Raw genomic sequence first — 137026 nt, forward strand, 5'->3', positions numbered from 1 at the left:
GAAGCTGCACACAGAGCTCCTCCTCCCCCAGCAGTCTCAGCTCGAGCGGTAAGAAGCTCATGCACGACGTCGATGGATTCACAGTCGATGTAAAAAGCAGGAAACAAAGTATGTACAGGACGCCGGGGTCCATCATACGTATCCGCGCGCGTCCCGCCGGCACAGGATCTTCTTGAACGACCTCCTGAAGTCGTTGTTGAAGATGGTGTAGATGATGGGGTTCAGCGCGCTGTTGCAGTAGCCGAACCAGAAGAAGAACTTGAAGAGCGTGTCGGGCACCGGGCACGTCTCGCACAGCGTCATCAGCATGTAGGTGAAGAAGAAGGGGAACCAGCAAACCACGAAGACGCCGATCACCACCGCCAGGACGAAGGTGAAGCGCTTCTCGCGGTTCTGCCGCCCCTTCCAGCGGCTGCCCTTCGTGCTCGGCTCGCGTTTCTGCGCGTCGGTGTTCCCCGGTTTGACCTGGCTCAGCTTGGCTTTCTCTCGCGCCGACTTCTTCTTGATGGAGCACGGCGTGTTCACTTTGTGATCCGAGGACGACGAGTCGTCCAGGTCCACCCCGTTCGCCTCGCCCTTCTCCTCCTCGGGGCCTCCATCGCCACCTTCCTCTCTCAGCTCGATATCCCGCTCGCCGTTCAGCTTCTCTGCCTCGCCGTTCTCCTTCCGGGCACAAACGGCAATAGCGACCGTTTTTGGTGTCTCCTTCCGCTTCCTGTCTCCCGGCGGCGCTCGTGTCCTCTTTTTGGCGATCTGGTAGATCCGTACGTAAACCAGCACCATGATGACGCACGGGAGGAAGAAGGAGCCGATGCAGGAGGAGATGACGTACCACTTGTCGGTGTTGATCTTACACACGGGTTCCTCCTCGCTGTTCTCCTTCTCCATGGTGATCAGAGGCGGGAACGAGATCACCGCCGCGATGATCCACACGATGAAGATGATGCACTTGATCCGCCTCGGCGTCCTCTTCAGGTTGTACTGGATGGCCTGTGTGATGGACCAGTAGCGGTCCAGGCTGATGGCGCACAGGTGAGCGATGGAGGCGGTGCAGAAGAGAACATCCAGCGCCAGGTAGATCTCGCACCACACCTCGCCAAAGTACCAGTATCCCATCAGCTCATTGGCTAAAGAGAAAGGCATGACAAGTGTCGCCACCAAGATGTCCGCTGATGCCAGAGACACCAGGAATAAGTTCTGCGGCGCCCTGAGGGCCCGGCTCGTAAACACGGCGATGACCACCAGCACGTTTCCAAACACGGTGAGCAGGATCATGATCCCCACCAGCACGGTGAGCGGCAGCGAGACCTGCAGGCTGTAGGAGGCCGCGCCTGGGAGAGTCCGGTTGGTGTTGTTGTCAAACCCCATCAGAGCTGATTGGCCCACTTTCTGCATGAGTTCACCCGAGGTTATCAGATACCATCACCAGGAGGCGGCGGGCTGGGCTCACAGCGGGGACTGGAGGGGCAGCCGCTCAGGCTTTCCTGGGTTTTTCTCTTTCATCATGAGCTGCTCCTCCAGGATCTGATCCGTCCTGAGGCTGTCAGTTCATCTGAAACACGAGCAGCGACAGAACAATCAGAGCTTCCTCCTCCTCTGCTCAAACACCAGCTCAGTTTTTATCACTTTCTCCTCTTTTCCTCTTTTCTCTCCTGGAATAATCTTACCTGAACGCAGAGACGCAGCCTCTCTGGTGCCAGAGACGCACGGGCGTTGAACAAGCAGCCGGAGTGTAACTTCTGAGCGCAGATCAATGAGCAGCAGAGCAGATCCATGTGGCGGATGAAGCGTGAAGTCTCCCCTGCGTGTCTCCCCTCGCTCTGATCCCTGTGCTGCATGTATCCAGCACAGTGTCGGACCTAATAGAGCGCTAATCGTGTTATATCCCGCGCTGCCGAGCTGCTGTCTGTCTGCGCGTGGAGCCTCTCTCCCCTCAGTGTGAACCAGAGCGACACTCCCTCCCTTTATACCGCGCACGCTGCAAAAAATGTCCCGCCTTCACCTGCGCCGCTGAGCTCGCCGCGCGTAAATCCAGCGTGTCCACACACCCCGCTGCACGTGCACGATGAAGCCAGCGCCACACGTTCCAAACCAGCGCGTGCCAAACACATCAAAGCTACAATCCACGTCACATTAAAGTCGAATAACCGCCCTGCGCGCGCGGCTGCCGCCTCGGACCGGCAGGAGAGTGCTCGCGTAATTGCATCAGAGTGCTGCTGATGTTCGTCCCTGTGCATGTTTCACTCCTAATGACCGTAAGAGGAGGCAATTAGCGCGGAGGAAGGTTTATTTGTGCAGCACCTTCGGAAAGCAAAGTGCTCTATGTAAGGCTGAGGAATTAGCATAATTAAAGGAGGAATTAAATAAATAAGAAACACAAGAGGAAGGCTTTTACAGAGGGTTCATGTTTGGATGCTTTCACAGGAAAGAGGGAAAGGTTAAAGAAAACCTGGTTTTAACTCTCCTATCTTTCTTTCTCTGAGCTCACTTTTTGCAGTGCAGCAGCTACACACGTTGCCTAGCAGCAGCCAGAGCCACACCACGTGGAAACCGACAGATGCGTTTTATTACTCCCCTCAAACTCAATTTATTTATCCTCCTCTGAACGTCCACCCAGGAGGGAGTCCCAGAGCTCTGTCAGGGGGGTAGGTGGAGCAGGGGGTGGGGGGGGCAGACCTCAGACTGACTCCAGAGGACGGGGACACAGGAAGGTACCTGCTCTTTCTTCATGTGTGGTCTCAGCACGGCCTGTAGGGTCTGTGACGTCACTCGTTGCTTCTGGAGTTGATGGACTCCTTTAAAGGGGACATATCACACTGATCCCTGATTTAATACTTACATATAATATAATAAATTTGAAAACAAGACCTTTCACCCCCTGAATGTTCAAAAAATGAGATGTTGTATTTTTTCTGATATCCTAGAACGAGATTTGATGCCTCTGAAAATAGGTCATTGCCATTTGGCCGCGAGATTTCGCCCTTGGTGACGACACGAGGATCCTTTCTTTTTATTGGAGTAATCTGATAAAGCAGCTCCTCCTCTGTGATGTCAGTTAGTCACACAACCGCCACCGAAGGATACACCCACCAAGAGCCGACTGACTGAGTGCTGGATGCAGGGACTCTGCTCTGCTGAGCAGCTCGGCTTTACATGGTGAATTAGCAGTTAAAACGCTGTAGTTTTAGCAGACGTGGTAATACTATTTTATGGTCACATCTTCACCACAGTATGAGCGTGACTCCAATCCAGAAGGTGGCGCTGCAGTCCACTTCTGACACTACCACAAGTGATACACCTCCCAGTAACCGTTTCCTTTGATTACCTACAAATTTCTTCATAGTCGGTCTAAAACAACTAATGTTTTAAAAACCATGGATTATCCTCTTGCTTTACTTTTGCTTTCTGAAACTGAAGGCCAGCGAAGAATACAACCAAAAGACCCAACAGGACAGTCAGACTACACGTAAAAGCCCAAGTTAAAAAAAAAATGCTGATAAACTGTTAAAGAAAGAATTTAGTTTCAACACTTAAACAAGCTTGAGGGGTGCCATCCATCCATCCATCCATCCATCCAACCATCCATCCATCCATCTTCCACCGCTTATCTGGGTTCAGGTCAACAATGCCATCAGTGAAGATCAGTGGCCCCTGTCCCAGACCATCTCTGCTAGCTCCTCCAGGGGGGATACCGAGGTGTTCCCGGGTCAGCTGAGAGATATAATCTCTCCATCGTGTCCTGGGTCTACCCCAGGGTCTCCTCCTAGCTGGACATGCCCAAACACCTCCCCAAGGAGGCGTCAGGGATGCCTGAACCACCTCCAGGAGCAGGGGCTCACTCTGAGGTGATACAGAAAATAAAAAACACTGATCTTTCAGATTATTTGGGTGATGGTTGGATTATGTTTTTGGTGCTAGCGGTGCTAGGTAATTAGCCTTTGCTAGACCACAGGATTGGCAGAGGATCCATCACGGCTCAAACCATCTCAGGCAAACTAGAAGCCCTCCATTGATAAGTCTCTATCCATTCATGTTGGGCTTTAAAACCTCAAACCTGTTGACTCCTGGTCTGGCTCCTAAAGTCTGTTTGATGTGGGAAGACCAAGAACTCCTTGGTCTGTGACTGAAAACGATCTGTGTACACATCTCTGAGGCGGCCTAACCCATACATCGGGACAAGCCAAAACAGATAATTCATATCTAAAAGGTCTCATCATCAATTTTTTTTAATCGAGGGATTATTATTAATGATTATGACAGAATTTTTATGACCCAGTCCGTCACAATGATGGACAATAAAAATATCGAGCCCAATGTCTGCTCCTGAGCCTTCTATGTTTCATATTGTTGATGGACAAACACACCGGCATGAGGCCCTGACACAGCTCGGCTCAATCTGCATCTTAAAGGTCCCATATTCTGCAAAAATCACTTCATTAAGTCTTTTAGTGAAATTTGTGGGTCTTTGTCTTTCCACCCAGCCCACAAAATGTGATATTTAATGACCAAACCTGTTCTTAGTAGAGCTTGTGAATGTAAAATCCTGACCTAAAACCAGCTGTTTGGAATTTGGGGATTTGCAGATATCAGCGATTCCCTTTTTTGACCAATCAGGAGCAAGTCTGACCTGATTGGTCCACCGGAGCAGATACCCCCTCCCGCCCACTCCTCTTCCCACTGCAGCGGGGAGGAGAATGCCAAAGTTGAAGAGCCATCACTGCTCTGTTTTTGGCTGTAAACAGCCACATAGCTCCATGCTCAAGCTTCCCATCTCAGAAGAAGACAGACTAAGTGTCTAGAGTTCATTTATCAGGAAATGTTCCAGCTACACTCAGTAAAACTGAGCATGTGTGTGCTCATCACTTCACGGCCGACTGCTTTTCCAACTTTGGACAGTCCAACAGAGGGCTAGCCAATAGACTGGTCCTGAATCCAGGCGCATTACCAACCATCCTCCAACAAACCTGGGACCCTGGAAATGTGAGTATTTTAAATGCTGTGTGCTGTGGAGCAGATGGAAGAGCTTTTCCTCAGTGTCCCCCCTGTCTCTGTGTTAGCTTCAGGATGCTAACTTTAGCTGCAGTTCGCCTGTTGTTTTAGCCTGTAATGTTACGGTAAAGGAGCTTCTCTGTTTTCTAAACATTGTGCACTCGGAGCTCGTGGCACCGCTCTCAGTGACGTGGAAGAGCGGGGCGGTATCAGCGGTGGCTCATTTACATATGAAGGCCACGCCCACTAAATCAGAGCGTTCTGAACAGAGGGGCTATGAGAGCCTGGAAACAATGCTGCTGTGCTTGATTTATTGGCTTGAAATTGATCGAATTAAGTGCATCTGATTTGATCTGTATTTATGAAGTAAAGAGATCCACGTTCAACCGTGTGTACATGGCCCTAGCTGAATCCGATTGTATTGTTTTTTGTTTTTTTTTGACCTGCGCATTACATCATTCTGCCACTACCTGTAAATGTCTAAGAGAAGAAGAGGTGCACGTCCTGCTTCCTGTTTACTCTGGGAAGATGGATCCACGTTGTGTTTTGGTGGTGATGCTTATTGTGTCAAGTTTTTCTGTTTGTTTTTGTTTGGCCATGTGTTGCTCTGCCAACGTCACTTACATGCCTATGTTAGCTCCACTCAGCCGTTTACATGGAGCACGGAGCGAATTATCAATCGGCGTAGACTACCTTTTACAATCCAACCCAAAATACAATCAGATCAGGGTGAATCAGACTGGCTAAGGTGTTAACGTGAGACAATTTAAGTCTGATTGTAAATAGGATACGGAAACCTATTTGATCCGGAGCGGAGACGGACCGCAGACAGATCTGGTGTATTTCAGCCGCAAAAGTGCTGTCAGCAACAAAAGGACAACATAAGACCTCATTAATTATGCATGCTCGCCACCAACTGGACAGGAGGTGAACTGCAGGGGCTGTATGTGATTAATGAACAGTTGTGTGAGGATGAAAGTGATGGACTGGTTTTTCTAATCCGTTAAAATAACGACAACCTTCAGATTTTTCTGGTGAATAACGGGTTGACGCGGCCTCTGCTCGGTGGTTACTGATCGTTAATGAAACGACGTCAGACGCTGATCACAGCAGATGTTACAGCCAGCATCAGTGACGCTCAGAAAGACAGAAACTGCTCCTGCTCCACGCTCAGCGAGACTGCATCATTTCAGCAAATCAAACAATAAACAGCAACAACATTTCTGCAGATTTCATCCATCAGGGGATTCATCACGTCTCCCGCAGTCTTCCTGGAACCAGACTCCATCCCTCGCCACAGACACTCCGGCTCTGGGCCGTTTACTTTTATACCACGTTTCTGCTCCTCTCTTCTGGTAAATTTAAAACCACCCTGGGAGGAGGAGGAGGAGGAGGAGGAGGTCCACAGGAAGTGTGCGGAGTCCCTCTTTAGACTCAGTGACTCTGTCCTCAGCTTTAACGTCTCCTCCCTGAGGACGCTCTGAGTCCTGGAAACACATTTTGCTCACATTGCCGAGAATAATTCAGTGTTGTTCTGCGTCTTTCTTCAAACGCCGCTGACGTTGGTTCGCTGGATGCACTCCTGTCTCTTTCTGACCTTGGTTGTTGCTTTCTGATGTTGTTTCTTTTCTGCTTTTCTCTGGTTTCTATTCAGCGTTCATTATTCTCCAGTGACGTACTCCACCGAGCTTTTGAATTAATCATGAAGGGAAGCAAAACAGTCGTTGAATCTAAATCCTGCTCCTATTTGTTGGCTTAAATTGCACATGCAGACCACTGAATTAATTCTAATAGGAAAAAGAAATCTTTATTATTGATCTTTATTAATACAGGAAAACTAAACATGTATTTTTCTAACCCCACTGGCAGATCTTTGTCTTTCAAGATCTTTAGATACGACTTTCTTTCTGGATTTATCAGGTGAATGTGGCTCGTTTTAACTCTGGATTTTGTTTTGTTGTTGACATAGTTAAATAAATTTATTACTGCTGTCAGGGGATTAAAAAAATTAATCTAATTAATTACAGGATTTGTGATTAATTAATCTAATTAATCGCATTTTAATCTCATATCTGCTTAAGGTCCTAAAATAAAGAATCTGAATTCCAGGACATTAAAATTACATTAAAAACATTTAAAAATAAGGTGGGAATATACAACACATTTAAGGTACCCTGAGGCATAAGGAACACATGAAAAGAGTTTTATGGTTCTATCTTTACAAAATCTACACAGTCCTGCACCTAAGATAAACTGATTTGATTTTTAGGACGGTTTTTTTTGCTTCTGTTCACATTTTTACTCGGTGTGGACTCAATTTTCACTGCAATATGAACTTCTATACTTCTATGAGGTCAGGAGAACCAGGGCTAAAGGCTAAAAACTGTGAGGAACTATGTACAAAACACTTTTTTCAAGTCTTGGATCAAAGAAAAGTGAAGTATTCTCAGTTTAACATGCTCTGAACACACAAACTGTTGCTGATTGGTGCAGAGCAGCCCCAAGCTGAAACATGACACCAGGAAGATGGAAGGAAATTTTCAAAGAATTCTTTAGATTTAAATACTGGATATATATCGATCATTCAGGGCTTGTTTGATGCAGTAAAGAGTTTAAAATTATCTGTTTTTTACAGAATTGAGCAAACGGTTGATTTTCTGTAGATTTTCAAAAAGGACGTGTGAATAAACGAGATGTGGACGGCAGTCCCCTTAACAGCGCTCTGTCTTCCCCCCCCCTGGTTCAAAGCGTGTTGCTAGATGTGATACATTCAGGGACCGTCGGAAATTTGAAAATCTGACGGGAACACCACTTTTTCCAAGCAGGACAAACGGTTTGTAAATGCCAGACATTTGAAAATAAGTGTGTCTTTGAACGCCTCGCGGGTTTGGGATCCAGATTAATCTGCGTTAATTTTTATAACGCATTAATTTGCGGTGTAATTAATTAATCTAATTAACGCGTTAAAAAAACAGCCCTAAAATGTATTGTATCTAGGTATTTAAAGATCATTAATGTGTGCTGAGTCAAATTAAACAGGAGAAAAGATTAAAATACACCACAAAAGTGGCCTGAATGTGGCTCAGTGCCAGCGGCAGCCCACACCCACAGCCTCTGACCATGACTACATGAACACTCCCACTAACCCAGCAACCACCTGTAGCATTCTGCTTCCATGTGGGAGAGACGAGAGCCGTGCACCTGACTTAGCACGTTAGCACAAGCTAATCACAGGTATCTGACACATACCTGGTTAGCAGAAAGCTAAAGCACTTTGCTCACCAGATGCGCAAATATTTTGCACGTTTTTTTTTTTTTTTCCAACCTTCTGTTTTTCAAAGCAAACTTTCACACCAGCAAAAGTTCTTTCACTGAACAAAGTTTTTTCAGACTAAGGTCGATTTTTCCAAAGTTTTGCTTGCGACGAGGACACATCCCACCAATCAAAACGCCCGCTGTTGACCGGTCACAAACCAAAACACTCAACACTGATTGTGTTTGTCTAAAAACCACAAAGACATAAAAACCACAAAGACATCGTTTGGAGGAGAATAGCTGCAGAAGTTGAATGTGACGCCTCCAAATTTTTCAAGAGCACCCATCTGCAGGGACTGAGCGTCGCCATATCGTCAACACATAGCGGAAAAGGCAAACAGGAAGTTGGTCTTCTTCGTCTATTTTTTCACTTTTTCAGCTGTACGACACCATGAAGGAACTCGGCGCCCCTTAGAGCCAATGATACCAGATCTCAATGAAACACAAATGAAATTTCGACGTAGCCAGATTTTGTAGACGTTTGTAGATGGGCTCTCAAGTGTCACGCATTGAGCGTGACAGTCACTCTTTTGGATCTTTTGTCCCGCCACACATTGTATTTCTCACACTGAAAAAAATGTCCACAGGGAGACTTCAGACTTCCATTTAAAGTGAGGCTGTTACTGTTGTTGTCTGGCAGTAATGTCACTTAACAGTGCAGCCGATGTACGTGTGAATATCTGACCTCAATACCTCCAGAAACGCTCGGCGTCTTTGGGGGCAGCGCCCTCTGCTGGTGAGAGTAAAGACGCAGACAGAAAACTCCACCTCCAAGCTGCTGTTTTTAGTCACTCACTGAAAAGATAAGTTCAACCTGAGGGATCCTGCATCACGTATTGTTTATACCGCAGTGAAGAAAGCTTCATTTTTAACGTTCGCCTTTTTTCTGTAAAAGTGGTGAGAGGATGTCCAGGACACATTAGAGGTGATTTCTTGATCATAAATTAAAAAAAGACAAAGCCACTGAAATTCCAAGTTGCAAAAACATAACACGACATGTATTATGCACGTTTCAAATGAACAGTGTTGGGAAGTAACGATTATTTTTCATTACGTTACCTAACAAAACTACTTTTCTCTGTAACTTCTAACGTAACACGTTACTTTTGTCATTCTGTAGTGTCGTTATAGTTCTTTTGAATTAAATAGGTGCGTTAGTTGCGTTAGTCGCGTTATAATGAAGCACTCCGCGTTCCTCCTCCTCCTCTCACAAACGCGTGGACGAGGAGCTATGAGCTCTCATACTAACATGAATCTTGCTGCTGAGAAAGCGAGTGATAGTGATGATTGGTCAACACAGAGGAACTGCTGACGGTAAGCCAATCAGAAACAGAGTTGGGCGGGCCCATGCTGCTGCACACACACAGACATGAGTACGATCAAGTGCACACACACAGTAAACAAACACGACAAGATGAGCAGCAGCGAGCAGACGAGTACCTCACAACCATCTACCATGGAAGGCAGCGGCGCCAGCTTTGCAGGATGGAAGAACAAACATTATTTTGAATTCATGGAGGTAAAGGCAGACGACAGAAACATTGTTGTGAAATGCAAACTCTGCCCAGGGCAGAAACGTTTATCCACGTCGAAATCCAGCAATGCCAATCTTTAAAGCACCTGACCACGAAACACACGACAAAGAAACGAGTCACTGTTACTCTGCCAGATGAGAGCAACTCTGGTGTACAAAAATAAATATTCCTGTCAATGTTTCTAATCTATTTGTTGTGTTTTATTGTTCCACTACATGTCATAAAAATAGTAGCTATAATGATAAAGTTGACCTTTCTGTTACTGAGCCACCAATATTTTTTTTTTTTTTTTAAGTAAAGTAAAGTAACTAGTTACTTTTATAATTCAGGAACTAGTAAAGTAACTAATTACATTTTCTCAGCACTAACTATAACTATAACTTGTTACTTTTTAAAAGTAACTTTCCCAACACTGCAAATGAAACGGTAATTCATGTTAGAAACAAAAGAGAAAACAAAAATTTAAACCAGAAATACCACAAAAAATGGTTCAGAAACACAACCAGGGGTAAAGCGCAGGTCTGACTTCCGTTAACCATAAACAGGAGAATAAAAACATATTTCGTTGTGGAGCCCCGGATAAAATCTGGAATATGTCCAACTTTCAGTTTAATGACAGCACCATAGTGCCAAAAAACTCTGTGTATGTTGTTAATTGTACTTTGGTAATACTAAAAAAAGATTTAAAAAAAAAAAAAAAGGATTTAAAAAAACAAAAGAATCTTCAGTGCTGTAATAACTTAATTGCACATTACAAAAAAAAAAAAAAAAAAAAAAAAAAAAAAAAAAAACACTAAGAAGACCAACTTCCTGTCGAGCCAAGCTTCGCCTTTGTTTAGGAAAAAGTTTTATCTGTTTGGAGTTTTGTTTCACTCTGGTTGTTTTTCTTCCTCCGAGCTACGTCTGCTTGCGTAGCTGCTTCCTCCACGAGCTAATCAACACTCAAAGCCAGTTGCACACGAGATGCTGTGATTGGCTGATGTAACCACACCCACTCTCTGCCCAGAAATTGTACCGATACAACCCAAACATCAACATCCAGGCAGAAGAGGGCACATACACTGATTCTGATGTACAAACATACTTTTTCAAATGGACATTTTTATTTTAACCATAAGCATTTCTGACTGATGGGTAACATTTTCAGCCTCCACGTATCCACTAATTTGTGTTCAAAGACATTAATATGGAAACTAATGGAATATTTGAGAACAAATGTTTGAATATTAGAAAATTTCTCTAATTTACCAAAAATGTCACAGACCAAGCTGACAGTTTTGATAGGTGGAGCACCTGCAGTGTTTTTATTCCCTTCTCTGTCCACAGTAAGATCACACAGAGCTGACTGACTGGTTTGGTTTGAAGTCACTTTTGAGACTTTTGGAAATGATTTTGCAGCGATCGCAATAAAACACGATCTAAACATCCCTCCACACGTGTTGCACATAGAGACACCAGCAGGTTCGTCTCCTTCTATGGTGTCATTTTTGCCAAATGGCCTCTGTTTTGTTCTCTCAGCCCTCTACTGGTCTTCCAATGCATTGCAATTACTTTTTCTTTTCTTTTTTTTTTTTTAATCTTTTCCCACTTTGGTCTGATTGAGTAATCCAAGTGGAAATGTGAGAAGTGTACAGCTGCAGAAATCGCCTCTCGAGCTCCTTTAAAACTAGATTGAAGACACCTTGTTACAGCTGCCTGTATTAGTGCAATTAAACAATTCATTTCAATTACTTACCTTAAAGAAAAATAAAAATAAATAAAAAAAATTGGCAACTCTTCACTGCAAGTCTTATCTTAAAATCTGTTTTTTTTTTTTCTTTTTTTTTTCTTTTAATTTGATTTGTTGTTTTATTGTACTTTGTCATTTTTAATCTGCTTCTTTGTTGAATTTTACTTGTTTCCTTTTAATATATTTTCTCTGTAAAGAACTTTTCTAAAATGTGCTATTTAATAAACTTGCCTTGCCTCTATCCTCCAGACCTCAACCTCCGCCATTGGCCTTAGTAATGTTGTAATTTGTTACACATTTGGACCAGAAATGTTAAAAAAAAAATAATAAAAAAAAAAAAAGCTAAAAATCAATTTTAATGTGCTGTTTTTTATCTCAATATGCTTAAAATAAATAAAAAATGACAGAATAAAAACGTGCCTTTTATTGGGTTTTATCTAGCCAAGCTTCATCAGAAGCTTTTTTTTTTTAAATGTGTTTCACATAAAGAGTGCATCTCACTTTTTTTTTTTCTTTTTTTTTTCAACCAAATCAGGAACTGGAGTGTGTTAATACGATAAGTATTGACTGGAATTGGAAAAAACATTTTATTTTGAAATTATTCAGTTTATTTCCTGTCTGACAGCGGAGCTTTACGTCTGCAGGTTAGAGGCTCCAGAGGTGAGGTCTGCAGCTGGACTCTGCAGACTCAGCTCCAGAAACTAAAAGTTCCTTCAGTTGGAGAGCGCTTTGTAATGTGTGTTACACAGCGAGTGTGTGTGTGTGTGTGTGTGTGTGTGTGTGTGTGTGTGTGTGTGTGTGTGTGTGTGTGTGTGTGTGTGTGTGTGTGTGTGTGTGTGTGAGTGTGTGTTTCATGCTGTGATTGTTGTGGGAAATGTGTGTTTGTGTGAGATTCATTGACTCTGGGGCTCAAACAGGTGATGACTGATGAAGATGATGAGGATGATGATGATGATGATGATGATAGCGTGCCCCAGAGGATGCTGGGAGCTCTGGGGGCAGATTACGGATTTTGATGATGTGATGAAAAGATGTGTGATAATTTATCCAATGATAAACACACACACACACACACACACACACACACACACACACACACACACTCTCTGAACTTGTCTGTAGGAAAAAGTTCCCTCCACATGAACACCTCTCCTTCAGTAGGCTACTTCGTGTGTGTGTGTGTGTGTGTGTGTGTGTGTGTGTGTGTGTGTGTGTGTGTGTGTGTGTGTGTTCCTCTTAAACAAACAGAACGCTGGTCTCAGTGACACACTTACCTTCACACACTGTCAGCAGGACAAGCACCTGAGCGTGAAAGCGCTCCCTGACGTCACACGCACCTCTCTTCCGGTGCAGATGGGCACGCGCCAGCTCCCCTCCTGAACAGGAAAGAGGAAAACAAGGACTCAGCACACCTGTCACCTGAGCGTAACGCGCGTTTTGACGTGAGAGGAGACGCTGTAGCGGAGAGGACCGTGGGTTATAAAAGCGCCCACAGGTGACACAGGTGACACAGCTGGTGTGAGCGCGAGCCAGCCTGACTTACCTGTCCGTCTGCTCTGACGGAGGAGAGTCTGACTCACTGTTTGGGGTAAACATGAGGAGTTTGCAGCGTTTGTTGATGCATGGGGGCGCAGCTGAAGCGCAAGGATACAGTGACACCTGTCGTCTCCTGGAAGAGGAGAGGAGGAGGAGGACTGAGGCAGGGAGGAGGAGCAGCTGGAGGTGAGAGGAGGTGAGAGGAGGAGGGTGGTGTAGACACCCTGAAGATGAATCTGATAAAATGTTTCTAACTCCTCTCTTTTCTCCTCACAGTTGGGTGTCAGTGAACTCAGGTGCTCCAGCAGTGAGACGCAGTTTGTCCAGCAGGGGGCGGTGTTGCACTGGAGCAGGGACTCTGCTTCTGTGATTCATCTGTTTGTCTGTTTCCCAAGTGAACATCCTCAAACCTCTGGCTGTTAATCAGTTTACAGTCTGGCTCTTTCCTCACAGATACTGTTTCACCAACAAAGCCAGAGAGGAACTTCAAAATGCTACATGAAGTTAATCCTGGGAATATCGCTCTGGAAGTAGATTAAATTCATGAACTGCTATGATACAATCTTATCTGTGTTTGTTTGTTTTATGTATTTATTTATTTGAAGGTTGGGGTATGTTTTGTTTGTTGTTTTGATTCTTGTATGTTTAAAGTTGAGAGTGTATTTATATTAAAGAAACATTATTTGTTGTTGTCTTGTCTCTTGTATGTGCTTTATGTCTTATTCTGCTATTTAATGTGTCTTTAATGGATTCATAGATTCAACTGTTTTTCTTCTTATGCAAATGAAAACTGTATCTGTTGAATTTTTAACAATAAAAAAAAAAGTTTGAAACCCTGAAATGTGATTGGTTGATGAATCCAACCAGCACTGGGACTTGTATATATATATATATATATATATATTTTTTTTTTTGCACATTATAGTAAGACGTATAAATAAAAAGTAACTCATTTATTTACAGAACAGTTCCCTTAAAGCAGGCAAATCACTTTTCACCGTTTTAAAGGGCTTAGCAGGATTTTTTTTTCCCAGAATGCAAAATTCCTTTTTTTCTGTTTAATTTTTGGCTTTAGAGAAATACATGTTTTTGTTCTCATTTAAATCTCTTAAAGACACATTTTTATGGATGAGTTTTTACTGGAGATTTTAACTGAGCATGTTTTAATTGTTAAAATGCTACATTTCTTTGATTTTATTTTTCCTTTAACTTTTTTCTGTCTCAGTACATAGGCAGGTATTAATTTCTAATATTTTGTAGTTTAAATCAATTTTAATGGTTTTACTGTTTTTTAATTTATTTATTTTTCTGAGGTTTTTCTTTCTTATATGGTGGTTTTTACCTTTTGTTTATTATAATTATTATTATTATTATTAATAATAATAATAATAATAATAATTTATTTATTTTCTTTTGTTTCTCACATTTCTCTTTTACTCCTCTTTCTTTCATTCTCTTTAATTTCTTTGACTGTTTGTTTCATTTTGTGCAGCACTTTGTTACTCTGCTTTTGAAAAGTGTTGCATAAATAAAGTTTTTTTTAAATTATTATTTATTTAATTTATTCATAGATGAAATAAAAATGAAGCTAAAAAATGAATATAAAAAGATAAATTTAGTAATAAGGTAACGAAATAAAATGGAGAAAAATAATTTATTATCAATAATAATAATAATAATAATAATAATAATAATAATAATAATAATAATAATAATAAAAAATGGATGAAGAAATAAGAAATAAATAAATGTAAATTATGTAAAGAATGCAACACTTAGAAAAATTAGTTTATGTCTCTATATCATCAATAAAATTCCCTTTAAATCTGTTTTTTTAAAATTATTATTTTACACTTGTACTTTGAATTAAAGAAAAAATAACAGGTAAAGGGTATTTTCCTGACGTGAGAGGAAAAACAGTTTCTTTAAAAAAACTAGTTGAATGTTTTCTTTGAAAACGTGTTTTATCTGTGACGTCTTTCAGCTCATGATGGGATATCAGATTGTGAATCCTTGTGTGGTGTTAATGTTGTAACACAGGTGAAATAAAAACATTAATTTGTTTCTGTTGTGACTCCAAAGACAGCTACAGGATGAAAGAGGAGTGACAGTAAAATTAATACATTACCAAATCGCTTTGCATCCTGGGAAAAGGCGGTCTTTAAAAAAGAGAAGAAGATCCTCGCTCAGAAACAACTGCATGCTTTGAAGTCCTGATGGTGCTCATGGGAAACAGAGTCTTTATCCAGGAAAAAACAAACACAAACGCTGAACAGTGATCACAGGGCTTTAAATAAAAAACAAAACGAGCTAAACACTGAGAGAAACAGAGAGAAACACCACACGCTCTGAGGTTTTCTCCTCTCTGCGTTCTCCTCCTGATTACTGATCAGGCTCAGGTGAGTCCAATCACCTGCTGCTGCAGTGGAGGCTGGAGGAGGAAGAGACAAACATACAACAGCTTTGTTCAAGTTTTGCACTAAATCAGATTTTTTATTGTTTTAACTAGACGTTGGAAGACATCAGGGCACTTCTGTCACCTTTGAGCAGACCATGACGTCCATCTACCCACCCGTCTGTATGAGTGAGATTTTAACAAGTGAAATCTTTTTAATCATCACGTGTGTGATCTTTTATGTTATTGTGTGAGATCTTCACAAGCAACTCCTGTCTCCCTGAGCAAGATCCAACTTCACCAGTCAGAACTTTCACAAGCGAGTGAGATCTACACGATCAACGAGGGAGATTTATACAAGCAAGATCTATGCATGCAAATAAGCAAGGTCTAGACAAGAGAGATCTATCTTCATGAATGTGGGAGATTTTTTTCCACAGGTCAGATCGTTTCTTACCAGCATGATCTTCATGTATGAGCAAGATCTAACCTCAAGTGAGATCTTGATAATCAAGTAAGATCTAGATCAAACCTGTGGCTCAGGAGCCTCATGCAGCTTTTTGACTCCTCTGCAGTGGCTCCTTATAGCTTAAAAAAATATTATTAAAATATATTTTTTTAATTTTTCTTACAGAGGGTATTGATGATTAAAGACACAGACACCCAATGAAATCTTGCGTTAACATTTTGTCAAACTAAATACTCTACTACTTCAGAGTCGTCCAATATTACCAATATATGTTTTCATTATCATACATTCTTGCAAATTTTTTTAAGTTTTTGCAAATTTCTGAAATTTCAAACTTATTGAAGTTTTTTGAAAAAATTACAATTTCTAATTTAAAAAAATTGCAAAATTTTTAATACTTTTATTATTTTTTTACTTTTTTTTTTTAAACTATCAAAAAAAATCAAAATTTTAAAATATCAAATTTTTTGAAATTTTTTGCCTTTTTTGAGATGCTATACATTTATGGCATTCTTGCAAGTTTCTGAAATTTTTGCAGATTTTTGCTGTTCCCAATTTGACATTTTTTGGATTAATTTTTTTGCAAATTTTTGCATTTTTTAATTAATTTTTTTTGCAAACTTTTTAAATTTAAATTTTTTTGACATAATTTTGTAAATGAAAATTTTTGCAAATTTTCAACTTAACAATTTTGAAAATGATTTAAATGTCAAAAAAGTTTTTTTTAGGCATTTTTTCGTTTTTTTTTTTAATTTGGCAAATTGTGAAAAATAAAAAAAAATCACAAAATTTAAAATCTTATAATTGTTGATTTTTTTGTATTATTTTTTTCTTTTTTTTTAGGAAACATTTAGTTCCAAAATTTTTGGTTTAGATCTTTTTTTTTCTTCCGTTTTTTTTTTTTTTTTCTTTTAGATTTCAACTATGTATAGAATTTCATACACTTTGTAGTCTGTATTGTGAAGCTAAAGTAGACTTTATGGCTCTTCGTGACTATAATTCAGGTGAGCCTATGAAAGTAAAGGTTGCAGACCCCTGATCTAGATCTATACAAGCAAGATCTACACAGGCTAGATGGATCAATAAGAGCAGGATCTATCTTCATGATCCAGAACTATTTTTAGGAGTGTGATCTTTACATGACTTGCCTAATGGTTTTTGCCGCATTTAAAGGGGTGGGCCTTAAACACCAAGGCACCCATAGCTCTGTACTGACATACCTTCAGAAGGCTGGCCAATCAGAGTGAAGGGGGTTTGTGGAGCAGGGAGCCTTAAAGAGACAGCAGCTACAGCAAAGCGTTTCACACAGAAGCTAAAATTGGGGTCTTCCAAAACACCAGAGAGGGAAAAATAGATTCAAGCTGTAAATAATAAGATACTATAATGAAAAGCACAAAGAGCACACGAGCTAAATTTGTAAATATTTATCGTTTATTACAGTTAAAAAGATGTATGTACATACAGAACATCGCCAAACATGGTCATTTTCACTTGTTTGCAGAGAACCACTCTGCAGCCAGTTGGTTTCAGGAGAGCGTCTTACAATGGGGCGGCATTGATTAAGTTTTCCTTTCTAACGAGCGCACGCGTCAGAGTATTCTTCCTGTTTCTTCGTCAAAGTAACACTTCAAAAAGAGAAACCAACGAACAGAAGGATGCTAAGTGAAACTGCTGGTCCAGATCCGAGTTCCCGCGCCATCCCGCGCCATCCTGCGCCTTTGTATGTACACAGGTAGAAACACCTCAGACTGGATGTTGGTCACTGTGGTTTGCAATGAAGACTCACATAGAGGTAGTCATGTCTGCACCTGCTCAATCCGTGGACCCAGATCCCTTTATCGGCGTCAAATAAAAGGAGAGAAGAAGAAGAGCGATTATCTGCGTGTGGAGCTGGAACCTTCTGCTCGGTGCACGTCGGGGGGGAAAGTTCGGACGAGAGAAAGAGAAGGGGGGGGGGGTGATGGGTGGCGCATTAAAGGGCTATTCCGCTGCTTTGGACTTGATTTGATTGAGAAGTGGAAATTTCTGTGCTTAAACAGTCTCAGGACGTCTCTCTAATTTGTGTTGCAGACAGTCAAATTTTAGCGGAACTGCCCTTTAATGCTGAAAACAAGTGAGATGCAAGCTAATGCACATCCACTTTGTAGCATAATGGCATTATCTTCCATTGCACTCCACGTTTTTATGCCAAACTCTCATCACATTACAGGTTTTTGTAATACTGAGTCTAACATAACGCCAGGTCACTGTACAGAAAGGAAAAAAGACAGATTTACATCAGAACGACCAGTTGCTTGTCATCAAGTACAGTCAGTGGCCATAGACACAAGGAATAGCCAAACAAACACAGAAAAAGACCATTAAGGCTGCTTGTCAATGTAGATTAAGTAGGAGAAGCATCGCCACACAACGCTTCGAGACCCTTTGCAATATACAAAAAGGGAGCGTTTGCAGATACACCAAAGAGCCACTAATTCAAAGTCCGTTATGTAGAAACGCCTGATCCGGACCCCACGAGCAACCAGGCGAGGAAAAAACAACAGATGAGGAGGGAGAGGGGAGCAAAAATGACTCCTCCACGCTCACACGGGGTCAGGGAATATAAAAATAAACACCGATACGCTCCAGGTGATCCCACACATCGCTCTGATCGACACAGACGCTCCGGCCCCACCTCACGCCACATTCAGACTACAATCCTTCCTCCTCCTCCTCCTCCTCCTCCTCCCTCACAGAATGGCACATGACAAAGTAAAAAGAGACTGAATGTAAAAATGGGTCACAGCACTCCGCTGCACACCTAATGCACATCTCACTTTGAGTACTCGTTGAAGGCATTTGTCACACAATTGTTTACAGCTAAAAGTAAAATACACAAACAAAGAAACTTCCAAAGCTTTTATAGAAAACCCAGGAATGCAATGCCTCCGTGAACACAGAAAGCCCTTTTTACATTTTTTTTTTTGTCTTTTTTTTCTGACAGTCTTATACTGAAATTGCGTTTTAAGCTCAAATATGCACCTTGTTGTGTCGTCTCATCGTTGCGTCCGAACGATTTGATCTGTGAGAGGAAAAAACAAAACAAAGCGGGAAAGCTCAGTGGATTCATCCCCCGCCTCCTTCCCCCTGCGTCTCGTACAGCATGTGTTCAATCCACCAAGAAAACAAAAACAAAAAAGCAGCGACATGTTCTGCTGGTAAAGAAGCAGCAGCGTTACATCGTTTTTTCTGGATCACGCAAAAAAGCTGCTGCAAGAAAGTCGACCCATACGAAAACAGAATCATGATTGAGCAAAGAGGAGGGATGCAACACGTTTGTAAAGAATAAAAAAAGTTTGGTTGGTTACCTTTAGTTGGGATTTTTAATGTACAGTCACGTGAAATAATACTAACTAAATACACATTTCATCATTTAAAAAAAAAGAAACTGATTCATAAACAATCCTGATCTGCAATAAACTGGATATGAGACTCTTAACCTCAGATAAAAATGTACATGATAAACCGTTAAAGAGATAAAATACTCCTCAAAGAGACCGAATGCCCCCGTTCAGGCTGAGCAGAGAGGCTACGCTTTGTTTCGTTCTGCAGAGGATGCCAATGTGTGGTAAAAAGTGCATTAGAGCAGCAGCATTGCTGGGACAGTGTGGGACAAAACCGAAGAAAGAAAGAAAGAAAAAGCTAAACCGTGGGACGTTTCTTTTCAGTCGGGTTTCAAAAAAGAAAGTCGGTGTTTAATGGAGACACTCTCCTCGCCTGGCGTCAGAGATGTGTGTTTAAATGTCTGATATGTTGGTCAATAATCGACGTAATGACAGCTACACAGCCCAACACTGAAGATAATATCAAAGTAAACTAAAAATTGCACTCAAGGCAACAACCAGGATTTGTTTACATATATAAAAACATCTTTTAGCATCATCCCATCACCGTGTTTGACTTTTTTTTTAATACCTTTTATCACACAAAGAAAGAAGGATGGCCTCACAGCGCCACCACGCCCGCGATTCACCGCGTTTTCGTCTGACCACCGCTGCTGCTGTTTGTTTAAAAAGACCTCCCGTAGATCACCGTATTTTACAAGTGATATCGCTTACAGATTAATGCAACATCCAAAAAGATACACTAAAAAAAAAAAAAGAACCCAAAGTGAAAACAGCAGTAATACAAAAAAAGAATCATTGAAATAATTTATATCTTTGTATTCTCATGGACAACAGGTGTTTGGACGTGAACCGGCGGCTCACTCCAAACAGAGGCACAGTTTTTTTTTAAAAAAAGGAAATTATAAACACGTCATCGTTAGACCTTTTTGTTCTCTGTGGTCAAGAAGCAGTTAACACAAGTTATCTCAAAGTGATGGTGATGTAAAAAAAAAAAAAACAACGGGCATATCAAAACAAATCATAAGAACAGGATGACAAAGTTAAAATGACGGCAGCAGCAGTAAATGTGAAGTTCCAAAGACTCTTTTTGTTTTTGCATACAATTGTATCTTTGCTCACATAATAGTTGCTTTAATTACTGTAAATACATTGGCAATGGGAGCACGGCTTATATGCTTTAAAGACTCGCCACTTAGCTCACTGTTACTCAATATATAGAACTTTATATATCTTCAGTTTGGCAAGAGATGGAAATATTTTCCTCTTGTGTGATTCGGAATGAAAGATGAGCTTCCACCGAGGTCTCCCAACGACCGCGATCATCTCTGGAGAGAAACAGAAGTCTGCGACGATCCCCCGAGTGTCTGCTCAGAGATGGAGAAAGAAACGTGTCCTCCTCCCGTCCGCTCCTCCTCTTTGTGTTTGCCCCCCGACACTGATTGTGGCCGTCTGTTTTCTTTACAGTGTATGATACACATACAGGGGTGCGGGCAGGCGACAGAGTGCAGAGCGAGTGGAGGGGTCTGGGAGTTAAGAAGGACTGGGATTGAGCTGCTCTGGGCTCAAACCATGGCACGGTACGGTCCCTGCATCTTGAGAAACTGGATGATGAAGGAGGGGCCTCCTGCCACGATCTGCGGCGGCAGGTGGCTGAGGGGACAGTTCTCAATGCTCATGATGGACAGCTTGCTGCAGAGGGCCAGCTCGAACGGGAGACTGTGCAGGTTTGGGTTGTCGTTGAGGTACAGCTCCTCCAGGTTCTCCAGTGTACCTGAGGGGAGACCACACACACTGTCAGCTACAGGAGGAACACGCAACATTTACCATCAAACTTCACATAAAGAAAGGCTTCTTTCTTTTTAATTTTGAAAATTTTTAAATTTCAAAATTGTTTGAAAGTATTGCAAAATTTTTGAATTAGAAGTGTATGACATTTTTGCAAGTTTTTTAAAATTTTTACAGATTTTTGCTGTTCCCAACTTTAAAATTTTTGTGAAAATGCAACTTTTTGAATTTTTTTTATTTTGAAAACTGCCAGTGTTGAGATTTTTTCAAATTATTGAAATGTCAAAACTATTTTTTTTTTTTTGTTTTTTTGGACTTCATCATTTTAAACTTTTGCAAATTGTCAATAATTAATATTTTCTGTAATTTGAAATCATAATTATTACTTTTTTTTTTATTTAACATCCAAAGTTTTTGGTTTAGATCATTTTTTTGCTTTGTAAAGAATTTAATACACTTTTTTTTCTTAATTGTGAAGCCAAAGTTAATTTTACTGCTAAAAGATTTTTTTATTATGCGAATTTTTTAATTTCCAAAATTGTTTGAAAGTTTAGCAATTTTTTTAAATACAACAAGTGTATGACATTTTTGCAAGTTTTTAAAATTTTTACAGATTTTTGCTGTCTCAACTTTATAATTTTTGTGATTGTTCAAATTTTTGAGAAAAATGCAACTTTTTGAATGTTTTTTTATTTTGAAAACTGCTAATTTTTCGCAAATTTTTAAATGTTAAAATTTTTTCAAATTATTGAAATGTCAAAACTATTTTTTTACTGTTGTTTTTTTGGACTTTATCATTTTTAAACTTTTGCAAATTCTCAATAATTAATATTTTCTGTCATTTGAAATCTTAAAATAGTCTTTTTAATAATTTAATATCCAAAGTTTCTGTTCAGATCATTTTTTCGCTTCGTATAGAATTTAAAACACTTTTTCTCTTAATTGTGAAGTCAAAGTAAATTTAACTGTTAAAGGATTATTTCAATTATGCAATTTTTTTTGATTTCAAAAATTGTTTGAAAGTTTAGCTAATTTTTTAAATATAACAAGTGTATGACATTTTTGCAAGTTTTTAAAATTTTTACAGATTTTTGCTGTTCCCAACTTCCTAAAATTTTTGTGATTGTTCAAATTTTTGAGAAAAATGCAACTTTTTTTTTTTTTAATTTTGTAAACTGCCATTTTTTGCTAAATTTTAAGTGTTAAGATTTTTTCAAATTATTGAAATGTCAAAACTATATTTTTGTTTAAGTTTTTTCAGACTTTATCATTTTTAAACTTTTGCAAATTGTCAATAATTAATATTTTCTGTAATTTGAAATCTTAAATTTTTTTTTTAAATAATTTAATATCCAAAGTTTTTGGTTTAGATTATTTTTTTTGCTTTGTATAGAATTTAATACACTTTTTTTTTCTTAATTGTGAAGTCAAAGTTAATTTTACTGCTAAAGGATTTTTTTAATTATGCAAATTTTTTTGATTTCAAAAATTGTTTGACCTTTTTGCAAACTTGAAATTCAAATAAGGTATGAAGTTTTTGCAAGTTTTTGATCATTTCAAAGATTTTTGCTGTTGACATTTAACATTTTTAGTATTTAATTTCTTTTTGCAAATTTTTGACTTTCAAGATTTTTTAAATCTTTTTTAAATTCAAATTTTTTTGCAAATAATTGAAATGTCAAAACTGTTTTTTTAGCTGTTTTTTTTTAAATTATATTTTGTTTAACTTTTAGAAATTGGCTAATTAAAATTTTCTGAAATTTGACATCTTGGAAATAGTTATTATTTTTTTTAAGTTCCAAAGCTTCTGGTTTATATATTTTTTTTTCTTTTTTTGCTAGATTTCAGCTATGTACAGAATTTAATACACTTTCATTGTGAAGTCAAAGTTGATTTTATGGGTAAAGAAAGACTTTGCTCCAGGTGAGCTAAGGCAAAATGGCTCCTATGAAAGTAAAGGTTGCAGACCCCTGATGATGAACTGGAGCGAGATCTTTTGTCAGGAACCAGAGTTATCTTCAGGAGCGTGATCTTCTAAATGGTTTGAGACACATTTGAGGGGTGGGCCTAAAACACTAAGGCACCCATAGCTCTGTGCTGACAGACCTCCAGAGGGCCAAAGGCCAAATCAAATTTGCAGATGAACTCATTTCCATTTATCAACAATTACCGTAATTACCGGACTATAAGCTGCTACTTTTTCCACACGCTTTGACCCTGCATCTAAAATTACGGTCATGAAAATCTATGTCTAACAATACATGTGAACAAATTTGTTTTTGTTTCTGGAGACTAACAGGTCAAGCAGAGGACAATTCTGGACCGTTTTAGACACTTAATCTCTGGCTTAACTCTCTACCTGGCTGTAACCAGCCTATCAAAGCTGCCATCTCAGCAGGAAGAGTCAGAGGAGGGTCACACTGAGCTCTTCCTCTCCTAAATCCTCACCCTAATGTTTGTCTTTTCCAGAGAATACAGAAGTTTACTCACTGCTGACGCTTCACACTAAAAGAGTTACAACAAAGCAGAAAACATACACCGTACAGGTCTTTCGCTTTGTGAGGAACAGTTTGTTTTTCTGTTTTCAGAGACAGGCTGCTGGGCACTGAACAAAGCGCTGTTGGTGGTTTCATAGACACGCTGATGATGACTTCCTGTTTCAGATCCAGTTCTCTAACGTTACTGAGGGTCAATGTCACAGTGAATTAACAGTTTCAGCTCTTAAGCCTGGTGTAAACTTCTGTGTCCAATCAACACCAAAGCTCCGTGTCATCGTTTTCTGACACCTGCCACATGCTTTACCATATTTCACATTCTACGAGATCTTAACGAGACTTGCTGAAAGATGAGGTCATCACATAGAGATCTCCTCACTGGTTCGTAACACATTGGAGGGAAGGGCCTCAAACACCAAGGTCTACCCATAGCTCCACCCTGACAGGCCCCCAGAGGGACGGCCAATCAGAGGGAAGGGGAAGCCTTAAAGAGACAGCAGCTAAAGCAACCTGTTTCAGACAGAAGCTGAAATAAGTGTTTTCTGAAACATCAGTGTGAGCTCTTAATGTTGTAAATCTACTAACGAGGTATCAGAGGGACAGGACAAAAACTTGCTAAGCACTGCTCGAGTGGCAGCTAGTTGCAGCAGCTCTCTCTTCGTCTTTTCTTCTTCTTTTTTTAGTTATCTACGTAGTCGGAGCCTGTTGTTACTTTTAATGTCATATTTATTGGCCATACACACCAAACTGGTTGCATTTCCAGTGGTGTTTTCACATTTTTGGCCCCTATATTTGACCAGAGATTCTAGGTGTAACTATGGACACAGTTTATGCATGAAATTTTAGCTGTTAGCATGTTGATGCTACCTAGTGCTAGGCCCAATGTTTCCTGTGAGCTGAGTAGGACAAGGCTAGGATGATGTGCTGGTGCTGCGGTGTGAGCTGAGAAGAGATCACTTTGACCTGATCTTTCTCCAATAAGATGGACAAGCTAGCCATGCTAACCCAGCAACAGAAGGAATAATAGAGGGCAGAGTAGAGTCATGCTATTCAGAGGCATGGCTAACAAGGCTAACACTGGACATGAATGCAGCGGATAGAAGAATTTCACCTGCTTTGAGTTTGTGGAGGCTGGCTGGAGTTTGATGGCCAAGCTGTCGTCTCTGATGGACATTTTTTTCTAGTTGACACTAATTATTTTATTCTATTTATATTTCATTGGATTTTTTTGTAACTGTTTACTTTTACTCTTTCTGTTACAGTGGTTTTATGAAGATCCTTACCAATCTCCTCAGGAAGGTGTTGTAGCAGGTTCTCCCCCAAACCAAGGTGAGTGAGGTTGGTGAGGTGGCCGATGCCTCTGGGTAACGTAGTCAGCTGGTTATTCGTCAAGACCAATTTCTGAAGATGGAATCACCACAGAAAGGTTAGGAGTTAGGTTTGCAGTAACACTTTTTCCCTTATAATTCAGAAAATCTTAAAGATTTAAGGCTCCATGTGATGGAAATAAATCCCAGCATTTCAGAGGTGCAATCATCTCATGTGATGTTGGGTATAAAACACAAGACGATGTTAAAAACAGGAGCTCTCAGAGCAGTCTTGTTCAGCTGACACATCGCTGATCTTTTGTTGCTGATACAAAAAGCAGTTCTGAGCCAGTTATCTCCAACACCATTGTTCATTTCTCACAGAGGCCATCTGTGGATGGTTATCTAATGGAGGGACGGCGTGCCAATAGCCTGTTCTTTCACACTGTAAATAAAAAGAAGACCATTTGAAGAGGATCTCTACACAAACTTACTTGTAAATCTTTAAGATAGGCTATTTCATTGGGTAGAGACTCCAACTTGTTCTCCTCCAAGTCGAGCTCCCGTAGTTTCCTCAGATTCCCAATACCGTGTGGTAACTTCTTCAGGAGATTATTGGACAGTATTAAAACCTGGTGAAAGATTACGAATAGTCAGGATCAGAACAACAGAAGTCCTGGCAACTATAGTCACCTCGGAGTTACGTCAAACTGCAACCTGACGAAGACGCTACGTGAAATGATTACCCCAACCTCTGTGTCAGTAGTTTTAAGTAAGTGGATTCCAAAACCACAACTTCATATCATAGATTTAAAAATGTCCTCAAGCTGGGTCAAGAAGCATTTCACAAATGCCAAAATAAATGAAAATGTTTATTTCTTCAACTACACTAACCAGAGTATCATAAAAAACGGAAAACTAATTAAAAGTATAAATAGTAAAAGTTCAGATTAAATGTATTTTACTTTTTTCTGCCTCATAAATATCAAGGTTTCAAAAAAAATATCTTATGGTAGAAATGCAGTTCTGGCTAAAAATGTCTAGAGCACTTAAGATAAATATTTGAAAATCATCTGTGCACATTTTTGTGCATTATGAACTGATGAAGGGTAAAATAACAGAGGTTTAACCATACCATACCAGCTTTATTTATAGAGCACTTTTAAAAACAACCACAGCTGTAGACAAAGTGCTGTACAGGTAGATCAAATGAAATGATAAAAACAGATAAGTAAAAACAGACAAATAAAAGAAAAACATTGTAAAAACAATAAAAAGCAAATAAAAAGCAAGTAAAAGGGAATAAAAGAAAATAAAAGAGAATAAGACCAGGCAAAGAAACTAAGTCTCGCTGGAGTTAAAAGCCAAAGAATAAAAACAGGTTTTAAGACGTGTTTTAAAAGTGGACAGCGAAGGGGCCTCTCTAATGTGCAGGGGAAGACTGCAACACATGTTTGTAACAACAAACATGTACAGGTGGGATAACCAGTTGTGTCATTTTGCGCCAGGTGCAAGTTTCTCAAGGACCAACCTTATTTGTATTTAATGAAAAGGAGGTAATTATGTCTAAAAATAACCTTTTTGACAAATAATGGTTATGTACTGTACGATCTTAAAGGTAGAATCTGCAGGATTTCCCTAAAAAGTAAGTTACAGGGATAATCCTGCTCGATCGTCTCCTCTTTAATCATCTCTTTACATGAGTGTCGGTGTCTGTGTCTGCTTTGAACCCTCTCCTCTGCCTGAATTGTGATGTTTTGGCTATATCAGGACATTTTTGGGCAGAGAGTGAGCATGGTTACATCAGCCAATCACAGTGCGTCCAGTGCACAAGTGACTTTGTGTGTTGGTTGGGGAGTGGAGGAGGCTAACCCGAGCGGCTACGATAGCAGACATAGCACAATACAAGAAAAACAACCAAAGTGAAACGAACCGCCAAACAGATAAAGCTCTCGACTTAACAAAGCTGAAGAAGCTTGGTTTAACTTTCACCTGCTTTTGAAGTGAGACGTGAGTTAGCTTTCTGCTAACCAGGTATGTGTCAAATACCCGTGATTAGCTTGTGCTAACATGCCAAGTCAGGTACACGGCTCTCTAGTCTCTCCCATGCAGAAATGTGATGCTACAGGTGGTTGCTGGGCTACTGAGTGTGTTCATGTAGTCATGGTCAAGGGCTGTGGGTGTGTGCTGCCGCTGGCACTGAGCCAAGGAGGAGGAGCCCAGTTTGAATGTTTTGGGGTTTTTTTTTTACTCACAAGTTACATAAACTCCTGCAGACCCTACCTTTAAAGTCAAAGGAAGTTTCTTCTGAGCACTGTAGCCCGCTAATTCGGTCTCACATGGTGGGTTAAAATAAGACCAGACTGCTTCTCTTGTCTTTAATTTGAGTCTTTTTTCATAATATAAAATTAGCAGCTCTAGATCTGTTCATGTTTTTGAAAAGCATCAAGAAATCATTTTTTTTGGCGCTGCATAAAATAAAGATTCAGTAATTGAAACTTAGGTTTCTTGTTTAATTCAAGCTTCTGTCTTTGTCAGAACAAACCTAAAACTTAACTTTTCATATCCTGACACTTTATACTCTCCAGTTAAACTGCTGGTTAGCAAACTCTCAAAGTTAAATTCCTGCAACATGTGTGTGCAGAACTCACCTCCAGAGAGACCAAACCGCAGACGTCTTCTTGGATCTTTGTCAGCTGATTGGTGGCCAGGTTCAACTCAACCATGCTAGTCCATGTGCCAAAGTCCAACGGCAGAGACGTTAACTGGTTGTCCTGAAAACAGAAGACAAAGTTAAATACTCTCATTACAAATATACACAAGGATTAAGATGATCAACACAAGAACAGGTCTGTTGAGATGAAAAATGGAAATAAAACACACATGATTGAGCTGTTTCAGATATTTGTAAGATCTCATCTGTCAGGTGTCAGTCTGAAAACAAACTCGGACACAGTCGTGATGCACAGTTTCTTTCCTCATCAGATGATCATTTCTGCTTCTGCCTCTCAGCTTTAAAAACAGAAGGTCTAATTCACCCTCACGTGCTCCAGCAGGCCTTTTCACTTAAAATATTTTGACGTGTCACAGCAAGAAAAGTTCAGGTTATAAATCATCCATTTTGCTGCTTCAGACTCGCTATCAGAGCCACCGGTACGCTTTCTCTGCTGGGAGAAAGAAAGCAGGTAATGCCTCCGTGTTTTTCACACAAGTATTAATTCACCTTCATGTTGAGCTTGCTCAACACTTTGGCCCTGGAGAAGATACCGAAGGGGATCTTGTTGATACGGTTGTGCTCCATGTTGAGGGAGTAGATGGTGGAGAACTGGGATGGTCCGCCCACTGGGTACGACTGGAAACAGTTCCTGGCCAGTGTTAGACTGGTCAGGTTGGCCAGACTTGACAGCAGGCCCTGGTCAGACACAGAGACGGAGAAATGATGGAAACAATACGATCAGGGAAGGACTCCAGAGCTTTGGGCGCTGATATTTACTCTGATGTGCTCGCAGAGCTCGAGAATACGAATGAGAGACGTGTGCTCAAAAACTTCAAACTAAGCCAGTGTTTATGTCTTATTAGACTTAATACGATATTAAAAAACAAAGATGGCACCAAGTACAGCTTTCTCACCCAATCTGCAGATTTTTTTCTCCTTCCAAGCTAATTAAGCGTCATTTGTCTTTTTTTATCTAGAAATAAGACATTTTTCTTGACTTGTCAGGTGAATGTGGCTCAGATTAAGTCTAATAAGATACAATACTGACTGGAAATAAGATAAACATGCAAAGATTGCAGTTTTTCCAAGTTCTCCAGGAAGAAAGAAACATGAAGAGGAGTCAAAGGAATGCGAAGTCAGTTTCTTGAGACTCTTTCACCACAAAAACTTAAATCTATGTGAGTTTTAAGGTCTTATATCAAGCGCACTTTGTCTTATTTATCTTAATCTGAGCCACATTTACCTGAAAAGTCCAGAAAAATGTCTAATTTCAGGATAAGAAAGGACGAAAATGCTGCCTGACCTGCCTAGAAAAAATCAGCCGACAGGATAAGAAAAATCTATTTGTTTACTTTTCTTGAATCAAGAATTACGACTTGATGTCATTTTGCCTTTAAATATCTTGAAATAAAACATTTCCCAGGACTTTTCAGACAAAAGTGGCTCAGATTATGTCTAATGAGACAACTTTGACTGAAAATAAGATTAACACGTGCTTGGATTTCATTCCACAGCAAAAACTGAAGTTTTTCAGGAAGAAAAGAATTCAAAGGAAAAGATAGAGGAATATAAAATGAGGCCCTTTCACTCCAAAAACTGAACTCTGACAAGTATTTTGGTCTTGATTCTACTAAAATGTGTCGTATTACACTTGTTCTGAGCTACATTGACACGGAAAGTCCAGAAAAAAATGTTTTTTCAAGATACTGAAAGACAAATGCTGCCTGAATTGCCCTGAAAACTGCCAACAGGATAAGAAAAATCTGTTTGTTTAGTTTTCTTGTAACATGAATTATTTCTCAATGTCATTTTGAATTTCAATGTCTTAGAATATATATAATTTTTTTTTAATAATAATTTTATTTTTTATTCCTTTTTTATTTATATATGTATTTATTTTATTTCTTTTTAATTTTTTTATTTTTTCAAATTTAACTTTTTAAAATATGACCTTTTTCTGGATCTTTTCAGATGAATGGGCTCAGATCAAGTCTAATACAATGACTGACTGAAAATAAGATAAACATGTGCTTAGATTTCAGTTTTTGCAGCAAAAACTGAGGTTTTAAGAAAGGACAGAAAAATGAGAAAGGGAGGCTAGAAATGAGAAGTCAGTTTTATTCATAGAAGAATAAAACATGACGCACTTTCACTCCAAAAACCTGTAATCTAAGCAGGTGTTTATGTCTCATTTCAAGCAAACGCTGTTTTAGTCGTCTTTATATGAGCCTCATTAAAATTTCAAGCCCAGAAAAATGTCTTACTTAAAAATATGAAAAGACAAATGCTGCCTAAATTGTCCTGAAAACAGGACACGAAAAATCTGTTTGTTTTGTTTTCTTGAAACAAGAATTATTTCTCAATGTCATTTTGCCTTTTAATATCTTGAAATTTGACATTTTTCTGGACTTTTCAGGTAAATGTGGCTCAGATTAAGTCTCATAAGAAACATTTTACCACAAATAATACAAAAAACTTGAAAAAATGATGAAGAAATTACACTTTGGTGCTTCTTACCTCTGGCAACACTGAAATGTTGTTGTTTTCTAGATTTAGCTCTTCGAGTTCTCGACATTTGGCTAACGATCTGGGGATGGCCGACAATCTGTTGTACCGCAGACCTAAGCGGTTTATGCTCGCCAGATTGCCTAAAAGAAAGAAAGAGAAACATGTCAACAGTCAGATCTATCTACTTGCTTCCAGAAAAAACTGGAGTTACACTCATAAACTGAAGATACCGATAGTTTCTGGGAGGTCCAAGAGCTCGTTGTGCTGCAAGTCAAGGTTGGTGATCTGTGTGCAATTCCCAATCTCCTTCGGTAGGTGTTCCAACTGGTTATGGGCAACGTCAAGAGTGATGAGGTTGCACAGCTCCCCTGCACAAAGACACACACTCACTCATTTATCCCTGACACTGAACGGCATCAGGAAGGTGTAACAGATACGTGTCGGTTGGTTGGACCGTCACGCCTACTCACCGATCTCTGCCGGCAGCTGTTTGATCTTGTTCTCCCGGATGCTGAGCATGGTGAGCTTGGACAGGTTCTGGATGTCCTTCTCTACGGTTGTGATGCGGTTGAAGCGCAGGTACAGTGTGGTCAGAGACGTCAGCCGGTACACCACGGGCGGTATCTCCCTCAGCTTGTTGTGCCGCAGGTCGAGCATTTTAAGCATCTTAAGGGAGTCCAGGGAGTCCGGTAAACTGATCAGGGAGTTCTCGCTCAGGGCCAGGGTGACCAGGCCTGATAGGCAGCCCACCTCAGCGGGCAGGCTGTGCAGCTTGTTGCTGTACAGGTAGAGTTCAACCAGCTGCGTCAGCTCCTTTATGGAGGGGGGCAGTACTTGAATGGACCGTTTCGATAGGTCCAGTCTCATCGAGTTCTCCTCCCGGCACTTGTTGACCTCTTTGATCACCTCGGCATTGCTGGACTTCTTGCGTCCGCTTAGTGCCGGGTTTGGCCGCTTTATCGTGTTGTCGACAGAGAAGGCAACACCTGGTGTGGAGCTGCTGGTGTCCTTCTTTCCTTCTTTGGCATCTTTCCCTTTGGTCTTCGTTTCTTTGCCCCCATCCTTCACTAAGCCGGCTAAAGCCTTGGCCTCTTTTTCCCTTTCTTTCCCCACAGGACCACCTTTAGGGTCCTTTTCTTTCGACTCTTTGTCTTTTCCTAAAGTACTACTCATGTCGACGCTATCGGGCCTCCTGCAGAGTTGCTCATGGGAGTCTCTCTTGTCAGGTTGCGTATTCTAGGAAACAGCCAGGCAGGCTTTTACAGAAAACATCCCTGTGCAGGCCCACACATTTATGATTATCCTGGAAATAAAGACCTTCTGATCCAAAGGTGTTTTGGATACTTCTGATACTGTGTTCCTTTGTTAAAATGCCATTGGGAAAAAAATCCTTTGAAGTAGCTGGATTGTGACACCCATGGGCCACATGCTCCAGTGTTTGAACTGCATACAATCCCGGGACCTTTGGATGGAAGTCCTTTCAGGCTGCAAAGGTCAGGCTGCTTGTTCTACAGATCTTCTGTAAGGGAGGAGAAAAACAAGTCAGCCATTTTTACAAAAGTCTTTCTCATCCAAAATAAAACCAGTGGTCTACCTGAGAGGTGTCACTTCGTCTCTGTCATTTCAGAGACTAATCAATTAAAGGGTTTGATGATGGCTTGAGGAATACATCCATCCATATGCTGTCTTTACTGCGCTTTCTCTTGTGGAGTTGTGCTGTCTTATCAAAACAGAGGGGGTACACCTGGGGGTACACCTGGACAGGTCGCCAGCTTAGCACAAGGCGGCGTACAGGGACAGACAACCCTTCGGACACACACCTACAGGGCGATTTAGAGTGACCAAACGACCTGATTAGCATGCTTTTTGGACTGTGGGGAGAAGCCACAGAAATCATGCAAACTCCAGCGGGGGTTCAAACCAGCAACCTTCTTACTTGTGAGGCAACAGCGCTTTCCATGTTTCAAATTCCAAAACTAGTCTGGCACAAATATTTACCCATGATGTGGTATTAACTCTTTTACCAGTACTGGAAATGTAATAAATCAACACTGTAGACCAAAGAATCAAACTGAGCCACTAGCGACACAGACAAAGAGGTTAAAAACTTTTCACAAAACTTTACCTCATCGTTGAAAACAAATCTAGATCGGTAAAAAGTCAATGCAGAGACTTCCCAGACTGACAAAGCTGTCACAAAGGTCTTTCTGTGAACAGTGTATTTTTCACAGATGTTTTCTGACATCAAACTGATCGAGACCTGTTTGTGCTTCCAGCTTACACATGATACATGAATGTGCATGTGACGGTAATTAATATTTTTTCACGATTTGATTATTTTACAATTTTTGGGGTGCTGATTCAATTTATAATGCAATTCTTTGATATTTCTGATTTTTATTTTGCTTTTTTAACAGCAGACCAAGTGAAGAAGCTGAATGATGATGATGACGTCTACAGACTAAATCTGGAGCCATATTTTTCTAAAACTTGACCAAACTTGACACTGAGGCTAAATTATTATTTATTCTACAGTAGGCCGATCATCGATCTTTAAAAAGTCTGACCTGCCAATACCGATTTTTATTTTTTTAACAGACAGCATATAACTTCAATGTTTCAATCTTATTTATTGAAAACCATTGAACAATACCTGTGAAACAATAAAATCTTTATGTTTTATCTTTAACAACCAATAAAGTGTCTCAGAGCAGAAAGCAACAATGGCTGGCTGTCAGACCTTCCTGGAGGTTTATAAGATCATTTTTATATGTGAGGATGGGCCAATTGCTGATCCCCAAAATTAAGGAAATGGGCTGATTGCTGACCCCCCAAAAATTAAGGAAATGGGCTGATTGCTGACCCCCAAAATTAAGGAAATGGGCTGAATGCTGATCTCCAAAATTAAGGAAATGGGCTGAATGCTGATCCCCAAAATTAAGGAAATGGGCTGATTGCTGATCCCCAAAATTAAGGAAATGGGCTGATTGCTGATCCCCAAAATTAAGGAAATGGGCTGATTGCTGACCCCCCAAAATTAAGGAAATGGGCTGATTGCTAACCCCCAAAATTAAGGAAATGGGCTGATTGCTGACCCCCAAAATTAAGGAAATGGGCATTGATTGATTGCTTTTTTAACAGGAGTCCAAGTGAAAAAGTTGAATGATGGGTATAAAAGTTTCAAATTGAACAGTTATTTTTGTAAATTCTGGAGCATTGTTTCGTCACGCTGCTTGTAAACTTTTAAACACTTCATAGTTTAAATAAATATCCCCTACAGTGGGCATGTAAGTTATTATTATAACAACAGTATCAGATTAGTATCCGTATTAAGACCAGAAAAGTTGGATTGGTGTATCCCTAATTGAATAGTAACATATGGTATAGAGGTGAAGAAAATGTTTGGGCAGTTAAAAAAAAATCTAAGCAGAAAAGAAGTCGCATAGAAAAAGAGGCTCAAACTATTAGAGACCAAAACAGGTAAGAATCACTTTAATTTACAAAAATAAGCATCTAAGAGTAGTCCGGGTTTGGACGGGAGTGAAACAGATTCACAATCTGCAAAACTCTTCCTTAAATGACTCTGATGACGCTTGTCTGTTGATATCCTCTCCCCGAAAAGAGGCGCTAACGGCATCTACCTGATAGCTGAGTTTACTATAAAACCACATGTTGATTGTTCCTCATGACGATCCTGCTCTTCCCGTTGATATTCAGCGTTTTAACAACCTGTATTATGATCTGCTGCTAGGAGCTTTGTAATACTGTAAATCAGATGCATTATGTCGCTAACTCATGCTAGGTCAAATTTATCTGTTGTGGGAAAAATCTGTAGAGTAACTGCTGGATACACCAAGTCCAATCCATCCTGCACTGCTAACAACTTCTTTTTTCCACCTTTTTAAGGAGAAAGTGCTCGTTAACAGTCGAGCCTTCTAACATTACAAACCCACGTCGACACTAATCTCTAACACTCAAAGTTACAAATATCCAAACTTATTTTGAACATTCACTGCATGCTCAGTACATCAAATAAGACAGAACAAAGCGAAGTGAAATAATATTCTTCCTTAAACTTGACACAGAAATGACACATCAACAGGTTTGACGGGTTGTCACTGCCATGAAATACGAGGTTCAGTGTGTGTGTGTGTGTGTGTGTTGTTCCTGTCCGAGTAAATCTGTTGAACATACGCATAACCTCATACCAACTTACTCCTCCTAAACAAACACGGCTCAGTGAGTGTTGACATTTCTTTAAGCCTACAGCCCCACCTAACCTGCATTCAGCTATATGTGCCTCCACTAAAACGTCTGTAAGAAACTCTGAGTATGTATAACTCAGACCAAACGTGCAGCTCTTTGGATCCTGACAGAACGGCTCTGGCGGTGTGTGTCTGTTTAGTCTCTGGTGCTGTTCTACCTCTGTGACTGTGTAAAGCTCTCTGCGCTGGAACAAGCTAAGCTTTGGTGAAAAGAGAGGCGGGTTTGGCTCAGGATCAGAGCCGAGGGAAAAGGTTAGGACCGCTGAGAGTAATCTTTAGAAGTGGCCTTCAAAGTATGAAGCCCCCACAACAACGGGTCATGTGACCTTTTGACCAAAAGAAACGCTGGGTCGATGGCAGCACCCCCTTACATGACGGAGTGCTGGAGGGTGTGTTCTGTAAATAAAAGAGGGTATCTGTTGCTCCCCTGGTGTATTATAAATTAAAGGGGTGTCTGCCTGAGGTAAACCTGTACGACGTGATTATCAGACTAACATGACAACATCCAGGCAAGTCCAAAAGCTGGGGCCTTCAAAACCAAACTGTGAAAGCAACTTCCTTTTAAGGTTGTGCGCTCTAAGTGCCTGCACTGGTTCATCCTTCTGTTTATAACAAACTGCACACAAACCTAATGTGTGGAGATTTATGTCTGGACTTAACATTTTCTGCCTAAACTAAGTCTGAAAGGAGCCTGAAGAAGTGGTCAACCTCTGTCTGAGTAAGTCCATTTCTCTGACAAGTTAGTCTATGTTGTTTTTTGTGTATGTATCTCAAGGTTTCTGCATAAAGACATGGTTTAAAACAAATAAATAAAGAGGATTCTGAGAGTTCTTTGCTCCAATCAATACAACAGGACAGTATTCAAGCTATGATAGAGTTTTTGTGTCATTAAGTCGATAAAACGTCTTTAGTCGATGTATAAATGAGGTTAAACTTAGAGCTTTGGTGAAAAGCTAATGCGTCCATCAACGCAACATAAAATGGACTTCATGCCACTTGCATCCCACATAGAGACTAATGAAGTTTCCATTAAGGATATCTTAGCCACATCTGATAAAACTGGAGCTTTTAGACCAGGGCCAGGCTGCATACCATTCTCATGATCTCCATGACATCGCCTTTTTATATCACAGAAGAGAAATACAACGCGACTTGTGCAGAAGTGGTCGCCGCAGGGTTCCTCTCAACACAATGCAGTACCCGCATTTAGATAATATCACAATACAGCAATGATCAGTTTAACATCACAAAACTGTTTGAACTGAGGAATAGAAGAGTTCCTCCTTTAATATTTGAATAATCGTTTAACAATAAAAAATGGAACATTACAGTTTGGTTTTCACCTTCTCTTGAGAAGGTAAAAATCCATGTTAATATCTTTAGTATCGTATTAAAGGAGCATAAAGCAATGGCAGGATAAATGGTAGAAAATAAATGAATGAATGATTGAAAAGGTGGATGTATATTTGACCCATTCCTTCTGTAACAAGAATAAACTGTATACAATATGGATGCATATTATGGCGGACACAGCCATATTGGATATTACGCTAGCTTAGCGCTTCCTTCCAGTCATGTAAGCTGAGCTGTGTCTCTGATTGGACAATCAAACAATTTTAACATCTTCTAAGCGATACTGAAATTAGAAATTGAGACCCAAGCTGTTTTTAGTACCAGGCTGCAAAAGTCATAAAAGTCTGTTTTTTTGGCTCGATGTGTACGTGGTTTCTGGTGGATTCTCGATGAACAGCAACTTTTAGGCTTCGTTTTTCTAAACCAGATGTTGCCCCTTGGTAATAAGACACGCAGCACATCAGGTTTTGACAAGTACTACTAATATCTGACTCCTGCATTATAGTTACGGTAATTGTATGCAGATACTTACCAAAAATGAAGAAATAAAAAAATAATTACCTATCTCAGTAGTTGTGACAATAATTTTTGGATAGGAAGAGCAACTCAAAGCTCCTGTGAGTTTTCAACTGAGCATTAAACAGCCTGAAATCAATCCTGTTGCATCTTTAAGACCTAAAACAAATCAAACAAAGCCATCAGCAAGCACTTTTATACACTTCCCTGTTCAGAATCTATGATTTTAAAGCCAGTCAATTGAAGTCACAAGGTCCTTTCGATGACATGATGCTGGCTAGCAATGTTTAGCAGTGAGAGGCAAAATCGCAATGCAATTGAATGCAATTTTCAAATCGCAAAGGCTACAAATTTAAGTGCATTTTTGTTACTGATGGGAGATCAGTAAGATTTTTATACAATTAATTTTTAAATTTATGTTCACACAGTGTTTCTTTTTCATTTCATAAAAAAGTGCATTCCACATGTTGACATATTTCAATGGTTGAGCCAGAGATTTGGTCTTGTTTACATTTCTGCACTGTATTTTATGTGAGAGCCATAGACGAGGGGATTCATATTTATCTTTTATTTTATTGTTCATAATATGCCTGTTGTTCTGCAGTGCTTTGTTCCTTTCTCTGATTTTATTTAAGGTAATTAATGATCATTTTATTACAGGTCTATAAGGCCTAAAGTTAAATCAGTCAGTATTCTACTGTGATTGTAATACTTCAATAAAAGTATGTGTTATTTGTAAACATGACATGTAGGCCTGGCAAACAAGAAGAAATTGTTTGTATGTTACACTATCCTTTGTTGTGTTGGTCACACTATAGAACGGTTTATTGCTTGTGTTAAGTGAATGATGTAGAAGATAACTACCCCACCCACCCACCCAAAAAAAAAAAAAAAATGCATACTAAATCACAATCGCAATGTTGGTCCAAAAAAATCGCAATTAGATTATTTTCCAAAATCGTTCAGCCCTAGTCAGAGCAGAAGATAGACAAACAGGAGAGTGATAGAGCACGAGCTAAAACACGGGTAAAACTGTTTGTGCTAATGTTGATTCCAACCCACAGCCAGCAGTTATTCTGCAGTGGTCTGTTCTGTCAGCTTAGCGCTGCTTGGTGAGGCTGGAGTTGGTAGATGAGCACTCAGGAAACAACCAGGACACAGGAACATAGGAACACTTAACTACAAACTGGTTTTTTCAAAGTTTGCTTGTCATCACGTTACAAACATGGGCACTACCTCACTATAAATACATAACCTTGTTAATTTAAAAAGAAAATCTGCTCTACATTCACTTGTTTTCTTAACAAATGCACGCTTCTGCAAGACTCACATCTTTATGACAATGAGTAATGGTGCTCATGGAATATGGAGTCAGTTTCCTGGGAAAACACACCATTAAGAAGCAATTCAGCGTTTTAGTAAACCTTTAATAAAAATGGGAAAAAATTAGCAAAGAAAAAAATGAGTGACCATTTTTCCACAAGGGGTACCAAAACCAACACTGACTAAAAGTTCCTCACAGTGACTTTAAGACCAAGATGATGAATTTTAACAACTAGTGAAATGTTTTTGGATTGTTTTTAATTTTGTTTATGATTAAATATGACATAAATGTCGTGACACGGTAAGCATTAAAGCTAGACGTTAAATTACGTCTGTTAACTAACTAGCTAACAGTCGTCAGCCAATTCACATCGGCTTAGCTATCTAAAGCTTGTTTGGTTAACCGATGAATAAAACGCCAATTCAAATATGCTAGTACCAATCTTCAATTTGAGAAAAATACACAGATTAAGCCTACAGTAAGATTGACAACAGGGCAGGAAATGAAGCAGCTAAGCTAAACGTCAACAGTAAAGCAAACGTCAGTTATGCTACATGCTAACGTCAGCTAACGAACCAGTTAGCCACAAGCTAACGCTATTTAGATGCCATTAAATCAACCCAGGGGGGATAACGACACGACTGTACATGGATAAAACCCCAAGCGTTTGTAGATGTTCATATATTGTGCAAAAGCTTCCCCTGACGTGTACTACTCACATCCAGAGGGTTAGCTTCAACTCAAACAGAGCTAGCTGTGTGTAGGCCCGAGCGGAGCGGCTGTCGGACCGATCCTTTCGAGAGAGGAGAGCTGAGCTACAGCCAGCGGAGCGCAGTCAGGTAGCAGACACCCTACGAGAAGAGCCGGTGGTAGCGGATGATAACCAAGATTAACAGCCGCTGAAGGTGCACATTTTGCCAAATAACATCAACACGCTCTCTAAGCTGCGTCCCTGTGTTCAATATTAGCCGAGGAAAAAAGGAAAACAGTGTGAAAAACAGCGGCCATTCTGAAGCTGAACAAAAGAGTGCGTTCGTTGTTGCCTCCACAAAATGACAGTTCAGCATCAAACACAATGCAACTACACACTAACGGGGGGATAAAATCTAAAGTGTCACGTATCTGTATTTCAGGCTCAAACGCCCCGTGTTAATGTGAGAATATAACTGTTTTACCTTCAGAGGTGTGACTCCGCCATCCTTGCTGCTTCCTCCTCTTTTCCTACACTGCTGCTCTGCTCCCCTCCCTCCCCTGACACCAAACTGCGTCATTCATACGCCTAACCAATGTTATCACGAGACTTTGACATACAATCAAATATTCCTCCATAAACATTCACTTAATTTGCATATCTTATACAAGTGGAAGACTTGGCTTGTTTCTGTGTCACAACACTACAGAAACTAAACACAAGAAAATATTCTCAAGAGCATTTTCTCACCTCCACCAGGACACTGCTTGGAATAACGTGTACTTGTTATTCCAACAAACGCACATTTGCTATCAAATGTAACCCTACTGCAATACAGATAAAATAAAAGTAAATGCAAATATATTTAGGGGCAAAAATGCACATCTTCCAAGTCCAGGAAATCAATGTCACACAAATTAAAAATAAATAAATAAATAAATCATAAATTGTTAAAGCAGGAAAAACTGCTGAAATGCCTTAGTTATGTCAAACCATGAACTGTCTTCATATTCAAAAACATAATTAAAACTTACCTAACTAACAGTAAAAGTACAATTAAATAGGATGGTCTGTTTTGGGGGTTGATGGTAATAACATACCGCTCATAATTTATGAAATGTGTTGGCACAGTTTTAGTGTTGCACCTGGTGATTTATTTTCTCACAAAAACAATATTTTGTTTGGAGAAAAATGAAAAACTTGAATCAGATCTGGCTTTGGTTAAAATGAAATAAAGTAAAGGAAAATAAATCAATGGCTATACTACTAAATACATTGCAATTGGAAAAAAAAAATCCACAATAGTTAAAAGTGTGGAAAGAAATATGAATAGAAATTATTATTATAATTTATTTATTATTATTATTATTATTATCATTATTATTATTATTATTATTATATAGTTATTTTTATTTTATTTATTTATTTATTTATTTATTTATTTATTTATTTTTTAAATCAACAAATAACTGCAAATTGATGTTAAATAATGTACTGTCACTTTTGGCCCAGTTCCACGGGTTGAAGCTAGGGCCATGCTGATAAGGTTGGACATTTTCTAAAACCTTTTATCATATTTTGTTGGTAAAAAAAAATAATAATCTAGAAACGGTTCATAGTTTAAATATGGTTTTTCTGTAACTACAAAAAAATTAAAATTAATTTAAATGAGTTAAAGTCTAGAATAAGTAGTCGCAACATGTACATGGTTTTTAGATTATTTTATTTTTACAAGCAGGGGTTGGTTTATTTTGGGGCAGGTAGATGATATACACCTCGACATCTAGTAACAAAACAACATGAAACCAGAAAAACTAATAACACCAAAATGTAACACAAAAGTTCCACCAATCATAATTTCAATGCTAGAAAATAGAAGTTCATAAAAATAGAAACATAAATAAAAAAAGCTTTAATGAAAAAGGACCACAAAAATTAAACCAAATAAAAAGGTACTAAATCTCTGAATGTTTTTGAAAAGCTAACCAAAAACTTTTCTAATCTAGTTTTAAATTTACGACAATTTACAATGATTTCTTATAGGCCCTGGACTCAGTATACAACTGTTATTTTTATCATGACTTTTAACATCATTTCAGTTTATTTATTTTATTTATGTGAACTAATTTTATTAGATTTTATTCACTTTATTTTATTTTTACTCCTTTTATTTAATTATTTTCATTTTAGAAATTTGATGGTATTCAATAGATCTTATCCTATGGATTCTATTACAGTGATTTTATTCATTTTAGTATTACATATATGTAAGGTGGTACATACAACCCCCAAAAATAGTTCTTGTTTCCAAAGAAGAGCAAATATCATGACATGAGTGGCTAAGAGATAAAGAAACTAAAACTGAAAAGTTTTTAAAAGACCGTTTGATCAAATTTCATGGAGTGATATTATTATCGATATTTTACTTTTTTTGTTCCAAAAGTCGCCGTTAGATGGCGGTAAAATACCTAGCCTGAAAAAGAAAGCGAAGAAGAGTGTCACGTGATCCCTGCGGGAGTGTTGCCTTGACAACAGCTATAATCTTTCCATTGCGATAAAGGTAAGATAATCCTCAATTACACTTTCCAGGCGATGTTTTTGCCATTCAATGTGCTGAAATAACACAGCAGCAGGTTTGTTAGCGCGATTAAACTCTTTAGGAAGAGAAATAAATAAAGAGAAACATCACTGAGCCGCTTTACTTCATGCTAACTCTGGCTCATTAGCTGTTAGCCTGGTATCGTAAAGCCTGATTTCACCATATTCTTTACTTTTCACTCTTCACCAGTCAGATACTTTTAGATAGGATTATTTATAATACATCCCGACACTTACCAATTGATGTGTGTACATATCTAACAAAGGTATTACTGGCTTTATCCCCCGAAGATGTCTGCTATTTAACCCATATTAGACATGTTATCTCAGCACACACTGTAATCCCATACATTTACCTTTTTTCAGCAGGGAGCTGAGAAGACACAATGCCAGAAGTCAAGTCAATTATCAGAGAAGTTCTGCCCAAACAAGGTTTGTACCACAGCACTTCATTATTTGGACTGCACTAGTTTGGACAAAAGGCTGTTTGTGGAGCTCAACACAACATGTGAACTGTTTGGAAATCTGCAAAAGCTTGCAAAATGAGTCAGTGGGTGCTGGGTGCTGTGTGCTCTCTTGTTTTAGTCCATTTACAGATAAACAGTATTGATATTGTTGCTGTATAGTGAGGATATTTGGGTCAGTGACTGGGTGTTTGATATCCTAAATGTGTACAAGCTGTCCAAGGCCAGAGCATGTGTTGTGTTTACTGTAATGAGTGACTGGGAAAAGTTATTGGTGAAGACATTGCAGTTAATCTGACAATGTCAAGCATGTCCTTAAAAATTTAAAGTTCACAGGCTCCAAAAAGATCTGCTTTCACTGGGGTGACCTCCTCAGAGACCTTTGTACAAGTTTCAATAACATTCTACAGAAGCCCTAAAGGGTGATTGTTAAATACATTGATTTTCCCAAGATAAATAAATTTCAGTTTCTTGTGATCTCACCATCTTTGCTCTAAATATTGTTTTCTAGATAAAATGGAAGAAAATGACAGAAAACGGTTTTGTTATCTTGGGAAATCAAGCTGTGTTTACTCTTTGTTCTTCAGTACAGTGCTGCTGAAAGGTTTTGATGCTTTAATTGCAAAATTAAAAGGAAAAAAAAACATAGTTTGAATATTCATGGAAGCCTTAGAGGGGGGCTTTGTTTTCTCATATTTCTTTAAATAATTTGATCTGCTTTCTCAAGATCTCAACCCATTTTTCTTAATATAAAAAAAGTTAATTTCTGTTTCTTTGTGCTTTTCATAAAGCTGCAAAAGCACAATCATACGAGCACCAGCAAAAAGGCAGTTGGCATGTCTTCTTCTGGCCAATATCAGCAATCCAACGACTGATTTTATTTTTAGATCACCAGAAAATTATCTTACTGTGGCGAAACAAGCTTTGCTGAATGTCAATTCTTCTTTACATTACTGCTTAGAGGTTTAAATGATGCTTAAATGTTTGAATAAAATAAATAAAAAGCCATAGTTAGAATTTTTATGGAGGCCCTTAAGGGTCATGATTGATCTTGAGAAAGACTAGATTTGATTTCTAGAAAACAATGACATGAGATCTTGAGAATACAAGTGGAATAAGCTCATGTTGAAAAAAACAAGAAAAACCCTGAGAATTTAAATGTATTCATCATGACCTTCTAGGGCTTCCGTAGTGTTCTATTTGTAGTAAAAGTTGTGAATAAATCACAGTAACAGTGAGGCTGTCAGAGCAAAAGCAGAGATTTTTGGACTCCAAATTGTAAGGAAAGTAATGTTTTGGTATATTTACGTGACATGTTCAATTTTAAGTTTTCTTTCAAATCAATGTTTGTTTTTCTTACCAATCACTTGTGATAAAAAACAAAACATTACTCGCCTTGGGCTACCGTACATTGCTGCTGAGAGATTTATATGCTTGCTGCTGCCAAAGTTTGACTTCCAAGAGTTTAATTTGGAAGAAATGAGGTGTTTCATTTTTATTTTTTGGTATCTGTTCTGCTCGATCCACAGGGCAACTTTCCATGGAAGACGTCCCCACCATGGTGATGTGCAAACCAAAGCTGCTCCCACTCAAATCCGTCACTCTGGAGAAACTGGAGAAGATGCAGATGGAGGCGCAAGAGGCCGTCAAACTGCAGGAGCAGGCGATGAAGGAGCAGTCGCAGTAGATGCAACATAGAAGACTTTAGCGTGATGTGACAAAAGCAGGACTGTATGTGTAAATGTTTACATTATTAAAATGTTTTATTTATTGATTTCTCAAATGAAAGAGTGAGTGGTGACGTGTGGTGTTTTTATTTTTCATTGTGCACACTTTGATGCAGTTTTAAAAATAAGTGAAGTCTGGAACAGAAACAGCAGCTAGTTTTGGAGCCTTTAACCAAAGACTTCCCTTTATTTATTCATTTTTTTAAACATTTTTATAAAGCTATTATTGACACAAACCAGTTATCTCTGTACAAACACTGCTTCTAGAAAACACAAAAGGAGTGGCAGTGAAATCAAGAAAAATACTGTACAAAACAACATGGAATGACTGACACGGAGAGGTGTGGCACTTTAAGGGTTAGCTTATGTAAATGTTTGTATTGAAACACCTTGGAGAATGTTTTCTACTTCAGTTTCAATCGAAAGTGCAGCTTAGTTTCTCTTTTTTTTTATGTCCAACCTCGATATCAGAAATGTACATTCTTTTGAAGGGAAATTATATTTGTACCCAACAGTTTTGAAAAATATGCGAGTAAAAAATTAGCTTTATCCTCGTCTTCGAAGGACATCTGGCACGTAAAAAGGTTCCTTCAGTAGCTTTCAAGTTTGACGACGCCACCGTCTCCCTCGCTGACGAATCTCTTCCGTCCCCTGAGAAACGCAGAAGGATGTTAAAAACAGACGCTCAAAAAGACGTTCAGGAACATGTGTGAGGTGAAAGAAAAGGTGTACACCCACCGACAGGGACAAAGGTCTCTTATCTTCACATCAATGATCCCGATGTTGAAGCTCTTATCGACAAACTGCTCCAGGATGAAGTACGCACGCGGGACATCGATGTTGATCTCAGCAATGTCCATGTAAACTCTTCCATAGCCCTGTGAACGACAGACAGACGTCAGACATCTGACATGCAGGTGATGTAGTTCCCTGCAGTTCACGTTTCGGACACCAGGAGGCGCCTTACCCTTCTCATCTGGTCCACGGTGATGATAGAGGAGGTGGAGAGCGACTTGAGAAGCTGCAGAACCATTTTGAATGTTTTCTCTCCCTTTGACTCCAACACCATGACGATGGCCTGAGGGACACCGCAGTGACAAACAGAGCACACAATGACGCTTTTTCATCTACACTGTATAATACTGAACACATTTCTCTCTAAAGGATTAAAAAAAATCACTAGGAGCAGAGTTTAACTTGTGTTTACCTCGTAGACAAACTCATGGTGGAAATGTGGAACCTCCAGGTCTCTCAGGCATCTCTCCGCCTCCTTACTGTCTCCAGAGAGGATGTACTCCTTCAGCAGCAGGTTCATCTAATCAGGGAGAGAAACAAGAATACATGCTGTTTATTTTCTTTAAGTCAGAAAAGACTCTCAGTGTTTATTAGTTTGAAGATCATGTTAAGGATTTGGGCCACGCCACGGAAACAAAAACTGAATTGAACCCTTGAGTGGTCGCACTGTCACAAAGTCTTATATCTAAAAATGTGGCTCCCTGTGGACAAGCTTGAGTGGTAAACAGTGACACATCCACACCAGAAATGGGGCAAAAACTAGTGCAGTCAGGCGATTAAAAAAATTAATCTAATTAATTACAGGATTTGTAATTAATTAATCTAATTAATCTAATTTCAATCTCATATCTACTTAAGGTCCCAAAATAAAGAATTTGAATTCCAGGACATTAAAATTACATTAAAAGACTTTAAAAAATAAGGTGGGAATATATACAACACATTTTTAGGTACCCTGAGGCATAAGGAACACATGAACCTACCTTAACAAAATCTACACAGTCCTGCACCTAAGATAAGCTGATTTGATTTTTAGGACGGTTTTTGCTTCTGTCACATTTTACTCGATGTGGACTCAATTTTCACTGCAATATGAACTTCTATACTTCTATGAGGTCAGGAGAACCAGGGCTAAAGGCTAAAAACTGTGAGGAACTATGTACAAAACACTTTATTCAAGTCTTGGATCAAAGACAAGTGAAGTATTCTCAGTTTAACATGCTCTGAACACACAAACTGTTGCTGATTGGTGCAGAGCAGCCCCAAGCTGAAACATGACACCAGGAAGATGGAAGCAAATTTTCAAAGAATTATTTAGATTTTAATACAGGATATATATCGATCATTCAGGGCTTGTTTGATGCAGTAAAGAGTGTAGAATTATCTGTTTTTTACAGAATTGAGCAAACGGTTGATTTTCTGCAGATTTTCAAAAAGGACGTGTGAATAAACGAGACGTGGACTGTATCACTCTCGCTTCCCCCCTTAAAGCATGTTGCTGACGTCAGGTGTGACACATTCAGGGACCGTCGGAAATTTGAAAGTCTGACGAGAACACCACTTTTTCCAAGTAGGACAAACTGTTTGAAAATACCAGACATTTGAAAATAAGTGCGTCTTAGAACGCCCCGCGGGTTTGGGATCCAGATTAATCTGCGTTAATTTATATAATGCGTTAATTTGCGGTGTAATTAATCAATCTAATTAATGTGTTAAAATGACAGCCCTAGCAAAAACACTCTTCTGGTGCAACTATTTGCCCGTTACAAAAAGGCTCTGAAATGCACTCACCAAGCAGAAAGTCTGTCTGCATTTGGCGCTAAGAGAGCGTTCATATCAGATTCAGCATTGCTCTATTTTTTGAGTCAGTCTTTTTAGTCCTTTTATCAGATGGAACCAGAAACAGGGCAAGTGGGGGGTGATAAAAGCCAATGAGGCTCAGACTGGGTTTGGGCCACAGCCACCAACTCCAAGACCGACCTCCAGAGGCGTGACTTAAAACGCTGGGTCATATCTGTGTGCTGTTTTACTATCTTTTAAAATCTATTAACAAAAGATGTTAACAAGAGGAAATATAAGACAGTCTAAAAGTCATACTTTAGACCGCATGTGCCAAACTCAAGGCCCGCGGGCTGAATATGGCCCGTCTCGCCATGTTAGGCAGCCCGCAAGAGCTTAAAACGTCTGACTGTCTTATAATAGATCATTCAAAAGGCTGCATCGACCATAAACTACATTTCCCACAATACCTACGGATCATGTTACCCACAATGTGACGGCATACTGCCACTAGTTTGCAGTGTTTTCACATCAGTGACATTTTCCCAGCTAGTTGAATTGAGAAATAAAACAATCGCTGCGATATTTCTGAAGTTACGATAAAGAACAATTTCGCCTTGCCGGAGCGTTGTTATGACAAGGTACGGTAAAGGTGTCTCCGTTGCACTTTTGCGACAAAGTTTAGCATTGAAATGTCTGAAAGACCGCCTCATGAGAACATAAAAACTTTTTATCAAAATTTGAGAGGTTTTTCGAAAATGCGTTGTTTCCATTACTGTTTCTTTATTGGGATATTTAGCTTTTGCGCAATTCTATGGGAATGGCTGATGATCCCAAAATGTCCAGGAAGAGAAAAGTTGATGCACAGTGAAAGCTGTTTCAGGAAAGATGGGAAGGCTGATTTATGTTTGTGCTTCAAGGAGAAAAAAACAGATGTGTCTTTGTGTTATGAGGCGGCAGAGGAGTACAATGTATGTCGTTCAAGAAAAGCTACAACAAAAAAAAACGCAACAGTGAAAGCTAGCTTAACGTGGCTGAAGAAATGTCCCGCACTGCAAAGTCTTTTTCACAGGGTTGTGCCATCACACCCCCAGATTAAATTACCAGCTGGTCACACCCAGTGTAATGAGAAACCCTTTTTATAGAGTAAGTAGCCTGACAGATCGACTGATAAGGTGAAACAGGAAGTACTACTCAGTGAGCTGGCTCCTTTGAGGGTTTTGCTGATTTAAGCTGAAGCTTTTCGTCTGCGAGCTCCTGTAAACCTAAATTCTCCAGTCAAATGAAATGTTGTCCGCACATCTGTTTTTCTGTTGTTGTAGATCAGAAGCAGCTTTTCAGATGAGTTGTACAGACAAATTCAATCAGAAAAAAAAAACACCAACAGGATTTAATATCTCCTTTTATCATTCACCTCTTTGATGAGCTGTTTGACCGGTCTTTGGCCTCCTCCTGCTCCCCATTGGTTTTCTATGCGTAGGCCTCCCATGCTCATCTTCAGCAGGACCGTCGCTCTGTCTAACGCCGCCCTGTGAGAAAAACACAGCCAGGGTTTGTGGATATACTAACTTTATTTATTGCTGCAAAAAGAAAAGAAAAAAAATCCAACCTTTCACACATCAACCCTTGTCCTTTGAGACTAACACTGACAGCAAACAATCACGTACCTGGTGAACTCACAGCCCACTTTTCCTTTGTAGCCTTCGATGTAGCTCTTGGATAATATTTGGTCACTAACAGCACGTGCAATAAACTGACCCACCAGCTGTTTGGAGAGAGCAGAGAGGTAAAGATGTAATCACAGCCTCATGAACCGTCTTTGAAACTGTTAAAATCACAACTGTTTTTAGTTAGTCCACGCTAGAAATTCAAGACAACAGTCAGTGGCTTCATGTCTGTTTGGGTTTGTTCACACCAGGGATGGAGACCTTTCACATCTGAAACGATGCGATACGGATAGACGGTACCTGGTAATTGGTACTGGTACTCAAGGGTACCGACTTTCTGTACCTTTTTGTGTTTATATGATTAAAAAAAGTATCAATTTGTTTGAAAATAAAATATATATTTTTTCTCAATCTAGCATATTTATTCTTCAATATATAACTTTGTAATGCTGTGTTCATGTCCAGCATGGAAAATCTCCTACTCTTCCACTTCCTCACAGTCACAAGGATGCATTTAGGTACCTAAACATGGTACCTTTTGTTTTTACGTAAATTGGTACCCGGTACTTTTAGTAGAATTCTGTCAGAACCTTAAAAGAGTTCATTTTGCACATTATTGACGGACTTAAAAGAGTTCATTTTGGACATAATTTATAGAATAAAAAGTGTTCATGTTGCACAAGATTGACAGAATTAAAAGTGTTGGTTTTGCTCACAATTTAAAGACTTAAAAGTTTTCATTTTGCACATGATTGGCAGACTTAAAAGTTTTTGTTTTGCAAATGATTTACAGACCTACAAGTGTTTGTTTTGCACATAATTATTGCACTTAAAAGTGTTTGTTTTGCACATAATAATCGCACTTCAAAGTGTTTGTTTTGCACAAGGTTTACAGACTTTAAAGTGTTGGTTTTTCACACAATTTACAAACTTAAAAGTGTTCATGTTGCCCAAGACTGACAGACTTCAAACTGTTGTTTTTGCTCACAATTTACAGACCTAAAAGTGTTTATGTTGCGCAAGATTGACAGAATTAAAAGTGTTCATTGTACACAATATTGACAGACTTAAAAGCATTAAATTTGCATATGATTTACAGATTTTAAAGTGTTTGTTTTGCACATGATTTACAGACTTAAAAGTGTTTGTTTTGCACATGATTTACAGACTTAAAAGTGTTTGGTTTGATCACAATTTACAGACTTAAAAGTGTTTGTTTTGCACATGATTTACAGACTTAAAAGTGTTTGTTTTGCACATGAGGCCTTACCAAAGCTTGGCCATTTATCTTTTTTAAACAAGAGGCAGCTCTTGTCTGACTTGTTGCTTTGGCTACATTAGCAGCTACGTATATAGAGACAAAAGAGTGAGGGGTGATTGTCTGTGAGACTGTGTGTGAGTGTGTGTATGTGTTTCAGTGTGTGTGTGAGTGTGTGAAACAGGGAAAGCGGTAAAGGGGGTGAACCAACAGAGGAGGGGAAAGTTTACTTTCATAACAACCTTTAAACCCACAGACGTGAGAGTGTGGGGGTGACACGGCCAGTGAGGCTCCATGAGATGCAATGTGTGTGTGTGTGTGACCCTTTGCTGAGCCTGCATTCTGCAGGCACAGACAGACAATAGCGTGGACTCTCATGTCTGTGCAGGCTGAAAAGGGCAGAGCTCTCATACACACACACGCGAACACACACACCTTCTCTGACAAACATCAGCCTGTGAAACCACAGAGTGTTCCCCCCATGTTCCACTGCAGCCTGCATGTGTGTGTGTGTGTGTGTGTGTGTGTGTGTGTGTGTGTGTGTGTGTGTGTGTGTGTGTGTGTGTGTGTTCCCTGCTCTGCTGAACATTTTGTTCTGATGTCGGGCACAGCAAGAAAAGTAAAAAAAACAAAAACCCTACAGACCACATGAGGCTGAAGTCCCCCTCCTCTCTGCACAACACGACTCTCAGATGTTAGATTAACCTCCACACACACACACACTCACGCTGGTGTACAAACAGAGAGCTCCTGTCCCTCAGTGCACCCACCTGCGGGGCCCCAGGTGTGTCCAGGACCAGGTCTGGCAGCTCTCTGAGCAGTTTGTCAAAGGAGTTTTCCATGTCACTCAGCGACAGCACAGAGCCGCACAGGTCGGCCAGCAGCCTGGAGGTCAGCTCGCGGTGGCTGGCTTTGGCCTCCAGGGCCAGCGACACGGCCAACGAGGGCACCTCGCTCCGCATGGTGCCCAGGTTCAGCTCGGCCAGCAGCTCCTGTAAGAGACGAGAGAAAGATCAATGTACGCGGCAAGTCTCTCCTGTAGATTTTATCTTCTGTCGCATTAAGCAAATGTTTAGAGACAGATTTCAGTTCTGGGAACTCACCGCTACTTCATTGGTGTCCCCGTGTTCAAAGTACTCCTGCACTATAGGGGTAACTGTCTTCTCAAAGTCCTTCTCCTCCAGTGGAGGCACAACAGTCTCATACACACAGTTTTCCTGTCAAACACAAACACAGCACAGGTTAGGAAATGTGGCTGAGAATAATAATAATAACAAAGAAAAGAAGGAACGACAGGAAAAGAAAGACCAGTCACTCTGGAGCTCTGCTTTTTATTTTAAACCTAATGATTCATTTTTATGTCATGAGTCACTGACTTGAGGTGGATGAATGCAGCTCCTTTAAAATGAAATGTATGCCTCCTAGCGTGACGTCAGAAGTAAAAGGACACTGCAGTCTGTACCTGAGCATCATCGTAGTTTGGATCTTTAACGTCTACCGCCTCAGGTCCGTAGACTTCCCCAGATCTCCCCCACACTCCTTTCCCTCCTGCTCCACCTGCAGACGAAGGCACAGACAATGGAGGGCTCATGTTACACAGCGTCATCGTGCTTCATTTTTGGGTGATGGAGTAAAAGAGGAAGGCTGTGGGAAGTCAAAAAATCATTTAACTGAGACTTGAGGTCAGATTTTATGATTACTGTGGAAGGAAAGTTAAGGAGAAACTTTTAGAGAATTAACAAATCTGTGACAATGTTCCAGAAATGAACAGCTGAGGGATGAATCAATCCAGCCTTTAAGGACATGACGCCAGTTCGGATACCTGGGCATTTTGGATTTTTTGTTCGAAATTGTCTTTTTCTCAAATTTAAATCTTTCTTTTTAGCCTTTGTTTAACAGCTGGTTCAGAAAAATGTTGAGATGTCAGACCTCCTGAATAAACCCTAGAAACTGACTCAAATGTGATGGAAAATACGGCTCCTGATATAGTCTGTAGACATCATCATCATTCAAGTTTTCACTTGGTCTGCTGTTAAAAAAGCAAACTAAATATTGCAAAAATCAGAACTATTACAGAGTTGCAAGTCAAATGGAATCTGGGGAAAAGCGTATCAAAGGATGAGACTTAAAACTATATTTAGGTAAACTTGTCAACAATTCTTGCAAATCCTTACGTCGTCGGGGAACATTATTGTAACAAAACAAAAAGCTTTTGGAATCAAAGACTGATAACCTCCGATGATTGTAAGAGCCAGAGCATAAGATGCCACCAGCGCCGTTTGCGCAACATTTCGCCCGAAAACACAAAAAAATGCAGCAAAACAAATCTGTTTTTACAGGGAAATGCTGAGAAACTGCAAAACGCCGTAGTATTCATACCAGGCCAGTAGCTATGGATCTACTGTAGAGACACACCATTTAACAGGACACAAGAAAAGTAGCCAGCTGCTAATAAACCAAACAGAAGTTCAGAAGTGGTGCAACCATAGACTGTATAAAGAGTGGACAGCGTGGCATCGCCATTTACCGTTATACGGTTTTGAAGCTAAAATTCCCGTCACAACCGCAACCAATGGTAGCCAGAGTCTGTGGAGCAGAGACTGTGAGGGATTCTGGGAGCATCTGAGTGGAGCTGGGTGAAAAAATAATATATATATTTTTTTCTTTTGAGAGTCTTATCACTTCTTGACTCTACCTCCCAACACATTTAACAATCCACCCCAAAAATAAACAAGAACGTCAGCTGTCAATCATTGTTAAACGTGGCGTAAAACCTCATTTTTAACCCCTTATATCTAATGAAAACTAAACTTTTCAGAAAAGAAAGAAGACCAGAGTACAAAGCAGCCAGATAATATCTTCAAATCACCACCACAGTTAGATGTGAGAAACGTTTCAACAAGGTTTGTTAATTTTCCAAAGTTTGGCCACAGCCCATCTGGAATGACTGGGGATTTTTTGACCTATACTACAGCCAGCCACCAGGGGGAGCAGTTTTTGTTGGGACCTTACTTCAAGTCTAGCAAAATAAGTGTGACGCCATCCTTAACACTGAAAGCTCTAGCTTGTTGTTTACATAGCAGTGGCAGCGGCGGCGTTAAAGACATATTCCACCCTGAAGCCCGTTCTCAAAAGTTTTAGTTCAAAGTGGACATATCCTGCTTGTTTCTCCTCTTCACTATGCCAGACTAGGATGCCTGTAAAGCATTTCTGCCCTCAGTACAAGTCATTTAGTTCCTTCATTGCCCCACAATAGCGTTCTCAAGATCCTCAGTTTAGGCCATTCTGAAGATCTCGTTGAAACGCTCCGTTTGGAGAATGACCTCCAGTGACCTCGCAACGTCACAGCCCTTTGTGCTCTGATTGGTCAGTTCTATCAGAGGGGCGGAGGGAGTAGAGCCAGGGGGCGGTTTTTGCAGCATGGCAGTATTTACAAAATCGCCATACTGAATGGAGCAGACTGAGCGAGTTTGCTGTTTGCCAAAACTTCACCGTAAGGCATTGATAGCACTAATAAAATGGCAGAGTGTAGGATACGTCCTTTTGTATTGGACCCCGAGTCAGACCCGGACGGTTCTGCAGCTCAGGAGGAAGAAAATCCACCTGGACACAGATCATCTCAGGACGCTTCAGTGTGGTGAGTCAAACCGCTACTGTAACATGTATAGTTTATATGTTTATACTCGGCTCTTGGTGGGTGTATCCCTCGGTGGTGGTTGTGTGACTAACTGACATCACAGAGGAGGAGCTGCTTTATCAGATTACTCCAATAAAAAGAAAGGATCCTCGTGTCGTCATGAAGGTCAAAATCTCGCGGCCCAATGGCAATGACCTATTTTCAGAGGCATCAAATCTCGTTCTAGGATATCAGAAAAAATACAATATCTCATTTTTTGAAAATTCAGGGGGTGTAAGGTCTCGTTTTCAAATGTATTATATTATATGTAAGTATTAAATCACGGATCAGCATGATATGTCCCCTTTAAGATTTGGCTAAAACGCTGTTTCCATGTAAACAAGAGGCCAAAATGCAACAATACTTTTGCGTTTCGTCCTAAAACGGTTTTCGTGTAAACGGCTCCTTAGACTGCAGGTTTGCTTTTGAAATATACAAAATTTTATCTTTAAAGGCCACTCACTAACCCACTGAGCTGTACTTCAAAAACTAAAACTTAAGCACGAGTTTTGTCTTATTTTATTGTTTAAACAAGAGCAGAGGACAAAAATAACACCTGCAGATAAAAAAAATGTCTATAGGGTTATAAAAGTGTACTTTTTAAGATTCTTCTACCAAGCTATCTTTCTTAATCCAAGATAATTCAAACATTATGTTTTTGTTACCATGTTGGCAGACTTTTTTTCAATTTTTTTTTCAGTTGTGTCTTTTAGTATTTTAAATAAGACATTTTCTTAACTCTTTGAGTGAATGGGTCTCATACTAAGTTAAGTGAGTCACTTTTTTTCTAGTAAAATAAGACACAACACTCCCTTAAGTTACAGTTTTTTGATTTTAACTTTAAACTATTAGTGCCGGCAGGTGGACACTCAAATCACTTAGTTGATTTTAACTTGTGATGCTACACATATTGTGTACCCTCTGATATGTGTCTCGTCATCTTTCAGCGCTGTATCTTTTAACCCAGGCTGTTAATCCTTGTATTTTGAGAGGCGACGGGGTTGCCTCTGTTACACAAACAAACATCTGCTCGGTCTGAGATCAGCACTAACAGATTGCAGACGGTTAAGAAGGGCAATGCCAAGCAGCTTGTGACACAAGCTGAAACCTCCTTTCGTGTGGCCCGGCATGTGGCATATGACATCTTTCTATATTTAGCCCAGCTCTCAGACCTGCTAAGTTAAAACTCTTTTGCTTGTGCTTGAAATTTCATGCATGTGTGTTTTGTCATAAAAATGCATGAACTTTGAATTCTGGAGTGCTCGGGGCGCAGATGAAATGGCAGTGGATGTTATGTAACCAGACAGACGTCACAGGGTTTAGAGAGTCTACTCCTGTACCAGCTCCCCTGGGAGAAGCAAAGTGACTTCAGGCAATGAGAGAAATCAGAGGAATCACACCGACTGATGAGCAGCTGCAAATGTGATGAAAAACACTGCTATCGCATGCCTCAGTTCCCCTTAAAGTATCAGCCATTTGCCTTCATCAGCAGGTGAAATATTCACCGCATTACACCGACAGGATGTAACAAAAGAAACTTCTGGTAAACCAGTGTACTAAGACTATTATCTAACCTCCAGAAGTTTCCATAGAGCTTTTCAAAGCAGATGGCAGCTAAAGAAACGTCTTATTTTAAGTGGATGTGACCTGATTTGGATCACCGAGCCATTTGTGCTCAGGCCAATTGGTTTACGGCTCCTGAAAGGCCAGCCAGGAGTTGAATACAGCAGTAGGCCACACATTGATGGAGGCTGGAGCCCTTTTGGCAGTGAAACACCTTTAGCTCTTTGATCTACTTTTACTTCTGAGGTAACAAATAACAAATACTAATCCTTTAAAAGAAAGGGATTCTTTGGTATCAGAGTGTACATCCTCTTTCAACCTTCTTACCTTTCTTTGGCAGACCTCGTCCCTTCCCCAGTCGGGATTTTCTGTCAAGTAGTTTGCTTTTAGGACTGGTGGGAGCCACCAAAGACCCCCTGACAGCATCCCCATTATCGCTGAGAGAATCCCCTCTGCCGGAGTCCCGGGACGAGTTCTTCCTCAGCCTCCTCTTGGCCTTCGCCTTTAGCCGTGCTTCATGAATGTTATTACTAGACGAGGACAGCCAGTTGCCGTTAATCTCGTTGTTTATGTTCTTGTTGTATGTAAGTGATCCTTTATTGTCCTCATCACCGGATAGAAAAGAGTCGCTCAGGTCATCAGCCTCTGTAGGAAAAAAACACTGAGTATGAGAAGAGTATGGAGCTACTACAGAGCAGATTGAGGACACACTATCTGGGACATCAATTTAATACTAACACTGTTAGTGCAAAGAATACATTCCATCTTGGTTCAGCCACTTTAACACAACATTTATCTTTCATTTAAGGAAAATGTGCATGCACTACTTTCATTTCTAGATGTATCTTTGTACAGCTATCTGCAGTCATCCACTACAGGCTAAAAGAGCACAGGTATCAACATACTGAAGGGGAAATCAACGTGCAAACCTGCAGACTGTGCAAATGAGAAACGAAAACACTCTTACTTCCTCCTGAAATACCCTACTGCCTTACATCTGACACAGCTGATGAGACATTTAAACCAGGCAGACTCTCACACTTACCAACGGGGTTTGCGTTCAGCCAGGCCTCGCAGTCAGTTGCCATGTTCACAGTAGAAAAGAGACTCCGCAGCAAACCAGCGTGCAGAAATAATAATTTCGACGTGTATCTGTAATTTTAAAGAGAAAACAGACTTTAAATCGATCAATAACATGTCCAGACATGCTGCAACGCAACAGCCTCCCCTCCCCCTCGACAGTCATTCAATGTTGGTAAACAATGGCTAACGCTGCTAGCGTCAAAGAGCCGTTAGCAGGTCTGACTTCAAATTAAAACACATCCTCGAATCACTCACACCGCCACAAATCAAATTCACGTTTCAGTCTCCGTTATATTTAAAACTGGATGGAAATAAAGCCACTCACCGTTTGCTGTGTGCAAGCTTCAAACTCCAACACCAACCCTGTTGTGTCTGTTCTCTCTACCCAGCAACGCAATGAACACAGAGTAGCGTTCGCGTCCTCTGATTGGCCAGAGCTGTGCGAGTTTTTAAAAGGATTAGCCAATGAGAATGCAACACGGGATTTTTGTTCTCGCATGTTCTGCAGCACTTCAGCACAGAGTAAAGTGCTGCCTCCGGAAGTAAAGAAATCTGTTCATTTCTTTATCATATAAACCACATTCTGCTTTAATTAATAAAACAAGCAAAATGTAAAGGAAGACATTGGTTGAAACAAGAAATTACCGGTAAGTGTTATCAAGAAAAACATGTATTCTACATTCATATCCTGAGGGAGTTAATTCGTTTTTTTTTGTAGTAGCGTTTAACCGTGGTGAGTAGCAGGGTGTATTTCTGTTCACATGCACTTAAACACGGATGTTTGCAAATCCATTTGCGTTACACAGGTGTTTTTATTACCTCAACACTCGGGGGAGCTATTTTCCAACTCTCCTTCCAGCTCCATATGGTCCTGTTACATGCTTCAGTCATTTAAACTTAAAATAGATTTTCAGGAGGAGCAAACCGTTACTCTAAACCAGTCAGTCCAAATACGGGTACTATGGAATTATAAATAAAATCAAAATATTAATTTAATCACATTTTAAGCAGTGGAATCAACAATTGTTTTAACCCAGCAGTCGTTTCTTTTAAAAATTGTAAGTCTCTGGTGCTTTTGGTCCTTTTCTTTACTACGGAAGCCCTAAGAGTTCATGATGAATTTTTTTTTTCCAATAAGTTCAGTAAGAAACGATTCAATTTCTGTTCTTGATTAGACTCAAGAGTACATTTTATGAGCTCAAGTACACAAGATAATGGGATAATTTGTCCTAATCTAATTTATACTTATCTATCTCCTATACTTCTTAATGATTTGAAGCCTGAAGACACATAACATTGAATCCACTGGGTTGGTTCTTAAATTTCCTGATATTTATCTTGTTATCTTGAAGAAAAGAGCTTAATTTTTCAGAGATAGAACAAAATTCAGATTAGAGATGGGTCCTGAAAAAAAAATATATATATATACATATATATATATAATTTTTGAACAAGTGGCCATTGATATTTTTTACAACATAAACACAACAAACCATTGGTACCATTGAGTACCAGTACCAATTGCCAGGTACCGGGCATCGGTATTGTACCATTTCAAATGTGAAAGGTACCCATCCCGTATTCAGATCCTAATTGCCATACAAATATCTCGACATCTTTTCCCCATTCCCCCCCCTAATGGAGAACATTTTCCTTGGTCAGGAGCAAAGACAAAAACATGTGTTGAAAAAGTTCAAACTTTTTATTCAAGTTTTTGTCTTGAATCAAAAATCATATGAAAAGTTTGTCAAATAAAACAACATCAGTGATGCCACAGTATCCACATTCACAGTATACAAAAACAGTCTGGGTTGATTGTGGTTCTGAATGAACCACTGATACATGAAACACTGCATGGTCCAGATAAAGGTTTTCCATTCTTAAGGCATTATCGGTTACAGATAATGGGACTGAGATTAACCAGTGATTAAGTCAAACAGATGATCAACATTTTTGCACATTTGCATGGTCATAAATCCAAATTATTTGCTTTTTTTCCTGCAGCAAGAGCCTGTAGTGTAAAACTCAAGATATAAATAACACTGTAAATGAGCTTAACGTTAAATACTGTTGAATACATCTTACCTGAGAGTCTGCCTCAGTGCTTAAACTGAGTAAAACATTCCTTGGCACAAAATTCAAGTCATTTTATAATGATTAATTATCATAAATGTATCACCTGCTAGGATAAGTGTCATAGATTTCAACTTAAAAATACTGTTAAATAATTTCCTGAAAGTTACCCAAAAACACTTTCAATCCTTGAAAAAAAAAACATTTAAATACACACAATACATGAAAATCAAATTTAAGAAAAATGATGAAGCTATATTTAAATATAGTTGCCACTTTAAACAGCATGTACAACACTGAGAGCATCAAAGCACAATTATTAAAACCAGTGCAATTTTAGACTTTCTCTAGCTTGACCTGCATTTACAGCACACCCTCACGCCCCTTCCCCCCAGAGCGTTTGCTGGTATAGGACGTCGAGCTGATGTCACTGAGCGGCTGAGGGGTCAGGGAGTACGCCTGAAAGACTTGCTTCAGCAAGCTGGGACAAGTATTTCTGTAGGAGAGGAAAGAAACAGGTTTTAAAACCACGACACACTTTTGTTTTCAAATTTTAAAAAACAGAAACTGGTGATAATAAAAAACAATAGTGTGATTTAATAAAAAAATTAATAAAGGCCCAAGTTGATATTTTTTCAGAATAGTCTTAAGTCCAGGGTCAACATGTTAGAGTTCAGCTCTTCAACAGATTTCCATATTTAGATTATGAAAAGTTACCGAGTGGATGATGTGCTTTTTCAAACGAATGCATCAGGAACGTGTTAATTTTTTAAAAACTCGCACACACAGGGCTTTGACAGACGGCACAAATGTTTTAAATACTTTTTCCACCCCTGTAACGTAATCCATCAATGTTGGGGAATCGCTCCTTCCAGAGATCACCTCAGCTGCGCAGTCGGGGGTCAGACAAATGTGAGTTGGCTCAGTGCTGAATGGCCAGTTTTTGGAAACTTAATACACTTGCAAGTTGACGCGCATTGAGCATGTTAAATTGTACATATCCCTACGTCTTTTGTTTTTATTCTAATACGTCTATTTGTCTTCTTCTTCTTTGTTTTATTTATTCATGTTGTAAAACTGTTACTTATCCTGGCTCCTGTTAGCTTCTTTTGTTTCTCAACCGAAAGTCAGACTTAATCTTATCATCTACCATTTATAGTCCCTGTCGGCATGCTGTCTTATTTTTTAAATTCTCCACGCCTATTACATGCACCCTTGTTCATTTTGTGTTTGACATAAAAACCAACATCAACAACACAAAAAGGATCTGTTGTTGGTGTTTTGCATCACAAAACTGTGCAAAACTGTGATGAATTTGAAAAAAAAAAGCAAGGTGCACTAGGATATGCCAGTCTTAAATAAGAATTTTAAACTAAAAAGTGCATGAAAGTTTAGAAACTATCAAAAATGACTTAAAATATTGATGATCATACTAGTACAAATTTAAAAATATATATCTGTATAACACCTTTCAAAGTGCAAGTTACAAAATGCTTTCCATCAAAGGTACACTGCAAAAAACTGAAATCTAAAAAAGTGTTTTTGACTTAAGAAAAAAATGATTTTTTAAACTTGATATGAGCCACATTCAACTGATCATTCCAGAAAAATGTCTTAATTTCAAGTTATTTAAAGACAAAATTAGGTCCAAATTGCTTGCAACAAGTTAAAAAAAAAAAAGATTTGCCAATGGAAAAAAAATGCTCAAAAATGTGCTTAAAACTAGAGTAATGTCTTAATACAAGACACTTTCCTCTTGTTCACTTGGCAGATTTAAAAAACCTTTTACAAGCAATTCAGACCTCATTTTTGCCTTTAACATTCAAGACCTAGCATCCACATATCTGACCATAACATTTCTGCCTCTCAGACCCATGATACTTTTTTATTTTAAACTTTGACTGATTAGCCACATTTGAGGGCACTGCCCACATCATCTTTGGGTGAAATCACAACATTATATCCAAATTGGTGAAAAAATAACATATTTATGTGCAATAACAGTACTAACAAAGAATTAATACAAAATTCATAGCACAAATCAAACTTCCTGTACAATGACCAAGTTTAGTTATACTTATTATATACCTATATACTTATTAGGTCTTACTGATCCCAAAAAGCAATGTGAATTAAAAATTGCACACCAGACAAAAGCTTGGGTCTTAAGAGGTTAAAAACTTGAAGTGATACATTTTTCTGGACTGGTCAGGTGAATGTGGCTCATATTAAAGGCATTAAAACATTGGAAAACATCTAGTCTGAAGTGTAGAATAAAAAAAATAAAAGGAAGGAAAAAGAAAAACACGTTCATTAAATGTTTTTACAAAACAAAGGTAAATTTAACTTAAAAACATGGAAACCCTGAGCCCATAAACAATAAAAAACAACAGATACAGACTGGGCTGACCTCTCTCAGGAAACGCCCTGTGACCTTCAGTGACAAGGGGGGCCGTGGTTATCGTGAGATGTGTGAGCAACTGCTGGGCTCATGTGGTGTTTCTCAACTGACGTTTCTTTGTCCTGTGCTAGTTTGTCTTGACAAATCATTTTTTCATGATGAGAATTACGAAAATGAGGTAGAAAGTAAACCATTGTAAAAACAGGAAAACAGGCTTTGTAAGAAGTGAAGCAACTGGACAGGGGCACATTTTATCTAAAGCTGGCATTCTCCTTTCAGCGTTGAGGAAAGAGTGGTTGAAGTGTTGGTGTACCTGTAGGTTTCTGTAGTGTACGGTGCTGCGGCAGTGGGCGCTCTTTGCTGTTTCCTCACTGGTGTAGAAAAACCCACAGAGCTTACAGTAAAAGCCCGTCCTCGGCACGATAAACTCCACTCCTGTTGGACAAAGCGCAAAACTTTTAGAGCAAACTAACCCGCTGAGTGTTCTGAACAGTTACACCTTGATGAAACCTTGAAATCAAAACAACAGCCCCCAAACCAGACAAATTAAAACCCTGCAACAACAACCAGATGATTCATCAGTGTTAAATGTGTCCCAGCCATGCTATCAATGGGAAAGGTATGTCTGGTCAAACAGGGCACCGGTTTCCAGAAATAGCCCTCCTCTTGTGCCTGTGCAGAGCTCTATTGTTGTCATGAAGCTCCCAGGCTTATGTAAGCCTGCGCGCAGCAGGCGCATGAGCTCTGCCTGCCGTGTCATCCTAGCTCTAATGATAATATAAATACTCTTTCCTCAGGGGTGCGTTTCACAGCCTTCTCACGGAAATAGGTCAGCAAGTGGCCAAGCAATTCCAGCCAATTAGAGTGTTAATGCAACAGGTTGTCAGTGCACTTATTAATGGTGCACATGATACAAGGTTATCTTTGGGGCCAAGACCACAGGCTAAAGACTCCATCAGTATCAGGGATTAAATTTAGATTGCTTCAAGTACTCTTGAACTGGGTTTAATCCAACCATTGACACTTCATGACATGTTCCTGAGTGTATCTAGAAAATCTGATGGCCCCGTATGATAATAAAACTTGTTAAGCTTACCCAAAGGGATGCTGTGTTCACTGACGGCTTTGTCTTGCTCTTGAGGTGGTGAAAGCGCTTCGATCTCTGGAAACAAGGCGCAGATTAAGAGTTAGGTAGGCTGCAAGTGAACATTTCCTAATGCTTCTTTTAGGAATCAAGTTGTTATTGCGTTTAGGGAGCAAACCAGTGTGTTCAAAGACGGAGTTTTCTGCTTTCCCATAACTTAAACATCATATAAAGTAACATTGCTGGATGTTCAGATGGTAGTATGTTGTAGAAATCCCAGAATCTGTCTGTAAACTAATCTAAATGCTACGTTCTTAAAAAAAGCGCATAATGTTCACTCCATCTTCCTTCGTTCCTTCCTTCAAGTGATCTTTCATCCTTTTCTTAGGGAATCTTCAGACGTCCGTCCTTTATGCAACTGTCCTTTCTCCTGTCCTTCCGTCATAGGATCATTCCTCCTTCGTTTATGTGATCTACCATCCTCTACACAATCTTCCTTACTTCATGTGATTGTCTTTCAATCCGTCCTTCCTTTATGGGATATTCCTTTCTTCAAGCAGTTTTCCATCTTTCCCTAAAGCAAGCTTTTCTCCTTCCTTCAAGCAATCTACCTCCATTCTATCACGTGATCTTCTTTCTTCTTTCTTTCCTTCAAGCAATCTTTCTTCCATCATACGATTGTCCTTCCTTCTGTCCTCCCTTCAAGCAATCTTCCTTTCCTCCCCTAATGGTTTCTTCCTTCCTTCCTTCCTTCCTTTCTTTCTTTACAAGATTTTCTTTTCTTCCTTCAACAATCTTCCCTTCCTACTTTTTTACATCACACAATTTTCCTTTGTTACTTCCTTTGTGCAAGCAATCTTCCATCCTCCACAAAATCCTTGCGAGATCTTCCTGAGACTTGCTAAATGATGAGGTTATCACACAAGGATCTCCTAACACAGGCTTTAAACATCAAGGTCTACCCATAGCTTTGCCCCCTAAAAAGCCTCCAGAAGGCTGGCCAATCAGAGCTGACATTGTCTGTGGAGCGGCTAAAATGAAAGGCTGTAATAAAAGATTTCTAAAACACCAAGAAGAGAGATAGAAAAGCACGATACAAAAGTTATGATTACGAAAAGAAAGACATTTTGAAAAGTACCTTTTTTAAGACTGTCATCTTTCTGTTGCACATCATGTACGACCGTTTCAGCGTCCTGTCCTCTCTCCAACATACTGCCTTCCTTTAAAACACGATTTTCCATCAGCTCCTCTGGACAACTTTTGGTTTCATTTTCCTCCGAACATGTCGTCTCAAAAGCAGCCTTGAACTCCTCACTTGGAAAGTCACTCAGGTTATTTTTTATGGCATCCGGAGTCATGGAACTTTGTTTCACATCTTCAGGACTGGTTGTGGTTAGAATACTCTCTGGTTTCTCTGTTGATGTTGTTTCTGCCGGGCCGTCAGCGTCTGTACAGGACTGTTCCTCTACAGTCGTCTCCTGCATCTCCAGAGAAGAGGCGCTTGGCGGTAGTGTTTGCTCCACCGCTGCTTCTTCCTCTCTGGACTCCTTGATGCAGGCCACGAACTTCTCCAGTTCAGGAAGGTCCGGCTCCACGATGGAATCATCTTCTCCTCCCACTTCATCGACTGTGACCAGTTCCTCCATGTTTTTAGGATACCAACATTCTTCATCAGGGTCGTCTTCACTTTCGTACACTTTCACCTTGGAGAAAGGATCAAGGGAAGAATTGTCAATCTGTGCAACACCTGTAGCAACCTTAACAGATTTCAGAAACCAGAATGCAAACTTACAGGGTCTTGATCTTTACCACATTCAGCTGTCTCTTTTGGATTGTTGCTTCTCTGAGGCGACACGGATTTCTTTCTTGACTGTCGATCCTGGAAAAATTATTTCATATTACGTCTGTTACATCACCCAGTACAACAGTAACACGCAATGAAACTGTACTTACAGTATTTTTAGCTACGTTCTCTTTCTCATATCTCTCTGGAGTGTTAACACTCCTGCTTGTCTTCCTGCTCCTGCCCCGGCCCGGTGAACTCTGCCTCCTGTCCTCTTGCGTCCTTCGAAGCATCTCCTCGCCCGGCTCGAACTCAGAGTGCCTCGATCTCCCGTGGTAGTCACTTCCATCCCGTCTCTTTGGCTTTGCATCATGCTTCTGATACGGTGACCTCTGCAGCTTGTCTGACTTGTACATTTGTTCCTTCATGTAGAAGTCGTCCTCCATGCTCCTGTAAGAGTTGAAAGCCATGCCTTGAGGGCTTCCTCGTGGGTGCCGGTCTCGGCTGCCCCTCATTCCTTCTGGACCCCCTCGATCATCCGTCAGTCTTGAGCTGATGTGATCCACAGGTTTCTGGTAAACCTTCCGACGTCCGTTGAGTCGATCATCATCCATGTTGCTTCCGTTCCTCCAAGGGTCGTCTCTGTCCCTTTCATCCTCAACCCTTCTTAGTTGGGATGACCAATCCCAAGAGCCACGGCGAGGTCCCATGCCATTGCTGCCCCTCTCTGGGCCCCGTGATGGTGCTGCCTGGGGGCTGTGAGCTGAGCTGCATGATGTAAAACTGGGGCTGTGGGAGTGGGGGCTGAGGGACCGGCTGATGGGGCTGCGAGAGCGAGCCCTCTCCGGGATGTACCTGAAAGGAAACGATTGATACCTTAAGATTTAACATGAAGTATTTCATCATCATTCTCCTCTCAGTAAAGTTCTCTTACTGTTCCAGTTCCTGCATCTCGTCCCTTTCCCGCTGACAGCTGATATCCTGGATGATCGACTGAACGTCCTTCCCTGGTTTCTACAGGAAAAACATCTTTAAAATCAGGATGTTATCCGAAAAGAGTCCTGATGTCTTCTTTCATTCGATCATCTGTCTTACCTTGAGCTGCAGCTCCTTGTACCTCTTCGACATACGAATCAGAAGCTTCTGATTGTTAATCATGGCTGGAGTAAGTTGGTAGTACTGAACCATGGCTTGAGCTGCTTCAACGTACGCCATTTCTAGAAACGCCTGATGGAGAAAGAGAAATTTGTTAGACATCATCCTCATCTAAAAGGTTTTTTAAAGCACATCTTTTTGGACCTCAAATGTCTGCCTGGATGCGAGTGGATCTTGAAAAATCATCATCATCAGGTGTCAGCTGTAATGACTGTAATAAATCATGTGAACAGTCACTTCAGACTCGGTATCTTATACCACACTCTCAGAATGCTTTAAAGCTGATCGGGGCGATACCAACGCAGCAGGTCAGTTTGAATAACCGATACCGGAGCACCTGAGTAAGCTGTCATGTTCCAGCACTTCAACAGAAACAAAATGCATGATATCACATACAGTAACATCTGAAGCAGAAAAAGGTGTTGATGATCCTAAAAATGCACAGAGAAAGTGAGATTTTCAAATTTTGACACATCACAGGAACAGCGCCTTCAGAAACGCTCAGTGAGTGGGACATTTGAGGTGAAACTGAGAGTGAACTCTGCTGGAAACCTGCAAAAACTGAAATCTGAGCAAGTGTTTATGTCTTATTTTTAGTCAAAAGTATCTCATTAGACTTCATATGAGCTCCTTACAGTCTATCTAAAACCAGGAGAAAAATGACAAGAATTCCCATATTGCAACGGTGGATTTTGATCAGTTGATGAACAACCTGTCGGAGTTTGGATCCAGTTTTCAATGATCTCCTCTGTTTTTTTATTTCCTGTTTCTTCTTTTTGCATTTTGGAGCTCTGCTTGTCTTGAGTTGCAGTGCATTGTTTGATAACGCTAAAGAAAGCTTGATGGTCGATCGAAGAAGTTTAGTACCTGATGGGTGGAGCGCATGAGAATGTAGTTGGTGACTTTGCCAAAAGGTAGCCCCAGGTTGATGACATCATTTTCTGTGCAGCTTCCTTCGGGGAGGTTGCAGATGTGAATGACTCGACCTGCGGTGGCCTTTCTGGGAGGAAAAGGCTGCAGAATAGAAAACAAAGCGTGTTTTAGAGACTTTTTTAAAATGATTGTTTAAATTCTTAATCATATATCGTATATGAAAACAAATTAAAGATTAAAGTACACCTTAAAGTACACCAGCGACGAAGTTAAGATGTGACAAAGATGCAACATAAAACTACCGATGTTAATCACTTTACAGAGTAAATAAACAGAGTTCACTCGAGGTAAAAAGGCAGCAATCTGTCATCATGGGGAAACTAATCCGTCTAACTTTTAACCAACACGACACGCCATGTCCCCTTCTCCACACAGTCCTCCTCAGGGAGGCTATTTATAGCTTCTTGGCAGTGGAGCTGCAGTGATAATGAAAGTTTTCTTGTCTGGATTTGGAGACTTGTCAGCTGACTCGCCCCAGACTTGTGACACATTTCACACAAATCCCTCAAAGCTGCCAAGAATCGTGACCCCCTTTTGTCATCACCCCTTGTCTCCTCTGTTAAAACTAAAATGAGTGGAAAAAGATGGAGATGATACTGGGTTGGTAGCAGTAATAATTATAAGAAAATAAAGGATATTAAATCTCATTTTGGCAGTAAGAAAGTCACCCAGATTGGGCAACGTGGGCCTTTCTCTCCACGTTCTCCTTGCCCATAGGTGGGTTCTCTCCAGGTGCTCCGGCTTCCTCCCACAGTCCAAAACATTATCATCAGGTTAATTAGGGATTCTAAATTGCCCATAGGTGTGAGTGTGTGCATGAAAGGTTGTCTGCCTCTGTGTGCCAGCCCTGTGATTGACTGGAAACTACTCCAGGGAGGGTGGCAATAGGGATGGGTACCTTTCACATTTGAAACAATACGGTACCAATGCCCTGTACCTGGCAATCAGTACCAACAGTACCAATTTTTGGTACTTTTTTGTGTTTAAGTGTGAAACCCAATCCTTAGTTGGCAATCAGTATCGATACTCAGTGGAACTCATTTTTTGTGTGTTTTTATGTGGTAATAAGTAGGAATTTGTTACCATACCATACCAGCTTTATTTATAGAGCACTTTTAAAACAGGGTTCCTACAGCTCAAGCCAAGTTAAATTTAAGACTATTTAAGACTTTTTTGAGGCCGTTTGAAATCAAATTCAAGACCAAGTTGACAACGAACCACAATTGAAACAAACAAAACAACAAAATAAAAACACCACATGATTTACCTGGGTGAGAGGCCATTTTGACCCAATGTTTATTTCTTAATAAAACATCACTTTTTGTCTTCTTTTTAACCCCATTTTTACAGCTTTATGCCTATTTTGCCCCCCATTCATCGTTTTTTTTGGCCACTGTCAAAAACATTTTTGTAATTTTTATATGTTTTTTGAAATTTAATATCCAATGTATTTCCAATTTTGCTGCCAAAGACTATTTTCCTAAGCTACTTTTGGATTTTTCTGCACATTTTTCTCTTTTTTTGCAATTTCATACCTATTATGCGCCTATTTATTATCCTTTTTCCACTTTCGTACCATTTTTGCTCAGTTTTTGCAATTTCATCCCTTTTTTGACCTTTCTTCATACACTTTGTCCCACTTCTGGACCATTTTTATCTTTTTAAGCCTGTTTTTATAACTTTTTCTAGTTTGCCTCCATTTTTTTTGACCACTGTCAGAAACATTTTTGGAATTTTTACATGTTTTTATTTACAATTTTCAATTTACTTCCCAATTTTGCTGCCATAATCAATTTTCCTAAGCCACTTTTGGATTTTTTTTGCCAGTTTTTCACCTTTTTTTCCCTCTCCAGGCACTGTAGTTAAAACCAAGACATGCGTCTGCTCTGAAAGATCCTGGTGCAGCCACATCACTGATTTGTTAGTTCTGCTTTTGTGATTACACGATGTTGCCATGACAATAAATCAGTGAATTCTTTTTTAAAAATAGATACATTTTGCTAAATGTTTTTATAGTTCAATCTAACATAAATCTTATTTATGTGTTTAAATTTTTAAGACTTTTGAAAATTGGATTTAAGACATTTTAATGCCAATTAAGGCCTTATTTTTAGAACTATGAATTCAATGCCTTTTAAGACTTTTCAAGGATCCGCAGGAACCCTGTAAAAACAACCACAGCTGTAGACAAAGTGCTGTACAAGTAGATCAAATGAAATTATAAAAACAAAAACAGACAAATAAAAGAAAAACATTGTAAAAACAATAAAAGCAAATAAAAAGCAAGTAAAAGGGAATAAAAGAAAATAAAAGAGAATAAGACCAGGCAAAGAAACTAAGTCTCGCTGGAGTTAAAAGCCAAAGGATAAAAATGTGTTTTAAGACGTGTTTTAAAAGTGGACAGTGAAGGGGCCTCTCTAATCTGCAGGGGAAGACTGATCCACAAATGGGGAGCAACATTAGAGAAGGCCCTGTCCCCTCTGAGCTTCTTCCTGGACCTCGGTACCTGCAGGAGCAGCTGGTCAGCTGACCTGAGGGACCGAGAGGGTGAGTAGGGCTGAAGACCATTTAAACATTTAAAAACAAACATAAGAATTTTTAAATCAACTCTAAAAGTCACAGGCAGCCAGTGGAGTGATTTGTTAAATCATAAAATTTCAAAGTTTTTCAATCTTGCATTTCTCAGTATACGTATGACCTTGCAGTGCTGTGTTCATGTCCAGCATGGAAAATTACCTACTCATCCACACCCCCACAGTAACAAGGATGTGTTCATGTCCCTAAATATGGCCCCGTATGATTTTACGTGAACTGGTACTACAGACAAAATTGGGCGGCACCAATAGAAGAAACTAATTTAGTTACAATCCCTTGTCCAGGGTTTACACTACCACTTGCTGGGATTGGCTCCAGCCCCCCAGGACCCTTAACAGGATAGGTGGTAGAAAATGAATGAATTAAATCTCATGTTGTTCAGTTATTACCAAGAGGCAAGATCCGGTCAGTAAAAATGAAGCCTATGTGCAAGTGCTTAAAGTCGCTTGGTGAGTATATTTTTTTCCATCTCTGCTGTTTAGAAGTTATTAGGATCGTTTGATTTTCCAATCAGAGGTACAGCTCACGTCACGTGACCGCTGGGCACCCTGTAGCTGCTCCAGGAAAAACTCCCAGCCAGCATCATAGCAAATGTGGCTGCGTCCATGGTTTGGCTTCATTTCATAGTTTCAAGAACAGACGACTGACGTTGCAGATGCTTCGTCCATGTTTTATACAGTCTATGGTAATTACTGCCTAAATAATTTTTTTTTTCTATTTATTTATTTTTGATTTAATAACAGGCGAGCATTCAAACAACCTATCATACTTGGCAATATAGTGACATAACATCAAATAAGAAAACATAACAAACAACAAACAAACAACAAACAAAAATACGACAAGACAAAACAAAACAAAAAGTAAATAAATAAATTTAAAAAAAAATTGGATCTCTTCAAATATTCAAGAAATAAATTTACAATAGTATCACAAGATAACAAAATAGCATGGCACCACCCTATAACATATGGAAGAGCAACATATGAAAGAGTACAGTATTTATAATTATATATAATCCCACTCTTCTATCAAGAAGATTTTTTTCCATTTCATATTATGTGATGCTATTTTGCAATTATTTGTTGCAATTATTTTTTCCAAAAGAAATTGGCGTCGCAATATACTGCCTAAATATTGTTAAGGTTCAATTCCTGTTCTAATTTTGCTGTCAGGTTTTCAAAACAGCGCTGCAAAAACTAAAAACAAATCATTTTTTTGTCTTATTTAATTCACCTTAGAATTCCAGACAAATGTTTCATTTCAAGATATTAAAAGAAACGACAAAAATGACCCCTAATGAATTTTTAAAATTGTCCACCGAGGTTTAAAAAAAGGCAAGTGTCTAGGGATAAAATGATGTCATTGTTCAAGAAAACAAAAAGGTAGACTTTTCTGATCCTTATTAAATTTAGCTGCATTTTTGTCTCTTGAAATCTTAAAGTAAGGCATTTTGAATTGAGCAATCTTGAGCTGATGTGATCCTCAGGTTTCTGGTAAACCACCTGACCTCTGTTTGGCCAATCCTTGTCCATGTTGCTTTTTCTCCATGGATTGTCTCTTACCCTTCTTAGTTGACTAATCCCTAAAGTCCACTGCCATTGCTGCCCCTCTCTGGACCAAGGTTATAATAGTTAACTAAAACGAAACTAAAAAGGACAACTAAAATTTAAAATACATTGCAGTTAACTCAAACTAATAAAAACTAGAAAAGAAAACAAAATCGATAAGTAAACCAAAACTGTATCTTGCGTTCACAAAACTAACTGAAACTAACTAAAATTATAAACAAAATTATCTTAGTTATAGTTTTTGACAATATTAACAGCCTTTAGGATTTAAATTAACCGACACATTTTTCCCAACCAATTTTAGACAGTTTTCGGCAGTTGTCAGCGCCGTACGGCACCATCATAGCGACGTATAGGGACGAGCTTATTTACTGCACTGACTGGCTGTGCGCTGTGCTGCAACGTAATGTAGTGAAGCAATGAATCAGAGCATCTGTAATAGTTTAATTGTTACAGAGTCCAAGTTTTTATTTATTGAAGCTAATATTACATTGTTTTTTATAATTTTTGTTTATATTATTTTTATGTAATTTATGTTAACATTATTTCATATAATTTATGCTTATATTTTTTATACTAAGTTTATATTATTTTCTTGTGTTTAAAGCAGCAGCCAACAGTTCAGTATCAGCATTGACTGAGCAGTGAGCTCTATGTTGGACTGGAAAATAAACAGTTTTACAAAATATTTACTCTGACCTTTTTGAATCCTGCACCTGGTTAATAAGGTATGAAAAACTAAAACTAAACTGAAACTAAACCTTGTTGCAAAAATCAAAACTAAATAAAAACTAGAATACTCGCTCCAAAACTAATTAAAACTTAACTGTAATGACAAATCCAAAACTATTACAACTTTGCTCTGGACCCTCATTTTTCTCTTGTTATGTGTTAATCTTAAATCAAGCACTTTGAGGGTGTTACTGAGTCTTGAAACAAGTTTTGTTTTGATTAAATTTTTCAACATTTTTCCTGAGTTTTAAGTTCCTCTGACTAATTAAGACAAGAAGGCACATTCAGGCTTAATTTAAGATTATAAACCAAACCTGTAGAGACATTAAATCTCAGAGTATTTGCAGAACAGTTTGTTGCTATCTTGTACATGAAAAAACGTAAGTCCGTCTCAATTCATCATCCAACCATCCAGTGGTCATCATTTCACACCTCATGTTCCTTTTTACATCATGCAGAGAGCGGTAGTAAATTCAGCTCGTCATATCACAGAGTCGGATTTCCGCAACTATTGTGCTGCAACTGCAGATTTCAGCCCGCCCCTCCTCCTCTGCCTCCTCTGCCTCCTCCATCTCCGGCTCAAAGACCTGACAGACAGTCCCATGTGCAGGGCAGACCGTCTTGTAATTTCACCTCGGAGCAGCAGCAACAGTCTGCGTTTTTACTGTGAATACTTTCAGGGAAAACCTCGCACCAACTTACGCTTCATGCTGTAAGTAATCGCCTTTAAGTAAGGAGAAAACTTTTACAGGCTCAAAGTCACTTTACAATGCACGATGAAACACTACCAGAGGCCAGTGTATCAATATTCAAAACATACATGAAGACCTAATCCAGAGCAGCTCGTAAATAACAAGTGATTATATTTCTCTAAGAATAGTTTATAACGTAAGAACAACACAGGAAGCTTTTAACAAGGCGGGGACACACATTCCTCTACTTCTATAATCAGGTAATCCAGAAAAAGTCGTGATATTCGTCACAGGACTCAAATCTAAAGGTGATCTGCGTGAGTCTTATAGCGTAATATCAGGTCACAGCTTAATGCTCCCTGGCGAGTGAGCTGATATCAACAGCTTTAGATGCAAGAGTGATAATTTTATGAACTGCACCCTGCCAGTGGCACCGATCAGACTACATAAGGTCAATGCAGGTTGCTCTCAATAAACAGATCCTAGAATAGGCTGTTTATGTCCTCGGGATATGAGAGAGAACAAGAGTCTGGAGTCACTTCACTCACTTATGTGTGATCTGCAGAAATGTCGTCTGTGTCTGTGAGCGCCGAACAGTTGACCACAACGTGATATCTCTGTCAGGGTTGGCTCAGGTCTTCACGGTAGCTGTTTCTGTTAACCGCAAATTAGGGAGCATGGTTTTGGCATGTCGTTGCTTACTCACAAGGAGGGAGTGGGCGACAAAGACTTCTTGGCGCGGTTTGTAACGTGGATATCATGATCCACAAGGAGGAGAAAAACACAAGAGGAGGAGGACCCAGTTTCTGATGCAACAAAAGATTTATTTTGTTTTATTTAGTCTTTCAAAGAAAAACCAGAGCACCACCGTTAAAAAAAGGAGAATTCTTATCAAGTGTTTTTGTCTCTTTTTTAAGTAAAAATTGTCTTATACTTGATATTAGCCACATCCAACTGACCAGTCCAGGAAAAATGTCTTGTCAAGTTATTTAAAGACAAAAATGGGAAAAAAATAATACGCCAATGGAAGAAGAAAATTAGCTTAAAACTAGGATAACGTTCAACACAAACTTTGAGTAGTCATTTGGTTTATCATATCATAGCAGGTACATCATATTTGATTTTTAATCTTTCACCAAAAGTCAAATTGTTTACTGAAAATAAATCTGGAAGGGTTTTTTTTTTTTTTTTTACAGCTGATGAAAAATCCACCTCCATACAATCTACGTATGGTATAAAAAAGCCAATCAGTGGTTGATATGGGCTTTAATGAATTTGTAGAAGTAAACACGTCTTTTACGACTAGAAGTAATAAGATTTACTTGTGTTTCTTTCTCATCACTTCACTTTTATCTCACAGACCGTCTAAAGCCGTGTTTCCACCAAGCTGGTTCAGTTTGTCTCAGTACGGCGCACATTTTGTGGCGTTTCCACTGACTTATCCCAGGACAGATTCCCAAATAACCAAGACAAGCTTTCTGGGACCCTTGGTATGGGTGAAGACTAAACCGATCCGCTCTCTGAAGGTGGAGCTACAACACTGAAGACCGTTGATTGGTCGAAAGAATCGTCACTTTGTCACTTCCTGTGCGACAGCGGCTGCATTTCTCCTGGTGGCTCACAGACTTCTCTGAAACAAAGCTTGATTGTTCTTTGTATCAAAGAGCTACATGAAAATCACAGAGAGGACGAAATGCTGCATGTCTTCATCGTTGCTCTTTGTTTACTAGTGGCAGCTTTCAGCATCCGGCCTCCACGCCGCCTGTCACGAGAAGGCACAGTTTGCTGTGGAAACTCAAACGGGATAAGGCTTAACTGAACCAAACCATAAGCCGCGTTTCCACCAAGCAGTCCGGGTCGGTTCGTCCAGGTACGGTACGCTTTTGGCGGCGTTTCCACTGACTTATCCTGGGACGGATCCCTAAAAACCAAGACGAGCCGTCCAACTTTTTTGGGACCCTTTCGTATGGGTGCCAGACTGAACCGATCCGCTCTCAGAAGGTGGAGCTACAACACTGCAGACCATTGATTGGTCAAAAGAATCGTCACTTACCCCGACAGCGACTGCATTTCTCCTGGCGGCTCACAGACTTCTCTGAAACGAAGCTTGATTGTTCTTTGTAACAGAGAGTTACATGACAATCACAGAGAGGACGAAATGCTGCATGTCTTCCATCGGTGCTCTTTGTTTACTGTGTCGCGTTTTTCTTGTTTGTTGGATTTAATAGCGGGGTAAGCTGCTACGGCGTCACACTATTGTTTACCAGCTGCGGCATCCGGCTTACACGCCGCCCCCCACTAGAGGGCACAGTTTGCTGTGGAAACGCAAACGGGATCAGACTTCACTGTCCCAAACCGTCCCAAACCGCACTGAACCGACCCGGACTGCTTGGTGGAAACACAGCTGTAGTAAACGTGGCTTAACGTTAGTGTTGTTGTATTGTAGTTAGAGTGCTGACTCATTGCAGTAGATGGCGGTAATTTACCAAAACCTGCCATCCGCATTGAAAAACAGCATTAGTATGCCAGGCAGACTGGTCTGTTGCATACTGAGAAATTTTCCTGGTAGGACATTGGATGATTTTTGTCATACTGCAGATTTTGCTAGTTTTTGCACACTGACTACTACGGACTGAATTTCAGCTAAAATAGTCGGCACTACTAGTGTGGTAGGTGGTTTGGAAAACAGACTATTTAGACAAGGGAACAGTCAAACACAGGTCAACAAGAAGACACAGGTGAAACACGCAAGGGGCAATCAAACAGGAGGGAAACACAAGAAGACCAGAACCAAACACAGAAAAACTAAAGAAAGAGACAAGATATATCCAAAACATAGAAACACAAAGAATAAAATAACATAAACCATATGACATGAACCAACCAAAATCACTAGAAAAGGGAACTATAGTCTAAAAGAGAAACACAGGGAAACACAAGACAAGAATAGTAAAGAAAAAACTCAGAGAAGCTCAAGATGCACAATAAAAACTAAAACTCTGAACTCAGAAGACAGACCAGAAACCATATCCTAACAGTGGATTTCATTACAAGGGGGGAATAAATCATTTCTGGGACACTGGAAACTCAAGAATCCAAGTTCTGGGTCAAGAATAGTCAAAACAACCATCATTGAATGTTTAACGGTGGGACAAAGTCGTCCGTCCACTGCGCTGCTGCTGGAATTTGTAGCAGAGGACTTATGCCACACTTCCACCAGATCCACCAAGACCAGTTTCTGCTCTGTTGTGGTTTGGCTCTGAGCTCTCTCGTCTGTCATCGCACACCGGCTGTGTTACCGGCTGTGTTTCGGAGCACAGCACAGGGTAGCATTTCCAGACAGCTGGGGTCACAAGGCCGAGGATTCTCCACCAGAACCAGTGGATTTCTACCTCTGCGATGAGCCTCTCCTCGTTATTTCTCAGCCACAGCCTCTGAAAACCTCTGACCTGCTGGCTCAAGGCCCTGCACTGCTCTTTATGAGAGTTTGTTCCAGTAGACAAGTCCTATGCAACATGGCTTCAACTCAGAGAAGTTTATTCTGAAAGTCAAGCAGAGGCGCCTGACTTCATGTTAAGTTCAATCTGCCCTGACAGGACGAGGACAAGCTGAAATACTTCATGGATGATAAAAACTTTGACAAATGTATGTTTTGTTGTTGTTACGGAGAGAATAAGGTGATGAAAAGGTTTGTGGTGTCCTGTCCGACATTTAAAATTCACAGTATTTTCCATGCGAGGTGTCTTATCTATCAAATTGGACTCCCCACTTCTATAACTCCACTTTTATCTCTTTAACCCCCAAAACAGGGGTGCCAGAGACCAGCAATCCCCTGCTGTGGAAATACACTGATGGTCAAAATACACCAGATATGTCTCTGGTCCATCACGGCACCAAAGCTGCTGGTTCCTATCAAAGTCAATGTGCCAACTCACTCTGGCTCTGCTCCGTTACGTTCCCAGATTAGACACCCATCCTCATGGTGTCAGAGGAGTGGCGGGTCAGTTTGCACAAAGTGGACCAGGTAGAATTTAAAGTCTTGCATGGGAACAACCTAAAAACAGCCGTTGACTTTCAAAACCAGATTGTAATGAAGCACAAAACTCCTTGGTCTCGCAGCTCCAGCTACCTGGTGGTCCTGCTACGTGCTAGACTAAACACACAACCGGTGTGAATTAGACGGATGGGAGAACACGCATCAATACGCAATGGAGCGGAAACAGAACAGGCATTGATCTGGTCTATTACTGGCATCATGCACCAATACAAAAACCTCCAATCGACCAATTTTAAGTCGACATCATCAAAGATATGTGCAAGCATTTTGGCAACCAAAGAATTCAAGCTGTAAGCAGCATAAAAATGTCTGGTTGTTCTGTGGTCAGTCGTCAAAACGAGACTGTACCCTTGAGTCAAGTTCTATCAAGTTCTGACCGGTACAGAGTGACTGTGCTAACTGGTCACTAATGACACTGGGAGTGGCGCTGGGTACCAAATTAGGTACTTTTATACGTACTGACCAAATTCTATCTGTAGTACCGAGTACCAATTCACGTAAACTCAAACAGTACCATGTTTAGGTACCTAAATGCATCCTTGTGACTGTGAGGGAGTGTAAGAGTAGGCAATTTTCCATGCTCAACATAAACCCAGCATTGCAAGTTTATATTGTGAGAAATAAATGTATTAAATTCAAAACTTTTAGATTTTATTATTAAAGAGGTTTAAATTTATTGCCACATAAAAGCACACAAAAGTACTGAAAATTTGTACCACTAGCCACATATACATGGACCCAAATATTCCGCTTTCATTCGGGTTATTTGCTCAAACGCAAAGAATTTAACCTTTGTATTCACCTCATTCTGAAAAAAAAGGGGCCAATCTGAATGGACATTTAATCAGTTTCACAGGAGTAGAATATTCCTTTTCCCAAACAGATTGAGGTTTCATGTATCCACTCAAACAGAAAGTTGTCAGGGTACGTTCTTTCAACGCATGCTCAGATATGACGTAAGACGCAACTAGAGACGTTCCTCAACTTTAAAAATGGCGGTGAGCCATCAGCACTGGAGGAAAGTTTGTTTTTGATCCAAACTTTGAAGAACTGAACATAATTTCAAGACTGGACGGACACTCGCAATACAGAGTATTGCAACACTGTGATAAACAAACTGTCGTCCTCCATCTTTGATAGATCACGTGATGTTTACATTTTTCTGAGCATGCCTCATTGACTCTTCTGTTTGATTACAGCGGCGCATGTAGACAAGAGATTAGAATATTCCTTTCCATGTTTACGATTGTTTTTGGAAAAGTCATCCAGAAAGACGAAAACTCCTCATGTAAACGTGGCTAATGAGTACTGATACTGATTGTCTGATTGTTTTTGGTTAACACTCTCATGGCTTGATCGACTATTGTACTTTGCAGCACTTCTGTTGCCAAAATGTGTACGCAGCTGTAACTGTTTACAGTTAATTGGTCTATCATTTCATTATCAAATAGTTAACTGACTGAGGGACCGATTACACAACAACGGTTTTGGGCTGAAATGCAAAAGTTTTGTTGCGTTTCAGCCTCATGTTCACACGGAAACGGCGGTTTAGCTGAACTAAAATGGAAACTTTTGAAAACTGCCCCCAAAGTGGGATTTTTCTGAAACGCTACCGACACCATTGCCATGTAAACAGTAAGCCGCCGCGCTGACGTCATGCTCCACTTCACAACAACGCTAAAACAGGTAAGCAGAACCGTTGTTCTGATCGTCGCAAACTACCGTGTTGAGCTTGTTCTGCTCAATCTGCTGAATCTGTGACTGTCTTTAATAAAATTAGCATCTGTTGCTCCACTTCTGCTCTTAGTATTCACCAACACACCAGACGATCGGCCCAACTCTACTTCAGAGGAGATCTACCAAGACAGTTATAGCGTCACCTACAGGCCTGGCATGCTTACCACAGTGTTTTCAGTCCCTCTGCGTTTCCGTGTAAACGCAGATTTTTTTTTACTGCGTTTTAGCGTTTTCAGATGAAACATTGTCGCGTAAACGGGGCCTTAATCAATCGGCCTTCATTGACAATGTTGTCCTGGTTTGGTCACCTACAGGGTCTTCAACAAAGAAAAGTGGAAAACAGATCAAACAGCTCCTTCTTGTGTTTTGTAACCTCCCAGGGGGTCCATCCCCACTTCCCTGGGACTGAAGAGGTTCCCAGGGAAGAGTAAAGAGTGTTAATGTTTACACTTGGATTGTTGGGGGTGAGAAGTTGAAGAAAGGGGTTAGAGGACCTTGTTTTCCTAAGCTTTGGTTAAAGAAACATAGATTATACCCTTTCTAAAAAAATCCAACTATCAGTCAAAGATTCATTTTGAATTAAGCTGAAAATAAAGATATTCTCTGTTTAATTCCTTCTCAAAAAGTCTGACACTGTCCCACGGTCAGAAGCTTCAAACGCCACAGCACGCTCTGCCATTTGCTCTGCCGGGAAACCTTCACACCCCGACACCACGACCTACAGAACGAGGGGCCAAATGCTGTAAAGGACAACAACCAGTTCACACAGCGCTCTCCTGTTTACTCTCACATCACGCTGAGCCACGCAAGCTGGAATCCCTCCTAAGGACATGTCTGTTTGTTTGTTCAGAGCAGGGACCGTGTCGGAGGAGCCGGGGAGACGATCAGTTTGGTTTCACAGCTTCTCCCCACGTTCCAACACGAAGCGCTTACTTGCCGATCCCTATGATCACTTTACCAGACTCTCACAGTCTGAAACTCTACACTGCAGAGCGGGGTGTGACATCTGGGTCTTAGGGTCCATGTTCCTGACAGCAGTTAGCTGTAATCCAGTGTTTATCTGGTTGAGGTCTGTTATCATATGGAGCTACTGTGTAACCTAGGAGAATGGACTGCTGTGTGTGCAGAGAGGCATGTGTGTGTGTGTTAATGTGTGTGTGTGTAAGCCCCGTCATATGTGTTGTTTTTTAGAACTTTGATCAAAAGTTAACTTTATTCACATCAGAGAAGTTTAACTCAATGATGTCACAGTTTGAGTCTCATATATAAAAAAAACAGCAACATATAATCATAAACAGTTTTGCGTGTGTGTGCGCTCCCTGTTCGCAAGAGCCAAACTCCACCTGTTGTCCTGGGACAGGTGTGTGTTTATAGCAAACTAACATTAGCTCATGAAGCAGAGCCTTTAAATATTTTCCCACTGATAGACGAACGCCCTTTGTAGAAAAGTAACTTCAGAGGAGGACGATCACTTCACTTTGGCGTCACTTTGTCCAATAATGTCCCAGATTACAAAGTCAGGATTAAAAAACTGGTACAAGAAAAGAAAGAAGTGTTTTTTTTTAGTTTGAGGGATGTAAAAGCCAGGGTCACAGAATCTGGATCCGGCTTCCAGTCAGATCTAAACCACATTTTTTACATGGCGTAGCTTTTGTATGAAAAAACGTTTATTAAAAAAACCTATTGAAGCCTTTTTTTAAATCAATTTGAAGATTTTTAGATTTTAGTAAAATAATTCAAACTTATGGTTCAGGTCATTTATGGCAAAGATAAAATTCCTGAAGTACACTGAGTTAAATTAAAGTCTTTTTTAGATTTACTTTTTAATCTTATATTTTTTATCTAGTTTTTTAATATTCTATTTTACAGAGTTTATAGCTTCTAATTCTGTAGTTTTTAAGTTGTTGCTAGTCTTATGTTATTTCCTTAACCGTTTAGCACCAACATACCAAGTCAAATTCCTTGTAAGTGTAAATGTATCTGGCAATAAAACCCAATTCTGGTTCTGGCTCCGACATGGAACCATGAAAATTGCAGGAAATACATTGCTAATTTTTCAGTTCTTCCTAAATTAATTTGCAAGGACATATAAAAACTAATTTTGCATGTTTTGCATTCTTTAAGATGCCAAATTGAGTGGAGATTGTTAGTTTAATTAAAGCACATAAAGTGTAACATATGTATATGTAAAATAAGTTCACCCTCCGACCAAAAATATTGAGCTGTGGCACATTTGATATGATCCTTCCCACGTGTCAAAGATGAATCAACAGCTGCATCAAGACCTGGTAGGGTATGTTGCAAATTCACAACAACAGGCATCAAAGGGTTAAAGTCCTAGATTTAGACTTGTTAGATATAAAACCATTATTAAGAATTGCTTTATTTATTTGTTTCTAATCTTTTAGTCTACTTTATATCCTTAAATTAGGATTAAAAATGTATTTTTTGTCTCATAAAAAATCAATGAAGAAGAGATCAAACAAACCTAGCCACAGATCCTGATTCATTCACAGATCCAAATGCCCTTTTTTATTTTATTTTATTTTTTACAATTAATGACAAAATCTAAAAACCTTTAGCAAAAACACTCTTTTCAAAACAGAAAAAAAAAATCTTCATCATGCTTCTCTAATCCTGGGTCTTTTTTGTCCCTCAATATCAGACCGGATGCAGCATGTACTTCTTTCTCCTTTAACCAAATATAACTGTTCATTGTTTGTCTGTTTTTTTTTTTTTACATTTTTATTGTTCAATCCAAGACAAAAAGTGAATTATTAATTTATATGTTGTTGGAGTACTTAGATCAGAAACCACAAAATTCAGAAATTATTTCCAGGGGTAGAGACGACACAATCAGGTTTTACTCTGTTCAATTATTTTCAGTGAAATACAGCAACTTAGAAAAAATGCTCTACCATTTGTTAAGCTGTGAGTAAAAGGATCAAGAACAGTTCAGATGGTGTAGTCCATGTTATCTGTCAAAAAGCTGGTGGTTAAAAGAGATAAAAACATCTCTTGAGTCACATGTCTTGAAAAGACAATGTCTGAAATGACCCGGACGTTGCATCCAGCCTTAAAGGGATAAATACGTAGATGTTGCATCCGGTCTACATGTATAACAACAACAACAACAAAAAGAATGAAATCAAAATTATTTGACCAAATTCGATATAATTAAGTCATTATTGTGCTTCAGGAGGTTTGTTTTTAAATTTATCTTTCTTTTAGTACTTTAGAAAACTTTTAAAGTCTTGTTTACTTCAAGATTTCTAACCAAGTAAAATAATCTTGCTGCATGGTCGGATAACTTCTACTTGTTTTAAGAATTTTCCATCAAATTTAGTAGAGGTGTCCCAGTCTGATATTAATATCAGATATCGGTCCGATATTAGCAAAAAAATAAATATCGGTATCGTATCGGAATGCATCTAAAATCTCTGATATAATCAGTCCATTCCTGACTCCGCTCCTGCTGTTTTTATTTGATTTATTTAGGTTATTTTCTGGGTCTTCTAATTTATTCTTTATTTTATTCAATTACTAGTAAGTTTTAAGTTTAATGTTAAAATTTCTGTTACCCATTGGTTAATAATAAATGGGTCAGTTTTTCCTCATACCTACTGTTGCTGACTGCTGTTCTTTGTTTGAATAATATCACTTAATCAAGCCTTTTCTAACATGACTTACTACAAAATAAGTAATAAAAGTATGCATGTTTAATGCTGATATCGTATCAGATTAATATCAGTATCGGCTAATACTCAATGCTGCAGTATCAGTATTGTATCGGAAGTGAAAATGTAATATCAGGACAGAAAATTAAGAGTTTTTATTTTGGATTTGGGCCCCCAATATTTGCGAGAAGTACAATTAGTCTTTGGTTGTGAGGGGACACGTGTCAGAAGACCAGACCAATGAGGTGCAGGATTTTTAAACATCAACTTTTTCTCTCGATCACATCAACCTTTAGTTTTGTCTTTTTCTTTCTTGTCTGATTGTTCTAGCTGTCCCACATTTTAGATTGAAATTTAGATTGAAAAAAGTTATTTACTTCTTTTTTTAACTCTCTTTTAGTTTTGATATTTTGTGTTTATTTATGTTTGTACGGAAAGAGCACAGTTGAAAAACCCGAGTTTCTGGAAGAATCTTGGCGAACGAAGCTGATCCTGATCCAGAACTTCCTGTGCGCCCTGTAAAAGCCTCCACAGTGTGTGCAGCCCCAGTCTTCATCCTGTGCGTGCAGTGCCAAACCTCAATGCGGGGCATCAGACCCGGCTTTCCTCAGGTTTAGCGGGGGCTAATTTTCCCATCAGTCATTATGTGCGCCGTGCTTTTCAGGAGGCCTGTCTCCATGACTGATGCCCATCAACAGGTGCTGTTTACACCGCCGGCCTGCACTGTAAACCCACGTGATAAGTTACCAACTCAGTGAATAAGTCTCTTTATTTAAAGCGCAGACCACAGGTATTTAACGCTTGGTGTGTGCATTTTTTCAACTTCTGCTTTCTCTGTTTTTCTGGCTTCATCATTTTTATTCTGCTGCAGGCTTCAGCTAAACACTTATCCTCCTGTTTGTGTCCAAAACAGACATGAGACTGTTTCTGTTCTGTGCCGTGATGCATTTGCCTCGCTATCCTCGATGAGTGAAATGTAGTTGTCTCGCCAAGCCAAAGCCCACTGTTGAGACCCAGCACCTGTCAACCTCGGGGGTTTAAGTCCACTCATTAAACAGAATACGTTTGGGGCCCATTCATTATCCAAGTAATCATTTCTTTCCTGCTGCTGAGCCACGAAAGCCCGTTGAGAGTGTCTGGTGCAGAGACAAAGCGGTGTTTCGCTTAAAGGGACAAACAAACACAACACCTAGACGCTAGCGTTCTCCACAGGCCGCGGCGTAATTTGTTAAAATGCAGAGAGCGTCTGACACAAACTATACATTTGTCTGACCTTTGACTCCGGCTGCTGTGAGGCAAATCCTGTGTCTGTCATGGGATAAGTCTTCATGGCTGCAGCTGGCAAGAATGATGAATTGGCTCCTGATACATCTGTGGAAACATTTTGAAAATGTGGATCCGAGTTAGTCCACGTACGACAAACCAAGTGTGGGAAGAAGTTAGGATTGCTGACACAGTGGCTGATTGGATCGACATTCATTAATCTTTATTTATTCACATTTCGACCACACAAAGTTGGAAAAACAGAGCTAAAAAAATGCATCAGGTGATTTATCAAAGGTATCACAGAGGTTAAGATAGATCCAAGAAAAGTGACACCAAGACTTTTTAAGTTTACAAAACTTAACGAGCAACTTCAAAGAAGACAATCCTCCCTTTAAGATATGCTTCTCCAACTTTCATACAGTTAACACTTCCCTGATTGAAGAAAGGAGAACAACAGAGCTTATATCTATCAATTTCAAGTGGTTTACCCTAAATGAGGGAGATTTCATAGGTTTTGGAAAGAAATGTCCAGAATTAAAGGCTTAAAAGATTATCCGGACATTTGAGAGCACCCCAGAGTCTGAAAAACAGCAGATATCTCATGTTTTGGAAGCTCTTAACTCGCAGTGTGCTCGATGTACCAAAATACATTGTGTCAAGCGATTAAAAACAAGCGTCTCACACCCGTACACAACTCTAAAAATACAGCCTGGCCATCATTTCTCTCTTTCACATATCGAGCCGAGCACAAACGGAGACACTCCTCGATCCGAACAGGTGATCCTACCTTGACTCGTGCCGGAGTAGACCATGGAGTTTGTTCCTCTGGTGCCTACACCGCCATCCAAAGGCCTGCCAAGAGCGTAGTGAACGGCTCCAGCGGATACAACTGCAGAGCTGCAACAATCAGAGAAGGCTGATTATAGCTGCCTCTCCCCTGCCTTGCTCGCTCATATCTTGTGACAGAGCTCATATTCATGGAAACATTAAGACAGCTGGGTATAGAGCAGGGACAAAATAGATAAAATCAGGCTCTCGATGGAGATTTAGTTTTTACACAAACTGATCCAAACTGGCACAAAAACACCAGAGTAAACACCAAGAAGCACAGGATAAAGTTGGGCCTTTTTATTCAAAGTTTCCTCTAACTCAAACCTCCACTAAGCGAAGTTAAACTCACCTTTCGTTCGTGTATAACGTCCGGTTCTGCAGGTGGAGTTTCCCTTTCACGTGCTGGTCCCAGTCCTAAAACAAACAAAACAAAAACATCAGCTCGTAAGACACAAAAATGTAAGTTTTTCCTCCTCCTGTCTTGGTGTGCATTGAGAAAACTCTTTGATTAGTTATCTGTGAAAGAAACTTCTCATTTGCTCCGATGTCACAGCTTTAATCCAGCTGAAATGGATACTCTCCCATCCCCAAGTCAGGCATTAGACACTGAGCTTTAAAAACAGTCGGAGCCTCACGGGACAGGACATCCTCTGCCAAACCTCCTTCACGGACTGGATTTTTTTCAGTTTTCTACTTTTCTTCAGGTGTGAGAAATGACATTAATGCAGAGGGATAACAGAATATTATCACATCAGATGTTTAAACCAAGATTTTTTACTATTTCATACAAAATATTTTGAACTTTGAATGTTGGGACAGGGTCTTGTTGACCACCGTCAGCATCCCTTCCTCTTTTAACATCTAGCTGCTTAACAGCACCTGGACTCTTCTTCTACCGAGCCACGCTGTTGTAAAGGATGCAGTGTTTGGTTTAGCATTGACTTGCTGTATTATGTACGGTAACCTAACCAAACGAACTCTAATCCTAGTCTTCTGATGATATCCTGGGTTTTTGATGTCAGGATATTTTAAGTCTTGCTAATTTTCTGCTGAGAAACATTTTCCTGAAAATTTTCCACATTTTTTTTCAGTGTGGTTTTTCACAGACTGGTGGACCTGTGCCCATCATTACTCCTGAGTTTAGGAAGCTCTTCTTATACCCAATCATCCTGCTGACCTGAGAAGAAGTCATCTGTACGGTAAGGCTGGGACGATTTCCTTTTGTGAATTTTGGGGTGCTGATTCAATTTAAATTGCGATACTGCTACTTTTGGTTGTTTTCTTTTTTTTTACACCAGACCAAGAGAAAAGGTTGATGATGATGATGTCTACAGACTATATCAGGAGCTATATTTTCCAAAAACATCACACATGAGTAGTGATGTGATCCAAATTAGGTACTTTTACAGGTACTGACCAAATTCTGTCAAAAGTACCGGGTACCAATCATGTAAAACCAAAAGGTACCATGTTTAGGTACCTTAATGCATCCTTATGACTGTGAGGGAGTGGAAGAGTAGGCGGGATCCATGCTGGACATGAACACAGCATTGCAAGGTTATATATTGAAGAATAAATATGTTAAGTAAAAAAAAAAAAAAAAAATTTAATTATTGAACAAATTGATATTTTTAACCACATAAACACAAAAAGTACAGAAAATTGGTGCCGTTGAGTACAGGTACTGATCGCCGGGTATTGGGCATCTGTACCGTATTGTTTCAAGTGTGAAAGGTACCCATTCCTACATGTAGGGCTGAACAATTTATCGTTTTCAGATCGAAATCGCAATTTTGGACAATGCAATTTTGAGATCGCCAAAGCAGCAATTTCTTGCAGCGCTCCTGACTGACTCAAGATCTGTTGTGTCAAGGATTATACACATTCTGTTTTACAAATTTGTAGACAATCCTTACGTTAAAAGTGCTGGTAAGCAGGTCAACAACACAAAGCCTCTGTATAGGAGTAGAAGTTGATGAAAACAGATTATTTATCATCACTATTGATGATTAAAAAATTGTGAATTGCAATATCTGCCAGAAAAATTAGATCTTTTCCTAAAATCGTTCAGCCCTACATGTGAATATCCCAAAGCTTGATTTGAAGAAAATCGTTAATTGAATTGAAATCACAATATCTGCCAGAAAAATCGCAAATCAATCTTTTCTTAAAATCGTTCAGCCCTACTTACATGTGAGTCAGTTTTTAAGATTTATTCAGAGGGTCTGACGTCTCCACTTTTTCCAATCCAACTTATAAACAAAGACTTAAATTAAGGATTTAAATTAGAGGAAAAGGAAACTAGTTTTTGAACCAAAAATCATGATTTAAAATCATTAAACAAAAAATCCTGATAGTACGACACATCGATTTGGCTCCTCATATAAACAGCATATGTTGTTTTAAAACACTTTCCAGGGTTGGTGGAGCCTTCACAGACCTGTAAGCTGCCATTTTTAGGCACGAATGCTCCCCTGTATTATCAGAGATGATAAGAGGGCTGAATGATCTCGTCCCTCTCTAGAAAGGAGGACGTGGTGTCTTCCAGACAAGCTTTGGGCCAGAGAAGAAGGCAGTGTTCACAAAAAAATGCTTCTTCTTTCTATAATAGAGCTTTAACTTACATTTGTTGATGGCACAGTGAACTGTGTTTACAGACTATGGTTTGTGGGAGTGTTCCTGAGCCCATGCAGTGATCTCCACTACAGAGTCATGTCACGTGTTTTGTCCTGGTCCCTTGTGCACAAAAGTTTCTCCAGATTGTCAACCTAAACCCCAACCCTAACCTCACTTAACCTTACCCTAATCCAAATATTCTGATGATATTCTGGATTACAGCTGGAGAATATTCAAAGTCTCCTAATTTTTTTGCTGCAAGACATTCTTCTGAAATCATTCCACACTTTTTCTTCACAAAATGGTACGCCTGTGCCCGTCATTACTCCTGAGAGACTTGTAGTGTGTCCCAAATCGCATACTTCCATACTCAAATACTCAAAATTTTGAGTATACTGCGTCAAAATGAAAAACAGTATGCATAGTATGCGAAAAAATGAGTATGCAAAAGTACCAGGATGATGTACTCAAATCATCCCGGATTTTGAGTATGCAGCTGTGGACACTCAACACACTCATTTCCTCCTCTGGCAGCAATGTATAAATGTAACTTATTGATGTTGTTTTTTACACGTGTTGTTTCCACCAAGCACCATCAGCTGTTGACGTTGTGTATGTGGTGTAACTTGTTTTTTTTTTTTGTTTTGTTCTGTGAATGATAGGCTATGCCAGTGTTTCTCAAATCTGGTCCTGGAGGGACCCGACTCCAACACACCTGATTCAAATGATCAGCTCATCACCAAGCTCTGCTCCAGCCTGATAACGAGCCATTCATTTGAATCAGGTGTGCTGGAGTGAGGTAACATCTAAAACATGCAGGGCAGGGGGTCCCCAGGACCAGGATTGAGAAACACTGGGCTATGCTAATGCTAGTTGAGCTAACAGCTATCTCAAATGCCAAAGCTCATTGGGCTAACAGTTACTGGGGCCCTAGCATTACCCGGTGAACCAGGTAAATATAATAACAAGCGGGTTAGACCCTGCACAGTGAGTACATGACCAGAAGCACCACTCAGACATTTGATTTGTGGATGTATTTTAACTGCCACAGCGCCCCCCGTAGCTCTCTCAGTAGCCTCAGTCAGCTGCACCGACCCCCATTAATAAACTCTACACCGCTGATCGAGTTATTAGCTGTGTTTAATATACTACTGAAAAGGCTTTGAAAATTTGCGGGCAAATAGTGGCGGTGTTTGGCGGAAACGCGCTGGAAGCCGGTCACAATTAGACGTAGAAGAAGAAGAGGTCGACATCATGTCGTCATTCCCGGTAAGTACGGCGCTCGGCAGTATGCGATTTGGGACAGCACTACACCCTCAAAATTCGCGCTCTAAGCCAGTGAGTATGTAGTATGCTTAGTACACTCAATTTGAAAATTTTGAGTACACAGTATGGAAGTATGTGATTTGGGACGCACTGTTGGTCTTTCCAAGATGCTCTTCTTCTACACAATCATCTTTCTGACCCATTGCAAATTTACCAAACTAGTTTGAAAATACTCCTATGGCTGTTTCTCATCACAACACAAGTATATTCTTTAACGTTAGGCCTGCAGAGATTTTTGTTTCTTGTCAGTACACGGGACAGTTAAACTGGGCTCCTCCTCTTAGGATCAGTGCCAGCAGCAGCCCACACCCACAGCCTCCAACCGAAGCTACGTAAACACATTTATCAGTCCAGCAACCACCTGCAGCATCAGGTTTGTATGTGGGTGAGACTTGAGAGTCGAGCACCTGACTTGGCATGCTAGCACAAGCTAATCACAGGTATCTGACACATACCTGGTTAGCAAAATGCTAACCTGCAAAAATCGAGCCAAAGTCACTTGCACACTGGGTGCACCGTGATTGGCTGATGTAACCACGCTTACTCTCCGCTCAGAAACGTCTCAACACAACCAAGATATCAACACAGAGGAGAGGAGGGGGTTGAGGCAGACACAGACACTGACACACATGTTTAGAGGCCCAGAATTATTCCTGTAAAAGTTTACGTTTTATTTTAAGGAAAATCCTGCAGACTCTGCCTTTAAGCTGAAGCTTTTTTCTACGGAAAACAAAGCGATCGTTTATTTTCAAACAGGCGCTCTGAGCTCACTCACCTTGAGGTTATAGACTTTCTTGTCACAGATGCTGCACTGATGCGGCAGCTGAGTGGGTGTGACCGCGTGGTAATCATTCACTTGGTAAGGCTGAAGCGTCCGCGTACCCGTAGATAGCGTATCCTCACTTCCGTGCATGGGCTGGTAGCCTCCAAACCCTTGGGAGCCCATAGAAGACACCCCGCTGGTGGGATTGAACTTGGGGTCTGGGGTCGGCTCCTCTGGGTTGTACAGTTCTGTTCTGGCCTGGATCGGCTGCCCAGCTGCTGTCCATACGTTGGCAGCGTTAGAAACCATGTCCACCTTTTGACTTAAGTTGGCGGGGCCTTTCCACTGCTCCTTACGCCCTGAAGGGTTATAAAGATTGATGTTCTGCTCACTAAACCCGGCTTGTTGCCCCAGCACATCCTGCCCATAGAGATCTCTCTGGAAGCCGACGTTATTCATGTTGTTTGCCAGAGAGTTGACCCCTGAGAACTGTCCGTCACTGGTAGACACTGGTACCGAGGATGTTCCCCCACCTACGCTGAACTGAAGGCGTCTGTCTGTATCAGACGGATACGCCGGCCCTGATTTTTTCCCGTAATCCCCACCCTGTTGGCCCCCTCCTGGAGGATGGTTCAGTCTCAGATTTGCTGGGTTTTGATTCAACCCCCCACCCACCAAAGCCCCTAAGGTTGAATTTGATGATGGAAACCCAAGCATGCCGGTGGGGAGCACGCCCTGAGGGTTTCCCACTAACCCTGAAGTCCGTAGCTGATTGAAGAGGGGGTGGGACATGGCGACATTAGACAGAACCTGATTCAGAGCAGTGGCGGCGGTGGCGGTGTTGCCTCCCTGAGCTAGTTTGAGGCGATGGAGGGTGAGTTGGGCCTGCAGCTGGGCGAGTTGGAGGCTGGCGGGGGTCAGGAAGAGGTTCTGCTGCTGAGGCCCTGCTTCCCCACTGCCGGGCAGCTGACCCCCAGCCTGGAGGCCTTTCTTATCACCGTTGTCCACTGGACCCACTCCGATACTGGAAAACAGAAACATATGGTGGTTCAAGAAACGTGACCTGAAGGCAACATCGTGAAAAAAAAAAATCTCAGTTTAATGGTAAATAATCCTACTTTTATTTATTTATTTATTTATTTATTTTTCAAAAATAGTATATACAACTTTAAAACTATAGAGATAATCTGTAAAATAGCAATCTGGACGGTTTTTTAAGAATTACGCCAATAATAACATTCCATGTTTATTTCTCATTTTTAACAGAAAAAAATCCTGTTTTATATTTTCTGCTCTGATGTAAAATGACAATAATTATCTGTAGCTAAATTTGTAGCTTGTTATATAAGGGTTTATGTCCGTACTAACAATCTAATGTTTTTCACCGGAAATTGTAGGTAAATCTTAGCTTATGCAGCTGCAACCATGTTCCCTCCTCACTCATGGTTATGCTTCAACAATGAGCAGCTCTTTGTTCAATGACAGATTTTTAAAAGCAAAGAAACTCAAAACAGAACACACTACTCCTCTCCTGGAAACATTTTTCTTTAATTTGTCACTGGTCACTGTCCTAAATTTACTATTTTCCGGTTATTTCACAGCAAAGTCACTTTTGTTGTGACGGTGCTTGTAACCAGGAGTGAGGAGGTGACACTGTGGATATTAGACCCTGCTGTACAGGGGGCACAGCACTAGAGGTAGACCGATATATCGGCCAGCCAATATATCGGGCCGATATTTGGACATTTGTCTCTATCGGCCATCGGCCATATTTTCTTTTAAAAAGCCGATTTTTGATCCGTTGTATAAAATGACGCAATTTTTGATCAGGCACAAAAAAGATGAGCACCTCAAACTTGTGGAACCACTTGGATACATTACATACTTTTGTTCAAATTATATTAATAAGTTTAAATTTCTTTTTTGACATTGAAGAAGAGTGTGAATGTTTACTACTGCTTGTTACATTGTGTGTTTACTCAGACAAAATATTTCATTGTTTTGAAAGCTGAATAAATGTTCAGAGGACTGGACACGACTTGTTGGAATAGGTTTCTTTTAGTTGCTCAGAAATTGCTGCGTTTCACAAAAATGTGATAAATATATATTTATTTAACAATCGGCCTGAATATCAAATTGGAAAAATCGGCTATGCATATCGGCATCGGCTGCCCAAATTTGGAAAGCATCGGCATCGGCATCGGCCCCCAAAAGAACCATATCGGTCGACCTCTACACAGCACGTCTGTGCTCCACAGTGCGGACTGGCTTTCCGTGCTCCACGGCATTGACAATGAATCCACTGATTTTACAGTGTGTTTTGTGTTAATAAGTGAGATGTGTTGATGGTCTGTGCTATGTTAGCCAGTATTAAAAACAGTGTAAGAAAAATTACTCAGCCAGTCCATGCAGTGGTGCACAGACAGTCTGTTCCCCCCACGTAATACCTTAAATGTACAGCAGGGTCTTATATCCACTGTGTTCCCTCTTCACTCATGGTTACAAAATGCCATTTCGCTGTGAATTAACAGTATTTTTCTGCAGAACCCTTTGCACTGTCACTGCACTACAACATTTCTGTAAATGTAATGTATTTACACTTTATTTGAATTAGTATATTTTACTTGAAAGGTTTTTTGTTCGGTAGCCATAGATGCTAGCCATATACCTTTTTTTTTTTTTAACTTTTTTTTTGTTTTTAAGTGAATGATTTAGTAATTTTTGTTCCTGTCTGAGTTTCTTTCTGTATTCCAGTCCAAGTGACTCCAAAAGTAAAATACAGACTTTAACCAGACTCCTTCGGCCTGGATCATGCGTGTGAAGCACTGACAGCTCCATTACTCTCTCCTGCTGTGACCCTGTTTGACTGCTCTGTCCTTTCAATTTCTAATAGATGTCCTCACATGCTGTCTAAACTTAGTCTACTCAACTATGTATCACATCATCTATGTTAAGCACCTGACACAGCCCACCCACGTGTCCAAACCAGCCGTGCTGAAAGGTAACAGGCCGGTCAGATCTGATGTGACGTAATCCCTAATTATTCTACATGAAGATTTCTCATACGTCACATATTTTCCAGCGTTTTGATTTTTAAATACGACTTTGTGCAACTGAATCCCGTTGAGGATTATCACCTCTGGCTCTGTCTTCTGGTGGATTCTGCAGTTGCGATGTGGTCTTGCTATGACACTGTCACATCATAAACTTATCATATCACAACCATTACTCAAACTCCTGCTGAGCTGTAAACTGGGAGCTGTTAATTGAGGGGCCCAAAGGATGGCCCTTGGGAAATGGAAAGAAAAAATGGCCGACTCTAGAGGTTTGTTGACTTCAGGTTCCACCTTTTTCAGAAATTACCACAATTTCTTATCAATATCAGCATACCAAACTATTGCACTCCTGCTAACCCCATTTGACAGAGACTCCAGTTGGTCCAGTGTCCTTGTTTTTTTCCAGATGAGTCGGCCTGATCTGGAAGTTAAGGAGTAGCATTTTGAAATAACCTGTATTGGCGCTGATAATCTCATTTTAAAATGTGGATTATAATCGGACATGTATCTTGAAGAGAGACTTTTTGAGATCACTGAGAAACTCCTCACAGCTCCTTTTAGGGTGTTTATAGCATAAGTCTTTGGTTTAAATGGGTTAAAATCAAGCGGCAACCTCTAGTCTAAGAATATGAGACGATGCTGAAGTGCTAAAATCTGCTGTTTCTCAAGTGTCCACTTTGGAGGGGCTCTGTAAGTACAGGAAGTCACAAACACACCAAGCAAAAAAAACATTTTCAAAGCAGAAATTAACCTTTTTACAGCCTGGTTCAAAAAACGTCTCCTGTCTGAATCAATCATTTTACTATCAGCACCCACTGTACGGGGGTGATTTTTTTTCTAACTCTGTTCAGAGGATATTAAGATCACAAGCTCATCCAATCAGAGGCACAGCTCAGGGTCACGTGACCGACAGGCGCCCTATGGCTGTACGCAAAGCCCTTACCACTACCAATATGGCCGTGATAGCCGATCTGCTTCGTTTTCTGTTTCGGAAACAGACGGGTGACCTCAGGGAGACTACGTCCATGTTTTATACAGACTAGTGCTTAACACTGCAGTTCTTCAAGTGTCCACTTGAGGCAGTGCTGCAGAAACACCAGAAACCACATACACACCAACTCAAATAAGCTGATCTTACAGCAGAAATACACATGTTCACACTCTGGTTAAAAATGGGTAAAAATCTGTATTTTACCCATAGACATTAGTCACACATTTGTTTCTGATACAGAGTTTGAAGCTCGTCCTCAACAAGTGCCATACTGAAAAAGTTTGACTCAAACCATTAGTTAAAAGTTCCATTTCTGAGTTACAGGAAATGAAAATGTTTACTGATGGTCTACTCTTGTAGCCGCTACATTATGTAGTCTTCAAAATCAATAATGGCTCAAACATCCAAACTGAGCTGTGAAAATCATAGTTTCCCTTAAATGACTCCAAGCTTTGAATTTGTTGTAAGTTAAACTTTAGCCCCCGAGACATTAATGTTTGTTTGTCAGTTTGGTGAGTTTGGTGAGGTTTTTTGTTGTTGTTCTTCCCGTGTGTTTTTGTGAAGCAATTTGTTTACGTCTTTATTTTTACTCATTTATATTTTTTGGATGTATTCAGGCACCGTCATCACCAGGAATCTGGCAGAATTGATATTGTTTCTTATTGATATTAAAAATAAAAGTACCAAAGCAGGATGCTGCATCAGTAAAGCTGGTATGGGGTTACTTATGTCTCCAAAATTATAGGTTATAAAAATGAAACTACTGTTAAAAAAAACATCACTTAAACCTCGTAAAATTACAACGTGGATGAATCTGGGCTCAGACTACGGGTTAAGTCCCAAATCTATATCCTAAATCCACTTCCTTTGCTCGAGCATTTACATTTTTCACACAAGTTTCAACAAAATTATTGAAATAATTACTGTTAAAACAACAACAACAACAACAAAACAACTAGGAAAGAAGTGTCAGCATGCATTTCCCAGGAGCCTGTTTGCTACACAGAGACGACAGTTATCACATCTGACTGCCTCTGGACAATCGAGCGTCCCCACTTTCACAGCCCATTATACACACACTTAAGTGAGCATGCTTGCTGATGGAGTGGTAGACCTACACTGTTCCAACTTATGACTCAAAGCTATAAATACTGGAGCTGCCCTCTGCCATCCTGACACACAGTGTCCTTGATAGACTAATATGGACTCTCAGGCAGCTGGCACGGCCAGACAAACACTTTAGACCAATCTTATGATGGAGAGCGGGAATATAGGTGTCAAATACACTCAAACCACTAATGGGGAGGATTTAAGAGCTGGACACAGAGGGGGGAAAGCTTGCTGAGCAAAATGTTAAAATACTGAATCCAAAGATGTGTTTTTCTTTCATTTGTCACATTTTCAAACCCAACAACACGAGCGGTGAATTCAGGGTGTGAAGGCTGTTTTAACCTTCTGACCTTTACACTTCATTCTATAATTATCATTTAAAAGGTGTTAAATTTTGATGAGCTTTATTTACACCATCGCGAGAGAAACGTGATGTGGACTGCATGTATCAGAACACATAGACTGTATAATACACACATGATTAAATTCTCATTGACACCTGTTAACATTGAATTTAAAAGAATTTTACAAAATCTATGATTTCCAAATCCAGGCAAACATTTTAAAACAGAAGAAAAATAAACTGTATGTTAAAAACTGCTTTCAGGTGCTTTTTCTTTTAGTTTGTATGATAAAAGTACACCCATTGATAAAAACAAAACAAAAAGTTTTTTAGCTAAATTAATTTATATTATTTCTACTATTTCTTTAAATAATAAACAGCTATTTTGAAAAGGCATTAGGATGAGCTTCCTGTTGCAGAAGAAAATAATCTGTAAAATTGAAGAGAAATGTTAAATGTTTTTTTGTTTGTTTTGTTTTTTTAAAGGTTTTTTATTATTATGTTTTTTTCTTTTTGCTTGAGTATGTTTTTGTTCTTTTTTTCTCCCTACTGTTGTTTTTTGTTTGCTTTTCATGTTTGTTGTTTGATTTATTTGGTTGGTTGTTTTTGGTTTGGGTTGTTTTTTATGTGTTTTTTGTTTTGTTTGGTTGTTTTTTTTTTTTTTGGTTGTTTTTTTGCTTTTGGTTCATTTTGTGTCTTGTTGTTTTGTTTGGTTGGTTTTTTTTTTGGATTTGGGTTGCTTTTTGTTTGTTTGTGGTTGGTTGTTTTTTATGTGTTTTGTGTTGTTTTGTTTGGTTGGTAGATTTTGGTTTGGGTTGTTTTTTTGTTGTTTGTTTTGTTCATGTTTTTTGTTGTTTTTTGCTTTTGTTTTGTTTTGTTTCTTTTGTTTGTTGTTGTTTTGTTTGGTTGATTGTTTTTTGATTTGGGTTGCTTCTTGTTTGTTTGTGGTTGGTTGGTTGTTTTTGTTTTTTTGGGTTGTTGTTTTGTTTGGTTTTGGTTGTTTTTTGTTTACTTGTTGTTTTTGTGTGGTTATTTGTTGGGTTGGTTGTTTTTTGGTTTGTCCTATTTGTTTTGTTAGTTTTTATTTGATTGTTGTTTTATTGTTTTGGTTGTTTTTTTAATATAAGAAGGAAGAAAACAAACTTATTTAATAACAAACAAATTGGGAATCATCTGAAACATCAAAAACATACTTTCTTCTGTACTCATGCAAAAATATACATTTTCAATTAAGTTTGAGCAAAAATACCAAATATCCTACTTTACACATCCCTCAATCGAGTTAGAGAAGGTCAAGTGTATATAAATATAATTTGTATTTCATTAGTTTCCACTGTTTTCTCCAGGATTCCTACAAATACTAAAATACTCCACGTATGAAATCAGAAAACAGTTCACAAAGTCTCATTCATGGCTGTTTTTAATGAATCCTTGGGGTGTTTTTAAGCCTTTCAAATGTTATTAAAGTCTATTTTAATGTATTACATTCCTCTTTGATATTGAGGTTACAGCCTGCCCCTCTTCAGAGCCGGCACAAAATAATAAAAACACTTCAAGACCCAAACTATCTCACAGAAGACGCCCAATGTTTTACAACCTGCTACAACTTGTTTATTCAGATTTCTGAATCCAAACTCATGGAGCACCTGTAATGGAACAGGTGTAAGTGTGTATAAAGTATATAACTTCTTTTTTTTCTCTCTCTGTCTTTCTTCTTTACGACACTAAACTCTTGATTTAAAGCTCAACGTGCTCATCTGAACATCCAGCTGGAGTTACACCAAACGTGTTTTCTGTTCACCAAAATACACTCAAAGACCGTACGCTCAGACACACTACTTCAGAGAAATCAGCTTTTATAAAAAGGCTCAACTATTAGAAAAAGTAAGATTTACTCAACAACCTTAATTTCCTAAAATTCAACAATGAACAAAAGACGACAGAAACTTTTAAAGATGAGAACTTAGATCTTTGGATAGATGAAACTTATGTCAGCCCAATAAGAGGGTAAGTCAGAGCAAACACACACACACACACACACACACCACCTAAAGCTGTCAGGCAGCCTCCTGCTAAAAACAAACAGCACATGGACCCCACCAGTCCATCAGTCCACCAGTCCATCAGTCCGCAGACCTTCAGAGGGGAAGTAACACATTAGAGGAAGGATCCAAAGTCAGTCCAGCTCCAGACCAGCTCCCCCAGCAAAATATCCACTACGCCCAAACACTGCAGCTGCACCGTGGGTAAAAATCCAAGCTCTGTGCAAAACTCCAACAGCACACAGCTGCCAAACCCTCACACTGCACACTCCACACACACACCTGGAGGTTTGTTACACACACACTAACCTTGGAGAGCCGGGCTGCCGAGGTCGAGCTCACACCTCTGATATCAGACTCTGCACTGCCTCCCTATAGCCTGAAGCCTGGCCGGCCCGGCAGCTGAGGCTGGCGTATGTCTCTGCCCTGTAGCATGACGCTAACGTGACCACATGTTCATTAGCATAACATCACAGCTACTGGGCTTCACCCTATGGGAGTGAGGCGGCCTCTCTGTGGCGGTGACCACTGGGCGAGGAGAGGAGACGCATGTGATGAGAAGTCACAAGTGGTGAGAGTGTGTGTGTGTGTGTGTGTGTGTGTGTGTGTGTGTGTGTGTGTGTGTGAGGACGGGGGTCGACCGACACATAGGGAAGCTTTTAAAGTGTGTGTGCTGACTAAAGCTGTCCCTCAGAAAGTTTGACAGGAAGCGAAAGAAAGAAGAAAAGTCTGACGACCTCAGACCAAAACAACCTTTGACATAAACACATGAAAAATAATTCATTCATTAATTCATTCATTAATTCATTCGTCCTTCACAGATCCTTAAAAGTGTTTTCATTGACCTTTTCCTGGCTGTGGTTTTTACACTCTCTCAGGAATAAAAAACACATGACTTGTCTGTTTGTACAAGTGATTTCATGTGTTATTTATTTTATTTTTTCATTAGCTCAGCTGCTCTCTATAGATTCATACATCTTTTCATTTTCTTTGTTTTGCTTAAAACTTTCTTTTTTAACTCACATTAGTGTATGTTTGTTTTGTCTTTATATTTTCCTTTTTCTGACTCTCCTTCCTGTAAAGTAAGAAATCCTTTTAGCCTGAAACATGCTTCATTTTGTACTACAAACAAACTTTTCCAAAAATCTGTTTAATTTTGTGGCATAGATTTTTTTAACTATATAAACTAAAAACACAGAAAACAACTCTGCACAGTGACTCAGTGGTTTAACACACTGATTATTCCAAATCTGAATTTTAAGATACAAAAACAATATGTCAAATATTTGAATTGTCTGTAACTGACAAAAATATAAAATATTGAAAGTGAATTTTTAGAAAATTCCAGTTTAGTCCAGGAAAGAGAAGAAGAAAACAACTTTCTTGTTTAGTATTTTGCACGCATAATTTTAATGACAGAGAGCGTAAAAGGACAAAAAATAAACAAATGAAAATCAAGAATGAGAATTTAATTACTTTTGAAATTACTTTTTTTTATATTGTACTTAAAATAAAAAAAAAACTGTAACTTTCTACATTTGATAAACAATTTATTCTATATATTGTTACGTTATTTGTTGTTGAATTATCCTTCAGTAACCATCTGGTGCATTATGCTTATAGCAGTGGGCTGTTTTTAAAAAGTATTTTAATAGTTTTAAAGTCTTAATTTGTTTTAAAATTTTATTTAATTCAATTTTTTTTAATATTTCATTTTTTCATAAAGTTACAGACATGCGTCAGAGTGTTAAAAGATTATCAACTATAAACTGTACAAATGTAAAATTTGTGAAAACATGTTGGAATATTTTGAAAAGCATAACAATTAAAAAAAAATATATTCTTTATTATTTATTATTTTTTATAACTCAATTAAGCTGATTCTGTTTTATATTGATAGCTCAGAAACATGTTGTCCTCTGGAGTGTACATGCGTTTAACATTATAAATATATATATATATAAATATATATATATATATATATATATATATATATATATATATATATATATATATATATATATATATATATATATATATATATATATATATAAAACAAATAATGAGAAATAAATGTTAAATAATTAAATAAATAGAAAAAAATATTTAAAATTTTATGATTCCTGTTATTAATAATTTACACATCAAAGGGCCCATTATCTTAATAAAATAAATCTCAGTTTTATTTCTTTACTGATTTTGTGATCTTAACACTTTAGTTTCAGGACGTCTTCTTCACTGTTTAAGTCTCAAAGCAAAAAGAAGAAAGCAGGCGAGTACACCTCACAGATTAGTTTCCCAGAGATCAACCTGTAAACTGACAATCCAATCACTTACAGATAATTTCTCTGGTGAAGCGTTATGTGAACAATTCAAACAGTCAGTCACGAATCAGCGCTTTACCTAAGCTCACAAGCATCCGACCAGCAGGGAGGTATCCGCTGGCAGATTTATAGTCGCTCCATCTGTTAGAAACGCACCTGACGGCCAAGAAGAGAGGAAAAAAGTTTTCACTGCGTCTAATGAGCAACAAAATAATCATTTCACCTCAATAAGTTATTGTTAATTTGATTTCCAATTAATGTTTTTAAAGAGTAAAACCAGGAGTCATGCTACAGAACAAAAGTGAGCTTTAGGCGTTTATCCCACCAGCTCCAGTCCCTGACACTTTTCCTATAAATTAGTGGATAAATAAATAAACAAATAAGTACAGAAATATATTCCAAGATTATCTTAAGACAGCACCGAGATGTTAGTTTTTTAAATGCACACCAATGCAAACCTTCTTTTAGAGCAGTTCTTGAACTTTTACAACCAAAACATCCAAAGATGCAGGATGAAAAATTGAAGAAAACTTTATTTTTGTGGCTGGTATGATTATTGCTATCTGTATTTGGGCTTTGATTTAATGAGGAGCCTTAAAATAGTTTTTTAATGGTCAACTTCACTACAACTAAGTTTTGGAGTTAGCACTTTTTTTATTTTTATGCTATTTTTCTTTATTTCTAAACTATCTGTACGTGTGGAGTAGATACAGAAATCAGAGCAAACAAATACAAAATGCAAAGTATTCATTTCTGAGCTACTTTTTTTCCCTCAAGCAGTCACCTTATTTGAATGTTTCATTTTTTGTATGGTGGCCCTAAAGAGCAAAACACACACCAAGGAAAAAAAGCACAAAAAAAGAAAGAGACAACAAAATAAAATGCAAGCACAAAAAGAAAAGAATGAGTAGAAATTAGAGTACAAAACAGAAAAAATGCGGGGATAAGCAAAAAAAAAAAAAATAATAATAAAAGAAATACATTAAAGAAAAAAAAATTTTAAAAAAAAGACACAACAAAAAGAAAAATGCAACAACAGAAAGAAGGAAGAAAAAGGGAGTGCAAAACTGAAAAGAAAATGTAAAAAAAAAAAAAAAAAAAGTTAAAAGCCAAAAAAAGAGAAAACTTAAAAAAAGAAAAATGAATCAATAAAAAGGAAACAAAAATAAATACAAGACTAAAACAGGAAATATAACAACTAAAAAAGGCAACAACAACAAAAGAAAAAGGAAACAGACAAAATGGAGTAATAATAAAAAAAACAACTAAGGAAAAAAAAAAAGAGAGAATATGTAACAACAAAAAGATATGTTTTCTTTTTTCAGTTTGGTTCTTGTTTTTTTGATACTGACAGTTTTTTTCTTTTTGCTGTCCTCTTTTACCTTTTCTGTTTATTTTTGTTTTTTCCTTTTTGATTCTTTTCCCTTTCTTTTTGACATTCACTTTCTTCTTTTAGTTTTTTTAATTAGTATTGTTTGTTGTGTTAGTTGAACTTTTGCAGTCAATGAAGTTTGGAGTCAGCACTTTTTTTATTTTTTACGTTATTTGTCTTTATTTCTAAAATCTCTGTATGTGTGGAGCAGATCTGCTGAGGGTTTCACTGTCTGAGGATCAAGGGAAGGGGGCTGGAGCACACACTGACACACTCACTGACACACACGCACACATACAGCGTGGTTGTCATATCCTGCACTTTTTCTGCAGCCCACTAGAGGGTGCTACATTTTCTCACTCACTTTGATCCAAGCTCTGAATTCCCAGTCTCTGTTTTACTCTTTCAAACAACGTTAAACATGAATCTGGAAGATCTCCTGCGTTGGTCTCCGCTGACAGAGGAAAACTCAGTCTCTATTTCAGAGCAGCCGTGCACCCTGCGCTCTATCCCCACGTGGTATAGATAGATACCAACATTCCTGCGCCTTAATTTAACTTTTCAACAATCAGACATGTTCCCTCTGCCGGCACAGTCAACATATAGCCACCATCACGCTATAAGACATGGGTCCTGAGGGGGTGAGCGCGGGCGAAGGAAGCGGGGTCAGCTTGCTTTGCTCCACATTTGGCACTGCTGCAAAAGGGGATGGTTCCTGATTTATGGCGCTCCAGCAATAGGTGAAACGTCTCGGCCGCAGAGACACGAGGTCTGGCCCCCTCCACGACCAACATGTGGCTTCGGGGGGAGCAATGATGCTTGTAAACGGTCAGATTTATGCAGGAATCAGTCACGGGGTTTGGGAGATAGAAGGTACATTTTAGAGATAACGAGAATCTCGTGCGTCCACGTTCGCGCTCAAACACACGCTCCTGGAGGAGGATTTCTCTGGACGTCTTTCACACATAGCTGATGATCTTGTTTCAGCCATTAGGGCAGCGTAAGGAGGGTTAAGGGTCAGAGAGGAACAGACAGGTCAAAGTTCACTTCTCACCCGTCAGCTGGCGACTAATTGTGGATCTTTTAAGAGCATACCAAGGAGTACGTTTGGCAGTTGGAAACCTGCAACTACTCCGCCGACTAAGTGCTGACGTGAGGAGTTTGGAGGGAAACCTGCTCAGAAATGTTTACAACAAAAGAGGTGTAGGTTAACCAGCAAACCCGTCCAACGCAAACCACAAATTCCAACACGCTAACTTTTCTGACAGATTATCAACACTCGCCGCTTTTCTCGCCTGTTCTCGGTGTACGATGTCACTTTTGATTTGAGAGTGCTGACAAGAGGTGAAGAAACGCCCTCCGGTTACCTGGAATCCGCTGACATTGAGTGTCAAACAAGGCGCTGAGAGCTGGAGTCCAGGTGACTGATTCTCTGAACAGCTTTCTTGGACTTTGGACAGAGTGACATCAGAGGGGCCATCTGGCGTGTCACGGTGCGGTCACCGCGGGAAGGATGGATGGATGGAGGAGGCCGCGCGGGCCGAGTGGGGAAAGTCTAAACTTTCACCGGCTGCAGCTTCTGTTACAGGAGTCACAAGTTTGGCAGAGAGAAAAAAAGTTAAGTCCGTCACAAGGCGGGAAAAACAAAAACCAGAGGAAGAGGGGAGCAGAGCGAGGAGAAAAATCTGGATCTTGGATCAGGGAAGTGTTCGTCAGCTCAAGAAAAATAAGCGTCACAAGACGGAGAGGTGAAAGAAAATGAGGAGTGAGTCGTTGGCTTGACAACTAAGCCTCTCCAGCCATTTTTCCTGCTGCTCTGAAGAAGTTATTTATAGCTGCCGTCCTCCTGTAGACAGTAAATTTCTCTTTCATTGGCTGCCACCGAGCTGTCACATCACAGACAACGACTTATACCACACAACCTCTGGAGTTTTATTGAAACTCTAAACAGGTTGAAACTATTTCCAAGTGTTTGTTTCTATTTGTGATCAGCCGCAGAGTTCAGAATAGAATACCAAACGCTCTCTTCCCCGGCCGCGGTCAGCAACATCAGAGCTATATTAGTGCACCAGGTGACGTAGCAACCATTCCCACAACCCCTCCTGCTGCCGCGCTCTTTCTCCTTCCTGCCTTTCAGTCACCCCATTTCTGACAATCTTACCTCACTCCAACTCTCCTCCATCTCTGTCCAAAGCAAGCATTGCATTTTACCATCTGTCACCACACGAATACCAATCACAGCTTCTGGCTCCCACCCAGCCTCGGACGCCACGGCCAATGGCAGCGCAGCTCTGTCCTCACCCAGCTTACGTTAAAGTTTCTTTACTTCTGAAAAGTTTTTTTTTTTTTTTTTACTTGGGACAGTTTTTAATTACAGATTTCACAAATTTTTCTCCTGAACTCTGAGGTCAAATTTCCATAAACTCCTTTTTTTAAACTCTGCTCTTGTTTCAGAGAAAAAAAATTACAAAATGCAAACTATTCATTTTTAAGCTACTCTTTTCTTTCTTTCTTTCTTTCTTTTTTTTATTTTTTTGTCAAGCTGTCACCTTTGTTATTTAATAATTTCATTTCTTGGATGGTGGCCCTAAAGTGCAAAACACACACAAAATAAATAAATGAATTAAAAAAAAAAGTAAAAAAAAAAAAAAAAAAAAGGGAATGCACCAAAAGAGAAAGAGACAACAAAAAGAAAATGCAACAACAGAAAGGAATGAGGAAAAAAGGAGTGAGGAAAACAGGAAGAAAAAGAACAAACCAAAAAACATGAAAAGAAAAAAACATAAAAGAAAAATAAATAGGAAACATGACCTAAAAAAATAAAAACAACTATCCAAATTTAAATGGAAACAAAAATAAATAAAAAGACAAAATGAGCAGAAAAAAAGGAACAAAAGAGCTAAGGAAGGCAAAAGTGACAAAAAAGGAAAAATGAGGAAAAAAATAAAGAAAAGAAAAACAAAAAAGAAAATGTAGCACCAAACAGAAATGTTTTCTTTTATTCTTCTTTTTTCATTTTGTGTTTCTTTTTTAATGTTGGGTTAACTTTAAGTGTTTGAGATTTTTTTCTTTTTTTTTCTTTTGTGTTTGTTTATGTACTTGCTTTTTATTATTCCTTATATGTTTTTCCCTTTCTATTTAACATTTTTTTCTTGTTTTCAGTTCTTTTTTTCTGTTTGTTGTGTTTTTTTTCTATGTTTTTGCATTTCCATGTATTTGTTTACATTCACTTTATTGTTTTTGTATTCTCTGTTTAATTTTTATTTTATTCTATTTTTATTTTGCAATTTTCTTTTTCCATTTTTCATATGTTATTTAATTAAATATGTATGTATTTATTCATTTATTTTTTCATTTATTTATCTAGTGTCCTGTTTTTCACTTCAGGGCTTCCGTACTTTCATCCCAAAGCTTTGATTTCCCTCTTTTATTCAGGACGTTTTGCAACAGGTGCCTGTTTACGACGACCAGATCGACCCCCTGTGTTTCAAAGAATGCTGAGCAACAAAAATATTCACATGAATCCATTCGACAGCAATAAATTAGAGTTTCTAATTCACTCTGGATTAAAAAAGAAACCCACAAAAATCCACAATCTGGATTCTCAATCTCCTCCACCTCCAGCGCCTGCATGGTAACTCCGCTAACATGGGAAATTACATTACAGCTAATCCATGTGCCTGACCCATAGTGCCAGTCCTGTGGTATGAGGGGGTGGCACAGATTTCTCCCCCCGAGCAATTCTCTTTTTACATCAAGCATGTGATTGAAAACGATAGCAAACCGAGGCACGCATTCCACGCCGCTCTACACGATGTTACTGGCACCAAATCAGACACAGGAAGTTAAAGGTAAACGCAGGATACGAACGCTCGTCTTAAAGAAGAGCCAAGACGACAAGTTTTCACGTTTTTAAACAGACGCAGGAAAAGGTTTTTATGGCGTGATGACTGAAACAAAAAAGGAGAATCGTTTGATAAAAATCTGGAAAGGTGAAAGGACACACACACTAACACACACACGCACACAAATTAAGATCTGACAGTGGCAGGGAGGGCACGGCTGCCATATGGCTCAACATGTCTCACGCCTGGAAGCTGCTGATGTCACAGGCTGCTCAAATAGCCATTAGTCCAAATTACACAAACAATGGAAGCAAGAGGAGTCAGCAACTTTCCCAACAGCTGCTGGGCCGAACCCCCACAATGAGGAGTAAACAGAGCAGGAGGAACGGGCAAGAGGAGTTTGTGTAAGTGAGAAATCCCAAAAGCCAGTGGACAGAATGGGTTGGCTATGCCCCGGAGCTATGACCATCCAGGGATTTGTCCCATCGGAAATAATCGGCACTCATGAAATCAGACTCTGCACTTTGTGCTCCTGTGAAGTTAAAGCGCTGCATTATTACAGCTGTGATTCAGTTATTTCCACGTGTATTTATGGGCTAAAATGAAAATTAATAACCTTTTTAATGCAGCGTGTGGCACTGATTTCAGGGTGAGGAGGGAGAATATCAAACTGAGACCTGCTGGGATCTGACTCGTCGTTTCAGGCTCCATCTTTTAGTTTAATCAGCAGCAAGATGGGACCGGTTAGTGAACACACTGTGGGGTCAATTTTCTGACACTTTCTCATGGATAAACAAAACAAAAATGACAGTTTGCTTCAACAAAGCCCAAAGGACAGTGAGTTTTAAGTCGTAGGCCAGCAGAGGAGAGGATGACAGCAGAAAATGACCATGAAGATTTATTTATTTATTTATTTATTTATTTATTTATTTATTTATTTATTTATTTATTTATTTATTTATTCATTTGTTCCATACATGAAAACTGACAACTAAATCCATACACAGGTGCACATTACACCCTAAACAAACACATTCATGATAGGAAAGGAGCAGCGTGAAGAGAAATGTCTCTTATATTTGTCTGCCCCTACTTTAACAACTTTTAAAAAAAAAGAACAGATGGTCTGACATCACATACAGTTGATTTTCAACAGCCTATATTAACCTGTCATTGATTTTAACAACAAAACAAACAAAACAAAAACAAATAAATAGCCTACAATAAAATAAAGAACCCCCCAAAAAATTCAAATTTAAGTCACGGAGTCATGGAGTGAGCTCGCAATAAGCTAACAGCAAAACCATGTTCAGAGCATTGACTGTGTGCACAGCAGTTTCAACCATATACCACAATGTAAAATTTAAAGACGATAGACTGGATAAAACAGACGTAGTCTCTGTGATGTCGGCCGTCTGTTCCTGATACTGTGAAATGAAGCCGGTTCGCAGACACAGCCACATAAGAGACGTTGGCTGTGTCTGAAATGGCATACTAACATACTACATACTACATGGTCGTTGTGTATATACTGTATACTACATACTATAAGTATGATTAGAGTGCCAACCGTTTACACCGTAGTATACTACTCAGTTTCCCATGATGCATTTCAAAACCTCCAACGACAAAAATTGGAAGCTACATAAGTCTATGGAAGCACACCAGGCTATCAAATATCTCTGTTGATTCTCCACATTTGAAAGTTTTAAGAACATTTTAGGCGAGAAAGTCATCACGTAGAAAACCAAAATGTGGTCATTTGGGCCACAAAACGCACGGATACAAATTTAATTTCCACATTTCGGACATTCTGTTAAGAGCGCCAATATGCTATCGAAGAAACTTCAGGTTGGCTCCAAAACAAGAGCCCAATTTACAAAAGCGTTTGTTAGGAATGTAAGGCTAGATGGATCCTCTTCTTTCGTTTCTTCTTTTGGGGTTTCTTTTGTTTTCTCATTTATTTTGGACTGGTTTTCACGATGGAAATAAAGTGGGTTAAGCTGTGGTGGCATAACTGTGTTTTCTGATGGACTTGAATGCATCATGTTTGAGGTGCGCCAGAATAGGACGCCTGTCTCCTTTTTGTAAGACGTCATGAGCCATTAGGTGAAATGGGCTGCGGCTGGGAGGATTTTGAAGACGCCGACGGACAGACGCCTGTGGATGCAACACAGCTGCCAATCGAGATAAAACCAGCATTTCTTTTCCTTTTGTTGAACCCCAACCAATATACAAAAACTGAACTGAGAAAGAAGCCGACTGGGTCGTTGTCACAGTTACGACTGAGTCCGCCATTCGACTCGACGCCGACCGGAGCAATCCTCGCCAGGTGCCCGGCTGAAGGACGTGTGGGTGAGCTTATCCCGCTTCGGTTGTTTCTGCGTGAAAACCAGTTCTTTCTCTAGCTGTCTCACATCACTTGTACACTTCAGGTTAGGGGTTAGCTACATGTTTTTTTCCTGTTATGTTCTGGACCCGGATGGGCTAATCCGTAACACGTTAAAGAACTTAAAGGAGATAATAAAAGATGCTTTTATTTTGAAAACGGAAAATTTGCTAGTGGCTGATTTTTAGCTAACACCGGTGTCAAGACGAATTCATCTCTCTTCAAAAAATTAAAAAATGTTTACTGCTCGCAGACACCGAAGACGATCCGTCCGTCGCCTCAGGCACTTTATTTCTACGTACTTGCTTCTCGGGGCTCGCAATGCATTATGGGGCGTGTCAGTGCGACTAGTATGCCCACCTCCCATACTTACAATTTTTACCGATATAGTATACTATTTTTGACGTCACACTTAGTATGAGTAGTACGTTAGTATGCCATTTCGGACACAGCCATTGGCTTTGACCTTCTTCTCTAACAGCTATAGGGCGCCAGTCAGTCACCTGAGCTGAGCTGTGTCTCTGATTGGACAATCAAATGCTCCTCATATCTTCTAAACCAGCTGACTGTGATTGTGTGACCTCCAGTGTTGGGAATAACGGCGTCATTACCGTTACCAGCAGTGAAATGAGATGTGTTACCATATATCCGACCTGTATCCGTAGTGACGAGAACAATCATGTCGACACATCTTTGACAAAGAGTGGATGCTTAAAGGAGCTGTAGGGAGTTTGAAAGTGATCTTGAAAAAGTCTCCCTTCTCAGTGGCGCAAAAAGTGGGTATGCACTGTATGCGATGCATAGGGGCGCTGAGCTAGAGGGGGCGCCAAAGCGATAGGGAATAATTATTTTGAGTCTGCATCTTCTGTATTTGACAGCTGTTTGTGTAAAAGATTCAATCGAAAACAGAGGCACAGAGCTATAGAGATAGTAAGAATAAGAGAGATAAGAAGTATAGAGATCTCTATAGCTCTGCAGAGGCACGTCAGCACATCACTGGTTAGCACATGTGTGTGTGGGGGACAGGACAGGCGTAAGTGTTTTCCTTTCATAGGCAGTCAAAGATGGACAGACAGAGAAATGTGTGTGTTACGGTGAACAGCTGTTTGATCAGCTGATGCACGTACCCACAAATGTGCCCTGTGACGTTGGGCAGCGGGCCAAACCCCATTCAAAAACTAGTGTGTTTTTATTATTAACACTTTGTAGACCACATCTCCGTCCGTCTACACCGAGGTGACCACAATATATATATTTGAGATAATTCAGCACTAGTTCGGCCTGTCAAATCATCTGAACAAAGCCAGTTTATTTACTCATCAGCTGGCCAGGCATGCGTCACGATGATCCGTCTACTCAAGGACCTCGAGTCACGGGACACGTGCTTTGTTTTCAGCTCATACTAATGTTAATAAACCCATTCCACAGAAAATACGTTACAGAGAGCAGGGCAAACATGTCCAAGAGATAAAAACAGAATACACAGGAATCCAGCTAGCCTTTGGTGTAAACAGTTGATTTTTTTTTTTAAATATACAATTTTTGTTTGGAAAATGCTGATTTCACATCATAAATAATAATTAAAATAAAACATCTTGTGTGACTTGAAGCCTAAAAAAAAGTATATATGAATATAAAAATGTAAAAAAAAAAAACATTCAAATGGACTTCACACACACACACACACACATACATATACATGTATATATATATATATATATATATATATATATATATATATATATATATATATATATATACATAAATATATATAAATTTAATTAATTATTATTATTTTTATTTATTTATTTATTTATTGGGGGGGGGGGGGCTCTCATGTGTCTGCATACCCCCCAGAAAGTACGTAGCTGCGCTCCTGTCCCTTCTAGATATCTGCCTGATCCTAATCCACACTTTAAAATGAGATTATCAGCACCAATATTGCTGATTACAGATCATTTTGATTTGATACCTCTTAGCTTACAGTTCAGGTCATCCAGGACCAGATCGATCTATGGCACGTCTAGGTCTCTGAAGCCACGTTTCGGTTCAGTACAGTTTGGCTCGGTTTGGTACAGTTAAGCCTGATCCTGTTTGTGTTTCCACAGCAAACTGTGCCCTCTCGTGGTAGGCGGCGTGTAAGCCTGATGTTTAACGCCGCAGCTGTTAAACAATAGCGTGACGCCGTAGCAGCGCAACACACCCGCTAATAAATCCAACAAAGAAGAAAAACGCGACACAGTAAACAAAGAGCACAGATGAAGACATGCAGCATTTCGTCCTCTCTGTGATCGTCATGTAGCTCTTTGATACAAAGAACAATCAAGCTTCGTTTCAGAGAAGTCTGTGTGTCGCCAGGAGAAATGCAGCTGCTGTCACACAGGAAGTGACGATTCTTTTAACCAATCAATGGTCTGCAGTGTTGAAGCTCCACCTTCAGAGAGCGGATTGGTTCAGTCTGGCACCCATACCAAAGGGTCCCAAAAAGTGGGACGGCTCGTCTCGATTATTTGATGATCTGTCCCAGGATAAAAAAGTGGAAACAGCACAAAATGTGCGCCGTACCGAGACGAACCTGCTGTTAATGATTTCTGTGATTGATTTTGTAGTGATGGTGGACACTGGAGCCTAACTGTCAGACAGAAAAAAGGACAGAAGAGCAGAAGAAAGAGAAAAAGGAGAGAGATAGAGCACGAGCTAAAGGCTAATTAGCCTTTTACTTAAACTTCACTAAAGTTACACATTACAGACACGTCTTAGAGCACTGGGCTGCCGATAGCACTACACGTAGGAAGTTGCTACAACGTTTGCTTGACATCACGTTTCAAACCGTAGCGCTACATCACTACACTGATAAATACTTTACCTCAGCACGTTGTATCCAGTAAAAACTTGACTTGAACAAAGCAATTTGTTTTGATCCGATCTCCATTTAATTCCAAAACAAACACACACCTCACTAAAAGTGATTTACAACAGTGTGCAAGGACTCCGGGCCACAAGGTGGCGAGGGAGTGCAATCAAAACAGATCCTCCTCATAGCATCTTTAAGCAATCTTTTCATCAACAAATATCACACAGCTACATGTGTGTGTCTGTGTAACCTCAGTCAGAGAGGATCTCACGCAGCGTCTTTGGATCAAACCAACTCCAGGGAGAGGGGGGGGGTGCTTTTAGAGGTTTGAATGTGAGGCACAAGTAGACCACTTGTTTTGACTTGAAAAAATATCAGAGATGACAGGAGCAGAGTTAAAAATAAGGAGTTAATCTGGAGAAAGTTGGAAGTGGAGAAAGACACGGGGGTTAAAAAGTGGGAGAATCCCTCCTAAACCAGGAGAGTTGGCAGGTCTGTCTGACCTGGATCGCTCAGTCAGACCAAAGACAGTCTGTGGGTTAAAACCAGTGTTTTCAGGATGGGAATAAACAGACACCACTTCAACGTCAGAGGTGGAAAGTCAAGAACAGACGTGTGAACATTATGTCCCAGAGCAAAACCTGCTTAAAAACTGAATTATTTAATAAAAATAAAGGTTTTCAAAATAATTACTTCCCAGGTAACTAATTACATTAATAATAAGTAATTCAGACACTAAACCAGTTACTTTTTGGGGAAAGTGATGAGTAATTTATTCACTTTTCAAAGTAATTTGCCCAACACTGGTGACCTCTCCCTCTGCACAGTCGGTGTGTTGGAGTACGGTCATCAGACAGTTTATATTTGCACAGTCTGATTTTGATACTAGTTATCATCGACCCTGTGATCATGACAGGTTTGATTGGGTTCGTGTGGACGTGTTACTGTAAGGGCAGCTGTGGCTCAGTGGTCAAGTCTGTCTCCATTTAATACGGGGGTCGGAGGTCCAACCCAAGCTCCCAGAGTCAGCTGTCCTTGGGCAAGACACTGAATCCCAAAGTACTCTACGTTTATGACACTTAATCTCTGCTATAAACTTATTTATTATGGATAAGTGGCAGATTTACTGTGTGTCCGTGGTGGAAATGTGGTACCAGGGGCGTCACTCCTGCTAATACAACAGTTTGCCACCTGTGGCTCTTTGACTCCTGTGCCGTGGCTCCTTGTAGCTTAAAAAGTATGATTGAAATAAAGAATTTTATTTTTCTTACAGAGGGTATTGATGGTTAAAGACACTGACACTAAATAAAAACATGATTTAACATTTTGTTGAGCTAAATATTCATCACAACATCAACAGCCCACCAACTTTCCATGCAGCTGTGTCTAACCTCAAGTTTTACAGCCCTGGGAAGATAACTACATCTACAAAAAGACTCATCTGGAAGAAAATACTGATTTTAATTCTGTGTGGATGAAATCATATAACGAACAATGTGTTGGCTTGATAAACAGGCTTGATATGTGGCAAAGCATGAGCAAACTACAAAAAATGATGAGTTCAGTGATGTAATGTCATCGAAACCAGGTGCTCTTACAAAAATATTAATTTTCTACAAATTTATCAAATTTCTTTTTTTTTTAAATTTTTTAAATTTGAAAAATGCTAAAAAAAAATTCCATTATATTTAAAAAAATGTCTGAAATTTGTACATTTTTTAATTAAGGAAACAATTGAGACTTTTTGAATTTTTTTTTTTTTTTACCTTTTTTTGGAGCTTTCCTACTATTCAAAATTAAAAAAAAAATCAAATATTTTTTAAATTTCATTTTTTTAAATGTTGCAAATTTTTGAGATTTTAAAACAATTTCAGTCTGTTTTTTTTTTTTTCAAATTTTGGATTTTTTTTTAATTCCATTATTTTAGTTTCAATCTATAGACATTTTGTCCATAAATTTAAGGTCTTTGGGATTTAAAAAAAAAAAAAAAATTGTATCAATTTTTTCAAGGTGCAAATTTTTTGAACATTTTTTTTATAATTTGTGCAAACTTTTAAACTTAAAAAAAAAAAAAAAAAAAAAAAAAATCAGCAAATTATTAGAATTTGAAAAAAAATCGATGTCTTCACGTGCAATTTTCAGTACCAAAAAAAAAACTTCTCATTTAGAAAATTAGTAACTAGGTTTATACTTTGTTTAGAATTTTAGACTTTATTGCGAATATGACGTAGATTAGGTGGCTCTGGACTAACTTTAAACAGGTGAGCTGAGGAAAAACTGCTCCTCTGAAAGTAAAGGCTGCAGACCCCTGGTCAAACTCAACCCTGGTCAGCTTATCTAAGAAGAATCTCTGGATGTGTATCTGGTTCAAAGTTCTGCAGAATCACGTTGTAAAATCTATGATAGGGGATAAAGCTGAAATGTACTGTTGCCACTTCAAATGACACATGGCGCAGGGCGGCTTAGCCGTCAAGACCACTACCTGTCATCAGCCTTGTAGATCTACTTACTTTGTTGACAAGAGGAGTCAGACGTTTCTATCAGTTACCGCTGATAAGGATCATTTCCCTCCACACATGGTATACCAAACACACCTGCTGGTAAAAAAAGGTTGGTGGCTGCAGACCTCAGCATGTGGGATAATTTATACGTCGTCCACGTGGTTCGTCTCTGAATGTGCAAACGACTGCCTCAGGCCTGTTTTCCCTTCAGAAACAGAAAATCAGATCCCAATGGGTGAAAAAGTGATACCAGCCTGCTCTATTACTGGGCTAACTTTATCTTACGACACTTTAAATCACCCAGCTTCATTACCTGCCACTTGGCGCCAAAAATAGGGAGGGGCTTCTAGAAAACAGAGTCTGAGGAGTACATTTTTCACGTTTCCCTAAGACCTCTGACCCCAGATGGATAAATCTGAAACTGTGAGACCAGCTTATTCTAGGAACTACATATGTTGCTTTACGAGACAAGCATAAAGCAACAAATCAAAGCTGAGGTGTATCAGCTCCAAAATACAAAACGACGGGTCCTCAGACACATTCTCAGCTCAAAGCTTCGTCCTGGATCCTCCGTGTTTTTTGTACCCCGGCTCTCTTATCCAACGGGCAAAGCTAAATGCCTTCAGGGTGAGCGCACATGCCACAATCTACCGCGGCCTCAGCTGTTGGCATCAGCCTTCCAGAGGGGAGCAGAGGGGCTGTGAGGGACTTAAAGCAGCGGGTGAGTTCCTGGGTCCCTGCTCAGCCCTGCTCCCCCAGCACTAAACCCTGGGAGCAGCCTGCTTTCAGTGGGTTCTGCTTATTTACAGCCGGGCCGTAAATCCTCTGTGACCTTGTGCTGACGGTGGATGGAGCTGAAATCTCGGTCTGGGTGACGTGGATAAATATCCTGAAGACCACCTGCTGAGTATCCTGTTGGCCCCGCTCTGTTCAGTCGTTACCTGAAGAGACAAATACCCCAAAACTCCTGAAGGTGTGCTGCAGTATTTGGTACTATTGGATCCTTTGAGCCTAGCAAGTTCAGACGCTTCAGACTTGGGACTTCACGGGCACCAGCCTTAGCTTTCAGAGCACACCAGTGACCTTCTCTACGTCAGCTTTTCCTTCCTTTGGACATTTCTGGAAGGTACTGACCACTCCAGACCAGTAGTGACCCACACTAGCTGCAATTTTGGAGATGGTTTGACCCAATCCACCCTTGTCAAACATGCTCGCTTTCCTTTTTACAGCATTAATTTTGAAGATATGGACCAGGGGTCTGCAACCTTTACTTTCATAGGAGCCGTTTTGCATCACCTCAGCTGGATCAAAGTCAATCAGGAGCCACAAAATCTATATCAACACAACAAAGACAAAAAATGAATAAAAATTCTAAACATAGTTACAAACTAGCCAATAATTATCTGAACAAGATTTTAGTGTGTTTTTAAAATTGTACATGTGATGTTTTATTTTTTTATTTCTAATAAAATATTGAAAAAAAAGTGGATATCGTATAATTTATAAACCTGCAAATTTTATGAAATTTCAAAGAGTTGCAAAAAAAAAAAAAAAGAAAGAAAGAAATTTCAAAAATTAGCAATTAAAAAAAAATGTAGCTTGGAAAATTTGAAAAAAAAAAAAAAATCACCAACGTGCAAAAATAATGACTAAAAATTTGGATAGAAAAATTTAATACATTTTAAAAAAAAATTGTAATTTTTTTTTTTTTAATTGGCAGAATTATTTTCTTTAAGAATGGGATTTGAATAATTTGCAAAACTTTGCAAAAAAAAATGGAATCAGCAAAAGTTTCAAGAAATTGGAAAACCTTGATTGCTTCTCAGTATTAAAATATAAAAAATATCAAACAAAATTGTGACGTTATAAGTTTCATTAATCTGCAAATTTTATTAAATTTTAAAAAGGTGTAATTTTTTTTTAAAAGAATGAAATTTTAAAAAATGAGCATTTTTTTTTATTAAATACAGAAAATTTGCAAAAAAAAAAACACCACCTTGTAAAAAAATTTATGATTTGAAAAATTTTCTTAATTTGAAAAAAAAATGAATGAGAAGAAAGACGACTTAGGAGAGCATCTCTGAACACACAACACGTCCAACCTTGAGGCAGATGGGCTACAGCAGCAGAAGACCACACCGGGTGACCCTCCTGTCAGCTAAGAACAGGAAACTGAGGCTACAATTCACACAGCAACACCAAAACTGGACAATAGAAGATTGGAGAAACGTTGCGTGAAATGAAGCCACAGTTTTCCTTAATCCTGTTAATTCCCATGTTTTCTGTGCCAGCCACAGATTGGAAAATCTTGCAGGGCAGCAGAATCAGTGGGTACAGTATCATGAGTGAAACACGGAGAAACAGCTGAACGCCTTCCTCATCTGTTTGTATGTTCACGTATCGAGCCACCCATGACTTCCAGACAGTAATTACGCCATGAAATGAATATCACAGCTTCTTATTTTACTATTTCTGAGCCAACATTTGTTCTACACGGCATTAGTCGACCACCCTTGAGTCACATTACAGCTTCATTTATAGCATGCCCAGAACAAAACCTGAAACTGTGATGATTTCAGGATTAACTGCTGTATCTGACTAAAGCCTGTCTCAAGTTATCTGCAAATCTCATCTGTAAATATAAACAGATGGAAATATTTGACAACACTCTTTTCTCATTGTGATGTTTCGTTTGTGATACAGCGTACAAAGACTTTAAGGCCCCTTAAACTCCGACTACTGCCATTGTTCCAGACTGTTAGACCTGCTAAGTCGACCAACTCAACGCCTGTAAACCGCTCTCCACGAGGACGGGATGCTTCATACTGAGCGATGGGGACCAGAGTATCTGTCAAATCTTCCTCAGCGGTGACTTTTTGACGTGTTGTGATTAATTGTGAAAACTGTGGTTTGACAGTCTCATTAAAAAGAACATGGGGGAGCAGATTCACAAAGAAACAGAACTTTTGGAATAAACATTTTTCTTGCATAGGAGAGGTGTTTTTATTCTTAGAATTTTTTGGTAAATACTTCAAAGATGCAGCCGACAAAAGTTGTATTGTTTGTATTTTAGGGTTTCGTTGGTTAAGCCATGACTCCAGGACTCTATGAGGACTTTGGAGTGATTTTCATAGTCTCAATGTTTTTGTTTTTTCATTTGCCTGTTCAAAATCACCAGTTTTAAAATGAGGTAATCGACACCAAAATTGGCTACATTCCATTTGTCAGTATCTGTGTAAGACCCGACCAACCCATTAAAGGGATAGTTCAGTTTTTTTGAAGTGGGGTTGTATGAGCTCTATGTGACCACTAAGGACATTAGATACAGTAGAAAGTTGTCTCCTCTCCCTCAGTAAGACACAAACTTTAATCGATGGTGACGAGGAAATAGACGCTAACAGGGACAGACGGTACCAAATTCAAAGGCTATTTTCTCTGCCTACAAGAACTAAAATCAAAAAGTAATACCACAGTTTAAGAGTACGATACATAAAATATTTTTTAAGTGCATTAAGTCTTCGGAAATATAAACATTTATCTGGACTTAACTAACTGGTCATGTGTCCTTCCGCGCAGCGCTAGTGCGCCCCGTCCCCCCTCCTCCGTTCAGCTGTAGGGAATGTAAACAAGCTATGCTTCGAGCGCTGGTTTTAGCCTCGTGTAAGTTTGATCAAGTATCGTAATTCTTTTGTTTGTACTCTAAGGATTGTGAGGCAGCGTAGGAAATTCAAAATGAGTGACTATGACAGCGACGATGAAGTTTCATTCACTTTGGAACCAAAAGGATACCTGTATGAACCGGAGCACACAGAAGAAGAGCTGCTACAGATGGAGACTGAAAGGAATACAGAGGAAACATCCACGGACACTGGACATCAAGACAGAGTCTGAAACACTCAGTGGTGTTAATGTCTGAGCTGTGACTCAATGCCCACGGATGCTGAGTGTTACTGCTGTCACGAGTGGAACTTGGTTACAGACACTCTTCAGGATTTGTCTGAGGACACTGCTGGCTCTCAAGCCGTCTGTATAACTCATCACACAGATTTCCCTGCTCGTAACAGCAACAACAACAACAACAGTCGTGGCAGCAGTAACACTCAGCATCAGCATTTCCTCTGTATTCCTTTCAGTCTCCATCTGTAGCAGCTCTTCTTCTGTGTGCTCCGGTTCATACAGGTATCCTTTTGGTTCCAAAGCGAATGAAACTTCATCGTCGCTGTCATAGTCACTCATTTTGAATTTCCTACACTGCCTCACAATCCTTAGAGTACAAACAAAAGAATTACGATACTTGATCAAACTTACACGAGGCTAAAACCAGCGCTCGAAGCAAAGCTTGTTTACATTCCCTACAGCTGAAAGGAGGAGGGGGGACGGAGCGCACTAGCTGCACGTAAGGACACATGAGTTAGTTAGGTCCAGATAAATGTTTATAAATGTCAAAATTGGTGAAGCTCTCTGAACTCTGTGATTTAACAGAGCTGAAAACAGACGCGGATGTCTCCGTCTTTCTGCTGGACAGGTTAGCAAGATTAGCTTTGTGCTGCTTCAGATAACAGTAGCAGCCATCAGGCTTTCATCTTATTGTCTAATCTGCCAAAATGTGCTGTTGTTGTGATGTTATCGATTATAGCAGTCGAGTTGTGGCGACTGTTGTCTGATGAGTCAGGGTTATCAAAGAACCAGGAAACCCAAACAACAGCAGCGAGCTAACGATAGAAATAGCTTTAAAACAGCTGGAGCCGGCGAGTGTTGCAGCTAAATCTCCTGAGGACAGCGTCTTCCCACTCCGTCGTACGTCTGCGGGTCAGGTCTCTTTCAAAGGCTCAACAACCTGGGCCTTTCTGTTGGAGCATCGCACGTCTGTGATCAGAAAATATTTATATATCTTTTGCTACAATACTATTAAAACTCGTCACACTACTACGACTTTCAAAGCATTAAATACGGCTTTACGTATTATAGCGAACTGACTCTTGAGCGTTCGCTGGTTCGGCCTCTGCCATGTTGGTCAGCTACGCAGTTTCTACGGTCGTTTCCATGACGATGCACGTCCATCATCTATCGGGCGTGGAGCCAGGGGTGGGGTATGAACTTAGACGCGGGTCTAAATTTGTTTATCAACAACCTCTCCACTCGTTTCCTCCCAGACCGCTGACCACACCTTTAATGAAAAGCTGGAAACACTGGCCAAAAGTCTCTTTGATGACTCTGTGCCGGTTTGCAAATTTTTCTCTGCTTTGCATCTTGGGAAAAAAAAGATCTAGATACCAGAAAAAATGGCATTTCTCAGTCATAGTTTCACACAGAGATGTTGGTGTAGCAGCTCTAACTCTACGTCTAGGGATGGATGGGACTACTTCCTGTTCATGTCAGCAAACCGTTCATTAATGCTGATTTCCGTTATAACACAGGACTCATCTTAGACCGCTATAGAAACGCCAACAGGTCCAGTCCGTCCAGCAGGACTCTGAAACCTCTGCCTGGTGCCATACAACTGTCAGCTGTTTAACATCAAGCCAAACCACAGTTGCTGCCAAATGTCAACACAGCAATGAACACCTGCTTAAGTTGGTGGTGGACTTCAGGGGGTGACACAATAAATATACAATTTCCTAAAAGCACAAGGAGGAAAAAATCTTCCTGCACACCGACGACAAGGCACAAGAAATCTCCTGCTCCTGTCGTTAAAACCACAAAAGATACGAAACAAGTTTTCTCTTTGAGTATCTGCTGCTAACTGCATTTCTTCTTAAATTCAGTGATCACGAAACAAGACGATAAGCTAACACAACATCTCCAAAGACTGTTTTCACTGGTTTCCAATAAAAGGGAACTCTTCTCCCCCGTAAAGTGTCAGAGACCCAATAAAAGCACATTTGGTGCCCTGGCTGAGATTTACGGCCCTTCCTGAGGCATTTTCACACGTCAGTGTGCTGCTAAAGAGCCACAGCCACTGAGCTGAGCTGCAGAGAAGTTTAGTGAAAACTTTCCCTTCTTTGACGTGTCAGCAGAGTGATATAGAGCCGGCAGGTGGGAGACGGCAGAGAGACCAGGGGCGTCCAACAGGAGCAGGACGGGGGTGAGTACGCAGGGGGAAACGATGAGCATTCGAAGCATGCGTCACTAATCAGACGACAAATCTTTAGAGGGACAATTCATCACAAAGTGCTCGTGACCAAACTGAAATCAAATCAAGAAAACCTCCGATGGCATCGTCATCATCCATCAGGACAAACCCTCTGACTCCCTGCTCCTGGTTTACTCCTGTTAATCAAACACAGAGTCATCTGAGACAGAAAAAGTTAACTCCTGGAAATGTCCAGACTTTATCTGAGTGAATGCAAACAGCTACTTTTCTAATCCTGACTTATCTGGATTTTTAAAACTCCTGCTCATCTCATGTGTGAAGATTTCTAAAATAAAAACACTAAATCTGATGGGAAACTAGATTCCTCAAAGGTGACAGTGCAGATTCTCAAGACTCACCCAAATCTCTCATGCTCATGCTAAAATCTCTCTTAATGAATCTACAGAACGTAAAACACAGAACAAGACTAGAGCTTGTGGAAGGAAACCATAGACGAGGACACTTCAGTCCAAAATAAGTAAACAAATGAAAACACTACTGCATGTTTTGATTTGGTAAAGAGCACCATGATGCTCCACAGCACTACTGGCAAAATATTCAGCCGACAGCTGAAACCAGAGTGGAGTTTTTATTTGATAACACTGTTTCAAAATGTTAAATTAAAGTATCTCAGTTTGAATTTCCTTTAAATGTGCATATTTTTTATTTATTATTTCATACTTGTATGACAGAGAGGAAGTTATACACTGCCAAAGTTTGGAGCCTAAATCTGGGACAACTCTAAATTTGGTGATAATGTCTTAAAATTAGTCAAAATATCTCTGCATGCAGCTGGGTTATTTTACTTGATGGGAAATCCTGCAATACACAAGAGGTACCCTCCACAAAGGAAAAAAAAATGCAATTTTTTAAATATTAAATTGAAGAATATATATATATATATATATATATATATATATATATATATATATATATATATATATATATATATATATATATATATATATATATATATATATATATATTTATATATATTTATATATAATACTGTAGCTTTGTTTTTTTTACATCTTCTCCTTTGTTGGAGGGTGTTTACTTTCCTGATCGTATGTGTTTAACACATCAAGAAGTGTAAACCAACTCTTGGGAACTTGCAAGGTTTGATTTGCTTGTGAATGGTAGCTACTCTGTGTAAGAGTTTGTTGATTTACATTGATGTGCTTCAGTAAGTAGGGACAGGCTGATATAAGCTTAAGCTTCCTCCTGTCCCTTCTCAAACATTGTAGGTATGGTCAAATCTTCATGTATTCATACTGCCATTTATTTAAGTGCAATCTGGAATTGTTTAAGATCAATAAAGAAAGAAAGAACATATATATATATATATATATGTAAAGATATAGATATATATAGATATAGATGTATAGGCAGCTTGTCCTAGTAGAGTTGAGAACAAATAAATGATATAAAGAAAGAAAGAAAGAAAGTCAATCAACGTGCAGACTCGTGTGACTAGTGCTTTGTTCCAAAAGATTATATATTGTGAGTAGGGCTGCAGCTATCCAATATTTTAGTATTCGAGTATTCTACTGAAAATCCCATCGATTAATCGAGTAATCGGATAAAACACATTTTTGTTTAGTTAAAGAGCAGTTATTTTTCAAATGAAATTTTTCTCTTTAAGAAATAGAATTTTCTGATACAGCATGTCAGTAAGAGCACTTGCTTTGGTAGCTCCAAAATCTGTAAACACACTTTGACACATTTTTTTGTGCCTTGTTCATCTCATCAAATGTTGCGGACCCAAATATCACCCGTTTGGTAGAATGACCCGTTAGTCTCCAAACTCCAGAAAAGAAGCTAGATTTGTTGCTAGTTGCTATTTTGTATAAGAGGTAGCTTGAGGGGTCTGAAAACTCTTAATATGGCCTCAGCTCTATTTGAAATACCACTCTTTGATCTTTTTAAAAATTAAACGATTCCTCGAGGCGGAGAAAATTACTCGAGTAATTTTTGTAATCGAGTACCTCGAATCATTTGAGGAATTGTTTCAGCTCTAATTTGATAGAAAGACCCACCTCGTCTCCACTTTTTTTTCTTTATGACTTTAATTTGTTTCTCAGTGTTGGAGATAAACATGAAGCTGGTGAAGTCACTCAGCTCATTCTTCAGTTCGTGCTCCACCAGACATGAGACATCTTTCATATTAAAACACAGGTTTCAAAAAATAGATAAAGTTTTGTAACCAGTGCCTGTAAAACCGTACATTCAGCTGTGCAGCTCTCTATCATTGGTGGTGGTTTGACTCGATGTTGATGAGACTTCTAGAGAAAGAACCAGTTTGGCTGTTTTTGTTTTTGTATTATTAATACATTTTAAAATCCTCTGACTAATTCAGAGAAAAATACATTTTTATTCTTGATTGAAGGTTATAAAGTAAACTCAAAGATTGACGAGCTCTGCTAAAGGTGCGCTCTCTCTTTGGTCCAGGAACTTTAAAGACATCTTTAAAACACGCTGAACCGTCCAACGTGTCTGAATCGGAGACTTTAAATCTGGTTGGCAATGAATCATTTGCAGTGTATATCATGAGACTTAAACATAGAAGCAGAGGACGCCTCCTCCTCCTCCTCCTCCTCCTCCTCCTCCTCCAACAGCATGTGCTGCCCACCCGTCCACCTTTCCCAAATTAAGTATAAGAAGCCGTGAGCCGGTGTCAGAGGAAACCTCTCACTTTGAGGAGCATGTGTGAAAAAACAGGTTCCTGAGAATATCCCTGAATCTGAAGAGTCAAAGCGTAACCGTGATATGAAAAACTGTCAAGAACTGATTTTTTACATGTCCTCCGTTAAAATCCAGCATTTGTCCAGACGTAAACTCTTCATGTTTGTTGTTCTTTCTGAAAGTGTGACAGACTTTTCTGCTGTCGTCTCATTAATGTATGAACCACATCAGGACGCCGTACCACGTACGGACCTGCTCGTGTGTCAGAGGACATCAGACGAGGGTGTTAAGTAAACCTGACAGAGAGATGAAGAGAGCGAAGAAGGAAAGAAACTCATGACTTTAAAAGGAGTAGGAAACAGCTTTTACAAACATTTAATACTAACAGAAAAATTAAAAGTAGTTTGACTGATCGTTGAGGTTTATTTTCCAGTTTCTGGTCTGATTAATGAAATTTAACTGTAGTGTTTCCTTCTCCTTTGGCTGCTTCCTTCCTTCCTTCCTAATCTTCCTATATTTCACCCGTCCTATCTTCACGACCAATTGGAGTTTGAATCATGTAAAATTTAGCTGAATAAACTTCTCTGAGTGTCTTTCCCTAAAGAAAATCCAACAAGTTGCTTCTCATCGCTCTGATTTTGGTTTATGAAGCTCGAATCTTGAAAGGAACACCAGGATTAAAAACTTTACAGGAGCTTAAAACAATTTCTAAACAACTTCATACTCTTTTTTTTTTTGTTTGTATCCGATCCTTAATGTTGTTTAAGCTCATAAAAACCTCTTTTCCTTAAAGCTGCGTCACGTTAATCTGACCATTTCAGTCCCTAAATTAAAAACATGTTTTTGAATACTCAGGGACACAGCGTCAAAACCATTAACAGCACACACACACACATACTACCTGGTTCACACACACTCTTGTATAATTATTTTAACTATTATTTTAAGACTCTATAGAAAAAAAAATCAGTGAAAACCTGACCTAGCTCCACAAACTGTGTCATTAATCACGAGTCAATGACCCACTTTAAACCACCAGCTTCCACAGCTCATCACAGTGTGGCTTTAAACTGTTTTTAACTGTGACCATTTGCTTATTTTCACCTAAATTTACTGTATCATATGAAATCCAACAATAACCGAGACATAAAAAACAAACAAGTGTAGAAACTCATTCGTTCATCAGACTAACGGCTGAGGTCGGGCCCCGTGCTCTCGCAGCGAAAAACGAACTGAAACGAGTTGAACAGATGTTTGAATTAAGACTTTACATTTTCAATTCCTACTTCTAAAGGAGGAGAAGTTTGCTCAGCATTAATATCAAACTGTTTTTTAATATATTTCAAAGTGAGTTAACTGAGAAAAGAAGATCTGTTTAATTAAACTGTGGATTATTTATGATGACAGAAACGTGGATTAGGTTTAAATTATGGCACCATTCTTCCCAATGAGTTTGTTTTTTTTATTTTAAAAGAAAACTGAAGAAACTGATAAATTGTACAAAACATTGAACTACCAAAAACACAGAAATTCTTCTTTTTTTTCGGTCCATGTTAATGAATTATATGTTTTTTAAGACTTACAAATATACACGGTAGAAATTTTAAAGAAAAAAAAAATCATTTTTGTTTCTTTCTTAAGCTTTTATGACTTTTATTTAACACTTTAATTTTATCAAGAAAGAATTGATTTTTTTTTTCAAAATTAATTAATTAATTTTAACTAAAAATTATTTTTTAATTATTTTTAATGATTAATTTTTTTTTTTTTTAATTAAATTTATTTTATTCTATTTTTTTAGTTATTAAAATACTGTCATGGAATCAGCTATTCTCCATCTATTTATGCCTTAAAGAGGAATACACCACCAAGCTCATGTGCACAATTTTACACTTTTCCATCCAAAAATTATTTTTTGTTACATTTCTGAATAAAAAATTAAATAAAATAAGAAAAAGACTCAAAATATTGTTACTCTTTTTTTCTCCTTTTTCTCCCCTTACAGCTTTTAAAAAAATGCACATAAAAAAGTCTCCATACAAAAATTATTTTTTGTCACATTTCCGAATAAATAATGAAATAAGAAAAGACTGAAAAAAAAAATATTTTCTCTTTTTTTCCCCTTACAACTGTTAAAAAATGCACGTACAAAAGTCTACAAATCATAAAAATTAAATCAATTGAGGTTCCTTTTTTTCATATTTACACTTTAAGAGGAAGAAAAGTGATTGGTTTGAAAAGTTTAATTAATCATTATGTTATAAACGAGAACAGAAAGGCTGCATCTCTGAGCTTTTCAGACACTGATTCATCTACTTTCATAAATACTCATCATCATCACAGCTGTAGAGGAAATTGGTGTAATCATGGCCTCCATTAGCCCAATCCCCGTGGAGCAGATTGATTAATCGTTCAGCCACGTGAGCCCCGTCAGAAACCGCTCGGTCCTACCTTTGGAGGAGATCAGCCGTGCTCTCGGGGGGGAATCCAGCACTTTGTCCTTTCCCCAGCATTTTTGCATTGGCTGTTTTCACACTCTCAGCGCTGCTTGTCCGATCCCAGGCGTGCTGCATGGCAAAACAAACTCCCTAGCACCACCTGCAGCTTTAACACCTCCCTGAACACCCCCCTCAAAAATAACTACAACCGTCCGAAGACAGCCAATCCTGGCGAGTCCGCTGGGTTTGGGCTCTGCCAGCTGACACAGAGGCCCGAGGCGGGAAAAGACCAGGGGCTCTCCCTGTCCTCACACTGGTCTGTCTCTACAAACTACAGCACAGGAGACTCCAGGAGACTCCCCTTCTCCTGTGAGGAGCAGACACCAACCGAGCCTCCCCCAGAGGGAAGCAGGAGGCCGACTGAGGCAGGTTTAAAGAGAAAACTGGAGAGGAGGGCTCAGGGGAGAGCAGAAGGGGGGTGAGTTAAAAGAGACCAACTGGGAGTCCCGAGCGGGGACGGCTCCATGCGGCACAACAACAGGGACAAGAAAGTCCCTCCTGCCACCGCTGATTATCACCTCCACAGTCACACACAAACACACAGCCGCAGACACACGCACACTCACAGAGTCTGGCCAATGACGGGCTGCGCTGAGCTCCTGGGAATGCCATCCGTCACTCAGTGAGTGTCTGGATCAATTTAGCCGCTGAATCACTGGAGGCTACAGTGTCCAGCCCTGGGAACACAGTGTCAGATTATTCACATTTTCTGATGGGCTGACAGTTTGCGGTTTCACATCTGTGAGCCAAAAGGTGGGGCGTGTTTGGTGTCAGGTCGCCGCGAAGGGAAGACTAGTACTGACGGGGGAGCACATCAGCAGTCCTCAGGAGTTCATCAAACCACCAAGAGTCTAATTTAACTGACTAATTTAAGGTCCCTCAGTCTGAATGGCCTCCTCTTCCACACTGACGGAAAATCAAGAAAGAAAGGCAAAAAATCTGTCTCCTTATAAAACTGCAACAAAAAGACAATTAAAAACGGATCAGTCCAACTAATCGCTGAACCAGGAAATCTTTCAGGGCAGTGATGCCTCAGATCAAACTCTGCAGCCTCACACTTGACGGACGCTACTGTCCTGCTTCCTCTGCGTAGTCAATATGGCCGCCACCGAGGGTAAGAAGAGTGGGTAAGGGTAAGTGTTCCACGCTCAAGATTTTTTAGCCGTTTCGAGCGCGCAGGCTGAGAAATCATAAAACACTGCACTCAGACTAGTCAGTTTAAGAGCTGTAAACTTTGATCTGAGACACAGACTTGGACCTGTCATATAGCACACGTAAGTACAGCAGCCCTGGAGGGCAAAACGTGACCGGGAAAAAAAAATCATAAAAAAACAAAAAATACAAAAATGAAAAAGCAGACACAAAAATACACCATTATAAAAGAGAACGAACAAAAAAAGGTAAAGACACAAAGAAAAATAAAAACAATGAAAAAAAATGCAAAAAAAAAAGATAACCCACCCACAAAAAAAATGAAAAGAAAAAACATTTAATGATCAGAAACAAATGAAAAAAAAAGTTAAAAGAGAAAATGCAAAAACAAATGATAAAACACAAAAAAATAAAATGAAACAGTAATTAAAAAAAATCTTAAAGGAGAAAATCCAAAAATTAAGAGAAATTGGGGGAAAAAAGAAAAAAATACAAAAGAAAAACAGATATAAAAAGAGAAAACTTAAAAATATAAACCTAAAAAAGAGAACACAAACACAACAGAGGAAATGAAAACAAACAAACAATAATTTAAAAAGAAAAAACAAAACCTGAAAGAAGATATTCTAAACACAAAGAGAAATTAGAGAAAAAAAATGGAGGGAAAAAATCCAAAGGCAGAAAATAAGAAAGAAAACCCTGAAAAGGAAAACCTTACAGAGAAAACACAAACACAACAGAGGAAATGAAAACAAAATTACAAAAAGAAAATTAAAAAAAGAAAAAAAACTGAAAGAAGATAATCGAAACACAATGAAAAATTGGAAAACAGAGGAGAAAAATAGAGGAAAAAAAAACAAAAGACAGAAAACTAAAAAGAAAACCTAAAAGGGAAAAAGCAAACACCAAAGAGAACACAAAAACCAAACAAAAAAGAAAACAAAAAAAGAAAAAGAAAAAAATCGAAATAGAGGAAAAAAAAAACATTTCTGTCACTGGCGGCGTTCATGTTGGACGCAGCATCGCCTACCAGATAAAAAAGACGAGGAGGAAAGTTCATCAAATCACAATCCAGGCTGGGACAGGTGCACATGGTTTCTGTTTTCTTCTTCTTAATGTAAACTTTGTTTTTTTTTCCTTGTTGTAGTGTTTTGCACTTCTGGGCTACCGTAGTTAGAGAGATGAAGGGAAAAGAGGAAAGGAGTCAAAGCTTTTTCTTTCAGATTGCGCTGGTCCAACACGTGTGTACATTCATGTGACAACTCTACATAACAATCCCCCCCTCCACACACACACTCACACACACACACACTCACACACACACACACACACACTCACACACACACTTATTTTTGGCTCTGTGAGAAAGCAGATACCACTGTAGCATGGAGTGGTTTCTATAATGGTGCATGCCTTGATAACACTGTGCTGAGCGCGGCAGTAACAGCCTGAAGCTTCACTCTTCAATCAGGGAATCTGTGAATCAGTGAAACCAGCAAACTGAACGTTCAGCAGAAATCTGAGGGTTAAGCTTCTGATAAACTCCAATCTAAGCCATCTTCCAGCTGTGTATTTACTTGAACTAACATGAGGGGAAAAGGACTCAGAGTTTAGCCTCTGCTCTTTGACACCACAGGTCCACAGGTGAGGCTAAACCGTCAAACTGGATCCTAATGACAGCAGCAAATCAGGCGACAGAAACTTAAAGTCTTCACAAAGAAACTTAAACTGTGAGCGGCGGTGATGGCAGCAGCTTGATTCAAAGTTGTGACTTTTGGTTTATTGTTAAAGGTGAGTCAAAAAGAGCTTAAAAAAGTCAGTTAACATGCTTCTTTTCTTCTTTCAAAACCGTCTGAATTTTTTCCCTTGCCCAAATATTTGTAGAGTTACGGTAATGACAACAGCCTGCATCAATTATTGCCTGTGATTGCACATAAATTTCTTTGCTGTACCATAATACGCCACAAATCGCCCTGAAGCTTGTCTTTACTTCTTGAGGGAGCTGTTTGATTTTTCTCGCCCAAATTGTAGAAGAGTTACGGTAATTCGAAGAGCACTTGTAAATTAGGAGCATCTGCCCTTTACAGCATACGCCCCCATTCATTTCGCCAAATTAGCTTTCTTTGAAGATAGGATCTGCAGGAATTTTCCGTACTTGTCGGTAAAAGCAACACAAAAAAATTAGGCTCCTCCTCCTTGGCTCAGTGCCAGCAGCAGCACACACCCACAGCCTCTGAACGAAGCTATGTGAACATACTTCCTAGCCCAGCAACTAGCTGTAGCATTGCATTTCTACGTAGGAGAGACTTGAGAGTCTTGCACCTGACTTAGCATATTAGCAAGAGCTAATCACGGGTATTTTACACATACCTGGCTAGCATGAAGCTAACTTGTTGCACTTGTGCAACGGGAGTGAAAGTCGAGCCAAGCTTCACCCTCGTTTAGGAAAAAACTTTTTCTGTTTGGCGTTTAGTTTCACTTTGGTTGTTTTTCTTTCTCTATGCTACATTCGCTATCCTAGCTGCTCTGATTAGCTTCCTCCACGTGCCGTCATCAACAGGCAAAGTGACTTGCACACAGGTCACGTTGTGATTGGTTGATATAACCACACTTACTCTCCACCCAGAAACATCCTGACACAACCAAAACATCAACATCCAGGCTGAGGAGGGGGTTTGAGGCAGACACAGACACTGACACACGTTTAGAGGCCGTTTAGAGACGATTGAGCAGGATTATTCCAGGAAAAGTTGACTTTTTTTTTTCTTTAGGAAAATCCTGCAGACTCTACCTTTAAATGTTAAAGTACACCTGAAGGCAACATTAAAATACCTGGCTGTTCTGTGGGCGGAGTTAACTCCTTTCAGATTCTGAATGTTGCAGAGCTAACTGACAAAAATACAACACGTCAGACTCAACATGCAGAGAACTCAGCGGTCTGTGTCTGAGGTTTTGGGGGGTACGCGGTGGAAGTTTGCCATGAGTGGTTGTAGTGTCAGAGGATAATGATGTGTTCATCTGATATCGTCACTCCAGGAAGAGCTGCCCAACAGAGCGCCACTAAACACCATTTCCCATGATTCAGCCCCAGCAGCTAACATTAGCTCAGTCATGTGAGCTGAGAGCACGCCGAGAGGCGATCCGTCATATTCAGTGTAAACAGCTGTGGTTGAAAAGCCCGGTGATGAAAAGTATTTTTTCAGTGATTTAGAGCGCTAACAAGAGGCTTCGCTAAGAACCAACTGATGACAAAGTGTCCTCGTCACGACTTCCCGCCCGGAGAGGAAACTTTCTCACACTCTGCAGAAACTTTTACCTGAAGGGATTAAGACGACGGGTTGACTGCAGCTGAAGTCAGGAGGCTTAAAGTGAGACGACACGAGCTGCAAGAGGACAGACACCAAGAGTGAAAGTGACTTTTATAACAAAGAACAAAATCATTCAGTTTGCAACAAAACTTTTAACCTCTGCTCGAGCCAGTGAGCTTTTCCTGCAGAGTGTCACAGTGTGTGTGTGTGTTTCAAAGCAGTGGAGCAACATGCATTTATATTAATTCACAGACAAACAAAACATCACTTTTTCTGCAGATTGAGGGAAATATTTATAAAATATATTTGTCAAATATTATAAATAAAAGTGAAATAATTCATCTGAATGTTAAATCTTATATCTAAATGTTGGGTGTTATCATAAATGAATGTCCTGATTCTAAATACTAAGCTACATTTCTAAACATCTAGTTTCATTAAAAACATATATCAAAGATTTATAAATCTTTTGCAAAAATGTCTAAAAATTAACCAGATTTCTAAATATTTGGTCAAGATGTCTCAATCTTAAGCAAACGTTCATAAATCTTGAGCAAAGATTTTAAATATTTGCAAAGATTTCTAAATATCAAGTCAAGATTTCTAAATCCTAAGGTTCCATTTCTAAATATGCTCACATTCACACTACCCGCCAGGAAGTACCAAAATAAAAATTGGAGGAAGCGATCGGCTAAATCAGCTGTCAGAAAATAAACGTACTAAGAGCTGTGACGGCGCTGTTGAAGATCCTGTGGATGACATCCAAGAAGTAGAGCTTGACTTTCTCAAAATCACTTCCTCAAACTTACATTTTAGTACCACCCGGAGAGCGAGTCAATTTGCATATTAGCTAAATATTAAGCAATTGCACCTCAATATTTAGAAATCTTGGCTAAATATTTATAAATCTTGGTAAATTTTTAGAAATTTTTGCAAAAGATTTATAAATCTTAGAAAAATATTTAGAATGAAACTTAAAGTTTAGAAACGTAGCTAAATATTCAGAATCAGGACATTTATTTATAACACTTATAAATAACATCCAACAATTAAATACTACATTTAACATTTAGATAAAATATTCCACATTTATATATAATATTTGACAAATATATTTCACAAATATTTGTCTAAATCTGCAGAAAAAGTGATGTTTTATTTTCAAATGTTTGGCATTTACAAACCTTGTGTCCTACTTTGTTTTCATTAGTTATACGAGGTTAAAAATGAGGTTTTACGTCACGTTTAACGATGATTGACAGCTGACGTTCTCGTGTATTTTTTTCAGGGATTGTAAAATATGTCGGGAGGTAGAGTCAGGAAGTGATTAGACTCTCCAAAGAAAAAAAAATATTATTTTTGTCACCCAGCTCCTCTCAGATTCTCCCAGAATCCCTCATCGTCGGGCTGTAGACCAGGGTTCACGCTAAAGCTGCGTTTCCACCAAGCAGTCCGGTTCGGCTCAGTGCGGTTAGTCACAGTTTGGTACAGTTAGGCCTGATCCCGTTTGTGTTTCCTTTGTCCTTTTACTTTCTTTTGACTAGTGCAGTCAGGCGATTAAAAAAATTAATCTAATTAATTACAGGATTTGTAATTAATTAATCTAATTAATCGCATTTTAATCTCATATCTGCTTAAGGTCCCAAAATAAAGAATCTGAATTCCAGGACATTAAAATTACATTAAAATTACATTAAAAACATTTAAAAATAAGGTGGGAATATAAACAACACATGTTTAGGTACCCTGAGGCATAAGGAACACATGAAAAAAGTTTTATGGTTCTATCTTTACAAAATCTACACAGTCCTGCACCTAAGATAAGCTGATTTGATTTTTAGGACTGTTTTTGCTTCTGTTCACATTTTTACTGGATGTGGACTCAATCCAACAGCAACAGATGTGGAGGAGCTTGAAAGATTTTGTGTCAGACTCGTTTGGAAAAGTTTCTAAAAACTCACTGATCTGTCAAACAGCACTGAGGACATTTTTTACAGTGTAGGTGAGTCTGTTTTATTCTTATGAGTGTTTTTATCTTTCTTAATGAGAAATAAAACAAGCTGTGTTCATCTCAAAGGATGAAAAGTGTAAAGGCCCCAAAACCTGACCCCAATAATCCGCCCTCTTCATCAAAGTCCCGCGCTAAGTCTGAACCCGCTCCCTCTCCACGCCATCAGTTCCCCGCCTGCAGCTGAGAATGCCACGCCGTGTCCGAGCCTTCCCATGAAGAGGGGAATGTTGACTTTGCCGAGGATTTAAGCCGACATGTGTGAAGTCATTACGGCGGCTTAGTGCGTTAATTACAACCGCACTAATATTCTACCTTTAGCCTCATTAGAGCCGGACCTCTGCTGGGGAGAGTGGAGGCTGCAGTATGTGACAAGCCCCAGCTCACAGAGTCATCCATGGACACATGTGACTCACACACACACACACACACACACACACACACACACACTGAAGGTCAAATGTGGTTATGGTCATTGCATGAGAAGATGGTATCTATTTCAGCGGGCCCCTCTTAACGCGGGCACAGCAGAGCAGGCTCCTGCCTCTCGCTGAGGGCGGATGTATACGCTGGTTTCAGGCTGAAATTCATTTTTAAAATTTTCTTGATAAACTACGTGAAGTAAACACCAAGAAAACAAAAGTTTATCCAGTTTCCTCCAGACCACGAAAGCCTCCCGTGCCGTATGGAAACCCGCGCAGACTTCAGAGGAGCCCTGACCTGCCATTAGCATTTGGCCAACCATCCAGAGAACACATGACCTCATAAAATGAGCTTAAAAAAGGAATGAGGCCCCAGCCGTCACCGACAACAACAGCTTGTAAATTCCATTGTTCACGAGCAGCAGTTGCATTTTTTATTGGCGAGCTAAAATTACACCCTGCTGTCCGAACGTTATGATCCATACATTTAAAAACTCTTTAAAGACGGGGACGCTCAGAGGACGGATGGACGAGGACGACGCCAGCTCCAGACTCAGTCACATCCTTTGTAAAACAAACGAGCCTCACACCTGAGCGGCTTCAAAGAGCGCGGTGAGTTTGTTAACACGTTGAGGTTTTACAGACTGGAGCGACACCCTAACGTCTTGGATTGACAACGTGTCAGACTTGTAAAAACACAAAGGCATTCCTGTAAAAAAAAAAAACAACTAAAACTTAACTTTGACTCTTCACTTTAGAGTAAAACCATCACTCTTCAGTGTTACCGAGTCATCTACTTCAACACAAAGGTCAAAATCTGAGAGAAAACTCGATCTGTGAAACAACAAAAAGTCTACTCTGATCAACTTTATGATCCTGGTTCCACAGAGTCTAATCCAGGGCCTCCTGTGGGGCTCCAAAGCAGGCTGGCAGGGGTTAATGTCCACCACAGGTGATCCTAGAGTCCTTTGTCATCTTTGTATTTGGTGTGGATCATCACTTTGTGTGGCTCATTTGTTGGTCATGGACAACAAACTGTTTTTGTCTTCAGTGATATTTTTACTACTTTTCTTTTTTCTTTTTGTCTGGAGATCCTACATGTAACCATGGCTGCTTTGTTTACATGTGAAATTAGCTGTTAGCAGCCTGTAGCATGTTGATGCTAACTGGTGCTAGACCAGATGTTTCCCCACAAGGTGAGGAGAAGGAGGTGAGGACGACCTGTCCTTCCATCCATCGTTATTGGGAACGTAAGATCTATCTCCAATAAGATGGACGAGCTAGCTGTGCTAACCCAGCAACAGAGGGAATACCAGAGGGCAGAGTAGCATCATGCTATTCACAGACATGGCTAACAGAGCTAACAGCAGACACCAACGCCACATGTGAAGAGCTTCACCTGCTGTGAGCAGACAGGATCCAGGAGACGGGCGGACTGCCCGTACTCAAAAGACCAAGATTCCTTGCGAACAGAACATGAGCAGAACATGGGGATATCCTGAGAGGTGTATACATGACCAAAAATATTCAGGTCAGAAAAGAAGGAACCCAGGGGGTATTTTCAGGTTTTTAAAAACCAGAATATGAGCATATTTTTTTCAAGGTTTGTTGGTGTTGACATGGCTCTGGGTTATTGCTAATATTTTGAATATGAAAGGGTTAATGACTGCATGTAATCGTAGCCACTGTCAGTGCTCTGTAGTGGTTCAGAATCCCCGTTTCCACCAAGCGGTTCGGTTTGGTTTCTCTGTTTTCACATTTCGTGATATTTCCACTGACTAATCTCGGGATAGATCCACAAGTAACCGTGACGAACCATCTCACTTTGTGGGACCCTTTCCTAAGGGGATGGTTGTCTTCTGTTGTTGCTCTTTTGGCTCAGAGTTGCCGCACACTGTCGTGAAGACGTGACTCTGAACAAGACGTGTGTTTGTTTTGGAAATGAAAGGAAACCGGATCTCTTTTGTAACTTTTCTTTGATTAAGACAACTTTTTACCAGATACACCACAAGGTAAGGTATTTATCAACAGTTACTTAGCGCTGAAGTCACCTAACCGTGTCAGTTAGCGACATTTTGAATCCTGCAGGCGTGTAAAGGCTGGCTGCAAGCTGAAGTAAAAACATTATGAGGACTTTTATGGAACCTCTTGTGCTTTTCTGGGATAAAGACTCAGTTTCCCATGAGCACTAGCACCCACTGTCATAAAGACATGACTCTTGCTAAGGTGTGCATTTGTTTTGGAGAGCAGATCTTCTCTTTACCACTACTTTTTTTCCCAGGATGCAAAGCGACGAGTTGATTTATTGGTTGTTTTAAAAGTGACAGCACACTTTGTGACCTGTGGATCCACAGAGTCTAATCCAGGGCCTCCTGCAGGGCTCCCAGAGCTGCAGAGCAGGCGGACGGGGTTAACGTCTGTCCGTCTGTTGGAGAGATCAGTGTTAGCTACATAAACATGTCACTGAGGAGACCTCAGGAAAAAAAATATTTCTGTTTCCAAACCGTAATGTGCTCCTCCTTCCTCCCACAGCCCAAAAACACGCTCGTCAGGTTAATTAGTGAGTCTTAATTACCAACATGTGTGAGTGTGTGTGAGTGTGTTTATGAAAGGTTGTCAGTCTGTGTGTGTCAGTCCAGGGTGCACCCCTCCTCTCTCCTGACAGCTGGGACAGACTCCAGCCCCGGTGACCCTGAGCAGGAAGTTGATGAATCAAACCGTTTTTTTTAGTCGACTCTCGGTGCCTCTCATCAAAAATGTTCTTTCAGAAGCCTTATAAGGACACGTTAAGTCATTGCACTGATTATTGATAAACTACCATCATGCCATATTAATGTACATTATTTATATGTGGCAAGACATTAGCGAACGACAAAAAAAACAAAACAAAAAAAAATGAGTTGAGCGATATTATCAATATATGTTATTAAATTTAAGAATTCTTTCAAAGATTTCAAAATTTCTACAAATTTAATTTTAAAAATCTGCAGTTTTTTGTAATTTTTTAAATTTCAAGAAATAAGGCATATTTTAAAAAATTAAAAAAATAATAATAAATAAAAATTGAAATTTAAATAAATTAAAATACTAAAAAGACACCACCTGTCAATTTCATAAATTAAAAAAAAAGAAAAAGAAAAGAACCCTTTTTGGACAATAATTTGTCAGATTTTACCTTTGTACAGCCTGATTATGACCCTTTAAAGCTTCCGTAAAACAGCAGTAAGAAGACAACATTAGGTCAGAGGAAATGAGCAGTGAGATTAGAATAAATAGATCAACTGATAAAGAAGTAAATAAACAAGTAAATAAAGAGATCAGAGGAAGTTAAGAGCAATGAGACAAAAAATAAAAAGGTCAATAACAACAACAAGAAAAAATAAACAAATTGTAAAAAAACAAAAAAAGACACGTAAATTTCATGAATTAAAAAAAAAACCTTATTTAGACAATTAATTGTCCGATTTTTTCTTTGTACAGCCTGATCATGACCCTTTAGGGCTTCCGTAAAACAGCAGTAAGAAGACAACATTAGGTCAGAGGAAAGAGAGCAGTGAGATCAGAATAAATAAATAACTGATAAATAAATAAATAAGTAAATAAAGAGATCAGAGGAAGTTAAGAGCAATGAGACGACAAATTAAAAGATCAACAACAACAACAACAAAAAACAACTGAAATCCAATAAATATTGCACTGAATTAAAATGTGGTATAAAAAAATTAAATGGAAAAAATAAATTTTGTAATGTTGAGTTTTTTAAGGCGATTTTGAAGATTTAAAGCTGTATCTCCTCATGTAGACCATCCTCTATTAAAATATGAGACTAAGATCATGAGTCTCCTCCAGGAGCTGATGACACTTTCTGAAACGCTCAGAGCCCTGAAGTCTGAGACGCCGTTCCTCCTCCTGGATCACGTGTTTGTGACGTGCAGAGAGGAAAACAAACAGACGACACACAAATCATCTGACAGCAGATAAATCAGCTGCAGTGATACTCGGCCCGTCCGGCCTGCGCGGCAGATGGACCACCATGTAAGAGCACGTACAGAGCCAGGCTGTTCTCAGAGCTCCTCCTCCTCCTGCTGCTCCTCCTCCCTCCGCTGCAGTAAATAAGCACCTGTTAGACAACAAATTAACTTGTTGACTGTAAAAAGCGGGACAGCTTTATGCCCGTTTTTATGATAAGGAGCTTGATTATGGGACCTGGAATTATCTGTTCATTAGTGTCCTTCACATTCTGAGGGCAGAGGGCAGAGGAGGGAGGGAAGGAGGGAAGGACACGGTGTTTATTGTCTCACTCCGAGCAGGGAGGGACGGATTAGAGGAAACAGGATACGGGTGAGAAGAGAGGAGGAGACAAAGTGTCATCATTAGAAAAACACACGAACAAATGCACGACATTAACAGATATTCCTGTCAGGGAGCTTTTCACAAACACTAACCCAGATACGAGCGGCTTTAATCAGTCAGGGTTAACCTGGAGGATCCTGGAGCTGGAGCTCAGGGTGACACTCACTAACAGCTCTCTGACCAGACGTCTCAATCTGCCTCTGACTTTTCACTGATAGGGGAAAAAAAACTATTTTTAATATCAGCACAGGACGGACACTGGTGTAAACAAATCAATCAAAGATGGCTGGGTTCCATTTAGCTTTTTTACTCTCAGAGGTCCTGTTCTACACTGCAAAAAATGAATCGTATCAAGTGTTTTTCACTTATTTTTAGTCGAAAATCTAATATATGAGCCACATGTTAATGTCTCTTAACCAGTCTAGAAAAATGTCTAATTTAAAAAAAATCTGCCAAAGGAACAAGAGAAAGGTTACTTGAATTAAGACATTATTCTAGTTTTTTTTTTTTTTAAAGCAATTCAGACCCCATTTTTGTCTTTTAAAAACTTGAAACAAGACATTTTTCTGGACTTTTTTTTATCCACAATGAGACATAAACGTGATAAGAATTTAATTTCTTTGCAGCATGCACTACAAAAACACTACAAAAACATGCACTACGTCTATTTTTTGTTAAAAACATCTCATTAGATTTAATCTGAGCCTAATTCACTTGACAAGTCTAGAAAACAACATCTTATTTTAGGATATTAAAAGTCAAAAACAACGCCCTATTTGCTTGTAGATATTAAATTTCAGGAAATTAGACAAGCTTAGAATTTTTCTGAACTTTAGCTGAATGTGGTTCAGATTAAGTCTAATAAGACATTTTTTAAATTAAATTAGACAAAAAAAACTTGCATATATATATATATATATATATATATATATATATATATATATATATATATATATATATATTTTTTTTTCTTTCTTTTTTTTTGCAAAGAGGGGCTCTGTTTGTGAAAAATTATTTCTATATGCTGCAACAAATCTACACTTTGAAAACTGAAATCTGTGCAAAAAAGCAAAAAACGAAGCCTGCAGTGCTTCTTAGGAGGAAAAAAACTGTTGATGCAACAAAAAAAGTACTTGTTTAGTTTCTTGCATTGGGACATTTTATTTATTCAACCTTTATTCAACCAAAAAAACATTAAAACATTTTAGCACAGTCCTCCTTTTTTAAAGAAACTTTACGCACAATCATATCCTGTGCTTGGAAGATTTGTTCACCCTTTACAGTCGCCACAGGCATCTTTTTTTTGTCTGATATTTTTCTGCACTTGTCAGCTGAATGTAGCTCATACTGAGTCTAATAAGACAATTTATACCAAGAATATGACATTAACACTTGGTCAGGTTTCACTTTTTGCAGTGCAGGTTTGTTGCTGATCATTGCTCAGCATCTTTAGCATCTTCAGCATCAACTCAGCAACAAAATAAAACAGAACAGGACAAAAAAATAAGCAAGTTCCCTCAGAAAAGACTTTTTCAGAATAGTGGAGAGAGTTTGGGAAAGAGAAAAAGAAGGGAATACAAAAAAAAAACTCTGTAGGAGTTTTGGCTCTACCATGTGGCAGACATGAGGCCCAGCTCCTGGTCTGCGGTCAGACTTGGCAGCCGACTGTGAGGAGGGTCCCAAGAGCAACAGAGGAGCTCTCTGCTGGCAGACCCAGACCATCAGGAGCAGACACAGAGGGATGAGGTGTCGCGTCTGTCACTGTTTCACCCAGTGAGGCTCTCATGTGTTAATTAACCCACTGACTTTGAGTTTTCAGACATAAATATAAAAAACTGTAACACTGGCAAAAGTTTCCTGAGCCTTATAATCAGGGGTCTGCAACTTTTTCTTTCAAAGGAGCCATTTCCCCCCAGCTCACCTGGATTAAAGTCATTCAGGAGCCACAAAATCCACTTTATCTTCACAATAAAGTTAAGAAAGTGTTTAAATTCTTTACAAGGTAAAACAAAAAAATCTGGTAGAAAACTATCCAAACAAGAATTTTTTTTTGTTTTTCTAAAATTGTACATGTGATGTCTTGAATTTAAAAGTTAAATAAATATTACATTTAACATTTAAAAAAGTTAAAGAAAAAAAAATGTAATGCTATTAATTACATACATTTGCAAAATGTATAAAATATCAATTAGTTGCTTAAAAAAATTGAAATTTAAAAAATTTGCAGTTTTCAACAAAAAAATAAAATGAAATTGATAAAATGTGCAAAAAAATATTTTTTATTAAACAAAATTTGCAAAAATTGCACAAATTTGCAAAAAAAGAATGAAAAAATTGCTTTATTTTCAAAAAATACAAATTTCAAAATTGCATTTTTTAAAAAATAAGGTATTAAAATAATTTTGCAAAAATTCAACAATTTAAAAAATAAAAAAATAAAAAAGGGAAATATGGAAAATTTACACAAAATCCAAAAATTATAAAAATTTTACAAAATTTTCAAAACATAAAAAATATTCTTTAAAAATAAAAAAAAAGGAAAAAATTGCTTAGTTTAAAAAATGCAATTTATAAAAAAAAAGGAAAATAAATAAATTGCAAAAATTGGAAAAAATTTGAAATTACCAAAAATGTGAATGTTTTTACAACAAAGAAATTTTGAAAATGTGCAAAAATGTTATAGCTCTGCAAAAAATTAAAAACAATCTAAGAATCTGCTTTTAAAAAAAAATTGTGAATTTTCTTTTTTTTAATAAGGAATTTAAATAAACTCAAACTTTAACTTGTAAAAAAAAAATTTAATTTCTGCTACAAGGAGCTGCCAATGCAATGGAGTTAAAGAGTGGCAGGTTGCAGACCCTTGTTTTAAAATGGTCTTTTAGTCGGTTAGTCTGACCATCGTCCAGAAGAAAGTCCATGACCCTCTTCACCAGGAGCGTCAGACACTAAAGGCTGTTGCTGAAGAAGCTGTGTGTTCACAGAGAGCTGGATCCAAGAAGATGAAGAGGAGTGGAAGGAAAACTTGTGGGAGAAAAAGCAGGGATAACTGCAGGACGTGGCACCTGTCCACAGCGCCAAAAGAACCATAAGCTGATAAAATGAATGTTTTTACAAAGTCTTAATCCTAATCATCAGTTTTGAAAGAAAAAAAGCTGAAATATTTTGCTCTCTGCTGAATCCTTAAAACCCCAGGTTTCAGTAACAATAGGAACGCTGTCGTACTGTAAAGCAAAATGAAAATACAGTTTGGACGTCTCTTCTTTCAAAGGTTAAACTCTCTGACGTAAAGCGCCGTGTAAGTCTTGGCACACACAGCCGACCAGATGCTCTGGAGGTCTGTGGTATTACAACGGAGGTCTCTGAATCCACGGCAGGAGGTCGGGACCTTTCGGTGCGTGGTGATGTTACACCAGGATTACAGCCGCCTATGTGCGACATGTGGGAGCTCCCCTGGCACGCCGCGGCCCCCTGTGGGACGGTTGATATCAAAAACAAGATCTGACACAGGTGTTGTGTCTGTGTGATGAGTGCTGGAGTCTAACCTTGGAGTCTGGAGTCGACCCCGTCCTCACTTTGACTCCAGCCGGAGCTGGATGAGTTTCCTCCTCTTGTGTTTGAGGATCAGGTCCAGATGACAGTGATGTGTTCACACAAACAGCTCCTCCTCTGTCAGAGAAATCCCCGTCAACAGTTTTTACCCAGTTACCATCTCCTCTTATCTGTCACGGCTGTTATCAGCTTGAAATGTTTCTGGTGTTCTAAGTTTTCTCTGTTTTTACTCTGCTGCACTAACAACCATGTGTTTTCATGGCTGAGGCTATAAGGTACAAGTGACACAGCTCCACCTAGTGGTCTGTGTGAGTAAGGAATAAAACAACCTTCTAATCTTCATGTGTCTGGACCAAGGGTCTTCAACCTGTGGCTGTGGAGCCTCTCAATAAAAAACATTATTGAAATAAAGAATAATTTTTGTTTTTCTAATGTGGCAAGACATTAGCAGACAACAAAAAATAAAAGTTGAGCAGTTTTATCGATGTATTTTATCAAATTCAGTTTTTCTTTTCCAAAAATCTTGAATTGGCAATTTCATTGATTTTAATTAATATTCATTAATATTTATTCAAAAAATATTAAATACATTTATTATTTAAAATATGGTAAATATTTGAAGTTTTTTAAAATTAAAAAAATAAATTAATAAAAATCAGAAACTGAGGCATCACATGTATTTTATCAAATTCAGTTTTTCTTTTCCAAAAATCTTAATTGGTAATTTTAATATTTATATATATATTTTTTCAAATATTTATAAAAAAAAATTAAATTTGTTTTTAAAATAAGGTAAATATTTGAAGTTTGTTTTTATTTTTTAAATAAAAGAATTATTAAAAATCAAAAACTGAGACATCACATGTATTTTATCAAATTCAGTTTTTCTTTTCCAAAAATCTTAATTGGTAATTTTAATATTTATATATATTTTTTTTCAAATATTTATAAAAAAAATTAAATTTGTTTTTAAAATAAGGTAAATATTTGAAGTTTTTTTTTTAAAAAAAATAAAAGAATTATTAAAAATCAAAAACTGAGACATCACATGTATTTTATCAAATTCAGTTTTTCTTTTCCAAAAATCTTAATTGGTAATTTTAATATTTATATATATATATTTTCAAATATTTATAAAAAAAATTAAATTTGTTTTTAAAATAAGGTAAATATTTGAAGTTTTTTTTTTAAAAAAAATAAAAGAATTATTAAAAATCAAAAACTGAGACATCACATGTATTTTATCAAATTCAGTTTGTCTTTTCCAAACATTTTGAATTTGCAATTTTATTTATTTATTTATTTTTGGAAATTAAAAAAAAAAATTAAAAATTAAATAAGGGAAATATTTGAAGTATTTCATAAGCTGAAAAAATAAAAATAAAAATAAAAAATGATTAAAAATCAAAAACTAAGACATCACCTGTACAATATCATTAATTCCAAAAAACTCATGATTTAGATAATTATTTGCTAAATTTTAACATATGTTTTAATTTCATACAGTTAATGCTCTTTATTGTGAAGATAAAGTAGATTTTGTGTCTCCAGACTGGCTTTTACCCATAGACCAGGGGTGTCAAACTGATTTTAGTTTGAGGGCCACAGAGAGTCTAATTTGATCTTAAGTGGGCCAGCCCAGTAAAATCATAGCAGTAACCTATAAATAACAAAAAACCCAAGTTTTTCCTTTGGTTTTAGCACAAGGAACTACAAAAATATCGTTAAAATCTTTATATTAAATGAAGTATCCTATTACACAGTAATCATGGTCAGGCTGATGTTGGCAAAAGTTTGTCGCTTTCCATAAACTCCCCCTCATTGTACACTTTGATGCTAACGTTAGCAATTATATAGCTAACTTTCATTGCTGCA

At 39.2% G+C, this 137026-nt stretch overlaps 4 protein-coding genes and 1 long non-coding RNA gene across 5 annotated transcripts in view; all 5 read right to left on the reverse strand.

Annotated features, from left to right (window-relative positions):
* The window catches only part of adra2a (adrenoceptor alpha 2A), a 4465-nt gene extending 2369 nt beyond the window's left edge, over positions 1 to 2096 (reverse strand). The window contains exons 1-2 of the mRNA XM_074682417.1: positions 1668 to 2096; positions 1 to 1552 (exon numbers count right to left, since the gene is read on the reverse strand). The exon at positions 1 to 1552 is cut by the window's left edge and continues 2369 nt beyond it. Of these exons, the coding sequence (XP_074538518.1) occupies positions 133 to 1395 (1263 nt within the window). The 5' untranslated portion in view covers positions 1396 to 1552; positions 1668 to 2096 and the 3' untranslated portion in view covers positions 1 to 132. The remainder of the gene's footprint in view (positions 1553 to 1667) is intronic.
* Positions 2097 to 12397: 10301 nt separating this feature from the next.
* On the reverse strand, positions 12398 to 15458 carry LOC141785097 (uncharacterized). The gene is made up of 3 exons (XR_012597503.1): positions 15233 to 15458; positions 12843 to 12944; positions 12398 to 12560 (listed from the first exon to the last, which is right to left on the reverse strand). It is a non-coding gene; the product is annotated as an uncharacterized LOC141785097 (long non-coding RNA).
* Positions 15459 to 17377: 1919 nt separating this feature from the next.
* shoc2 (SHOC2 leucine rich repeat scaffold protein) lies at positions 17378 to 38898 on the reverse strand. Its single transcript, XM_074693546.1, has 9 exons — positions 38799 to 38898; positions 30636 to 31684; positions 30396 to 30533; positions 30175 to 30305; positions 28165 to 28353; positions 27593 to 27715; positions 25436 to 25573; positions 24918 to 25035; positions 17378 to 21125 (listed from the first exon to the last, which is right to left on the reverse strand). Exons 2-9 carry the CDS (start codon positions 31336 to 31338, stop codon positions 20917 to 20919), a joined length of 1749 nt encoding a protein of 582 aa, XP_074549647.1. The 5' UTR covers positions 31339 to 31684; positions 38799 to 38898; the 3' UTR covers positions 17378 to 20916.
* Positions 38899 to 43263: 4365 nt separating this feature from the next.
* Positions 43264 to 55384, reverse strand: pdcd4b (programmed cell death 4b). The gene is made up of 12 exons (XM_074665445.1): positions 55250 to 55384; positions 54887 to 54993; positions 54169 to 54486; positions 50065 to 50159; positions 49706 to 49819; positions 49373 to 49594; positions 47345 to 47442; positions 47092 to 47206; positions 44311 to 44418; positions 44071 to 44181; positions 43842 to 43981; positions 43264 to 43754 (listed from the first exon to the last, which is right to left on the reverse strand). The coding sequence occupies exons 2-12, from the start codon at positions 54927 to 54929 to the stop codon at positions 43694 to 43696; spliced, it is 1425 nt and encodes a 474-aa protein (XP_074521546.1). The 5' UTR covers positions 54930 to 54993; positions 55250 to 55384; the 3' UTR covers positions 43264 to 43693.
* A 2040-nt stretch (positions 55385 to 57424) lies between these two features.
* rbm20 (RNA binding motif protein 20) lies at positions 57425 to 120434 on the reverse strand. Its single transcript, XM_074662908.1, has 14 exons — positions 120313 to 120434; positions 86229 to 87240; positions 81861 to 81925; positions 81468 to 81577; positions 80688 to 80785; positions 64288 to 64434; positions 63361 to 63492; positions 63200 to 63279; positions 62436 to 63120; positions 62275 to 62361; positions 61621 to 62185; positions 60495 to 60560; positions 59712 to 59833; positions 57425 to 57493 (listed from the first exon to the last, which is right to left on the reverse strand). The coding sequence occupies exons 1-14, from the start codon at positions 120432 to 120434 to the stop codon at positions 57425 to 57427; spliced, it is 3360 nt and encodes a 1119-aa protein (XP_074519009.1).
* Positions 120435 to 137026: the final 16592 nt, after the last annotated feature.

Source organism: Halichoeres trimaculatus, unplaced genomic scaffold (assembly GCF_033239565.1).
Source record: "Halichoeres trimaculatus isolate MK-OKI-2021-1 unplaced genomic scaffold, fHalTri1.1 fHalTri1_scaffold_2, whole genome shotgun sequence".
In the NCBI taxonomy this organism is placed as follows: domain Eukaryota; kingdom Metazoa; phylum Chordata; class Actinopteri; order Labriformes; family Labridae; genus Halichoeres; species Halichoeres trimaculatus.

Bases quoted from the DNA above. Each gene is read 5' to 3' on its own strand.
- shoc2 (XM_074693546.1), bottom strand. From the start codon at position 31,338: ATGAGTAGTACTTTAGGAAAAGACAAAGAGTCGAAAGAAAAGGACCCT. The intron at 30,534-30,635 runs GTGAGTAGGCGT...GTCTTTGTGCAG, and splicing joins ACAGCTGCCGGCAGAGATCG to GGGAGCTGTGCAACCTCATC. The intron at 25,036-25,435 runs GTAAGTTTGTGT...TTCCATCTTCAG, and splicing joins CCTATCTTAAAGATTTACAA to AAATTGGTCTTGACGAATAA.
- pdcd4b (XM_074665445.1), bottom strand. From the start codon at position 54,929: ATGGCAACTGACTGCGAGGCCTGGCTGAACGCAAACCCCGTTG. The intron at 50,160-54,168 runs GTAAGAAGGTTG...CTTCGTCTGCAG, and splicing joins ACGAGGTCTGCCAAAGAAAG to GTGGAGCAGGAGGGAAAGGA. The intron at 44,419-47,091 runs GTGAATGATAAA...CTCCCTGATTAG, and splicing joins TCAAACAGCTCATCAAAGAG to ATGAACCTGCTGCTGAAGGA.
- rbm20 (XM_074662908.1), bottom strand. From the start codon at position 120,434: ATGCAGCACGCCTGGGATCGGACAAGCAGCGCTGAGAGTGTGAAAACA. The intron at 63,493-64,287 runs GTACTAAACTTC...TTTCTCCATCAG, and splicing joins TCATGCGCTCCACCCATCAG to GCGTTTCTAGAAATGGCGTA. The intron at 62,186-62,274 runs GTAAGTTTGCAT...CCTTTCTCCAAG, and splicing joins GTGGTAAAGATCAAGACCCT to GTGAAAGTGTACGAAAGTGA.